General features: G+C 50.0%; 4 protein-coding genes across 4 annotated transcripts; 2 read left to right on the forward strand and 2 right to left on the reverse strand.

Moving 5' to 3' along the window:
* Nucleotides 1–1935: 1935 nt before the first annotated feature.
* JKAMP (JNK1/MAPK8 associated membrane protein) lies at nucleotides 1936–7876 on the reverse strand. Its single transcript, XM_082282983.1, has 7 exons — nucleotides 7817–7876; nucleotides 7594–7685; nucleotides 6772–6926; nucleotides 5526–5732; nucleotides 4668–4849; nucleotides 3922–3998; nucleotides 1936–3611 (listed from the first exon to the last, which is right to left on the reverse strand). Exons 1-7 carry the CDS (start codon nucleotides 7827–7829, stop codon nucleotides 3393–3395), a joined length of 945 nt encoding a protein of 314 aa, XP_082139109.1. The 5' UTR covers nucleotides 7830–7876; the 3' UTR covers nucleotides 1936–3392.
* A 408-nt stretch (nucleotides 7877–8284) lies between these two features.
* Nucleotides 8285–11407, forward strand: L3HYPDH (trans-L-3-hydroxyproline dehydratase). The gene is made up of 5 exons (XM_082283647.1): nucleotides 8285–8708; nucleotides 8996–9165; nucleotides 9439–9561; nucleotides 10445–10586; nucleotides 10914–11407. Exons 1-5 carry the CDS (start codon nucleotides 8396–8398, stop codon nucleotides 11033–11035), a joined length of 870 nt encoding a protein of 289 aa, XP_082139773.1. The 5' UTR covers nucleotides 8285–8395; the 3' UTR covers nucleotides 11036–11407.
* A 1541-nt stretch (nucleotides 11408–12948) lies between these two features.
* On the forward strand, nucleotides 12949–14229 carry GPR135 (G protein-coupled receptor 135; the record flags this gene model as incomplete). Its single annotated transcript, XM_082284356.1, has 1 exon — nucleotides 12949–14229. The coding sequence occupies one exon, from the start codon at nucleotides 12949–12951 to the stop codon at nucleotides 14227–14229; it is 1281 nt and encodes a 426-aa protein (XP_082140482.1).
* Nucleotides 14230–24694: 10465 nt separating this feature from the next.
* Nucleotides 24695–114990, reverse strand: DAAM1 (dishevelled associated activator of morphogenesis 1). Its single transcript, XM_082283855.1, has 26 exons — nucleotides 114907–114990; nucleotides 96599–96701; nucleotides 77289–77512; nucleotides 63883–63972; nucleotides 54835–54906; nucleotides 53487–53581; nucleotides 51404–51737; nucleotides 50856–50966; nucleotides 50637–50740; nucleotides 50157–50223; nucleotides 49695–49812; nucleotides 49432–49570; nucleotides 49007–49065; nucleotides 48487–48674; nucleotides 47858–48163; nucleotides 47654–47761; nucleotides 42073–42176; nucleotides 37014–37098; nucleotides 36132–36238; nucleotides 34198–34286; nucleotides 33820–33988; nucleotides 32965–33072; nucleotides 30459–30519; nucleotides 29698–29829; nucleotides 28002–28172; nucleotides 24695–27437 (listed from the first exon to the last, which is right to left on the reverse strand). Exons 3-26 carry the CDS (start codon nucleotides 77469–77471, stop codon nucleotides 27228–27230), a joined length of 3210 nt encoding a protein of 1069 aa, XP_082139981.1. The 5' UTR covers nucleotides 77472–77512; nucleotides 96599–96701; nucleotides 114907–114990; the 3' UTR covers nucleotides 24695–27227.
* Between the last annotated feature and the right edge of the window lie 26862 nt (nucleotides 114991–141852).

A 141852-nucleotide genomic window follows, 5' to 3' on the forward strand; every position in this document is an offset into this window, starting at 1 on the left:
GGCTCGTGTTGATTTTGGGAACTCCTAAAATTTGCTCAGCAGAGTGAAATGGATGATGTTGTTGAAAGAAATACATTAACCTTGGTATTTCCATAAGCTAAAACTCATTTTATTCTTCCTGATCTCTCTAGAAACAGTGGAGCTCTTTGGAAAATATTTAGAAAACTGTGGTAATACTCAGTTGTAATTATTTTTTTTTTCACAGAGCAATAATAAGATATTTTAGCAGGGAACTCAAGTCAGCAATAGGCAAAAGCCTGAATGACCTGACAGTGCTTCATGGTAACATGTTAGTAATTACTTCAAAATTATTAAAAAGTGACTTTTTTCTTTTTAAGAAGACATTTTAAAGAATATCTTTCAGTCCTTATATATATATTTTTTTGACCCAGCAATCTACCCCATTGTAACTCTTACTTCTGTTGTAAGTCTTCTGAAGAGAGGGTCAGAGGAGATCTTTATTCAAAAGATAAACTTAAATTTTCTGTTGTACTGGTTTGCATAAATCTATTTCACTTACCATGTAAAAACTGAAATTGCCTTTTGCAAATAAGGCACTACCATCTTTGAAGTCATATGAGGCAAATTATTAAATCTGTGTTTTCCAGCACTGTTTAAAAGTCTTGGCTAGAAAACCAATTTTTCCTGATATTTCTTTTGTTGGTCTGATATTCAAATTTTTCTTAATCCTGTACCTCATAATGTTCATGTCATCAGCCTTGTAACATTTTTCCAGTTGGGTGTGGCTTTAATTTTTAACAGAAATTCAAATAAACTATCAAGAAAGTTTTTTCACCAGTTATCCTGTCAGAAAGGCAAACTTTGGGGTTTTTTATGCAAGGATTGGGTACTTGAAAAAGTTCCTTCAGAGCTACAGGCCTGGTGGCCAGTCAAGCTGTGGGAAAACAAGCGAAGCAAAACAAGTTTCTTAATATTTTGAGGGCTTTTTTTTTTCATTTTAAGAAAAAATAAATTGTACTCTGTGTCACTACAGGAATTTCTGGGAAATGAGTGGGAAATGCTGAACACAGTGCCAGCTCTAACAACAAAAATTCAGCAATGAGAGGAAGAGATCAGTGGTACTCATAGCAGGCTACAATACAGGCTGGAAGGACTGGATACTCTGGTTGTCAAAAGATCCTCACTGTAAGATACACTGAACTCCTTTATTTCTCCACATTTTTTTTCCTTCTAAAGCATACAGTATGTTAATTCTTAAGTGCTTTCATCAGGCACTGTAGTGATGGACCAGGGGGAATGGCTTCATACTGAGAGAGAGGAGGTTTAGATGAGATGTGAAGAAGAAATTCTTCCCTGTGAGGCTGCTGAGGCCCTGGCCCACGCTGCCCACAGAAGCTGTGGCTGCCCCATCCCTGGCAGTGTTCCAGGTCAGCTTGGATGGGGCTTGGAGCAACCTGGGATAGTGGAAGGCGTCCCTGCCCTTGGCAGGGGGGTGGAACTGGGTGGTCTTTTAGTCTCTTTCAATCCAAACTATTCCATGATTCTCTGAATCTATAAAACACAAGCAGTGTGTGCAATCCTCCTGCTGCAGACTGGGACCGTTCATCGGAAGAACCAAGAAGGCTTTAAGGCACAGCCTGGATATGATCATACTTAACTTCCTGAAGAGCTGTGATAATAGCAGTGAGGGGGCTGTAAAATAGTCTGAGCATCACTGATCTTCCCAGAACTGTGTGTTTGCTTTCCCACAAAGGATAGATAAAACTAACAGACCCCAACTTCTGCAGCTTGTGGCTGGGTGGTTATCGCAGCAGGACTACGTGGTTAATTAATGTTTATGTTCTTTAGTATTTTAATGGGAGCAATGTGTACTGCTGTGTCTGTGGCTGATATAAATATATATATATAAAATTCTTCTAATGCTACTGAGAGATGATAAAAAGACTTTATTAATTTGTATTTCACATTCTGGGTTTTGCTGAAGGCCAAACAGAGTCCAGCAGAAAGGTTAGTGGTTGGGGTGCCACGCAAGGTCCATGGGGTGCACTGCCTTCCTGTAAGCTTTACTTTTAACAGAATCCCTCATTCTGCTTTCAAAATCAACACATGATTCTCCAGACCTAGCAAAAGATGTACCCTTTACCTGGGATTTGTTACTTTTCTTTTTAAAAACAAGATATAGCACAATATTTAAGCCCAATGCACATAGTCCACACAGAGAAATATACATGAAAGAGTAAAGTCCTTAGAAGTGGTATTTTAACATGAATTTTAATTCCATACTTTTCAAACTCTCCTCTAGATTAGTGTTTGCAAATCAGATATTGTACGTAGCAGTACAGGCAGCATTTGATTTAAGAAGATCAATTACTTCCTTAATCCCTAAATAAAACCTTGCTTTTGCATGCAAGACCGAGTTTGTTTACACACAATTTTTAGGTGCAGTGAACCTGTCAACTGGCATTTCACATTATAAACAAAAACTCACACAAAGCTTTCAGGAAGGGCATATCAGATGTAACAAAATCAAACCTTCTGTGGAGAAGAGTGACAGCTTGAGGCAACCTGGCTGAGATGACACCTTCTGTCCTTAGCAGCGCTGGTAAGTGACAGAACGAAAAAAGCATTATAGTGACACATACATAGAAATATACACTGTTACAGTCAATGATCCAGACAGTGCAGTTTAATTTGAGAGGATCTTCTTACTCTTGGTTCTGGTTTTGGCCCTTCAGCACTGCTCTGCATCTTGTTCTAGACCCCTCTGCAGCACCAAGTTATGGTGAGCAATACAAACCCAACTACCAAGGAAAGAAAATCTTTAATCTTACCAATCTAACGCTCTCCAGGAAGGTCTCCATACATGAAGCACACAGAGCATAAACTCTACCTTCTAGAGAATTTTACAGTGCATTTCTTCTCCTTTTACCCAGCAGTCAGACTCAAACATCATGAGGAATCATGTACATGTTTTATCTTTTGATGGAAGGGAAAAGACAGTCTGTTTCCATTGCTGGGGGATAGAAGCCAGAGTATGTGATGAGAAAATCAAGTTCTCTGGTATATTCAAACTCTATTTTTTTTTTTTTTTATTAAAGCCTACTGAAAACCAGGCTCTATTGTTTTATTCAAGTATCATGTTAGGAAATGAACAATACACAAGCAAACCATTGTACTAGGATGTGTCCCAAGCTTTTTATATAGATTCACAGTGATAAATAGATAAAAAGACATTGCTTTCGATCTATACCAGATACTCAGGAAGAATACAAAGTGCAGCTTTTTAATATTATACAGTCTCACCCAGAGGTGTTTCACCAGAACTCTGGCACATAAAAAACTTCTTTGAAAACAGAAGTTTCCAAAGCATGACAAGCACTAAAATTGCTTCATCCAGATCACTGGGTCAGAGTTGTTGGCACAGGCTCCTTTTAATGTCCATTCCCACCTTCAGAGAGGATGCGTGAGGGCTCTGTGTACTTCGCTGTCATCAAGTAGAAAAGGGCAGGGGCAGGTACCAAGGCAAGCAAAGGCAGGTCTTGCTCAAGCTTATCCAGTTTGGAAATGGAGATGATTCCATAGGCATGAAGTAACCAGTGGCTGAAGAGGACAACGAGCCTTTTCTTCCTCACAAGCAGATCCTTGAAAAACTTGCAAAATAAAAACAATATCGTGTTAGCATTCAGCCTGTCACCCAGTACCTGACATTTAAGAGGTGTTACAGGTAGAGCACAGAGACCATGTGAAGCCTCTTGGGTTTGAGCCCTTCCAGCACACACACAGTTCCTCGGTGCACCATCAGAGGGAATTCTCACATAAGATTCCTCCAAGAGGAGAAGGGATAAAGGAAGAGGCTTAAATGTAAAATATGCCACGGAGAAAAGGCAAGAAACAAAATGGTCTCTGTTCACTCAAGTCTTTTTTACTCTGGGTTTTAACACAGGAAACGTGTTCACCTACCTCCACTTCAGAAGCAGACATGTACACAGCCAATGTAACCAAAGACAGCACCAGGATGATGTATGGGAAGGCATAATCTAAAGGCAAACACGCAACACATTAGCAGGCAAAAAATGGCAGGGCTCATCCTTCAGCAGAGAGTTCTTCCAGAGGTGTGAAGCAATCTGAGCTACTCTAGCTGCCTCTTAGCATGGCAGCACACATGCACAGCAGTGAGGGTCAGCCAAGCACCACCCTTCAACTGCTCCCTCTGAGGTTTTCTGCTGTTCCTTGCTAGAGTTACTCAACACTTACACCATGAACTGAAAAAGGCACATAATGAGAAAAGTAGTCAGGCTGAGTGGGGATTTTGTGGCACCTCTCCAAATGTGACAAGAATGCTGGAAGTTAAACCAAAAATAGCCCATCTCCCCAAATTTACACTGAAATCCATCTCCAATCACACAAACTCTGCCTTAGCAAAAAGTGGAACTAGCTCCTTCTGAAGTATTTTCCTCTCACACCCCCTCTATTCCTGTTTTGGGAAAGTGACAGTCTCTATCAGCATGGCTGAGGCGAAGCAGTGTTGGTCAGGAGCCTGGTGAGGACAGAGCTCCTAACGAGCAACCTTTTCAGGCAAAACTCCTCAACATAACCCTATGCAATATCCTCATTCCCAAAGCAAAATGTGTCCCTTCCCTCTCTCCCCTAAGTACTTAGTGTGCATTTATAGGTGTGTTCAGGAGTGTTTTTAGGAGAGAACTCACAGAGGAGGCCTCCTCCCACAGCCTGCAGCACGGTGAGGATGGGGAAGAAGTAGAGTGCTGCATAAATGCTTTTAAATCGGTCAGACCTTCCCAAACCACAGGCAATCTTCTTAACCAGGAGAGGCCGAAGCAGCATCATCAACACGAGACAGAAAGCGTAATAGATAAACACAATGGTGTACCTGGGGAAAAAAAAAAGAAAAATTCCTTAAAATGGGCAGTTTTCTCATGGAGATTCGGGTCACAACCAAGGAATTTGGGGTTTGTCAGTGAAGTCTAAAGACTTTATAGGCAAAGGGTGTAAACACAGAATGATAGGCTTACTTTTCCTAGGGGAAACAGTCAAGATGTTTCCTTTCCAAGGAAAGGAAAACAAAAAGAAAAAAAAAGAATTTTTAAGCTACATAGTGACAGGATGAGAGGACATAGTCTCAAGCTGCATATGGAGAGGTGCAGGTTGGACATCAGGAGGAATATCTTCACAGAAAGGGTGATCAGACACTGGAATGGGCTGTCCAGGCAGGTGATGGAGTCACTGCCCCTGGAGATGTTTAAGGACAGACTCAGTGCCGTGGTGGTGTTGGGCCATAAGATGGACTCGATGATCCCAGAGGTCTTTTCCAACCTAATTGATTGTGTGGTACCCTGGGCTATGCCACTTTCTTTGATTACTCAGAAAGTCATTAAGTGCTGCTAAATTCACATGAAACAGCTCAATGCACAAAAGATTCAGGGGATTGATTGTCACTGACCCCAGTTCTATCTGAACACTTCTGGCAGCTTTGAGGAGAGGCAGGGACAGACACCCAGCTGTACAAAGGGCAGGGGCAGACAGGAGCACAAACACTTCACACTCACAGGGGGTACACGGCCTCGTGGGTGCAGTGCACTGTGGTGATGTAGTCGGGGCTGGGGTTGTAGAGCATCGTGTACCAGTCCGAGAGCTTCTTCACCCTGCAGGAGCGGATGTGCAGGGAGCCCACGGGGTCGCTGACCAGCAGCGTCAGCACGGCCGCCACGCCGCACTCCAGCAGCGCCGTCAGGTGCTGCAGCACGGCGCTGGAACTGCGGGACAACACACACACACTCACTGCCACTCTGCCAGCTGCAGGGCACAGCCAAACACCCGCTGAAAAGAGGGGCCCTGCCCAGTGCAGAGCCTTCTATAGAGTGAAAATCCGCTGAGTGAGGAAACTTTTACCATCTCAGGTGGTTTAGCATGGAAGAGGAAAGAGCACTGAGGGTAACACACCACACATCTCAGAAGAGGTGACGTTGCTATATGTGATATAAGCAGAATTTCCAAAGCTGCAAGTCCTTGTTAAAGATGGTAAACATTCATATATTAAACATCCCCAGTCCCCTATATTTTCAGGACTTACAGAATCACAGACTGATTTGGGTTAGAAGGGACTTTAAAGACCATCCAGTTCCAACCCCCTGCCAAGGGCAGGGACAGTTCAGTACACTCCAGAGCCATCACTTCTTAAAAAACTCCAGTCTAACACCTAATGGCCACATGCAGCTGTGGATTTAAACCTCTTTTTTACAGAACTTCTTTGATGTAAAGACCACAGCAGCTCTGCTATCAAGACCAAAAACCCAGAATACATGTTCTTAAAGAGAAAACTCAAACCTATTCTCTTGTTGCACTCATGCAGCCCTGCTGACCCTGGCCCAGGAGAGAGGGGATGGCACAACTCCCTGCTCCTGTCTGCTGGGAAACCCAGTCCAGCCCGAACTGCCAGATGGACTGTGCACCACCACATTAAAGAGGCACACTGCCCAAGGGCAGTGACTGGAAAAGGTGGCCTGCAGGACACTTACATTTGTAAATAAACCCTCCTACAGCTCCTCTAAACTTACATGCAACCAGAACAGCTCAACACAAGGGTGGATGGGGCTCTGAGCAACCTGGTCTACTGGAAGGTGTCCCTACCCCCAAGAGAGAGTTGGAACTGGATGATCTTTAAGGTTCCCCCCAACCCAAACCAGTCTAGGAGCCTAAGAACTGCTGCAGTTCAATTCAGCTTCTCTGATTGATCACTCATGGATAAAAGATTTCCAATTTTAAATAACTAATCTAGAGAAAGACTACACAAACCTCTTCTTTCCAGAATACCACTCAATAAAGAACCAGTGTAAAACCAGGGGCAGCATGGCCATGAAGCCGAGGTACAGCCAGTCATAGCGGTCCGGAGATCCCATACATTCCCGGCAGATTTTGTTGTCATCGGTTCTTTGGCCTCTAGGACACACCTACATAAGGCAGAGGCTGTATTTACAATCCCAGTACCAACAGCAAATCACTGCAGTTCCTGGAAAAACAGCTTGAAGCAGGACAGGGCAAAACATACACCAGATTTTTAAAGAAATGAAACAATAACCCCAGTAATTTCTCAACTTAGACTTGCTTTCTCTGGGTCTTCTTTTCTAATACAAACAAGGGTGAAGCATAATTAGAAGCCTTTCACCCAAGTCTCCATTTTCCTCTTCTGCTATCACACCACTCCCTTTCACCTCAGCTCCCTCACCAGGCTGCTCACAACCCCTGTTCCCCAGTTTCTTGCTTCCCTTTCATCCCACCTTCCCTGGACCTCGTTCTCCCTTAGCACTCCAATGAAATCAGTGTGCACAGTGATTTATTTCAGCACACCTCTCCACACCATCCCGTTCTGTTCCAGCATTTCCAGCCCCGCCACTCAGCTCGGGATCAGCATAGAGCCTCCAGCACCTCCTTCGGGAACGTGACACGGCGCAGCTCCCGTTTCGCTCAGGGAGCTGAGCCGGCCCCCAGCAGCCCCCGATGACCCCGGCCCGCAGGGGCTGGGCTGGGGCCGCGGTGCTGCTCCCAGCGGGACCCGCCTGAGCTCCCGCACCGGGAGAGCGCCGGGCCACCCCTCCCCGGCCCGAGCCTCGCACTTACCCCGCAGTCCCCGTAGGTCTCCACGGAGCCGTTCACAGACAGCACGGTCCTGCCGCAGTACAGCCCGAGGCAGGCGGGCTGGATGTCCACAGCTGCGGGGAGAGCGCGGGCCGCGTTACTGGGAGGGGCACCGAGCGCCACTCGCGGTCCAATCCGCTGACAACATCCTCATCCACACCTCCACCCTCGCTCCCAGCCCCAGCCCCAGCCCGGCCCGTCCTACCGGCGCGGAGCATCGCGGTAACCCAGCACCGACAGCCCCCGGCACTTCCGGCTCGGCACTTCCGCTTCCGCCGGGGGTCGGCTCCACGCGGGAACGTGGGCGCGGGAGCACGCGAGGGGCGGGGCTCTGGGGGCGGGGCCGGCGGCCGTGGGCGTGGCTTCAGCCGGGCGGGGGTGGCGGGGGCGTGGCCTCGGCTCGGCGCCCAGAGGGGGCGCGGTCTCTCTGGCGGGCGCGGCCTCGGGGGGGCGGGGCCGCGCTGTGGGCGTGGTCTCCGGGGCTGTGGCCCCGCGGTGCCGCCCCGGCGGAGCGGGCGCGATGGCGGCGCGGGGCGGCGGCGGTGACAGCGGCGGTGACAGCGGCGGTGACAGCGGCGGTGACAGCGGCGAAGCGGCACGGGCGCTGCCGCCGCACTCGCCCTCCGGCGCGGTGCTGCGGACGGTGGAGATGCACACGGGCGGCGAGCCGCTGCGCATCATCCCGCGGCTGGAGGCGGCGGAGCGGGCGGCGGCGGCGGGGCTGTCGCTGCTGTCGCTGCGGCGGGAGGTGGCGGCCACGCAGGACCACGTGCGGCGGGCGCTGATGCACGAGCCGCGCGGCCACGCCGGCATGTACGGGGCCGTGGTGGTGCGCGGCGGGGCGGCCGCGGAGGGCGCGCACCTGGCGGCCCTGTTCCTGCACTGCGCCGGCTACAGCGCCATGTGCGGCCACGCCGTGATGGCCCTCGGCCGCTTCGCCCTCGACTACGGGCTGGTGCCAGCGCCCACCCGCCCCGAGACCGCCGTCCGCCTGCGCTGCCCCTGCGGGCCCGTCACCGCCTTCGTGCCCTGGGACGGCCACCGCAGCGGCAATCCCGTGCGCTTCCACAGCGTGCCTGCCTTCGCTGCCGCCACCGGTGGGAACCACTGGGTTTTTGGGAGGGTTGGTGGTGGCCGTGCAGGTGTTGGAGGTTGGTGGCCTGGCTGAAGGGCATCTGGCAAATATCTCCCTAATTCCACTGAGGAATTCATCAGAGGTCATCAGGGATGCTGTAAGGTGTCACACACTGCTTTCTGGCATAGGAGTACTCAAATTATCATCCCTGTCCACTGCCCTCACGTGCAGCTGGGTTCCTTAACTGTATGCAAGTCCATGGCTCAGCACGTTTTTCCCCTCCTCACCTTCTTTGTTTTCCCTGCTCAGACTTGGCCATTGACGTCCCTGGCCATGGGAAGGTGGTGGTTGACATCGGCTACGGTGGCACTTTCTACGCCTTCCTCAGCGCCAAGCAGCTGGGCCTGGACGTGTGCTCTTCAAAGACCAGAGACCTTGTCAGTGCTGCAAGTGCAGTGACAGAAGCGGTGAAGAAACAGGTATGGATGAGCACTGTGGTATCCCAGCACGTTCTCTTTGGGGCGACTGCACCAGACAGAGGCTCAGGATGGTGGGAAAGTCCCATTCTTCCAGCCCCATGTTGAATTTCAGAATCCTTACAAGGAGCCTTCCTGCTTCTGTCTCTGTTACCTGCAAAGCAGTGGTGGAAACACAGCAATGTGGCCTTGTCCCCTTCCTCTGCTCTCTCACAGAAGCTGCACTGCACGTGCTGCTGTTGTGTGCATTTGTGACCCTCTCTGTGCTGTTCCCAGTTCAAGCTTCATCACCCTGAGAGTGAAGACCTAGCTTTCCTCTACGGCACCATACTGACAGATGGGAAGGACACCTTTAGCGAGGAGCCCACCACCAACATCTGTGTGTTTGCAGATGAACAGGTACAGAAAGGGGCTCTTCTCAGGCACATGAGGTGCCACCCTTGTCCCTTTGGCCCTTCTTACATCCACTGCAGAGAGGAGAGACCGTTCTGATTCTTGGTTTGGGCAGTGATTGCTTGTGCTGCTGTCGTATCTCTGGAGTGTCGATGCACGCATTCTGGTTTTGCTCCTAATGGCAGAAGTACTTCTGCACACCTTAGATGGTGGCATTTTAAAAAGGTTCATACCCATAAGCTGTTGATAGGAGTTTTCCAGGAGTTCAGGGGCTGAGACAGGATCCCAACATAGTGCATGTCCCTAAAGTCCTAATCTAGGGAACATCTGCTGGGGGTGACGAGAACAAGAGAGAAATGGGGTGTTAAAATTCTGTTCTTGTCTGCAGTGCATAACGTATCAAATAAATGGCAGGGGAAGTTTTGGTTGGACTTCCCAGCAATGAGGAGTGTGGAGCACTGGGACAGGTCACCTCAGAAGCTGGCCAACACTGTGTTTTTGGAGATTCTAAAAACCAGGCTGGCTGGAAGTCCCCTCAGCGTAAGGAGAACCAATCTTGCCTGGATGTGTGAGAATGGGGCAGGTGGCCTCAGCCCCTCTCAGTCCTTTTGCTATGATGCTGGGAAGATTTCAAGTGCTCCTAAATAGCCTTAGTGTTTATTCAGTCATCCATCCCTAACTGTGCCAAAGCCAGTCACAGTGCAGAAGTACCCCAAACCTGTTCCTTTGTTCCTTCTCATTTGTGATGTATCTGGATTCTCTACAAAACCCTGGGTTAGAGGGGTTTCCAGCAAGTGCAGCGTAAAGGTGGCAGAGAGAACTGAGGGAAGCAATCTCATTTTGTACTAAACCCCAAAACACCAGAGCTGATTCATCTCTTGTGCTGTAGGTTGACCGAAGTCCGACAGGTTCGGGGGTGACAGCTCGCATTGCCTTGCAGTACCATAAGGGACTCATCCAGCTGGACCAGACCAGAACCTTCCGGAGCAGCACCACAGGCTCCTTGTTCACCGGGAAGGCAGTGAAGGCAAGTGGCTTGTGCTGGACTTTCCCCCTGTCTCAAGGGCTGCTGGAAATGTGCTCAGTGGGGAAGCATAAAAACCTTTCTGTGCCTGGGGAAGGGTGTAGGGAAGGAGGGAGATGCCTGCAGGTCTTGCTTTCCCATGAGTCTCATACTTCAAGGATTTTAATTAAGACCTTGTTGTGTTGCATGGCTGCTTTGGGATGTACCAGGGCAGGGCAGAGCACTCGGTGAGGGGTGTCTGTGTAAGGGCCAGGTAGCACTAGAATTCCATGGGGTTGGGATAGTGGAGAACCTTCTGTTACCTCTATCCTGACCCTAATCCCTCTGCAGGAAGCCAAGTTTGGGAACTACAATGCCGTCATCGTGGAAGTCTCGGGAGAAGCCTTTTACACTGGTACAGCCACCTTCACTGTCGAAGAGGAGGACCCGCTGAAACACGGCTTCTTCTTCAAGTGACCCGAGCCACGGGTGGTGGCAAAGTCTCACTGATGGTGCTGCACTTCTCCTGCCCATGAATTTCTGTTCTGCTTCTCCACACGGCTCGTTGTGACAGGAACAGCCTTGGGTGGTGTGACAGCATTTGTCACATTTCAAGATAACAAGGCTTGTTGCCCTGTTGTGATTAGCATATTGGGGGCACTGTGATTAGCATATACAAGCTGCTCTGAGAAGCCATGGTGTTTTTCTTCTTTTTTTTTTCTTTCTTTCCAATAGTTCTCAGAAAACGGAGCTGGTCTTGGAGAGCTGCCTTCAAATTTACGTGCCTTCTGTATGTCTGCAAATTATGAATTTCAAAGCCAGATTTGTATTAAATGCCAGCTGAAAACACTGCTGTTTTCCTTGTTTTCACTCCCAGAGCTCATTTCCAGGATTCTGCTGATGTATCATGACTGTTGGTTTGAATTGCTAGCTCTTGTTGTCTCCTGCTCAGCCAGCTGTGCTGCTCTGTCTCATGCCCCAGCTTCCCTGCTCTGCCTGTCCAGACAACCCCTTACTCACTCATTTCACCCCACCAGAGCTCTCCTGCATGCCAGGGCTGGATGCAGGTATTTGATCAGAACTTCATCGTGTCCCTGCTGAGTGTCCATGCTGTGCTGCTTCCCTAAGCCTTCCTCTCTTGCTTATCTTGCACCACTGGCTGGAAATACCCCGTGGTTAACTTTCAACAGGAGCAGCTGTGTTTGAAGGTCTGAGCCATTACGACCTTTGACTGCTAATTATTTACTGATTTTGTTTCAGTCCAGAGGCAGCTTGTGCAGCAGAGTGCAGTCAGTGCTTGCTTTGCCAGAGTCCCTCCAGGGGAATACCAAGCATTTGGAGTGGCAGGAGCAGAGCTTCAGACCTCTGGTGGCCTGTCACTTCCACTGTGTCTCTGGACAAAATGGTACTTGTGAATTGAAGACACTCACAGGAGGGACTAGTGCTTGTTAAAATGAGACATGAAAATGAGAATGATCATCTGGTAGCTCACGCAGCAGAAGGGAGAAAGTCATACTGGTGGACTTAGATAAGGTTGGCATAGAAAAGCCTGGGAAGAATTTCTTCCCTCAGCTTGAAAATAACTTTGTAGCAGCAGGCAGCAAAAATCCCTGATTTATACAACTGTGCTGCCAACAGAGGTTTTTTAGGACAGCATCTAGGGCTCTTGCTCCCAGCTTTCCTGCAACTCCCTTGTAAGTACCGTACAGCCTCTGGTCTGGGGGAACAAGAAGTGACACCCTCCATGCTTGCAGGAGCACACTCTTCCATGTGTTTTCATCTTCTGGGCATCTGCCTTCTGATCAGCCCCCCAGCCTGGCTCCTGGGGAGGATCTGGGACAGCAAGTCACAAAGCACAGGATGTTTGGAGGTTCTTCAGTCATTAATTGGGGTGCAGCCTTCATTAGCTATTCTCTACCCCCATCCCTAAGAAACTTTTCAGGTAGGGGCAGCAGGCAACTATAGTATGGATGAGAGTGGGGAGAAAGGGTCCTGCTGCCCATTTGGGGGTCCCTGGCCTGATCCCTCTACAGCTGGTGATCCCTCAAGCCCCAGCCTGGTGAGCTGGGGCGGGTGGTCTCAACTTCCACCAAAGTGTCTGGGGCTTGCTGGTCCTTCGTGGCCGTGCGGGGAGAAGAGCTGACGGGGGCTGCGAGGGGAGCGCGTCCGTGGGGATCCATCGCCGACTCTGGGATGCAGATGACGCCGGTGTGGAGTGTGGTCCCCCGGCCCCACTGCTCGGCTGTGGGGGCTCCGCTCCGCCGCCCCCGGGTCCAGCCGGGCCGGTTCCCCGGGCAACGGCGGCCGAGCGACGTCAGCGGCCGGCGGGGCCTCCGGGAGCGGCGGGGCCGCGAGCAGCGGGGCCTCTGCAGCCGCGGCGGGGCCGGGGCATGAGGCTGCGCATGGAGCCGGCGGCGGCCGTGCCGGGCAACCTCTCCCGCGGCGGCGGCGGCAACGAGAGCGGCGGGGCGGCGGCGGCGGCGGGAGCGGCGGGGTGGTCGGCGGCGGCGCTGGCCTCGCAAGCAGCCGCGCTGCTGCTCATCTTCGCCCTCTCGGCGCTGGGCAACGGGGCGGTGGTGCTGGTGATCGCCCGGCACCGGCAGCTCCGCACGGTCACCAACGCCTTCGTGCTGTCGCTGTCGCTGTCGGAGCTGCTGGGCGCCCTGCTCTGCCTGCCGCTGGCCTTCCTCAGCCTGCTCAGCCGCCCGCCCGGCGCTTGGCTCTTCGGGCAGCGCCTGTGCCTGGCCAGCGCCGCCCTCCACGCCGGGCTGGGCATCGCCGCCACGCTCACCATGGCCCTGCTCTCCTTCGACCGCTACTGTGCCATCGTCCGCCAGCCCAGGCACAAGATGGGCCGGCGCCGCGCCGCGCAGCTGCTGGCCGCAGTCTGGCTGGCCGCCCTGGCGCTGGCCGGACCCTGGTACGGGCTGGCGGGCGAGGGGCGCCGCGAAGCCCGTCCCGGCGCCTACCGCTGCGTCTACGTGCTGCCCTGGGGCTCCTCGCGGCTCGGGCCGCCCTACGGCGCTGCCCTCATCGTGCTCTGCTACCTCCTGCCCTTCGCCGTCATGTGCTTCTGCCACTTCAACATCTGCCGGGCGGTGCGGCTGGCCGAGAGCCGCGTGCGGCCGCTCACCACCTACGGGCACCTGCTGCGCGCCTACGGGGAGATGCGCACGGCCACCACCGTCCTCATCATGATCGTCTCCATCATCTGCTGCTGGGGGCCCTACTGCATCCTGGGGCTGGCCGCTGCCGCCGGCCGCCTGCCCTTCTCGCCCACCATGGACGCCGTGGCCAGCGGGATGGCCTGGGCCAACGGCGCCATCAACCCCCTCATCTACGCCGCCCGCAACCCCAACATCTCGGTGCTGCTGCGGCGCAGCCGCGAGGGTGGCTACAAGACTAGGAACAACATGGTCGCCTACCTGTCGGTGCCGGGCCGCCAGCCAGAGCCCCGGAGCCGGGCTGAGCGTGTCCGGGAACGCTACATCAATCGGCACAGCGGCCCCCCGGGCAGCGCCCTGTCCTCCTCCAGCCCGGCCAGCGGGGGAGAGGTGGCCATGTGGGCCTGCAAGACTCCCGCTGTGCTCTTCTGCCGGGATGGGCAGCCGGACACGATCTCTGAGGCCACCTTGAAGGCCAAAGCAGGCACTATCGACACCAGCCTCTGAAGGGACGGGGGGCATGGAGGCGTTTGGCTGTGGGGCTGTCTCCCTGAAGAAAGTCCTGGTGCTCGGAGCCCTTTGCAGCCAGACTACCAGGAAACTGGAGAGATGGGACTGTGTTTCTTGTCCACTGTGTGAGCTCTGGTTTGCTGACCCAATCTGCGACCAGCAAGAGATCCACAGGGAAGGGAAGTTCCCCTTCCTTTTCTGCAGGCCTGATGCACCAGTGACAGCCACCAAGCCCAGCCAATGCAAGAGCTCAACTGCAAGAACAGGACAGTGTTTGCTCCAGTCCTGCAGAAAGTGCCGCAGTGAAGCTCAGAGGCTGACACACCAAAGCAGCCCAAAATGACTGACTGACTCTGTGAGCTGTTTGTTAAGTGCCAAAAAAGCAATTGAAAGCTGAGCAGTGGCAGCTGGAAGCCACTCTGAAAACACCACACTGTGAAAACCGCATCATGGCAGGAAAATGTTGCTTTTACCCGTTATATGTGGAAGTGCCAACAGTCATAAAGTCACAGGCTCTAGGACAGGCTGAAAAAGTGATCTATATTTATATTATTTTTTTGATTTAAACCTCTGAAGCATAACAAAAAAGTAATTGTGAAAGGGAAGATGTATGATACCGGGAGGGAAGGAAAGGAAGGTGATACCTCAGTTGTCAGAATTTCAGCAGCCTTTTCTCTTTTTTTGCAGGTACAGTCAACTTAAAATACTATGAGTACGAGAAACATGAGTTCCTCAGACAGACTGAGGTAAAGGGTGTGGGCGTAAACTGTGCTGTGCACAAGATGTGTGTTTTCTTTTTGAGCTCATCCGATGTGTCTCACATCTCCAAGGGTTTTACCGTAATTAGAGGAGCTGTGTGAGAGAAGTGTCTGAAAGGAGAGGTAAAGCAATACCATGTGCTCCCTGGGCGCTCTGCAGTATGTGAAAATGTGTATATGCACAGAACAAATATTGTTGTATTGATGGCAACAATCCATCCATGGAGTACAATATTTAAAAAACAGCTCTGTTTGCTGTTAAAAAAAAAAGGAAAAAAACACCATGTAAGCGTGATTGCGCAGCATAAATTCATGTGAATTTATCAGTGCAATCTTTTTGTTCAAGGGCCCAAAGCCTTAAATTAGTATTTTGAATCAGAAATTTAGATTTGGCCTTCATTTGTCTTTGCCAGAGTTAAGTGTGAGACAGCGTTTTTCCTTGTACAGGCTTTAAAAATACAATGTTTCAGTTTTACCAGATTTTTCAGCTGTTTGTGATGCAAATGAACATCGTATCATTATTTTGTGAGACAAGAAATAAATTGTCTTTTATGCAGGGGATGAAAGTGTCTCAGCCTGGCATCATTTTCGGACCAGCCTTGGGAAGGGAACTCCTGTAAAAAACTGCCAGATGAATGATAGTAGGGAGATCTAATTGTGAAAGTTTAATGCAGCTGATTTCCATGCGGTAAGCACTACCATAACCTTCTTATCTTATGCTCCTGAAGCCCATGAGGAAAAGATTTGACCCTTGACTACTGAGCACCGCTGATTTACCCTGCAGCTACTGGATTTTGCAAGTTGAGCAGTGTTTTCTTGCTGTTTCAGAAAGAAGCTGTGCAGAAAGCCCACAGCTTTTCACAGGAGCTGTTTGACAGCGAGTGAACAGTGGTGGCTTGTTGGAAGGGCAGGACAGGAATTTCTGGCACACTTGCCCTTCCATAGCAGTGTGTGGCTAATGGAAAGGGGTGGTTGTGAATGATAAGATTGGATTTAACTCTTACCTGGTTAGCTGCAGGTGGTAACAAGGAGATTGGTGGAGGATAATTGACCATGCAGAGCATATGGCTGAAAGCCCCTGAAAAGGGTGGTCCTGCTCCCCTCAGTGCTTGGCTCTGGCCTCCTTCCCTGTCCTATCTGTCCCCACCACCTCAGCTGACTCAGGCACTAAACAACCACTGATTCCCTCTTTTTCATGCTGGTTTCCTTTTCTACTTACTTCATATCCTGACCACTGTACCACAGGCCAGGGAAGCATCCCTGTGGCAGTCACTTATGGCAAGGGAAGGATTGGGGGTGTCAGAACTGAGGGAGCTGCACTAGGAGTGGAAGTAACACAGCTTTCTAGGAAAGTGGTAGTGAAGCTGCCACTGTGTTATTGAAATCTATAACACAGATTTCAACATATTTTTAACAAGCTCAGGCTGGTGCATGTTAGTCTTGCATGTGAGGAGTTGAATGGGGGCAGCTGGCTGTGGTCTTGGAGGCATCACAAATTGGCACATTCCTGTGAAACGCTAACTTGGGCTGTAGCAAGGGGAGATTCTTGACCTGATCCTTTTTGACATGGACCTGCTGCAGCTCCAGTAGAGAGCCAGCTTGTGTTTTAAAGCTGTGCCTGGCCTGTGCTCCTCATAATCATAGAATCATATAATCATAAAATCATTTCAGTGGAAAAAGGCTTCTTAGGTCATCAAGCCCCAGCACTGCCAAGTCTACCACTAACCCATGTTCCTAAGTGCCACATCTACACGTCTTTTAAATGTCTTCAGGGATTGTGACTTTACCACTTCCCTGGGAAGCCTGTTCCAGTGTTTGACAACATTTTCTCTGAAGAAATTTTCCCTGATATCCAATTCAAACCTCTTCTGGTGCGACTTGAGGCATTTTCATCTGGTCCTGTTATTTGTTACCTGCGAGAAGAGACCAACCCCACCTGGCTACAACTTCCCTTCAGGTAGTTGTAGAGAGGTCCCCTCTAAACCTCCTTTTCTCCTGGCTAAACACTCCCTCAGCCACTCCTCATATCACAGCACTGTTGAACAAGTCAGGTACACAGGTCTCTACAGCCACATTTTTTCATGTATGTTTTAAAAAATACAACCAAATGGTCTTAAACCACAAACAGCAGCGAGAGACACACACAAACCACAGCAAAGGCTGCAGGCTGCCTGCCAAAACAGTACTTGAGATGCTGCTGAGTCCCAGCTCTGCTGAAGGTTGCTGCCTCTCACCCAGCACCACAGAGTGGGTGAGAAGGTCTGTCCCTGCACCTCACAATAGCTCCATGTGTTCATCTGGGAGAAAGAAATCAGTGGATTTCTGTTTTGCTCTAGCTCTGAAAACTCTGCCCATGGCTGCAGCTGCTTGTTCTTGGGTAAGAAAACTTTGCAGCAGGTGGCTCCTGGCCAAGCCACTATGGGACATCACCACCACGTCTCCCACACGTCCATGCTGCTGTTACCCCAGTTAGAGATCCCCTTTCTCTTGGCTGAAGAACTCCAAAGGCAGCAAGACACTGATGTTTTAGACACTACAAAACTAGCTGTGAGGCTCCAACCCTCCAGCCTCTCTCTTTTTTCCTCCCTTGAGATGAGCCTGGACAAAGAAATCTGCACAAATCTTGTTTGCACAAGGATATTGGGACACATTTTAGCACACCAAAAATCACATGGATTATTCTGTGCAGGATATTCAGCATAAGAGAAAGAGGAGTTCAAGTGATTTGAGGGCCAGTTCAGCTCTGGATATCAGAGACAACTTCAGTGAAAGGCAAATTAAAAATGAGTCCTTGGGCTCTTTAGTCTCTTGTTGACTTCCCAGCATACTTAAACCCTCAGTTTAAGAGTACCTTATTATTTGGCAATGATACACATGCCACTGACTGAACTAATGCATTATATCTTAGAAGGAAAACATTAAGTCCTGATGAATGACAAGCATTTTAGAACGTACTGCTCCAACTGCATGCAGTGCAGTGGTAGTTTTCCTGCTGATTTAATCGTCAGATTCATTCAAGTAGTTATTTTCCACTCCCTTCTTAATCTCTGGATGAAGCCTCTGTTCAAAGCAACTGCTGTGTGCATAACTTACAAACTGTGAACAATTAGCAGTCCAATTAGCAGTATTTATAAGTGGCAGCCTGATGGGCTGTAAAAGATGCCATAAATCACCAGAGCTGGGATAGATCAGGAGTACAAATCCCCCATTGCCACTTCTCATTCAGCACTGGTGTTGGTTCCTGTATCCAGTAGATGCCAGCAGAGACCTAAGCAGCCAGCACAGCTCTCCCGGTAGTGATCCTGAGAAAAGCCTCTTTCTGTTAATGAGATCAACCACTCTGCCTCCAGGACTGCTGCTTCCCAAATACAAGCACTCAGGGTAAGGATGGGTTGTGACTGATGCCCGGAGAGCACCTCTCTGAAACCTAGCTTGAAAGACAGATTCAACACATGCTGCTCTTTGGGAGGTTTGTTGTACAGGCTGAAATGCATAATTTGGAGAGCACATCAGAAAAGCAGCATTTTGTGCATGCAGGCCAGAGCAGCAAACCTGCAGCCCAGAGGGCTGGTGAGATCAGTCCTAGTGCTGGCAGGGTGCTTAGTTCAGCAGCACAGCTGTCTCTTCATGCTGGATGCTTTTGTACTTCCACATGGCAACTCTGATTATTAATAATAAATGGGTGCACATCTAGATCTGCTTGCAAAGCATTACAGAGCCTCAAAGTGGTAACTAAGTTCTGGAAAGAAGAGGTCCCGAGTCCTACAGGAGGAATAACCCACAACAGGATCCAGGCTTGGGGGACCCCATGCCCAGCTGTGCTGTGCTGCTTTGCTGCTGCAAGCCTTGGGCTCGCCATGACCAGTGGGGTGAGTCCCAGTGGCTGCACTGGGGCTGGGTGGGGGAGGACAAGGCCAGCCCTCCTCCTAGACCATGGCCAGCCCTCCTCCTAGACCATGGCCAGTCCTGATGTTCCCAGTCTGCAGAGCAGTGATGGGTTGTCAGTGCCATGCTGTCGGCAGGGCACTGCCTGAGTCCTGAAGCATTTACAGTCACCACAGCTGAAGTGCTTGGGCAACAGCTCAGCATTTCTAGGTATTTTTTCTAGGAAATCACCACTGCAAGAAGCAGGAGGAAAGGTGATGTGGAGAGAGACAGACTGTAAATCCCTCTCAGTGGCATGAAATGGATGAGTCACTGGGGAAATCTAAGTGAAAGTAGCAGAAACCCCAGGGCACAACACCAAGGCCTGCATGAATCTATCTGGGGAGTTTTGGATGATCTCAGCCAAGAAGACCCCAGGAGGCTGTGACAGAAGGAAATTTAACAAGGGGGGCTGTTTGCTGGGGCTGTTTGTACGGGGTGGCACAGCACACCAGTGTGCCCACAGGCTCCTGGGCTGATCATAAGAGATGAGTAGGATCCGGCTGCGATTCATCAGAGGAAGTAAATTCACTGTGAGAGGAACCACTTGTTATTTGTGTTATTTCTTGACTTAATGGCACTGAGCTCCTCCAAGTTCAGCTGGTTTCACAAAGGCAAGCACTGCCATAAGCCCACAAAACTGATTGGGGAGCAATTTCCGAGTACTTGGGATCCTTAATTTTATACATCCATTACTCTCACCTTTATTTTTAATCTTATGTCTTGCATAGTCAGTTCAAAAGCTAATAAACTAAGGGAACATATAAAGGTATTCATAAAGGTATTCATAAAGGTAACAAAGTTTTTTTAAAAGCTTTGCTCAGACCAGAGGATTGTGCCTTTCCTCTGGGGCCTTTTGTTGTGTGCACTGAAGAGTTAAAGGTGTTTGCAAATCACAGTGCTCCACACGTGTTCTGCTTTCCCTTCAGACATGGGGACACCTCTTCTCCTCACCACCATAAAGAAAAGCAGGAAGATGAAGAAGTGAAGACTTTGGGGAAATTGCTCAGGAAAATGATATTCCTCAGTTCCTGGGATGGACACTGGGAGTGGAAATAGTGCTGATCAGCCTTCTACATCTGGAGGATCATCCATGTTTCTCCCAGGGGCCAGAGTCAGTCTAGCTGAAGGCAGCAGGAATATCTCCTCCTGCTTCTGTCAGCAGTCCTGATGCAGAGCCTTAAACACTTTGGGTAGTGCTTGGGGGCTTGGCCAGAGGGATTCACTGAGTTGTGCATGCTCAGAGCAGGTGTAAAATTATCCTCAGATTGGGGCTGCACACAGACACCAGGCTGGATCCTATGTGAGATTATGGGTAACACCAGGCTAGCCCAGCCCACCCCACTCTGTCAGAGAGCAGCTGGGAGGATGCTGGTGCTTCAAAACCCCTCCGGGTGGGCCCTACAAATTAACACACCTCCCAGGGCTCACTTACCCTCAGGGCAGATGTGGACAAAACCAGCAAGATAAATTTTTCTGAAATTCATCTTTGCCTCCCAGCAATTCCCTCATGACCCCATAAATGTAATTTGCTTATCTGATTTAGCAACATTCTCTGAACTAATCTCAGCATCAGGGATAAAAAATGCTCCAAGTAACCAGGTCACTTATTTTTTTCCACTGGAATTTAATGTGCTGCAGCACTTGTGCCTGATCTGTGCCTGTGGCTTCTGTGCCCAGTCTGGAGCATTTTACAGAACATTTGGTAATATAGCATCCCTGAGGTCCTGTCAAGTTCTGAATACAGCATCTGAATTGTGGAGTCTTTACAGAAAATGTAACTCAAATGGTGATCGCCTCCTGCTATTAAACTGGAAATATTTGCCATAGAAACTAGGGCTTGTCTGAGTGCTTATCACTGATTTCATAGTAAAAAGGGTTTTAGGCAAAGATTAGGAGCTGGGTGAAGCACAAAACTGCAGCTTCTGTACTTTTCCTTGAGTCCAGGGGATGCTCTGCACAGAGTTTGGCAAAGTAAAGCTGTGTGAAAACACACAGGCACAAATTCAATCAGATGGAAAAGCTGCTGGTACCCCACAGCACCCAAAGCCCAGGTAAAGACAGGTAAAGCACTGTCTCAGCCCAGCTTACAGCAGTGTCCTGGCAGGCCAGAGGCATGGGTTAGGCAGCAGGAACAAAGCTGTGTCCTCCAGACTTGCTGTGGTGATGCCCAGGATAATCCTGGTTTAGAGCAGCTCTGCTTGCTGTTGCCCCAAAAAAAGTATGTGTGTCCTGCCCCTCCTGCAGAGCCACCTCTGAGCTGAGAGCACATGAGCAAATCCTGGAATATGGGCCAATAAAGAAAGTAATGGGAAAATGGCAATTTCAATGACTTACCTTCACGGAGTTACCCTGGGAACTGGGAAACTCCAGCTTAAATTCAAATTCATTGCGGTGTGACAACAGAATGCATGCAAAGTGTAAGGAAAGCTGGGTAGAAACAGGCTGCCAATGCAGACCCTGGCACTGGGGCAAGTGGGGCACTTTGTGGTAATTTCAAAAGCCACGGAAGTAAGTTCAGATGACCCATGAAACTGTTTTGAGTTAGTTTATCTTACACACGTGCATTTTTGGTGCACACATAGTGCATCAACCTGAAGGTCGGGCATTGCCAGAAGTCACAGAGAAGCCACAAGCAGTGACCTTTGGCTATTGACTCGAGAGAATTAAAATAAGCCCTCCTCAACCATGCTGGGGGAAACTTACATAGAAAATTTAGCATGAGAACTTTTCAGACCACAGTAGAGATCAGAAAGGAAAACATGGAGCGGAGTTGATTCTGTATTTGACCGCTCTAAAATGCTGAAGCTGGAAAGGGCCGGCAGATGGCACTTTTCCTCAGCCTTTGCTGAGCCTCTGCTGGGGCCCGGCAGCACGGGATTTCTCCCTGGCTTACCCGCACACTCTCATCCACCCTGGTTTAAGGCTAAAAATGACACAAAATGCTCAGAGGTTTCAGGTCAAAGCACTTCTGATTCAAAGAGAGAACTCTCCTTTTCACATGCATCTACTGGAGGACCCCGAGCAATGCCAGGGAGACAGCTCACAGGAGAGATGTCTGCAGGATTTGCTGCAGGAGATTGGGGTGGAGATGGGGCTCATCCCCTCCCTCCTGCACACATCACCTTTATGACCACTTGGCCTCTCCTGTTCCCCCCAGAAACAAAGCTCGACGAGCATATTCCCCCAAAGCACAGGCTGGTACAGAAATAACCAGATTTTACAGAAGTTGAGAATCACAGAATCATAGAATTGTCAGTAATCACAGAATCGTTTAGATTGGAAAAGATCTCTAAGATCGTTGACTCCTACCATTCCCCAAGCTCACCACCAAACCATGTCCCCAAGTGCAATATCTACATGGCTTTTAGATACCTCCAGGGATGGTGTCTCCACCACTGCCCTGAGCAGCCTGTGCCAATGTTTGGTAACCCGTTGGACAAAGCACTTTTCCCTGGTATTTAATCTAGGCCTGCCCTGGCATAACTTGAGACTGTTTTCTCTTGTCCTGTTGTTTGTTACCTGGGAGAAGAAACCAACCCCCACCTAGCTACAGCCTCCTGTCAGGGAGTTGTGGAGGGTGAGAAGGTCCCCCCTGAGCCTCCTTTTCTCCAGGCTGAGCCCCCCCAGCTCCCTCAGTTGCTCCTCATCAGACTTGTGCCTGTTCTGTGGCACTCCAGCAGTGCCAGCCCTGCACAAGGACTGCAGATCTGATGGGGCTGTGTGACAGTGATGATGGCAAAGTGCAGTTTTACCCCAGAGCATCTGCTTGAGGTGTGACATTGGCACTGGCAGTGGGGACAGGGCCAGGTCCAACCACAGCAGAACTGGCAACATCCCTGCTTTGCTCACCCTTTCCCGAGGGTCTCCAGCAGGGATATCAAAGTCTGACAGGTCCATTGGGCCCACTGTCCCGTTTCTTGGGAGTAAATGAACAGTCCAGAAGTCCAGCAGCTCCTGCCAGTGGCGCAGAGTGGCAGTGCTGCCAGCAGGATGGGAGCCGGGTGTGTCTCACCGCCCAGCCGTGCCTGCCCTACTTATGAGCTGAGCTTTGCATGCGATGCCGTGCCTGCATCAGGCCATTGCCACAACCCCTTGACTCATCTTTTCCAAGCTGGGGCGCGCTGCCAAGGGTAACAGGCTGAGTGCGGGAGGCGACACCTGGCACTCCTCGCTCCAGCGGGACTCACAGTCGCCCCAGCCGTGGGCAACAGGGAAAGCTGCCGGGCTGGAGCAGAGCACAGTCAGGGCTGGCTGAGCAGGTTTGGTGCCACCAACCCAGGTGGCCCCATGGGACAATTCCTCCAGGAGCGCCGTGCCCGGCAGCTTCCCTGGCACCAGCGGGTCTGGGCAGGTTTGGATCATCCAGTGCACAAGGGTGTGCTGGCTCATGGCTGTTACTGGAGGGAACAGTCAGGATTTGGGGCACAGGAGCCTTGTTTCAGGTGAAAACTCAGCCAACCAGGATGGCAGTGAACACGGGCTCACACAGCACAGCCGTGCCAGTCCAGCACAGCGCCCACCCTGGTCCCCTTTCCTCCAGGATGACAAATATTTTATCTGAAATTTGTGTTCTTAAGCCATAGATGCTGCTAATCCAGCCACGTTGAAGGGTTTTAAGGCTAGGAAGCTTGAAAGTTACCCGGAGATTTTTTTTTTTTCCCCTGAAGTATTTTGGTTGAATAAAAAGCTTGCTCACATCTCCCACCGCCACCCTGCCCCCATCCTGGGGACCATCCTGTGTCACACAATGGTGTGTCCTGTGTCCTGCAATCTGCCATGAACTAGAATTTCAGGTCCTCACCGGGTTGTGGGGTTTGGCTGGCTTGTTCACATCTATTAATGGATGAACCCCGACCAGCCCTATGCCAGAGACCTGGGGATTTATGATGGGAAGAGCAGCTGAAGCCATTGCTGTTTTCCTTGGGTCCTGTCACCACACAGCCCTGGGCTGCTTTCCCATGGCATCACCAGCCCACAACTGCCAAGGGTGGTGATGGAAGCTGTGCTCCCTGCCAGCCCCAATCCAAAATGGGAAGCCCATGGGTCAGAGCACAGTGCAGATGCTCCCAGTGGCACGGGCAATGGGGTCTGGGGGTGTTGGTGCTGCACAATTCGCTCAAGAACGCTGGAAAGTAACACAGAGGCTGGATGGGAAGGTGTGTGGGAAAAGCAACAGTGAGCAGGAATAGGCCAGGAGGGGTTTGGGCTACTGCCAAGGAAACATCACTAGATAAGCTTGCTAGAGGCACAGTGGCCAGCCCAGCCAGCACTTCTCCTGGAAAAAGGGATAGGATTCAATCCTACGATGAAAAACTGATTGCTGCCTCAATGCAGGATCCTGGAAAAACCCCAGTGGGCTTTTGGAAAAATTCCCACCAAGGTGGGAACAGGCATCAGCAACAACAAAACAAGGATAAATGAATGGGGTCACCAACTGTGAGGCATTTCAGAGCCCACATGTGGGTTACAATGAGGATGCTGCAATCCTGGAGAGTGGAAATACCCCAACCTCCTAAAACCCAGCACTCAGGGAAAGGGTCAGGTGGGGTTATCAGTCGACCCCAGAAGTGCCTGCAAACACACCCAAAAAAGAGCAACGTTTAGAGCCTCTTCTTCAACACCTGCCTCAATTCCTATATATCCCAATTTTTTCCCCTAAAAAATAACTCACGCCTCTGCCATGTACACTCACCGAAATCGTTTTGCTTTATTGCATATTGCCATCTTAGAAAATGTACAGTCTCATAACATTACACAGCATTTCCCACTAGCTAGAACTACTAACATCCTTGCACCTAACAGACTACCTTAGTCACTATGAAGCTAATAAGGTCCAAGACATAAACTTTCGTTTACAAATTATTATGGATTTTTTTTGTTGTTTTGTTTTTGGCATTATTAAAAAAAAAAATCATCTTTAAAATACACACCCAAGAGAAAAGAGTGGCTACTTACACCAGCACCAATCTAAAAGTAGTTTTCGACAATGGCACATGGAATTACCTGCACACAGCCTTTGTATTTATTTATAGAGATATAATATTCTTTTCTTTTTTCTGAAAGAAAACAAAGAAATGGCAAAGTCAGCCTGATAATCAGGCTGTTGTAAAACAATTAAAAAAAAAAAACAACCAAAAAACCAACCCAAGAGGTTTGGAAGGGCAAGAGGAAATCTGTCAGGAAAGGTCCTGATGTGGCACTGGGGTTGCAGAGGCAGGAGCAGGGTGGGTGCTGGCACCCAGGGACCCCGGGAGGAGATCACCCTTTCTGACCCTCACCACCTGTCCAATTAAACACGTGTGACCAACCATTCCTTAAACCATCAGAAGCCAAACTTTTTTTTTTAACCTTTTTTTTTCCTTCTTGTTTTATGTATTTTCAATTCCCCCCATAGTCCATTCCCTCAATTGTATCAGCCCCATTTTTTTCAGCCATAAATAAAAAATATAAATAGAGGCACTTTAGTTAAGGAATAGTATTATCATTACCTTTTGTCTTTATTTCCCCCTCCTTCTTAAAGCAAAGTGCTTAACTCCACCTTTGAACATAATCTGCAGGTCTTGCAGCTGCTTGGATATGAGGTGCTGGACTTTATTTTTGCGCTTACCTGCTTTATTTATTACTGCTTTAAATGCTACTCAGAAAGTCCTTTTTTTTTTTTTTCTCTTTTTTTTTTTTTTCTTTTTTTTAAATCTACAGTGCGTTAAACGTTGCAATGAAGAAAAGAACAAAATGGTAAAACCACAGCTCTTGACAACTCTGCTTCGAGAGAGATTTCACAGCTTTCACTCAGCACACAGACCCCGCGGCCTTCAGGTGCTTAGAACCATATTTTTTTTATACAAATTAGTTTAAACAGCACTTTTGCTATACAGTACATATAGTTAACTGACATCCCATACCCCACCAGTAATACCGATTATCTGACAAAAGAACAACCAACCTTATTTCAAATAGTGTTAATATCTAGTGCAACAGGGACAAACTCATCTCTCCACAGGAAAAAGAACAAACAAACAAAAAAAAAAAAAGATCACAAAAGTATTGGTGGTATAAAAAGGTTTTGTTTTGCTTTCTTAAAAAACATACCACAAATAAATAAAAGTAAAAAGTAACAGTCCTCTATATACTCAGCATAATTTAAGAATAGAAATGTTAATATGTTAACGGTGGTTATTTTTTATTCTCCAATTCTTAATTTTCTAAACCCTTAAATTATTACTCCCTGAGAGCTCTGAATTATTTTTATTATTGTTTTTTTTTGTCTTTTTTTTTTTTTGGACTGACATTTGACAGGTAGTTCTGCTTACAAATTTGCAATGACAACGAACAGCAAACCAGTCAAAAAAGGACCTGGCTAAGAGACGAGTGTTTCTTGGCATCGCTGCTTCTGTGTGTCCGAGAAAAAAAAAAGGAAAAGAAGGTGGGTGAAAGCTGGTGGGTTTTACCCCAACCCCTTTGTATTTCAGAGACCTTTGGTCCTGACCCACCTTGACAGAGGATACAGTTTGTCCCATTGAACAGAAAGCAAGAACAAAAGTTACAACGCAAAAGTTTATGCTCTTCGTCTCCTCTGAGAACCGAACCTTTCCCACCGTCTTGGGCCAGAAAACGTTGCGAAAGTATAAATACATCAGTGTGGCGTTACAGCGAGAAGCACTTTGGGGTAAAGTTTGTCCTTTAGCAAGGTGGTGGCAGGAGGAAAAAGAGCGTTTCCCAAGGATGACGGGAAGAGCATCGCCCGGAGCGCCCGCGGCGCCGAGCTCGGGAACCAGCGCGAACGCACAGATCTGTGAGTTCCTCAGAATAATCACAACGAGAGAAAACAAACAAACAATGGATTAAAGTTCAGTCAACTTTGCTTTTTTCTTCTTTTCTTCTTTAAACCGCTCAGCTTGTGTGCAAGGCGTCCCCTGCAAACGGCCCTGGGGGGTTCTGAGCAGGAGAGCAGCAGCAGGCAGCTTTCCGTTGGCTTTGGGGCCATGGGGACAGCCAGCGGCTCGGGGCTGGGTCCTCTCTTGCTCCACGGACACGGCATTGTGCTTGTGCATGGGGAGAACTACTTTTTGGAGTGGGGAGGAGGTGGGGCTGGCACTCACCAACGTGAGCTGCCCACGCACCTCCCTCCACACCCCCCGACCCGACTATATACACAGTATATACACACACACACTCGCCCGCGGGGACAAAGAGCGTGCCACTGTTCCGCTTCGAATCGCAAGGCAGTGTCATGGAAACAACAAAAACCAAACCATAGCCACTTCAGAAAGACTGACCCGCCTGTCTTTTGCTGGGTTGTCAGTTTGTTCCTCAGAAGTTGAGCTTGGTGACGGGCCTCTCGCGGCTGCTCTCCGCCAGCTGGTTGGTGATGCGCTTGCGGTTGCGCTTCAGCTTGGTGAGGTCCTTGTCGAAGACTTCGCCCGAGCGCAGGGCTGACACCAGGTCATCGAACTCACCGCTCTCCTCCCCGGTCTCCTTCGCCTTCCTCGCCTTGCGCTCCCGCTCCCGCTGCTCCTTCAGCTGCAGGTCACGGCAGCAGGGGGAAAGAAGACATCTCAGTCTCACACAAGTGGTTGTGGGGCTGCCCAATACATGCATGGTGATCCCCAAACTCATGGAATAAGGGTTGTTTCCCACCCCAGTGCTTAGCACCTGAGAGCTGGTCAGGGTTATTGATAGACCACATCCCTGGAAGTGCTCCAAGGCCAGGCTGGAAAGGGCTTAGAGCAGCCTGGTCTAGTGGAAGGTGTCCCTGCCCATGGTCCATGCCCAGAACCAGGTGTCTTTCAATCCAAACCATTATATGATTTTGAGATTCTATGATACAAGTCAAAGCCCCACAGCTGCTGCTTGTGTGTCACAGCAGTCCCCAGACAGCACCAGCTCTGCTGCATATTTCAGCTCCAAGACCTCACCAACCCAAGGTCATTATTTAATCAAGTAATCAAAAGTGAAAAGCCAGTGGGTCTAAGAGCACAGAAGCTCCCTTCCCCATGCCACTGCGGCCACCATGGGAACCTCATGACACAGCTGCCACTCCCAGGTGCCCTGGGGGTGCTGCTGGACTCGCCGGGATGTGCTCACCTGTGCCTCCATGCGCGCCCGGCGCTCCTCCTCCTCCTTCCTCCTCCGCATGTTCTCATTCTCCTGCTTGGCCTCAGTCACGGCTTGAAGGAACTGGTCAAAGATGCCAAAGAATTCATCAGGCTGCATTTTGTCTGTGTCTTCTCCAAAGTGCTTCACAGCCTTGGAAAACTGGAAGAGAGAGGACAGGGATGCGTCACTCTTGGATAAATCCACTGGACTGGTGAAACCTTCGACCTGATGGAGCAGAGTGAAACACTTCCAGCAGCCATGGCAGAGAGCAGGGCTTTGCCTTATCAAGCCTTGATTTAAACCTGAAACAAATCACCTGGTGTGTTACCTGCAGCCCTGCAAGACCCGACCTGGATCACTCTCCAGCCCCCTCTCCCCATCTTGCCTTTGGCTCTGCTAAGCCTCCCCTGCCCCAGCTCCACTTTATTAACTAAGCAGCAGTAAAAACAAGGAAGCAAAATGCTGTGGGACTGAAGACATAAAACTAATAGTAAACACGGCAGGGGAAGGGAAACTTGCACTTTTAAGTTTTTCTTTGAAGTATTTTTGGGGTATTATTTATCATTGCCACATGCTCTGCTATTGAAACCAAATGTGTTGGTGAAACTTCTAAAAGAGATTTCTGCCCAGGCTCAGGCACAGCCCTGGGCAGGGAAATAGGGAGTTTTCCGGCCTCTTGTGCTGTTTGCACACCATTAATGTGAGGGAGTCGAATGAGGCTGTAGCAGAGGTCAGGATAGGACATCCACAATCTGCCAACATGTCCCAGTCCCGGGGCAGCCCCTGAGTTGTCCTTGGGACTGACACTCTTTGTTCTCACTTCCAGCTTGAAGGAGACTCTTTGTGCAGGGCAAGTTTGTTAAAATTGTGAAGGCACATTCTGGAGATAAGCACGCTTAAAAGAAAAGAAAAACAAAATCAAAGCACCAACAGATTTATTAGTTGCTTTGATTTTGCAGGGTAGACCAAGAGGAACATTTTTAAAGCCTGCCTGTATGATTTAGTTTTATTTGCAGGGGTGCCCCAGGCTCTTCAAAAGACATTTAGTGCATTTTTATTTCTTTGTTTACTTAAGAGACTTAACACTTCAAGATGCAGGGAGGAATCTGAGAGGTGCCACTATATAAGTCAATATAATTGAGGTTAATCTTGCTGATTTTAATCAAGATATTAAAATTCTCTGCCATGTTACAAGAGATTCCGGTGGGGGAGGAAAGGCTGAAAATGTCCACATGTGATGTAAAGTTATAAAACAGGGATGTTTCTGCTTTCCTAAGAGAAAACAGGAACATAATTTGAATCTGGACATGTGTTTAAAAAGCAAAGAGATGGAGTGTTCCATACAGCCCATCCCACCATGGGAACAGCTGCAAATTGCTTCAGAGTGGACTTGCAGGGATGCTGGGGACCACGACAAGACCTTCTCCTCCAGATCCAGCCAAGTCAGCAGAAGATAATACAGTTTGCAGAGCATTTGTCACCATCTCCACAGTCCTAACTCACTGCAGAGAGCATCTGCCAGGTTACCGTCAACAGTCCTAAAGGGTGGCCAGGGGTAGCCATGGCCTCAGGGAGGTCCATCATAATGCCCAAGCATGGGTCAGAAGGTCAGTGCCAAACAGACACAGGAGAAGGAGGTGAGGCTGAAAAGTGACTCAGATCTCAGGGACATTGGTGGCCTTACCAGCTCTTTCGCTTCCATCAGGAGATCTTCGACATCTGAGAAGCTGAAGCTGGCCAATGTGATGAACTGGCTGACGACAGACACAAACTTGTCACCTGCCTTCTGAACCTGAGACTTCTGGAAGTCCAGCTCCTTTTGGGGGAAAAAAACCGTAAATCTGGTCAGGCCCTGGCTGATGAAGGACACAAAAACCATTGGCCTCTGGCAGTGGCATTGGGAGTGTGGCTGCATCAGTGCCAGGGGTTCTGCGAGCACCACCACTGCTGCTCCCCCCTGCCATGCATGACACACTGGATTACACTGCCTCAAGTAAGCTTTTTAGCCAAATCCTGCAGGAAAGCTTACGGAAGCAGGATAATTCAGCAAAACCCAAAGTGGGTCCTTTGGGATACCTCCACCATTTCATCACCACTCCACCTGGGCTGCAGAAGTGCTCCCCAGCCCTCTGTGGTTTTACAGCCAAGGGGAGACCCCTCTGCACATCACAGGTCCTCCGTGGGCATCATCACTAGGCTTTCTCAGCCTCCCTTGATACATTAGACATAAACCATGCATTGTACCTAAACACACATGGTAACTTCAGTGCCAAAACAGCCCTGAGAGGACAGGCACACGTGCAGGGCAGGAAGGAAACGCAAACAGATCTCCAGGATGTGAGATAAAAGCAGCTTCGCTGGGAGCTCCCTGGCCTGCCTCCCCAAGGAGGGATGCCGTGCTGCTCGGAGCCAGGCTGGACTATACTTCATTTAAATAATACTTACAGTCTCCACCGCTCTCAGGCCGCTTCTCAGAGTGTTTATTTCTTTCTCCAGCTCGGTCATGCTGTTGGAAATAGCGGGATGTTAATTTTCAGCCTTTTCCAGCAACATCTACAGCTCTCTGACCAACGTGACCATGGTTTTCCCACGGAAAAGACCCCAACCCTCCTTTTTGCAGACCAGCGTGTCTTGAGCAGCAAATCTGGCTGACAGCCTCTAAGCTGGGACTATCTCAAAGTGGCTGCAGTTGCTTGTTTTAAAGGAAAGCACTTTTCTATATTTTTAATCAAGGGGACTGCACAGGTTTAGCAAGCTCAGCAGCCTCCTGCCCTCTCCAAAAGCATGGAGGGCTCAGAAGAGGGCCTTGCTGGGCACAGATTTCTCTCCAGGGCCAGCAGTGGATGGGGCCGTTGTCCCAATGCACAGAAGACAGTTTTTCAGGGTACCACGGCTGGGTGAACACCAGGCAAAGCATCCTTCCGAGCAGCAAGGCTTTCACAAAGGGAGACAGCCCAAATATAGAGAAATAAAAATAAATCACCACGTCTGGCGCTGGCTTTGTTTACACAAGGCTCAAGCCCCTGATGAGCTTCAAATTCAAGTGCTTACGGGTTTCTACCACTACGTCTGAGGGGAAGCTTTCTCACAAAGGCTCGGTGACCACAGGCTTGATGCCTTTCCAGGGGTGTCTGTGCGAGGGCTGGGGTCCCTGGAAATGCTGACGCCGGGTCATGGGGCAAGCATTCCTGGCAGGTTTAGTCTGGGAAAATGCAGTTTTGGGAGCCCTGTGCTCCAGCAGTTCATTACTAGTGGTGGGATTGACAGAGGCGGCAATTTCTGCTTCACAGCTGCGGGGCTGGGGGGAATTCAGGGTTTTCCAGAGCTTTAGAAACTTTTTGGTTTCGCTCTAGATTGGACCAAACCCAAATGTTACATATGGTGTCCAGTTTAGAGCTAAATGATAAAGTTTAGGGGGGTAAAGAAACCCTCTGTGCAGGCATTTTCTTTCCCATACGTGTGTCTGTGCAACAGCTGCAGATCCTGGAGCATGGGAAAGCTGGAGAGTCCATCAGCAGGGAGCATGTCCTGCTCAGCCGTGCCCTCAGCTGATGCCTGCAAACTGAGCACCACACACCCACAGAACCACGGAATAACCTGAGTTGGAAGGGACTGACAAGGATCTCCAAGTCCAACTCCTGGCCCTGCACAGCCCCAGGAGTCACACCCTGTGCCTGAGAGTGTTGTCCAGATGCTTCTGGAGCCCTGTCAGGCTTGGTGCTGTGATCACTGCCCTGGGGAACCTCTTCCAGTGTCCAGCCACCCTCTGGGAGAAAACCACTTTTCCCTGCACACCAAGATTTGTCCTGTCACTGTGCTCAATCCCAATGGCTGATGATTATTTTACATTTTATACAGGAGGATGCTTGTTTTGTCCAGTACACATCTTTCTTGGGAACCCACCACTGCTACAAAGGACCTTTGAAGCTTGGAATACCCTCAAGCCACTGTAAACTCTGTGTGTATTCCATAGAATCACAGAATGGTTTGGGTTGGAAGGGACCTCAAAGCCCATCCAGTTCCAACCCCCTGCCATGGGCAGGGACACCTTCCACTATCCCAGGTTGCTCCAAGCTCTGTCCAACCTGGCCTGCAACACTGCCAGGGTGGGGGCATGCACAACTTCTCTGGGTAACCTGTTCTAACTGCACCCCCTCTAAAGAGGTGCAGTTTCAGCCCCTTTACATGTCCACAGCTAACACAAATATGCCCTGGCTGCAGAAACATGTGATCTTTGCTGCTCACATCCCTGAAGCACCAAAGCCTGCAAGCTCCTGCTGGAGTTTAAAACCAAGACAGAGTCTCATTGATTTCAGAGGTATTTCAGCACATACTTGAGGACTTTGCAGGGCAACAGCAGATTCCTCCTGAACTTAAAGGTTCAGCCTGTTTTTCAGGGCTTTGCTGAACTGGGGCAGCCTGTTCCCAACAGGTCACCCAGCAGGGTTAAAAAACTGCCAGAAACTCCATGTTTGGTGGTAAAACGAGGGGCAGGCAGGACCTGGATGCAGGTGAGCCCCTCACACAGCTGCCTGGTCCTGCCCGTGCTGCAGGCAGAGCCTCCCTGGCACATGAAGATAAACAGCTGCCCTGTATCTGCAGCCACACCGCAACCGCTTCCTCCCGGATTACTTAATGTACCATTAGAAATTAATTAAATGCTTTTGCGGTGAGATAACAACAGGAAGCGGCTGCTCCAAGCAGCTCTCCTCCCTCAAACTCAGAAGTTTAGAGCCTTTGCTGCAAGCGCTGTGATTTAAAGCTGCCAGGTGATGTTTGCTTCTGAGTCCTGGGCTGCTCTGGGCCAGCGTGGCCATGGCATGGGATAAAGCCCAGCAGCCAGGATCTGGCCAGGAGGGTGAGCAGGGGTGGGGTGATATGGAAAAGCAGGCTGAAACGAGGGGAGAGGCACTCCCAGTGCTCCCTAAGTGCCACCTCAATCCCCGCTTACTTGACTTTGGCTGCCTGTGGGATGTCTCGCAGCTCCTCATGCAGGTGGAGGACTTTGGGATATTTCTTCTCCACAACAGTGATGAGATAGTGCAGCAGGGTGATGTTCCTAGAAAAGAGGAGCAGAGAGGTCACTATGGCAGCATCTTGGGGAGCTCATAGTTCAGTCAAAACCCCTGGTTAAATCCCAACCCTGGCAAAGAACTATTTGAGGATTCCTGCAAGGATGCTGCTTTCTGCCTGGATGGGGACACAGGATGGGTCAGTCCCATGCACAGCCACAGTGCAGAGCAGCCTGGTCCCTGCAAGTAAGGGTCCTCCACAGGAGGAACCCAGGGGAGATGACTTGAGTGTCACTGCTCTTGTCCTCCATTGTCTTTACTGATGGATGAGACCAGGCAGGTTTGAGACCTGACCCAGCTCCTCTCGCTCTGTGAACAGAGTTCAGCAGGGCAGAGCAAACCAAGCGATGGCTGCATCAGCATGGGAGAGTGGCAGAGGGGGCTGCCATGGAGAAAAGTCCCTGGAAACCCTCTCTCTGGCTCTTGGCTTCTTCAAAGGGGTTAAAAAGCATTTGGAAGATGATCCTACTAATCAGCCTTGGCTGCAGTTTAGCCAGCCCAGGAGGGAAAGCCCCCCATCAATCCCTGCACTGATCTGTAGCCCGGCTTCCCTCGAAAGCTGTCCTGCTCAAAGAGTGCACACTCACATCACTGGGTGAGCCAAACTGGGCAGCAGGAGGAGGGGACTGCTCCCATACACTCATGTCCCAGAGGTAATGCTAATGACCCCTCCATTCCCCCAACATCCCTGGGGCCCGTGGATGCTACCAAGGATAAGGGCAGGGGCTGCTTACTTGTCAATGCTGGACTTGGTGTCTGCAATCTTGTTGAGGCTGGAGATCTTAAACCCAAAGGCGTTGCCCCTCTGGCCCTTGTTCATGTAGTTCCCAAAGGCCAGGACCACCTCCAGGAGCTGCTGGAGGCTGCTGCTCTGCAGCACTGCCTTGGAGCCGGCACGGATGGCTGAAAGCAGAGAGGGGTAGGACATTACCCCCTGGCACAAGAGCCCACCACCAGCAACCCCTTCAGTATCCCCAAGGAGTGACCACCAACTCCCTCCCTCCCTTCCCCTGTGTCACTGCCAGCTCAGGCTCATCCCAGCACGGAGGATGCTCTCCTTGTGAGCGATCCCTGTGCTGGGACAGAGTCCCTTAGAAGATCTGGTCACTTGCCTTCCACCTTGGGTTTGACCTCTGCAACTCTCTCCGCAAACTTCTTCTTGAAGTAGAGGGACTGCAGCCTTTGCTGGTAATGGTTTATCCTGGAAAACAGAAAGGAGGTGCAGGTTGAGCTTTGCTTGCTCCAGGCAGAGCTCCGTTGCTCCACTGCTCCCAGCTGTGCTAACAAAGCACGCTTGAGCCATGGTGATTAAAAAATAATGACCCCTTTTCTCCCTGAAACTGTGCTGGGATGGGAAAAATTGACAACTGAAGCTACAGCTGTCCTGGTCTAGATCCCAGTGGGTTCTTAAACACATGCTTAAGCCTATCCTTAATTCAGCAGGTTCAACAAGTGCATTTTTACACCCTGTTGGTATGAACAAACAACTCTTTCACAACCACTCCTAAGCAAAGGTGCTGATGAGGTCTGGGCTTCCCACGGCTTTGTGATGAGCTGCAGCTGGAGAGAGGCTCACCTACGACCAGAAATAATCAAACTGGACCTTCTGATCATCAAAATGATAGCCTGGGCTGGAAAGCCCCTTTCCTGGACAAGTCGGGGATGGCTCTGCTCATGTCAGGCTTGTGTTCAGGCTAAACAAGATCTCACTTGTATGCACATGGTAGTCTGATTTGAGTCACTTGGACTAAGGACCCACGGGAGACATGCTCACATACAGAGCCATGAGCTACGCTGTTTTACTAATCAGAGGTGACAAAGACATCACACTCGGTTACAGACCACAAGGCGAATTAAAAAGCCGTGCTGGAAATCAAGGAAAACATTTGCACCAGCACATTGTGCTTTCCAAAGGATGAAGGCATAGGAGCAACACTTGGGCGAGAGTCAGTGAAGAAGAAAGGTGACCTGCGATAGAAAAGCTAATTCTGAGCATCACTGAGCCCCGAGGGCTCAGGTCTGAACTTCACAGCTCCATCCTGCCTGCCTTTGACACTCAGCGACCACACGGCGCATTGCCCCGGTGCTCAGCAGTGCGTTTCTCGGGGAGCACGGGAGCATTTCTATTTTTGATCTCCCAGTGCAATCTCGAATTGTAAAACTCGCTGACCTTGCCAACAAGTGACTTGCTTGAAGTTCAGCTAAGAAATTCAGAGAGCTAAATGCTCAGTTCAATTTAAATAAGAGCTTCAAGATTTTAACCGGGCACCTCTAGAGGATGTGCATGCAATAGATAAGGTTATTCATCCCTGAAGACTCCTAAATCTTAAATGATTGCTACCAGGAGCAGGAAGAAATGACATTTCCTTTCAGTCTCATATAGTCTCAGGAGCCCTAGGGATGAGTCAATCTGGAGGTGAGGAGTGGGACTCATCTACACAGCAGGGCAAAATGTATATACATCAGGCTTGAATATTCATTAGGATGAAAGGGAAAGGAGCATTGTGTTACCATTGTAACAGCACTTCCCACCTGGGCCACAATGAATCATGGAATGGGTTGGGTTGGAAGGGACTGAAAGGTCATTTAGTCGTAACCCCTCTGCCCTGTAGGGACATCTTCCCCTAGACCAGATTAGATCACAGAATCTCAGAATCATCAAGGTCAGAAGAGTCAAGATTTTCTAGTCCAGTCATCAACCCAGAACCACCACAATCACCCCTAAACCATTTTCCCAGAATGAGAGGGAAAATGTGTCGGGATATGGTGTGGGAAGCAAACACCTCCCACCAGAGAATCCATCTCCCCATCCCTCTCCCCTGCTCTGTCCAACTACTGCTTGTATGGGAGCACAATCCTGATTTTAGGAGCACAGCATCACAAATGATCCTTATAATGTGGAGCACCTTGCCTGCCTTCCCATCTGCTTGGCCCACTCATTTCCTGATGTGAAAAACAGTAAGAAGGGCTTATTTCCCACACAGGCTCCATGAAACACCCACCTCCCAACCAGCCTGTGCCAAAATGTGTCCCCTGAGCCACCAACCTGCTCATTTCAAAGAGGAACCGGTCAGCCTTGGCCATGCGGTCCAGCTCGTGCTTATGCTCTTCCAGCAGGTCAATGTCACCCTTTTCAGGAACAAACTTCAGGAGCTAAACAAGAGAAAAGCACAGTGGTGGACATGAGGTCCATGCACAAATTTTCAGGAGCCAAACAGTGACTTATTTCCTTGAATCTAACACTTTTTCAGCATGTACAGACAGTGACCCCAAGGCACCTGTGAAATAAGCGTTACTGCTGTCCCTGTGACCTTCCTCACATTACTCCAGCACATCAGTGTCTTTTGCCTCTGCCCTGGCCTCACTCTGCTTTTACAACAGATGTACTAAGTCTGCTCCAAGGAGGTTTCAACACCAGCTCTGCCAGAGGAGATGTCAGTCAGGGACTCCCATTTGCTGCAGCTCTACTTATTAGCAGATGGAAATTTCGTGCAATGAATCCTCCCACCTCTCTGTTCAAAGTGCAATTACCAGCTCAGCTTTAAGGACAGGTGAACAACATGCTTCCAAAGGGACTCAGATGGGATGAAAAATGGGATTCCCCTTTTGAGCACAAATACTGTCTAAGCTTTCAAAAATAAATCACCACTGAGCACAAACTTCAAGCTGCAGCCACAGAACAGGCAACTGGCCCCACCTCAGGGACCCAGGACAGACCTGGGTACAGGAATGGCACGTGGGGGCCATGCTGCTCCCAGCACTGATGCCATGACCAAGCTGCTGCTCCAGCCCACCTGGGTGGTTTGTCAACATGTGGTAAATAATTTGGGGCCTGACACACTCCAGGCTGTGCTTTGGTCCCAAGTACTTTGCACAGTGTCGTCTCAGCATGAGGCAACCACAAAGGAGCATGAGACATGTTGCCCACCTGTTCCAGCATGTCTTTTGGGAGGTCCTCCTGCTCATCCATCGTCAAAATCGCTCGCTTGATCTCCTCATTCGAGAGTTTCAGCCTGGGAGGTGGAGGGAAAGGAGAGTTATTCCCACTTATTCCCCAGCAATCGGGGGGAGGTTCAGGAGTGTTTCCTTACACACCTGTGCAACAGCTTAACCCCCAGCCAGCAGCAGAATCACAAACAGCTCTATCCAGCATGTTTTGAAGAAGGATGTGTGAGAAATGTGGTAGGACCAAGCTCTGCCAAGGCTCAGCACAGCACAGAGCAGCCCTGGCCCTGCTGCAAACAGGGGGGTCAAACCTCCCCAGCCAATTCCCTCTCCCCACACCACAGCTGCCATTCCCTGTTTCCCTGTTGTATAGTACTTTATGTAAGGATTGTAAGCAGTACATTAAATATCCAACTTTCAATGAAACTCTTGCCCATAGCAATGCTGCTCCTGCAGTTCCAGCACCCCCAAAGGCCATGGGGCCAGGGGGTCACGTTCCCACCGGCAGCATAGCCCAGCCCAGGCTCAGGCATGCAGCTCAGCACTGCCCCTGAACCCACTGCCACAACCCCTAAGGAAAATCTGGCCAATTTCCGCTGCTGTTCTTGGATTTAAACATTGCCTCTCCCACTTCTCCCGACCACCTTCAGCTGATATCTTCCTCTAGGAAGAAATGAGAAGGAAATCCAAAATTTGGACAAGTGGATGCTCAGCACCCCAGGAAACCCATTGGTTTGGTTTTCTTTGGAGGGGTGGGGATTCAATGCGCTTCGAAGTGTAAGAAGCTGGAAACCAGCCTCTCCTCCACTTTTTTCTTCCTCTACTTCACCTAACAGGAATTGAAGATGCAGCCTCAAATTGGAGATTTGCAAAACCACAGACCACTGTGTCACAGCGAGCACCACCAGGCTGGGCTTCCCTGGCAGGGATCTTTCTGCCAGCAGCCCACACCGAGCTGAGGCAACAGAGAGATGGAAAGACGCCCTCAGCTCCTCCTGGGCTAGAGCAGCCATTAATTACAGTTTAATTTGACTGCAGCACTCCCAGGAACCGCTCCCTGCAAGGACTTTGATTGCAAAACCACACGTATTTTTCTTCTTCTTTGCATTGTGGTCTATAAAATAATCTAAATTAAATAAAGCAGAAGCCCAGAAACTCCTGCAACTCCGTTTACCAACATCCTCTCCCTCGCCCAGCGTGCAGTCGCGGTTAAAGCCATTGCAACAGATCCAGTTTTAAAAATGTAATTCCCCGTACTTGCATGCAGGGGAAAACCGCAGAGTTGAAAAGACCTGTTTGAGGAACCCCATGGCCCCAGTATCGGTGATCAGTGCTGCCAAGGGATGCTGAAACACTGGATGTGGCTCAAAGGAATGAGCTGAAACCAGAAACACACCCTACAGCAGGATGTGAGACCTTGGAAGTCAACCTGATCAGCAGATTCAAAAAGAAGATCGGGAGCTGACTTGATCACTGTGAGTAATTAAACAACAATTTTCATCCCCATGTCTCTTCAGGGAGCAGACTGAGACTGTGGAGCTGGCTTTTGGAAGCTGAAGCTAACACAGGAAGGGTGCTGGTCTCTGAGGCCAGGGTAGCAAGGGCTTGGTTTAGCTTGAAATCTTTTGCTCAAGACTGGAAGTGAAGGATCAGCTTTGTCGAGGCAGGTGGATCTTACAGACCTGGTACGTAAATCTTCATTCCTTATGAGCTCATGTTTCTCATCCTTGGAAAATGTCCCATCTGCTGCCACATCCTGGGGTCACCCTACCTGTCCCTAACAATGGCAGTGGCCAGGATGGGACATGATCCAAGGTGGGATATGAAACTGCAGGAGAACTCCTTTTACACCCAAGCAGAAACGGGAATGCTCAGACCACCAACACCGGTCTCCACCCTGATGAAAAGCAGACACTGGCTAGATCTGGACGTTTGGGGATCCCTGGGAGGCAAAAATGCTCCTGGGAGAAGGGGGTGGGCAGGCAGCTACTCCTCATCCGTAGCGAACACCTAAAGCACATTAAAGTACCATGACCATCTCCAGCAGCGTGGTGAAAGATGAGGGTGACTTTTTCAAGCCCTTGCTCCCTGAAAGCAAAGTCAACAATAAAAATGCATTTAAAAAGAAAGAGCTTGAAAAAAACCCCCAAAAACTTTTCTCAGGAATCATCACAACCCAGTGCCAAGAACAAGAGCCTGCCCCTGCATCAGCAGAGAGCAAGCGCGGGGCGCCAGAAGAAAACAGCTTCTCAGACAATTTGATGGGAAAGGGGCCAGTGAAAGCTAGAAGCTTATCTATAACCACAATAATTATCATTGTTGGCAGCAGCTGTCGAACGCGAGCCGTCTGAGAGGAACGGGGTCACAGGACTTGCTGTCACAGGGATTTAAAGGCAGCAGCCCGGCGATGTGAGGTGACAGCTCGGCAGCCCGAGAAGCGCGGGGCTGTTCTGCGGGGCTTTTGTCGAATCCCGCCGAGGATGTAATAAGTGTGAAGGGGAAAAACAAATTCCGCCGGGAAAGGGACGCGCCCTCCTGAAAAGCCACATTCATTTGAGAGAAGAAATGCCTCACGTCGCCTCGCCGGGAGAGAGGAATCAAACGAGCCATTCACTGCCAGCACAGGCGGAAAACGATGGAGCGAGGGGTGGATTTGCATCTGGCAGAACGCAGGACTAAAAATACACATCCATGCACAGGGAGCAAAAGCAAGGATGTGGTGGGTTCGCAGAGGAAGACACGATAAGGCACTGACATCAGCAAAGCGTTCTCCAAAAACACAGAAGAAAAAAACACGTGTTAAAAATATTCTTGTGCTGCATTACAAGCTGGAGGAAAATCCAGTGATCTCACTGTGCAGTAATTTCTCCCAAAGCAAGGGAAACAGGCAAAAAAACGAATCTACAGAGAGAGATAAAGTATCTCACTGGCCGTAATCTTTCCACGCTGTAAGCCAGACAATGCCTGGTGAGCTCACAAACGTCTGGGCTAAATCAGGGGCCAAGCCTGCAGGTCCTTTCACATGTGAAAGTCTGCTCAGCCCCGTGGTGGCTGTGCGAGTGAGGCAGGAGAGCATCACCCCAGCTGCCAGACCAGGGCCTTTGGAACACTGGGACCAAGGACCCACTGCTCTGCTGAGCTTTGGGATGGGTAGCCAAGGCGGGCAGAGGGTGAAAGGGTTTCCCCAGTGATACATGGGAGACTGCTGGAGATGCAGGAGCTGGACCTGAGACCACTGGGCTTGGGCTTTATCCCTAGATAAAATCTGAAAGGATTTTGGGGAGAGAAGCCCAATTGTGGTCCTGGGAGTACCATGGGATGAACTTCCAAAGCAGCATCTGGGACAAGTCACTGCAACCTCAAAGCCACTCGTCCCTGCATGAGGACAGGCCTGGGAAAAGACATATGAGAGGCCTGAGGACCACCTTGCAGGGCAAGTCTGATCCTGCTTCTCCCCTAGGAAATGACCCACAGGGAAATGCAGGCAAGCAGCAACCTCCATCCTGCCCTTTTTGTGGGATTAGTTACTGGCAATTCGTTTCCAGCCATTGCTTTCTTGGAAGAGAAAGGTTTGCTGGTGAGATGAAATTGAAACGTTTACTCAGTAAGACGTGCAAGATGCCTTTGAAGTTGAGTGCTTGGGTCTCTCCCCTTCCCACTGAAGGATCTATTTGTGTGCTTAACTTCCAAATATACACTTAGACCTCTGGCTGAATCACACCTAAACCCACTCAACGCTCAGCCTACATATGCCGGGAGCAGCCCAGCCATTGCCCCAAATCCCATCGTTTTACTTGCTAATAGCTGCCTGCCACAGACATACTCATTTGCCTGCTGCTTTAAACTCTGCTTTCATCATCATCCTTCTTTATTTGGACTGCTAGGAAAGCACGAAAAACCCCAGAAGCAGCCCGGAGCAGAGCCAGCATAAACAGGGCAGATTTACCCCCAAATGCTGTGGCACTCATCGCTCTCACTGCCCACGGTCTGCCAACCACCTCTGGGAGAAGCACCAGGGGCAGAGTTACCCACCCAGAGGGGGTTTTTTGCAGACATCAGCCTCTCCAAGCTTTCTAGGGAAGGAAATCAGCTGGGCTGCCCAGACAAGGCACCATCTACCCTGAAGAATCAGACGGAATCCAAGGTCTGGGAAAACACCAAATTCAGGTACTGCGGCTGCAAACCCAACCTGCCAGTGATGCTGCTCCATCCTGGCCAATCCTGGGTGGCACAGAAGCTTCTGTGCCTCCAGACAGACAGTAGAGTGAATATTTTTAAATTTTACTTCTGTTGGAACTTTTTTTTTTTTTGCTGGGTGAGTCAGAAACAAGTGGCATTTTCTGCTGCTATTTGGGTGTTTTTTCCCAAGTAGCTACACTGATGGCTCATCCTTTCAGACCACTGCAACCTGGTTTCCTTTTCTCAGGATTCAGTCTTATTGGTGTAGTTCATCTTGCCAAAAAAAAAAAGCCCTTTTTATCCTTTTGGCAGCAATCTGGAGATCATATTAAATTGCTGGTAGCAGTGCTGAGCCTGCCTGGTGAGGGGTGTGAGGGAGGCTGTCAGACCAGCAGGGCAGCTGTAAGAGAGGGACATTCCCTTCCTGAAATTCAGATGTGGGCAGCAAGGTCCTGGCTGAACTACTGCTGCTCTCTGCACCCTGCTGATACCCAGCACTTCCCTAGCCCAGAGAGACCCTCTTCAACCACCAGCAAAGAGCAAACAAAACCCAGAAGATAAGAAAGATAAGAGGTGAAATCAACCCCCCTTCCACCTCCTGTGAAGGTTCACTGGATATCCCAGCCCCTCGGGGGCTTTCCAGGGACACCACGTACCCAGTTAATGGCATTGCCCTCGCTCCAGGTCACCCCACCAGGAGGATGTAAGGCTATAGCTGGGTTCAGGTGTCACTGGCTCTCCTGCTGCACTGGTTCCTGTCATCAACCCCCTGCTCCAGGGATGAGGAGCACACTCAGGGCAGCCCAGGGCAGGGTACAGAGCATCCCCCCCAGTCCCAGAGGGCAACAAGGCATTAACCATACCTGGAGAGGAGGATATTGCAATTCTGAGCTCTCCGGCCGTCTATGACAGAAAGCTCCTTGACTTTGTGCCGGGAACTCAAAGTGTCATCGATGGCATCTTCCTTCTACGAGAAAACAGTAAGAAGAAAAGCCTGGAGAAGAGCCATGGAGCAGCAAGGACATTTAGTACTCTCAGCACACAGCAGCGTGATACACAGCGGGCCCCCATTAATCAGGAGCGTCACCACGGGTGAAGCCCCTCGCCTGTAACCCAAACACAGTAAGTCATTTCATAAACCAGAGCTGGCTCTGAAGCCACTGGTTAGAAATGTAAATATTTTCTCAGACAGGGAAGATTTAAAAATCTGCAAACACATGGGTGCTGCTGAATAAATAAAGGTGGGCTTTCTCAGCACACATACTTGTGATACTTCATTAAATCCTCGCATGGAATATTTCATTACGGGCTGCTGCACACACTCAGCATCGCTCTTGTTCCTCACCCCTGCTCCAAACATCTGTAATTACCCTTCATGCATCAGTCCTCCCAAGCCAGCTAACCAATCCAGGCTATCAGACTTGCAAAAACAACCGGCAGCTTTTTCACTGAAATTCTCTCAAAATAAGGGATTTGAAAGCAGGAATTGGTGGGGCATAAGCACCTATATGTCCTAAGCAGCTTAAATCCATTACCTTCCAATGAATAGCAATACTGTGGTTGTGGGGAAATGGGCAGATCTACGTAACAGCAGTTTTGCAGGGCTGCCCAAGGAGTTCATGTTGCCCCAGGTTTTAATTTACCATATTGCATATTTTAGTAAGGTTAATCAATTAAAAGCTGGCTATTTAATCCTTCTGGAAGGAACACAATCTAGAGCTGCAAGGTCCTGAACGTTACAGATCCACACTAAACGTCCATGAGCGTAGGAGACCTGGCACTGCAAGGGCTGAGACTGAGCACTGAAATTACCATTTTTTATTCATTTTCTTTTTTGAATGAAGAAGACCCACAGATATGAGAAGTGGGAAGAGAGGCAGGTGATGGAAAGTGAGCCTCAAGTCACCACCAGCTGCCTCTTGCTGTGCCTTGCCTGCTCTAACCAAGCAGAGAGCTTCAACTCGTGAGTTTATTTCCATCTTTTGAAAACAAAAAATGCTGCAGGGGCTCCTCTGTGCTCAGCTCTATCTAGTAATCCAGCTCCTGGACTCAGAAATTGGCTTTGACCTCAGACCAGACAGCAGAGAGGGCAGAGAGGCTCCCCAGCATCAACTTTCAAGCTGCTCCTTCTGGTGATCTTTGCACCTCTCTGATTCAATCCCATTTGATTAACCCCCCTTAGAAGCACCCACATGCCCCTGTGTCCCTGTCCCCAGCCCCATGCTCACCCTGCCCAGGCCACACTCCTGCAGGTGCTCACTTACCTGTCTGGAGCTACCATTCACAAAGAAGTCCTACAGCCATAGCAGAAGCATGGAAAAAGGCAGTAAAAACACATGCAGTTCAGTGATCTTGGCAAAACCAGAGGGAGTCGAAGCACAGAGAAGGGAAACATGCAGTATGGGGGGCTTGGGGGTGCCAGTGCCAAAATAGGGGGGATGCAGGTGAAAATGTGGATTACAGGATGTGCAGAAGGGGAGAGCTGATGGAAGAGGTGGCTCTGTGAATGGATCAGGCCAAGGTACATTGTGCACAGAGGTGAGGAGGCGACACAGGATGAGGTGGGAGGACGCTGGCCAAGCCCTGCCACTGGCCCAAAGGCACAGCACTGCTCAGCCTGCCGTGCCAGGAGGAAAATTGCTGGTTCTTGCACATCTGAGGGACTGAAATGCCAATGCGACTGCCAGGAAAAACAGGGCTTTCAAGTGGAAGCAACGAGAGGCTCATCCTGGAGCAAATCTGGATGCAGCAAAGCTTTACCATTTGCCATGGCAACACACTTCCCTCGAGTTCTCACTCTCCTCCTCCCTGCTTCTCCCAGCTCAGCAGCCTGGCCAAATGCCACCCTAATGCCCCACCAGCACCATGCTCCTCCCAAGACCCCACTGTCCTGCTGGGCTCCCCCCAACAGACTGGAAGCAGGTGCAGTAAAGCTGGCACCACACACGTGTGCACACACACGGGGATTTTCTTTCCTCATTCCCTCGGCTGAGCTGTGCTGATCAAGAGTCTTGTTGCTAAAAGTCTCTGATTCAGTTAAGGCTAAGGATCAGTGTTTCATTAATCAACCTCTTTCCAGCAGTCTCCTTTGTGGGACAGGCACAAAGCATACCCACAAGCTGCAAATGGTATCTTTGTTTTTGTTTAACTGGTCCCTAATTAGGAGGTCTTCCTTCCATTTCAACCCTCAGACCCACCCCACAATGCTCAGACTTGCCCCAGGCTGCTGGAGAGGGGAAGGACGTGGTGGCTTTCTTTGCAGTGCCCTGCTCTAGGAGAGGGAGGGCTACTCATGCGTTAAGGTAGAGAAAGGGTTCACTAAAAAAAGCCTCCCTCGCTGCCTCAAACCAGCCTCATCCCTGACCCTTTCCCTCACAGGAACCGTGATCCAGCCTCTGCTGCAGGATGGTCTAAGGAGGAGCAGCTTTAAATGTGCTCTCAGCATTCCCACAAACAATTCCCAGCCCTGCTGTCCCTGGCCTCTGTGCAGGTCACTCTCCCTTGCATGGAGGAGCTGGAGGCTTTACTTCCTTCATCCTTTTTTGGGAGATGAATTCTTTCCCAGCTCACTGCTAAGCCCCTGGTTCAACAACACATATTTTTTCCACTTGGCCCTGACTCTTTTACATCACTCACCGCTGCAGGACCTGCCAGGACTGCCCTGGCTGTGTCACTGCTACTTATCAACATCACTCCCAGCCTCTACCCCCATGAAGACTCTCAAGACATCCCTGGCAGAGGCACAAACCCCTGTGTAGTTTAAGCCCTGATGACCCTGGACTCGCCTTTCTCCATCACTACATGCACACCCTTACACAGCTCCCACCAGTCCTCAAGCCACAGCCAAAAACTCAGCAGCTCCTGTTGGCTTTTCTGTGAATAACTGGTATACTGTACAGCTGCAGGGCTGAGACCTTCTCCTGGGGACAGGGACATCTGCAGAGCCTCAGCAGGGAGGATACAGGCTCTCCTAACAGCTTCACCAATTGTGAGGCAGGGATGCTCCCAGGCTGAGCCCCAGGAAGCCCAGAGGGTTCCTGTCCTCCCTGCATGGAAAGGGCCTTTCCCAAAAGCTGCAAAGTTCACTTAATAGCCTGCATTTACATCCCAGCCTGTGATGTGGGAAAAACATTTAAAGAGATGCTTAAACTTAAGTACATCGTTAAGCCTCGGGTCTGTGCAGCACTCAGGGATTCCCAGGCACTCTGGCAACAAAACCAGACAAATCCCAGCAAAGGCAGCCCCACAACAGCCACTTGGGGAGGGTCAGAGAGCTCTGTGCACTGCACACACCTCTGCCTGCTTTCCCCAAGCCCTGCTGGGGCGCTGGCCACAGGGGTGGCACCACTTGACCATGAGTTTTCAGAGCCCTGGTTTGTTTGGGGGCATGGGCAGACAGGCAGCCCCTGACACCCCATGTCCTGTGGATATTGTGACTCAGGACAAGTGAGAGGCATGATCTCTGAGCAAGTGGCTCAAGGCAAGGAACAGGGAGGAGAAAACCCTGCTCCTCCCCTGCTTCTTCGTGACAGGAACCAAGTTTTGCTAGAGCTTGAAAATGCTGTGAGTTATTAAATCATTATTAGTTCACTGTGCCTCAGGGACAGGCTGTTCACTCCCCCTGCCCCCCACCATGCACAGTGCCCCGTGGTTTGCATGGGTTACAGAACCACAGAATGGCTTGGGCTGAAGGGACTTTAAAGACCATCTAGTCCAACCCCCCTGCCATGGGCAGGGAACGTTCTACCAGACCAGGCTGCTCAGAGCCCCATCCAGCCTGGAACATTTCACTTTATCTCATGGAGCACATCTAACCCCACATGCTGGTGTGTGCACTGCTGCTGGCTGCAGAGCCATGCATCCCCTCTCCATCCTGGGACTAAGGCTGGGAGCACTCTGGGGACTTCAAGGTAGATAACCACATCCCTCAGGTCCAGGGAGATGTGTCCCATGGCTCCACTCACACAAAATGAAGCCTAGGTGAACCACAAGGAACTTGTGCATCATGTCCCCAAGGGCAGCTCCAGCCCCAGCAGCACCTCACAGCTGGGACTTTGCCTTGTCTTTCCCATCTGCCTTCCAGACGCTCTTGCAGCATCTTCTGCCAGTCCCACCCCAGACCCTGGCTCCTACATTCAGCTCCCTTTTGGTCCTCATCCCATCTGGGGTGTAAGCCCGTGTCACAGCTCTCCTTGTGCCACCTCCCTGTTCCTCCTGGCCCCAAACCTAACCATCTACTTCACCCAGCAGGACCTCAGCCAAGCCAAATTATTTTTTAATTCCTGCTTGGCAATAATCCGCATCACACCAGGTGACTCATGGGCTCGGGCAGGCAAGCCCGAGGGCAAACCGTCCTGCCCACACTCAGGTTTCTATTCTTGCTTCTCTTCCATTTCCATCCCTTGTCCTCAGACATGCCCACCAGTAAGCATGAGTCAAGCTCCAAAAATCCCAGGGGAAAGAGACATTGCTGTGGTCACCTATTTCCAAAACACTGGAGCAGCATGTACTTCTGGTGGGTTACTCTTGATATCTGCCCTGCTCTAATTCACCCTGATCTTTCCCTCAATTAGCCTCTGGAAGAGATTAAACTCTCACGCTGCCTAATGAGTTTATGGGTCTGGTCCACTCCTTCCCGGCACCGTTCCTCTGACTGAGCCAGGCACGAAGGAGACAAGCTGTTCTTTCCTACCAGGAACACAGGCAGGTGTTCAGCAGGTGAACATCCTTTTTCAGCCCTTCTCCTTGCTCCTTCTCCTGCCTTCTCGAAAAACTCATTGTTTTTGCCCATTTTTATCCTGCCTGGGGTAAAATAAGTGTCTAATTTTCTTCGTGTGCTTTGATGCCTTCTGAACTGGGGCTATATTGCTTGAGCAGGAGATTAAAAAGCAGAGACTTTTGCCTGCAATGACATTATTTTGGTTTGGGATTTTTCTTCAAAGCTCACATTTTGCTCTTGGCTCACTACAAAAATAAAAGAAGAGACCCACCCATGGTAGATGTGGGCAAAACTTAGTCCTTCCTGGCCAGAAAGGGATAGAAATTTTCCACCCAATACAGACACATGAAGCAGTTGCTGTTAAGAGCAATCCAAAAATATTGCCCAACTGTGGCCACATCTGGGGGTTATTTTCATAACATTCCCTGTCTCTTGGCTTTTTTTGTGTGTGTGTTTTTTTGGTGATCCATCTTCATGGTACACGTGGGCAGGTGTGTGGGCAGGGGTGGAACCAGGCACAGTGAGCCATGAATGGCTGCCTCAACGCAAAGGCTCTGGCACGTGCATGAGAGGATAAAGCAGATGAAGTCGATGTGGCAAACACAGCTTTGGTATGAAATAATGATGGGAGATGTGTTTTGGGACCACACGTGAAACCACGTGATCCCATAATGGTGGCACCTTGCCCAGGTCCCCAGGTGTGCCCACCTTGGGCCAGCTGTTACCTGCTGTCTTTGGTAGGCGGAGAATGTCCTTTCCAGGTCTTCGAGGTCCAGGATTTTGAACACTTTTGTGTCATCTATCTTGGTCCACACAGTGCCTGCCAGCTTGTTCTGCAAGACAGTGGGAGTGTTGCAGGTTGGGGGTCTCCTGCCCACCTGCCCTTACAGCACCTCTAGTCTCACTGCCCAAATTATTGCCCAGCTTACCTCTGGAAGCTTGGACCAGTTGAAAGACTTGAGGGCGTTCGTCGGCTGAGGGATGCTCTTCTTCTTGAAGGTCATGCCCAGAGGTGCTCCAAGGGGAGGCACCATTCCACCCAGGGGTGGGGGGCCAGGGGGAGGTGGGGGACCACCTGGAGGAGGTGGTGGGGGAGGTGGTGGCGGACATACCCCTGGGAGCGGTGGGGGTGGTGGAGGGGGAAGAAGAGATCCGGGAGTTGGAGAAGGTGAAGGGCCACCAGGTGCTCCTGGTGGCATGGGAGGTCCTCCAGGGCTGGCAGCACAGATCGCCCTCTGGGAGAGAAAAAGGAATGGGGACTGGTCATACGGAGTTGGGGGACACCACCTAAGAAACATCCCCATGCTCACTTTTAATTTTCTTAGTTAAAATTTAGGAAACAAAGGGAGCATGCAAAAGCGTCAGCATTCCTGACTGAGGTTCAATGCAAGTGAAAAGACAAAATCATCCCATCATAAGGGTCAGACATCTTGGTGGCTCTCCCAACAAGCCTCTTTCTCACCCCTCCCCATGCAGCTCAGCCTCCTGAAATCACCCCACAGCATTTGCAGGGGGTTTGGGACCAGGCCCACAACAGGGAGCAGGTTCGAGGTCTCACCCTGCTCATCTCGTGGAGCTGTGCTGTGAGATCTGCCACTTGCTGCTTGACCTGCTTGTGCTCGCTGGACTCCTTCTCCAGCTTCTCCTTCATCTTGTTCAGCGTCTGCATCATCTCCTCCTTCTCCTGGGCCTTGGCATCACACTCCCGCTCCTTCTTCTCCAGCTTCTGCTGAAGCTCTGTGTGCTCTGAAACAGCCCCAGGAGACCACTTTTGGGTGACAAACACTCCTTTTTGCCAACGGCAGCCTGTGGTGGGGCTAAACCCAATGCTGCCCTGCAGAGAAACTGCAGCTGACAAAAGGGAGCCTGTGCTGTGCTGTAATACCCCATTTGGAGCCTCTCCATGAAAAAAGTAGTATTTGCTTTGCCCACTTCCCATATCAGCCCCATGGCATGATACTATCTCAGCCCCTCAATAAAGGCTGCAGATACATGTATAAATAAATACATAAATACATGTGTATGTTAACTTTTAAGCCAAGGTTAAAGTTGACACTGTATATTTCTCCATGACTCACCTTTTCTCATTTTCTCTGCTTGCTCTTTCCACTGCTTCACTTCATTTTCATTGACTAACCTAAAAGGAAAAGGGATGTAGCACGTGAGACAATCCTACTACAGCAAATAAGAGACTATCACCAGCAAGAAACATGACTGAGCAAGTGGGATTTAAGGTTCCCAAACTGATACACCTAACAGCTCTGCTGTGTCTCCCTCCAGCAGGGTTACGTAAAATTTATCAGGGAACATGCAAAAACTCCTAAATCTCAAGTATTGTCTGCAAGTGCTGTCTAGTGAAAAGGACGGGCTTAATTTATAACGTGGGGTGAGTGAGTCCTGGCAAGTCAAGAGCTCCAGGGATGCTGGCTTGCGTCCAGCTGAGGAGAAGGAACATCACTGTGTGACAGCGACAAGTAAGGAACAGTCACACTCGAGCGCTTACATTCGTACAACGTTTTTAATGTTGAAGTTTTCCAGGGGAGTGGCGTCGGGGTCCTGCCCTTTGTCACTCTGGATGACGATCTGCTGCACGATCCTGTCGAGCAGCAGCCAGTACTGGACAGTGTTGCCGCTTCTTTTATCTGCAGGGAAGGAAGGGGAGAGACTGACGTGAGCAAAGGGGAGGTTGTGACACCCCTGGGCAGGAGAGCTGGGCTGCCAAGCCTCCAGCAAGCCATGGGTTTCCTGGTCTCTCCTGGGACTCACAAGGCATCTGGAGACAGTGATGCAGGATGGACATAAAGTGCGGGTACGCCTCGCTGTGCGTCAGCCTCTTCCTCGTCAGCTCAAACATCTGAGTTGCACTTTTGGTGTCGATGTGGACCTGTGGACAGGAGCCAGGCAAGGTCAGGCCACTGCACCCACAATAGCATCACCTGTTCCCCGAGTCTCAGCTTCAGACCCTACGAGTCACCCCCACCCCAAAACTGATGGACAGACCTGGCCCACTGCCCTGCGAGGGGCAAACAGAGCTGTTGGGCAGCCAGAGGACAAAAGGGCTAAAGCAGGCTCTAGGACAGATGTTGCAAAAGAGCAGGGCAACAGGAAAGATTTCCAACATCCACATTTTATCCAGAATACCACTCTTTGTCCCAGGGCACACAGGTGTTTTTAAAACTAACTGTGACATTGAGTGCCAGTGTCTGCATCAGGGGCATTCGTACTCACCAGCTCAAATCTTTTGGCAAACTCCAGCTCATCTTCATTTCTAAGCATTTCGAAGAAATCTAAGTGCCTGAGGAAAGAAAGGAAAAAAAATACTGTCAAAAGCAGATACAAATGTGACAATTAATAAATTATAGACACCTGATCTGTCAGCAGCCCAGAGACTGGCAGGGCTTGAAACACCAACTGAACCTTCAGCCTCGACCTCCTAGTCATTACAGCATGTCCAAGGAGCCTTTTGGGATGAGAAGAGGTGGATGAGGGCTGACAGCATCCCCGGACCCCTGATGGCACATTGTTCCCAGCTCAACCCTACATCAGAATGCAGCAAAACCATGCTGGAATATTTTGTTCCGTCTCTGGAGACAGCAGGAAATTTCTGTAAGAGGTGGGACTCTAGAGCCATGTGCTTTCCCCAAAGGCCAAAACCAGAAGCAAGGGCACCAAACAAAAATCCCAAGTGGGCTGGGAGTCACTACTCACCGGTCAAGGGTTGAATTTTCATGTTGTCTTAACTTATCAATGACTGGCTGGATCCCGAGCATGAGGAACTCGTATCTCAGATGGAGTCTGAAATCCAGGCTTTCCTGCAAGGGACAGTTGTGGGCTCAGCACAAAATGCACATCCTCAGAAAGTTCACTGAAATAAGAGCACCCCAAACACACCCCAAGGCCTCCCTCTCCCAGAGCCCCAGCGCTCACCACGCCTGCCCCCTGACTCAGGACGGCATTGATGAAGGACATGATGGCTGTCTTGAGGCTCACTTCATCTCGGTACCGGCCCGTGCTCTTGTCCAAGTCATTGATCAGCGTCTGCCAAACACACGGTGTCAGTTAAAGCCCCGTGACAGCCCCAGTGCTGCAAAACCAGCCAGGGAACACACGCAGGAACAACTCCTCATGATGCTCCCATAGCTGGTGATGCACCATCAGCTGCTGGCCACCCCAGCACCCACTTGGGCTAACATCAGCCCATCCAAGGTATGCTGCAGCCTTGCAGAGCTGTGATCCCAGTGACCCTGCACAAGCAAGCTGGTTTTTTTTTGGTTGGTGTTGCCTTGAGTAACTGTTTCCTCCCTCTTCGCTTGGCTGCAGATCTCATCAGACACGGTTTTGGGCTAATTCCGGATTTCTGGACTCGCAAGCAGCCATAACAAAACATTTGCAAGCAGCCATTTAGATATTCAGGGGGAGAAAGGGACAGGAATGCTGAATTTCAGGGGCTGAGGGGTGAGTGGAGACACACCCACCTGAAAACGAGTCCTTTCGCTGGCGTATTTCTGGTAGTGCAGCATCGCCTCCAGTACCTTTTTGTGGCCCCCGGGAACCAGGCACACGGCGCCCATGATTTCCAGCACTGCCACCTTTGTCTTAATGTTCTCCGTGCTCAGACTCTGAGCGATTACGTTAATGCTCTCCAGGTGGGCCAGGACGTGGGCCCGGCCCAGGGAGTTGTTCATTAGTGCTTTTATACATCCAATGAGCGAGGTATGTATTCGAGACTCTGCTGTCTCATAGTCCATGCTTTTCAGAAAGTTGAGGATACACGATAAGCCATCCAAGTCGATGAATCGGGTCACAAACCTGCCAGGAAGAGGGGTTTTAACTTCAAAACAGAAGGCTAAAAGACTGTCTTACCCACAAACAGGCCTAACTTGTTTGTTGATGTAAACCCAGAACCTTCTTATATACTGTTTCTTGGACACCAGAAAGCCTGAAGAACTCCTGGGCTCAGACACAGGGATGGGGTTATAAAAATCAATTTAACTGGTGCCTGATAGCATAAGCAACCAGGAGTCATCTGCACAAGGTTGTCCAGAGTGAGGATATTTGGAAGAGGACCAGGTAATCCAGCCATCAACACAAGTCCCGGGATGGAGATTGGAAGTTTGCAGTCACACTGCAAAAAATACAACCCTGAGTCTTAAATCCCACTCACCCAAGACCAGTTTTTGACTGGAAGAAGATCCCAGACCCTTAAGTCACCCCCTCATCAGCTGCAGACACCTCAATGTCAGCCTTTCTGCCTTCTGCTACCTCTCCTGCCTCACCATCCACACTCTTCTCCTCCTTTAGGCACATTTCCCCAATTTTAAGGGATTTTTAATTTTTATGATGACTTACAATGCCACTGAGCAGAAAGCAGAGAGCAAACACAGGGCAGTGCCCCAGGCAGATTCACCAGAGCAGGCAGACAAAACACTGCACACTGCTGAGGCATTTTAGGGCCCCCGTGCCCAGTGCCATCCAGGCTGGGTGTCCTCTGGTTTGGCAAAAGGCACGGGCTCGGAAAGCAAACGAGCCAAGAACATCCCAGCACTGGGATAATTTTAATTCGAAACAAGCTATGCTGATGGGCAGCAACAAAAGGGCTAATTGCAGGCTTGGGGAAAACTGCTTTGTCTGCTTCAAAGCCTGCTCTTCTTCCAGCCAAAGTCAATAGCGAAGTTAAGTGTTCACCTCCCTGGGGGCAAAAATAGGTCCAACAGGTAAAATTTTCTACAGAGCCTGCTGCATCCCTCCAAAAACACTCAAACCCCAGTTTTCAAGGACTTTGCAACGTTTCATGGATGGCCACCAGCCACAAGGTCCAGGTGTCACAGGAATCAGGTGCTCATCCTCGACCCTGTGAATTTCTTACCAAGTACCATCACCACAGGTGGAAGAGGGAAAAGTATTTGCAAGCAATAGCAAATTTGTTTCTTCCACAACCAAAACAGGTCAGGTATTTCCTACTGGAAGATGTTCCCATCAGAAGATGTCAACCTGAGGCATCTCAGTGTGTGCATGCAGACTCCAGAGAAAACGAAATTAGGAAAAGCTACACATTCAGAAAGAAGTCCCAGCCTTCCTTTATCCTCCCCATCAGAAGTTCTTTTCATTTCATAAAAGCCTGAAGATTCATGTGACTTTATTCCCTTATAAAGTGCAAGACAAGCTAAAGTTAAAACAAAGGGCCTGGCTGACCAATAAAAATTGTCGTTTTCTTGGGAAAAAAAATCAATCTGTAAGGAATTCTTACCTTCTGTTCCAGTAAGAACAAAGGAAAATTTGGAAAAAATAAAGAAGCTGCCTGATTTGTCTAAACAGACAGGAAAGTCCTGGTGGCTCTTGGTCACTAAAAGGACCAAGAAAAAGGAACAAAATGACAAAATGGGACACAAAAAAAGCAGTTGGTGAAACAAAAAAAAAGCAATTCGTGCCTCAGAGTCCTGGCCTTCCTCACCCTGTACAGCTCCCATTTACATTTCTATTTAACCCCCTGCTCTGCCAGAGAACTCAAATCCAAAGCCACAACCACAGCAATAAAGCCAGGAAAGGGAAGGGAATTGCCTCATTGGTTTTGTCCGCAGTGCAGTCTTCAAACTTTCGATTGTTTTATTTCTCTCCTCCTCATCTTCTTTTTCCAAGGCGATCAGTGATTTTCTCTGTGAAAGGAGGAAGGCAGAAGTCAGAAGATTTCCCTGCAGAACGTGTGCCCGAGGAGTGTCAGTGCCCACCGCCCACCGTGCCAAGCCATGGGGATCCTAAATCCATCCTGGAAGTCTGGAATCCTTACAGCAATCACAGGACTTGGGAAACAGAGCAGTGAGGAAAACCTCTCTGTGGTCTGCAAGGAGACAGCCTGGACTGGGGACAGGGGGATGAGGCCACTGTCTCCAAGCCCCCACACAACTCCTGCTCTGCTCTGCACTGGTGTGGCCTCACCTTGAGTCCTGGGGGCAGTTTTGGGGCACCACAATATAAAAAAGACATCCAAAAAAGACACTGAGCTATTGGAGAGCATCCAGAGCAGGCCATGGGGATGGTGAACAGCTAACCCTGTCATTCTCAAGTCTCCCAGTGCAAGCCACCAGTGTGCATCTGGGTTGGGGACAGTGGCTGTGTGCACAGAATGCATCTCCCACACTGTGCTTTGCTCTCCAGCTGAGGCTGGGATTTGACTCCTGCACCAGGTCAGGAGGGCTGCCTGCTCTCTGGGCATGCATGGGGTACAGCTACAGCAAAAGCAACCCCCAAGTGGTTCCTGCACCACCCGACAGCGCTGGGCCCCCAGAGGTGTCAGGGTGAGCTCTGCCAGCACCAGCTGAGGCTAATCCAAAGCAGAGAGAAAGGGTCCAGGAGACAAGAGGAGCTGTGCTGACCCCAGCATTTAACCCAGCTCCTCTTCAGCAGCACGTCAGGGAGATCAAAGCCACCCTCCAGGCATCTGGCAGGCTTTGATCACAAGCTCTGCTCAGGCTCAGGGCTCTGCCTGGCTGGCAGCCCATGGCCAGCACTGGGTGTTCCTGCACTCCCAGAGGGAAGCAGCACACTCCCTCCTGGCTCACAGCCCCTGCTCATCCCTCTGCCCCATCCCTGCAAGTGTTCAAGGCCAGGCTGGATGGGGCTTGGAGCAACCTGGTCTGGTGGAAGGTGTCCCTGCCCACAGCAGGGGGGTGGAACTGGATGTTCTTTAAGGTCCCTTCCAACCCAAATGCCATCCATGGTTCTGTGATGGTATGAAACGCCCCAGATCCCGTAGGAACATCTCCACTTTGCACCTGTTAGTCTAACAGATGAGACTGCCTCTGTTAACACCTGCCACCCTCTCAGGCACAACAACGCTGACAGACTGTCCCCACTGTGCTGCTGCCCCACACGGGGTTCACAGGCACCAGAGCACTGGGGGAATACTCACAGCAGCCATTGAATTCAGCTGATCGATGTAGAACTCTGGCCAGCTGGTGGCTCCTTTATTTTCTTCCTGGTCCTGAAGGGGATAAGAAAGAGAAACAAAACCAGAAGATTAGTAGAAATAGTATTAACATCCCCTGCCCTTCATGACCAACCGCTTCTGAAGCGCCTCTGAGCTCTTGCATTACTTTATATTAATCGAAGTGTGACTTTCTACATTCTGAGCTCAGCCCTGAAAGCTCCAGCTATGGGAACATTACCTGTTTTACTGAACTGCCATACTTTAAATACAATTACACCACCTGCCTGTGACCAAACACTGCCCCACTGATACTGCATCAGTCTTGTGATTACCAGCTTCCAAGAAACCACACTGAAATTTTACATCCAAATCTCTCTTGTTTCAGTGTCCTTGAAGCTTTGGCTGCACAGCCTTGAATATGCTTGGGGGGGAAAATGTTTACAAGCAATGAAGAGTGTTTAAATGTGACATGATCTAGGCTGCACTCCTGGAGCAGAACCATGACTTATCAACATATCAACATCCTAAGAGAGACTCCAGGCATAACAGACAATTCCTCTGGGGACTTCATAAGTCACTAGAAGGGAACATGCATCTGGCAATGTTGCCTCTTAAAGGATGTCACCCCTGGGCCCATGATCTATGACACTGAATGATGCAGAGCCTTGTTTGGCCATACTGGTCTACGATGCCCTGCATCTGTTGGGGCCCATGAGGGGTTTTCAGGTTCTACCTTGTTCTTGTAGGACATGATTGAAGGACCTCTGAGCCCAGCTCAGATAACTAATGCTGCACATTCCCAGGGGCTGCGTGGAGTAAGTAGGCAGAATTTGAGGGAATACTTAATAATTAACCTTTTCCCCCACTTTATTTTCCTAAAAAACATATACATCAAAAGAAGAAGAGGATTTCACAGCAGAAATGCCACACAGGTCTAGGCTAGAGTCAACAAATACTGTACAAATCCCAGACATTTTCCATCAGTAACCATCTTCTGATCACAGCCTGACTTGATGCACAGCTCTGCCCCTTCCCTAGCTTTAAGAGATGTTTGTAAACCTCATCTTACACCACAAACACCAACGATGGTGGGAGCTGGACAACCTCCTCTCTGCCCCCACATCTGTGCATGCAGACAACTGCAGCTGATTTCAGCGAGCCCGAGGAGCAGAGTCCCAAATATTTACCGTGGCTCAAGAGGCAAATGTGGGAAACATTTGTGCATCCAAACTTCCCAAGCTGCAGCGCGCCAAGACGAGGACACGCGGAGTCAAGGACAGGTAATTTGGATGAGATTCAGTTCACCCCTGGGCAGCACAGCCTGAGCCTGCAGACCTGACCCTTCCTTTCGCTGTGCCTGGCTCCAGGGTAGGAACAAAACAAGTCTGAGAGCAACAAGAGGCCTGGAAACCTCTGCCCTTCGCTTTAACACTCCTCCTGACCCCACAACCGCTCAGAGGTGCCAAGCAGCTGGGCTGAGGCTCAGGCCACCTGTCTGCTCAGAGTCAAGTCTGTCTGACATGGCCACTGAGTCTTTCAGGTCCTCAGCTGGGCCCTGTGCACCTGTGCCAACCCCCTCCTCCAAGCTGCCTCACGCCCTGCCAGGAGAAGGCTCAGCACAAAGCTTGTGGGCATTCTGATTTTCCCAGCTTTCCTGCCCCACTGCAGAGTCCGGCATGCAAATGTACTCCAGGGGACAGCAGAGCTGGGACACTCATGGGTGCCTTGAACATGGGTGGCCCTGTCACCTCCTGGAGGAATCAGTGAAGGTCTTCCCCACCACCCCTCTTATAAGGACCATCTCTTTCCCACCAGTGGTCCCAACAGAGACACCAGCTGGGAAGGGTGGCAAGGTCCCCACCACAGCACAGCACCAAGAGGTGTCCAGATGTGCCCAGCCAGGAGACCTGGGCAGGGAGTGAGATCTGTGCTGAGGAATGGGGAGGGAAGGCAGGAGGGCTGGGTCATCCCACATCCCAGGACCTTCCCATGTTCTGTGAACACCTGTGAGGCAGGCAGGGATCTGGACCTGCTGCTCGTTTAGGGTTGAAAAGAAGCAGTGGAGCAAATAAAGGTCTCTGGGGGGCCAAGGGGAGGCTGAACAACAAAATTGGCTAAACTGCTCATTTATAATTAACGCGCTGCATTATAAATATTTCCCTTTGCTGGGCTCCCTCGGGCTCTTGCATTTCCTCCCTGAAACCCCCAATTTAGAAAGCACTCTCAATTAAGTGCAGCAGAACCTCATTAATTCCGATGAGCAGCTGGGCAGGCTCGTCAGAAAGCAGCAAAGGGGGACTGCACAATAAAGCAGGCAAAGATCAGGGCACGGGCTTCCCTCAGCTCGCTGCAGGATGTTGCTCAGTGGTAATTACTGGGGCTAATGGTCTACAGCACACTGATAAGTGTCCTTTGGTGTATTCCTGGTGGTAAAGAAATCTCCTGACAAAACGACAGCCCGGAGGGAAGTGAGTCACAAGGCTCTGCTCAGTGCCAGGAGGAGGGAGGAACCTCTCTGGCATCAGGGTTTGAAAGGGTGAATGTGTAAGATGTTGTCCCAGCACCCACGGTGGGTTTTGGGGATGTGGGTTTTGCAGCCTGCCTTCAGGACCCAGACACAGAGCTGAGTACCTCCAACGTGAGTATCTCCAGGATGCTCCACTGCATCATTGAACATCTCCCAGTTTCTAATTCTCTGGGCTGAGTCTTTGCTGTGCGTGCTCTCAAGCAGCACAGAAGTGAGGGCTTATCTGAACCCTGCTGGAGCCCAGACTGAGCTGCTCTGTTAGAGACGCACTGATGGCTTTAATTGCACACTGCAGGGAAGAGGTCCTTTCTCTTCTACAACATTTGCATCAACATCCCTCACTGTCCTCCAGGCCCTGATGTGCCACCATGCACATGCTCTGCTGCAAAACTTAGGACATACCAAAGTTGCACAGCCAAGGGCAAACCTTGCTCCATCCCCTGCTTTGCTCCACCTGCTCTCCCCACCTACTTCTTCTTTCCAGGGACCTGGCAAAAACACAAATCCCATCAGCTACGGCTGTGGTGTCACCATGTCACCCTCTCCTGTCACAGGCTCTGCTGTGCCTTCACCCTAAGTTCTGTGCATGGGGCTGATGGATGCTGCCGCTCCACTGTTTTGTTCCACGGTGGCAGGGGCAGGGGGTGCTGTGATGTGAATCCAATAAACAAGCTCCATCCCCTCCTCAGCACCATAGGGAAAGCAGTGCCCGCTCAAGATGCCTCATTAACAGGAGCTTTCCCAAGTGAAGGTCACCAATCTGCCAGCTCCAGCCATCCCTTTGCTCTTCCCAGGGAGATTTCACGCTCCCCAGCCCTGTCATGTCGTGGTTACAAGGCTGACACTTCCACGGCCTTCGTGCCTCCCCCTTGGAGCGTCAGCAGCTCCCACAGCCAGACTTCCTTCTCTTCCCAATGACCACTGGACAGAGGAAGTGGGGCCTCAGCCAGTGATGGCTCAAAGCAATTTCAAGGCTGGCCTCAACCTATTTGCGCCTGGAAGATGCATCTCCTGCCGCTCTGACCCGCAGGAATGCAGCTGCTGGGAGGGAGCACTGCAACCTCACAGCATGTCCCCATGGTGGTGGGGAGAAAGACACCTGTGATGCGCCTCAGGGCTTTGTCACACCTGCTTTGCTTCCTAAAAAAGCTTCTGGCAACATCTTTGAGATCCTCAGCCTGCAGGTAATGTCACATCTGATCCAGCAGCCTGCTTCCCTACGCTCACAGCCCATGGTGGTGCTTTGGGATAACTGGATCTGGAGCTGCTTTGGGATAATTGATGGTGGCTGGCTGAGTTCCCCATTCATCTGATGTCCAACACACCAAGCTACATCCTACGAGGTTGGAAGGAAAGGCTTGGCTCACAGCAGCCAGCTCCACGAAAGCCCTAGAGAGCCCTTCAGTGACAACATCCATGGCTTTTCTCCAAGGTAACACGTGATAGGACAAAAGGAAATGGCCTCAGGTTGTGCCAGGGGAGGCTTAGGTTGGATATTTTGAAAAAATTATTCACTGAAAATGTGGTGAGGAACTGGAAGAGGTTGCCCAGGGAAGTGGTGGAATCACCATCCCTAAAGTGTCCAAAAAGGTATTGATGTGGCACTTGGGGCCATGGTTTAAGGGTGAATATGGCAGTACTGGGTTAATGGCTGGATTCAATGATCTTAGAGGTCTTTCCAACCTTAACAATTCTATGATTTTGATGGTTCACCTCCCTCTTGGCACTACCTGCAAGGTTAGTCTGCCCCAGGAGAACTTTGCTCCGGGGAAGTCACAGCAAGGGGCTAAAAAAACCCTCATCAGTTGGTACCTGCTGCAAAAATAGAAACACTCCCTTCATTTTTACACATTGTCCTGACACAACTTTTATTTTGCACAGTGTTCCCCGCCCCTCTTTGCTGCTCCATAACAGCAGAGCAAGGGAAAGCTCACAGCAGCTGGCAGCCCATTGCATTTGGGCAATCCCTCCCTCCCTGACTGCTCTGGATGATCCACCTGGATGCTGTTTGCAAGGTCAGAGAGGAAGCAAACTCTGGCATGGATGGGTTTTAAAGTCAAGGGGTCTGCAGCCTGCATGAGATGTTTAAATCCAGCCCAGCTCCACCAGCATGGCCCAGCCTTTGCCAGGTGTGTGCTGGCCAAGGTTTGGACTCACCACAGCCCTCCAGGGCTCCCTCATTCCTCCAGGTACCCCTGGAACAGCACCTAAATCATTCAACTAAAGCTGCTTCCCAGGGAGCCATGCTGCAAAGGGCTGGAATTTCATCAGACTCTCCCCAAGCTGGGATCTCAGGGTCTGAACCAGCCCAGCCCAGCCCGCTCTGGTTTTCCATATGCTAACACTTCCTATACCCTCTCTCCACAAATACACACATGCCCTCGTACGCTTTTCCCAGGGTTTAAAAATTATGCTCCCCATAAGCAAATATAGCATGACCAGATGCCTTTCATAGTCAGCTGGTTCATTGTTTGAAAAGCTTCGCTTTAAAATCCAAAAAGATTGCTAACAGATGCATTTTTTGGCTGGAGAGCGAGAAAAACCTTGCTTAAACAAAAGTGTGTTGTGATTGGAACTAAAAAGGGAATTACCTTGAAAGATAAAAACTATAAACATTTCCCAGTGAAAAACACCCCCAGCCATGCAAACAGCCAGTTTCTCTCGGTCAGCCTGAGCAAATGACACCTGAGATGGTATTTCAACTGCTGCTGCAATAACAGCAGGTATATCTGGATGCTCAGAGGCCATGAAATCCTTCTCATCCATCCCAGGTGACCCTGGAGCATGGCAAAACGCTGAGCTATTTTATCCTCCCCTCCCCTGCATGCCATCTTTGTCAGCTTGTGCTCTTAGTTCTGCTACTGCAGCAAAAATATGGGGAACTGACATTTTTTAAATGAAGGGAATGGAACACAAACCCCACAAAGGAGCTGCAGGACTGAGCAGGACAAGTGGAAGCGTGAGCTGGAAGGCGAAGCTCTCTGGAGGGAGTGGGTGGAAGGCGCAGTTGGAGGGGAAAGAGGCTGTCTGGCTGGGAAATAGAGGATTATTGGAGAGACATCACTCATTTCCCTATTTATCACACATTTCCCCATCCTCCCCTGAAAAATCACCACTGTGGCCTTTTCCTAATGCGAAGGGATCCTGGCTTTTTATCTGACCCTGAGGAAATTTTAGATACAAGCTTTGCTTCACGCTGCTCAGAGTGATGCACCCAGGGTTAGTGATGCCACTGGGTTTTCAACACAAGCTTACAGAGCTCAGCATCACTTGGCATCCCTGCAGGACATTTTTCCTATACTCCAGCTTCAGAACTGCTCAGCTGGAACCAAAGGGAGAGGGGCAGAGCCAGACCCTGTGTTCACGCGAGCTGGTTTTCACTACCCATCCCTCCTACCTGGTTATTTATTCTGAGCATCTGCCCGAACACCCTGTACCCACCCATATTTTGAGGCTCATAAAAACCACCCTTTGAGCTGCTTTAACAGCTTGACATGACACACACGGGCTGTCAGGAGCCAAATCTCCTGCGGTTAGAAAGGTCCTGCAGACTAAGCATGAAGGGTTAATCATTAACTCCCTCTGGAGCGTGGCCTCTGGAAAAAGGCCATCCTGAGTCACCCTCTTCCACAGAGGCAAACCCACAGCCAAAGAAACAGCAAATCTGGAAACCCTCCTGCTTCCTCCCCGTGCTTCCGAGCAATATCCTCTCCTGGAGAGCGGGGCCAGCAGGGAGCGAAATATTTTGGGATGAGGTATGAAACGAGTCATCGTCCAGAAATACCACTTCTAAAAGCAGATTTCACCCTGCTGTTAATGCATCTCCGCCTTTGCATTTCCCTGCTTTATCCCAGCTGTAGAGGGGCTGATGACTTCAAAGAAGGTCTCTCCAATAATCTTTAAATCTCTCTCCTGCCCCGAGCACTGCACGGGTGCTGCATTTAGTGCAGGCTTCAGTTCCTGCTCAGGCTGCTGCTGACGGAACTCACCAGCCCCACCACGAGATGCTTTTTGTCTCTCTGCCCCCTGAGCGACACAGGGTGATGCAGGTGGAGTGGGACCACGAGGAATTCATGCAGTGCAACCCCCTGGTCCCAGCAGAGTCAACACTGGGATCAAACCTGCTGTCTCCATGGATGGAGAATCAAGGAGGACAAAGCCTCCACCTTGCCAAGCCAGTCCTGTGGGCTGGGATAAAACCAGCTGCTAGCAGGGCAGAGAAACCAGGATACAGGGCTGCAGGCCATGGGGAAATATTCCAGGGAAAGAAACATGCCTGGGGAATAGCTGGATTTCCCCTGTTTCCTCTCAACAGGCACTGCCAAGGCCAGGTGCTGTCAGGTCTCTCTCCAGGACAACCCAGCAAAACATGTCTCAGTTTTGGCTCCCTTTTACAAAATCTTGCCCATCATGGGAATATATAAAACATGCGACATCTGGGATGTGCTCTGGGGAGCTGAGTGTGGTGGATGACACCGACAGCACAGGAGGAGCGCCAGCCAAAACTGGCAGCAGAGGAAAGAGCAAAAACTGCTCAGGCGACAATTTTGGATCGGTGGTAAGTCAGGCAGCTGCCTGAGACTGATGCCCACCTTTGCCAGCCCCCTGGGACCCACCAGGTGAAACGTTACAAGCATCTCAAGCAACAACTTGTCATTAAACACAGGGTTTGGGCACATCCTGCACTTCCCGAATCGCCGCCACTCAGAGTGCAGCCAAGGCAGTGAGGTAGGACCACTGTCCTGTCCCCAGCTCTGCTGCCCTGTCCCAAAAGCAGACACTGCTCTCAGCTGGAGAAGTCCAGCACCTCTCCTCGATGCCAGGCTACCATGTAGGTGATCTGGCCTCATGAGAACATGGGAGCACAAGTAAGATTTGCTACGAGCTGCCAGGATATCCACCTGTCTTTCTGCTGCTCACCAGTCATCACCACACAGGGCAGGACAGCCTAGAGCCTGCTGGGCACAGAGACATGTTCTCCAGCCCATGTAATTCCTGACTTCCTCCGTGGCTGGAGCCTTCATTGATATGGTCTCGCTCATTTTTAATTTAAAAACAGGAGAAAATAATTTGTCTCCACCAGCACATCTCCATCAGAGCAAGCAGTGGCACCTATGTTCTGCAGCTCACTGTGATGGTATCACAAGTAGGGAAGGAGTGACTGGGAACAGCCAGAGGAATGCGGACCAGAGGAGACCAGCAGCTAGGATCCAGCCTCGGATGGACGCCTGCTCCCAGAACCTCTAAGGATGCCACAGGCACTTCTGTGGCTCCTTCCTTCAACACCCCCAGTGAGCAAGGAGTTTCACAGCACAGCCTTTAAAAAAAACATGAGAGCAAGGAGGTTCTGGAAAGGGAAAGAGCCACCATCAGCTCCATCTAAACCCTTCCTCTGGAGATTAGATAGCACGTAATCTCCACTCACAATAATAATTACACAGCTTTGCTTGATTTAACTCTCCCATTATCCAGACACACCAGGACAAGGCTCTGCTTTATCCACCAGGCAGTGACAGGCGAGCATCCCCTGCCCATTCTCTTGTTGATCCAGACCAGTGCCTGTAATTTGTTAACATCCCTTCTCCCCTCCGATTTAAATCTCGGGCATGGCAGGCCTCTGTCTAACAATAATACAGGGATTTCAGAGGTATTTATGAGAGGCTTAAAACTTAATCCTACATGAGCAAGGTAAGCCTGCTCTTGGCCTAAAATGCAGATGGAAAATCTGGTGCCATTGCTACAGCAGGAGAAAAGAGGCATCAAACAAGAGCGAGTGCCCTTCAAGTGAGGCCAGTGACTGCCACCCCCTGCAGCCAGGTGAGGGGCACAGTGGCAAATTTGGGAGCAGAATTACAGAACCCTAGAATAGTTTGGGTTGGCAGGGACCTTAAAGACCAACTGGTTCCAATGCCCCTGCTCTCAGCAGGGCACCTTCCACCAGACCAGGTTGCTCCAAGCCCCATCCAACCTGACCTTGAACACTTCCAGGTATGGGGGCATCCACAGCTTCTTCAGGCAATTTGTGCCAGTGTTTCAACATCCTCATTGTAAACATATTCTTCCTTTATCTAACCTAAATAAACTTCCAGTTTAAAATCATTATTACCCCTTGTCCTACTGCAGCAGCTCCTTTATAAAATCTGTCCTCGTGTATTTTATAAGCCTCCTTTAGGTACTGGGTGGGGATCTAAGGAGATGGGGAGCAGCCCCTTGCCCCTGCAAGGCCAAACCTCAGTGCCCACAGAGTTCCATGTCGCCCTGATGTGCTGGCAGGGATGAGAATGGGATTGGGGACACCCATGAGGGTTGTGGGGACACCCCCTACAGCCTGAATGGGCTGGAGACCAAAGACCTTGTTTTCCCAGAGAGTCACTGCAGGAACAGATACATTTCTGTGACACCCCAAATACCACTTGGCATCCCAAGAGATCTGTGCCCTTCTCCCCATCTCCTCCCCACCGTGCATGAGAGGGAAGAGGCTCAGCACTTAGAGAGTCTCTTACTTTTTTCTTGCTGCAGTAGATCTGCCACTTCTTCTCCGCCGGCAGCGCAAACATGGCCTCTCTGTGCTTGTCCGTGAGGTCAAGTTCATCCTGGAAAGGGGAAAAGAAACACAAAACATGCAATGTGAGTACACAAATGGGTGATGGCACAGACACAACCCCCCAGACAAGCAGTGTAAATCAATGTGGGGCCACACCACAGTGCAGCAGCGACCCCGCAGCATCACCCCGGGACTCTTGATTTGTCAGGGCAATGACACCACTTCTCATCCTGCTCTTGCTGACCTCCCTTGACTCTGGGCTGCCAAATTCCCTGCCTTGTCCCTCCCAGACATCTCCTCCATTGCTTTTAAAGGCTGTAAGTGTTTTGGAAAGGACACCCACAAAGCCATCACAGCTGCACACAAGACTCACACTGAGAGCTTCAGGTGAACAACCTCATCTAAGACACACACAGCAAAGAAAATTTCAAACAGGACCTTTCTTTTTTATCATTGTTGCTTCACTGGAGCACTTCACCCTGAGTGGTCCAGCCCATTTCCACTGCTGACACCCTCATATCAACAAAAACTGTAGGTGTTCTGGCTTTTGCTTTGTTTTCCTACAGCTAAAAATAGAAAGCTCTTTTCCTAATACCTACAGTTCACGAAGAGGTACATCCTCTCCATCAAAACTGGATCACGTACTGCCTGGTAGAGATAAAGCTGTTTACTGACTGAAGCTTTTATTGGTTTATCTGATGTTTTAAAGTACACATCCATTTTCGACTCGGAAGCTCGGTTAGCAGCGTGCCCTCCGCCGGGATGCCCGAGTATTATCAAAGCCTCATCGCTTCCTGGTGCTAGATGTAGGTCAAAGCTTTTATGAGGGAACTAAATAAAACATTCAGGCAGGGCTGGGAGGCTTGTTGCTAAAGCCAACATTGATCTTAGAACCATGGGTGTCTCTTAAAACCACTGATGACAATCCTCATGCTGGAAGGGTTTTGGGGCAGCAGTGAGACACTGGAGAGGATGCAGAAGGTCACAGGAAAGCCCTGCTATGGCCTCCAGCCAACTCATCCCACATAGACAGTGGATTTAAGTAAGAGGATCCAATTAAAAATTACACACTTAATTCCAGCAACTAAAAAAACCCCATATGGAGACCTGTTAAAGCTTCCCTGCCTGAACAATGAATCAGCTAAAGCTGGCAGCTCCTGTACCCCAATCAAAACCACATTTGGGGAAGGCTGAACAAGATGCGCCTGGCAAAAGATGGATGCCTGCATGAGCAAGCCCACAGGCAACCAAGAAATTCATCAGATCTAATTCAAGCTCATATTGCACCCAATAGCCAAGGAAGGGAGCCTTCAGCTATCTTGTAACCCAAACCCAGGAGCCCTCCAGCACAACAACCATTGACAGAGGGCTGCTGGCAGTGCCAAGTATCTCAGAAAGGCTTATCTATCCACTGCAGGTATTGATTTCCCTTCTTGATGAAATTACTCCTCAAAAGGAAAGGTGTTGTGGAGCTTTTTCTATTACATATTCATGGCGGAGGCTTTGCCTCTTCCCAGATTTTACCCTAAATCTTCAAACCACTGTGCTGCACAGAGCTCATGCTGATGGAGTTCTGGAAGCAGGCCTGGAAGACACCCTAACAACAGAAAGAACTATGCTGCTGCAACAGAGACTGGGGAAAAAGAGAGGACTGAGAAAGCCTGAGCCCAGTGCGAGACACATCTCATCCTCCTGCACCCACAGAGGAGAACCCGGGCCGGGGACTTCTCCCAACAAGTGCCATTCTCCAGCATTCCCATGTCCTTACAATTTGGGAGGTTAGAGGTCCACTTCAAGCAACCAACCTCCACCCCAGCCTTGGGCAAGTCTCGTCACCCTTCCATGCCTCAAAATCAAAACTGCACTTCACCGTTGTCTCCTCCGGCTATGAGCCAGTCAAATATCCAAGCTCTGCCTCAGCCCCAGTTCACAGAAATCACAGAATGGTTTGGGTTGGGAGAGACCTTAAAGATCATCTAGTTCCAACATCCCCCCCCACCCACTAGACCAGGTTGCTCGGGGTCCCATACAAGCTGGCCTTGAACACTTTTTTGAACTTCTAAAGGTGCCCAACAGGATGACACCTACACAGGGACCTGGTTGAAATTCAGCTCACTGGAAAAATAAATCTCGGAGTGTGGGGGAGGACAAGGGTCTCTTGATGAATATTTACCTCCGTGGTGAGGGTCTGAGAGAGCACAGAAAAATGCTTCCACTGTGACCCCACTTTCTGGCCAAGTGAATCTGATAATCAGGCATGAAAGCACCAGCCACACACATCTGCACTTAGGTCCTTAGAAAAATATTTACTGAAACTTTCAAAATACCCTACCCTAAAAAGACAACTTGTGCAAATGTGAAGACTTATTAACCAAGAGAAAAAAATCTAAACCGAGCTGAAGCCTAAGCGGGAGCAAGAAGGGACAAAGCAGAAGAACACATTAGGTGCTGGCACACGACAACGTGCAAACACATCCAAAAAAGGTGCAGAAACACTTCTGAGTCTCACACAGCACATTTCATTGTGCCCCAGCTCTAGCACATTCAGTCATCACAGCCCTTCATCACTCAACAACACCTACCTAATGATATCTTGCAGGATGCTTGGGAGAGGTGTTTAAATAAATACTATGTGGCACCCAGTGAATATGAAAATCCTCATAATCAAAGAGTGACTAACGACTGTTATTCGGAGCCGTAACAGTGACTCAGCTGTGGAGAGTCAGGCCTTTGCTGGTTTTTACGTGTATGGGGATTCCTGTAGCCAGCTCCAGCCCTTTGCTTAGGCTCACTGATGTGTATCTCAGTGCAGGCTGCTCAGAAACTGCCCTTTCCAACTCCCATAGATCAAGAAAGGAACAACATCTGTTTTCTGGGGCCTCATAGCCCACTGCAGAAATGCAGCTCCCACAAAGCCTTTAACAACCCACCGGAGTCAGCAGCGCAGCAGAGAAGCCGTGCAGAAACTCACACCCATATGGGCCTTCAATTAATAATCACGAGCTTGATAATTAGGTGATGCTAACTGGCAATTCATTTTATGGGCCATTTGCAATCCACACACTCCCACCACAGCATGCAATGCTGGCAGCTGCTGAAGAGTGAGAAGACAACTGGTGAGTCGGTGTCCATCAGCCCCACAGCCCTCACCCCTCACTTCAGCCTCACCTTTCACAGCTCTGCCCCTTCCATCTGGCTGCCTCCCATGTCAGCATCTGCCAACTTCACTATTTCTAATACTGTTTTTGGAATCAGGTCAGTGGCACATAAAATAGCAGCCTCATTTTACTACCAAAAGGAAGTCTCTGCCCAGAGTGTTTTTACTGGAAAGAGATATGCTACTCTTAAATATTTATCCCGTACAGCTAAACTATTCACCTTTACATCAGGAAACATGTTTCCACATTAAATCTTCATTTGAATATGGTTTTAGAAAAAAACCTCATAGGGAAGCTTTGATTCTCAGTGTGTATTTTGCTATTTCTAGGAGGTACAACACTTCCGTGCCATTTGCTCTGCTGACAGCTCTCCATTCCAGCCAAGCAAACCTCGCCCCCTCTCTCTGAGCATGGCACGAGCCCTATTGCAGGTGAGATCTCACAGCATTCTCCTAAAGCTGCCTAAGAACCGTGCAGCTCAGCACATGCTGAGCACAGTCCCATGGGCCAAACAAGTGGTCCATACCTTTCCCTTGGAGGACACACAGCAGCACTCAGGAATAGATGCTCCCATGGCCTGCACCTCCCCGAGCAGGCAACTCAATGGTATGAGGAGCCCTCTGGTCAATCAAGGCCCTGGTCAAAGAGGGCCACCAGAGCCATTGCCCAGGGCCTTGTACAGATGGCTTTTTGAGTATCTCCAAGGAGGAAGATGCCACCACCTCTCTGGCTGGTAGCCACCGCTGTCTCCTACCACCTCCTGAAGGCAAAGCCAGACCAAGCCAAAAAGCCACTGGAAGAAATGTTTGACCCTCCCAGCAGGAACAGCATCAAGTGCAGCCCCAGACTTACAGCATGGTCCTCAGTGTAAACTCCCCTCCCTGCGACTTCACTCATGCCATGTTTCAATGAGCATCTTCCACAGATGGAAGCCACAGGCTTTAATGGGGGCAGCAGCCTGGACACAGCAGGACGCTGCAAATCTTTTTGACTTCAGGAATGACCTCCAGGATGGGCTCCTGGAGCTGGGTGAGCCCATGTGCTGCCCACCCATGTCCACAAGACCCCAGCGTGACCAGCATGGGTTTTTCCCCTACAACCCACAGGTCCCCCAGGCCACCAAACATTCTGCAAGAAGCAGGTTGGGAGTAGAGATTAAATAATGGACAACTCCCTATAGAGGGGTCTGCAACCCCAAAATATCCTTAGAGGTTGTAGGAAAAAAAGATGAAAAGCCTTTAAGTCCAATGCACCTTTCTGCCTGATAAACTGTGTAAGAGTAGTACATGGAGGACACTGGGGGCCACCCACTGCCACAACTGAAAAACTGATTATTTAAAATCTGCTGGTTTGTGCTGGGTTTGTATGTACATACATATATATGTTTACAGAGAGATAGAAAAGCTTGTTTTGGGCAGGACCATAAAGATCAGCTAGTTTCAACCCATTCACCATGAGCACGGATGTCACCCACTAGACCAGGCTGCTCCAAGCCCCATCCAACCTGGCTTTGAACACTTCCAGGGATGGGGCAGCCACAGCTTCTCTCTCCCTGGGTTTACATATACACACCTGTGTGTGTATATATATATATATATATACATGTACAGGAAGACACAGGAAGACATCACTGGATCAATAAATGACCAACATAATTAAGAGCAGATTAATTTACTCCTCATGGATGGATTCAGAGAGTTTAGAAACTTCTGTAAGCGAGGCTACAGCATGTAAAGATGAGATCTCTTGCATCATCAAACGAAGCATGAGAGATCCAAGACTGTTCCAAAAATGTTTTTAAAAATAGAAGGAAAAAGCAAAGTGTAAACTTTTTGGCAACATTTGGCATTAAGGGGTTCAGCATGGGAATTAAAAAGTCAATAAATAATGGCCTGTTGAAGCCTGCACCGCCTTCCTTTCTCAGGGGTCATATCGCTTTTTCACTCTCTTCCAGGCATTCTTCTCCAAGTTCATCAATTTGATTTATCCCAGAACGCTGTGGTGTCAGGGGAAATGGCAATCAGCATTTTTCCCCCCATTCCTCATCTCATGTTTTTCCGCTGCCGGCCGGCGCTGCCTGCGCAGCCAGAGCAGCAGCTGCCACTTCCACTGCCGGCCCTGCTGCCTTCAGCAAACCCCTGCCTCAGAACACACCTTACTCAGCTCATTATTTTCTTTTTAAGCTGTTTTCTTGGAAAAAAAGAGACATATTAATCCTTATTTGTGGCTATTACAACCACCCGCCTCCACACGCACCCTGAGCCGCAGGAGGAGCTCCTCTAGCTGCAGCTTTATTTAGGCAACTACAATTCTCAGCGTATGCAGATTTATCTCAGGGGTTTTTTTAAAAAGTCCTTTGTTTTTATTATCACTAATAAAAATGCCTACTCCCCAGCACACTTCTTTTCAGCTACAGTACCCTGGGAGCTTAAAAACAACACGTCAGACAAGCCAACCCCCTCTAATATTATCACTGTGTATTTTGAATTTCTCCATGACGACTTGCAGCTGCAATTACAGAACATGAACAAAAATCAACTATTCATATTTCTTAATGAATAAGCATAACAGATAAAAGATTATTATTCATTTTTCCTTTATCAGGTAATGAATTTCCTGAATAAAGGAAATTGCTCACAGCAAGGGAATGAGTAGCAGCAACAAGGAATAACACTTCAAAGTGCTTATGCCTAGTTAACCTCCTCCCACAATGAATTTTTCGTTCTGGACTCAAAAAGACCCCAATCCACCCTGCTCAGTTATTGACCTGAACACACTGGACAAACATAAATAAAATATATATTCCTTCCTTCTTCTGCAGGAAAGATTATGGCCATCAACAGCTGATTTAGCCCTTCAATAAACTCCAGCTGCAGCTGATTCATGTTCCCATCAGTTCAAACACCTAACTGAGGCAGACAGCATGTAATGCTATAATATTTTAATTCAATTAATTATTTTAATAGGCTGAAGGTTTCAAAGCTGCTCATATTTTAGTACCAGTGTATTTTAAGAGAGGTATCCACTTAGTTTCTCCTTCTTTTTTATCTTCATATCTCTATATATCTATAACCTTACATACACTTTTTTTTTTAATGTTATTTATTGAGCTCGGCCTCCTGTGACCTTTTCACTGACCTCATCTGGAAAACCTTTCTCCCATTTTAATTAACCCAGGATCCTTTTCCAGCCTGAGTTATTGATCTACACCGCTTCACCCTGCAGAGCACTCTCAGATCTAGAAGCCCTGCAGGTGCATCACCAGCGCACTTTTTCCACACAATTGTACACACACCCTGAAAAAGCCACCAAAACATGTATCAGCCTATTATCTGCTACTGTGACAGCTCAAATGGATTCAATCTAATCAACCAGAGCTGGGGATGGCTGTCCTTTGGTGGGTGCACCTCCTACCATAATAAAGCATAGAGCTGGCAAATAAGTAAGGCTTCAGATATGGACCTCTCAGCTCTTTACAGAACCAAAGCAGCAGCAGCTCCCTTTTCAGTCAGATTTTACACTGCTTCTGCTGCTGGCATCCCAGGGAGCTGCTCAAGCTGGAAATCAAGCCAACAGGTCAAGTGTGGCTTCAGATGTCCCCTGCCGGGCAGGGATGCTCAGGTAGGAACACTGTGGGTGGTTGGTCTGGGGCTAAACCGTGCCAAGGTTTCCCCAGAAAATGCTCTGGGAAGGGTTTCAAAAAGGGGCTGGATGGAATTAGAGGCTACAAAGCCCCACACCAACTTGAACCTGAAAGTTTCCCAAGAGGTACCACTCTGGTTGTGGGACCTAAAGGATGCAGCCACGGTAAGCAGAAGCCAGCTATAGCCTGATGCTGATTGAGCAACAGAGGATGGAAATGGACTCCTGGGTGGGACAAGTCCTCATCCCCCACAGGCCTGGCTTTAGTCACACCTGGCATCCTAAAAGCATTTCTAAGAACTTGACTCAGGTGCAAAGCAGAGTCATCCCGAGAGGAGCTTACTTCTGACCAAGGATGGGTGAGACTTAGAGCAACCTGATCTGGTGGAAGGTGTCCCTGTCCATGGCAGGGGGGCTGGAATGAGATGATCTTTAACATCCCTTCCAACCCAAACCATTCTGGGATTTCTGGGATTTCAGGGTCTGACACCCAGCAAGATGTCATGTGCAAGCAGGCATCAGACTGGATTATAGATGTTGGGTGTGGTTGGGAAAGGGAAGCTGATCCTTGTAAATAAAGGTATTGATTTGAACACTGGAGTTCATGGGAATTAGGATCACTGGGCACTCAGGCAGGATCCTCCTGGCAGGGCTGTGAAAGCCCTGGCTGCCAAAAGCTGACCTTGGTGATGTTCCCACGCTGAGGAACACCCAGACTCTGCCAACAAGAGATACTACAGCAGTACAGACAGCTTCCATGTGTATCTGCAAATGGATACAAGGCAGGCACAGGCTATTCCCAGCAGGAATGCTTCCAGCTGAGGATGGTGATAAAGTACAACTCATCTGCTGCTCAGTCCTGCTCACAGCCCCAGCAACACCACCCAACCACTGAGCAGTCAGCAAGAACACTGCTGTTGGAGCAGGCTCCCCATCCAAAGAGACTGGTACCCTCCATGGTGACCTGTGCCAGAAACACTTGGAGCAAGTGCAAGCCAAAAACCTAAATGCCCCAATTAAGGTCACCCATGCATTGCTGAGTGAGCTGCCCAGGCATCTCCCAGGGATGTGGCCTCCTCTTTTACGAAGTGCAAAGTGGAAAGCATTTAGCAGGTAGACCATACGATTTTTCCACTTCACCTGTACTTCTCCTGGAAACAAAGGGGTTCCTTATGTGCTCTCTGCCCTCAGCTGAGATTCACATTGTGCTGTAACATGGCTCCTTTGTAAAATCAGGGGTTGGGAGCAGCCTGTTTTTTGGGCAAGCCCCCACGCTGGTTTGTAGCAGTAACAGATACTGTAATTACAGGACTGTTTCAGCTGAAATACAGCGTTCCTCTGGATTGGTTCATTCAGGTCCAGGGAACACACGTAGGCAGAAAACCCTTATTTCCTGACTGAGTAGGTGTGTGACTTCTCTATCAGATGCTTACTTATCAAAAGGTACATTTTAGAGATTATCTGGGAGGGTGTTAACAACACGAGGTGATGAAAACAAGCGCCGTGAGCGCTGGGCTGGGATGAGAGCCTGGCAGGTCCAGATTGTTCAATCTGAAAAACTGAACCTGGGCAGCCTGGTGTCTGTATGGCACATGGATCCCTGCGGAGAGAATTTAAAAGCAGGTATTACCAATTATTTGGTTTTCCTTCTTAAAAGTGATTCATAAGCCAAGAGAGATCAGTTTTGGGAGACAGCAGTGGGATAGGGCCAGGAGTTCCATGCTGAGCATCTGGCTCTGGCTTGACTCTGCAGAAAGGGGTGGCTTGCCCAGGACACAAGGGCTGCTGCAATTGTAATTTTTTCCAGATACCAACCACATGCATTTCTTTGCAGATATAGGGGAAATGGCTCTGGTCACCATTCAGTGGTTCTCAAAATCCTGAAGTCCTTAATGCTGGAAGGACCAGGCAGCAAAATACGACAGCTGACCTGCAAGCATGAAATGCAAAGCTTGGCTTTGCAGCTGATCCCTCAGCTGTTACTTAAAAGCCGTGTTGTTTTGCAAAGCCGAAAACCTCATACTTTCTCCTTATTGGATTAGAAACCAGGGGGAAAAGCACATTACTGAAGTTCCTAAGTACAACTGGATATCACTAGCAGTGAGTTCCCAACCCGGAGCAGTTATTGACACACAACAGCGCTCACGCTGATCACACCACCATTTCTCCTCACGTTTATATACTCCCTGTTCAAGCAGTACATAAAATAGCCATCATCCCAGCATGCCAAGAGGAAGGGAAGGCACAGCTCCAAGGGACAGTTATGCATGAGGCATCCTACCCCAGCACTGCACATCATGAGCCACAGACCCACTGACCACCATGAAGCATTGCAAAGGCAACAGATTTAATGTCTGTGACAGGGGATACTATCTCCTAACTATCTCCTGACAGCATCCAGAGAGCAGCTTGGATGAAATGCATTAGTTGCCCCAAGTACAGCAAAAACAAATGCTGTGATAAATCTTATAAGCTGCCAGAGACCTTTTTATTGTTCCTCAGACTCACAAGTTTCCACTACTTCATAAAGCAGCAGGGATGGGATACAGCCGCCTTCCATGTGAGGGGAAGACTCAGGCAACATCCATGAGCAAAGGCCTGCACCCAATCCTGAGTCCGGGGGGCTGGGGATGCTGCACAGCCACTCACCTCCCCAAAACCCAAAAAACTTGTCAGCTGCTGGAATCTGGGCAGAGGGACCCAGAGAAGGTTACCTGCTCTGGTTTCATGGGCTAAAAACGGGCTGCTGCACATCACAGGCGGGACGCAGGGCTGGATGGAGGTTGCTCTAATTTCTTCTGCATAACTAAGTCAGAAGTGAAAAGGCTGAGAAGCCCCATCAGGAGCAGTAAATGGAATTTCCTCAAAGCCTGGGGAAGACAAGTGTTGAGGAATGTCTGGGGCAGCATCCCCTCTGAACCCATCCCTCCACCAGCAGGGATGCAGGCTGGGAGCAGGGTGTGGGATCAGGGAGAGGCAGCATCTTGTGCTCCAGGGGCAAGCAAAGCCCCACCAGACTCAGCAGCTCCTCTGAGCATCTAAGCTATCTGAGGAGTCACTGGAGCATCACTCTCATTCTGCAGGGATGGAGATGCCACTGTGACCCACCCCACTGAGAAGAGAGACAGCCAGGAGTCCTGGGTCATGCTGGGGCTCCTCCTACCCTCTCCAAACCAAGCCATCCCAGCCCCCTGCCCAGTGCACATCCTGCCAGGATGATGCACACCACCACACACAGAGCGTTTCATTACAAACCTCGCAGTGACAAGGAGTGTTAAGCAGATATAAAGGACATCAGTCATTTACCCATCTGGTGGAAAGTCTAGTTGCTGGCGGAAAATAGAGAGGATTGTTATGGCAAGATCTACCATATGGCGCCATTATGTGGAGCTTTGCAAGTGCTTTCTCTGAGCGTGCAAGCAAGATTTCAGCCTTTGAAGAAATGCTGCATTGTTAGCCTGGATACGCAGGAGCCTCTTGAAAGAAGCTGTGGCAGATGGCACAGCTTTGTTCTCTTGGTTCGCAGGCAGTTCGTGCAACCCCAGATTTCCTCCTCGCTGGGGCACAGTGATCAGTGATCCTCCTGATGTGTCCTACGGGAGGACTGATGGCTCCTGAAACTCCTTAAATCTGATGGATGCTGGCTAGCAGGTACCACACCTCTGCACGAGGCTCAGGAAGCAAACACTGCCGACCCCAGCTGGCCGGACATAGCGGTGTTGATGTATGGAAAACTGCACAAAATCATAAAGCATTGTCCCAGCCAAAGGAGCTGCAAATCAGTAAATCTTGCTGAAATACTCTGCTTTTGTTTGTGCCTCTCTGCCAGCACCTGCTCCTCCCTGGGTGGCTGAGCCTGGCCGGAGCCCCGGCAGGACCACGGACAAAGAAAAGCCTTTCAGAGAGGGCCGGTGCCCGCTTGAGCGACATCCCAACAATGCTCCAACAAAACCCATTCAGACCAGGCTGGGGGAGAGGGAGAGAAAGGGAAAAGGTTCCTCTGGGAGGAAGCAGTGATCAGTCATTGACCACAGCAACAACATCTGCATCTGCCCTAAGCCAGGGAAAAGCCCCTGCCTGCTGCATATGGCTGGCTGGAACAGGGAGCATCATCCCTGCACAGTCTGGGATGAAGATCAGGCATTTCTTATTGCTGAAATTTGTGCCCAGGCCAAAAAAAAAAAAAAAAAAAATCCCATTTCCCTGTTTTTTCTAATACAACTAAGTGAAAAACAGAATAAACCCCTAACTATTTATCTATTCTATTTACCTATCCTAATTAAAATCCAAAGTGTCCATCTAACACAAAACAGGCTAAAAAAACAGACACCGGGAGAGAAGCCCAAGCCTTTAGCTGACCTTGGAGTCACAGCTGCTCCATGTCCCTCTGCATCTCAGGCCCTCATTCTCTGCTGCTGGCACAATCACCAATTTCTCATGCTACGGATGTTTCCTGCCTCAGATCAACAGGCACATTTAAAAACACACAAAGCTCAGGGAATATTTTGCAGGATGGCTCCAAAGAGAAAGGGACTTCGCCCTTCAATAGGAGCAGCAGGCTGGGATCTGTGGAGCATGGATCCCACTCTGTGGTTTGTGTCCGTGGGAGGACTGTCCATCCCAGTGACCAAGCCGACTGCTGCAATGTCCCCAAAGATATCTCCCATCCCAGGCCTGAAATCCTCCAACCCTCCCACTCTGAGACCCTAGTGGGAACAAGCAGGGCAGAAAAGTCACGATTAGGCTGCAAGAGAAGAGCTGGCAAAGGACCAACTCCAGCTGGCAAAGCCTCCAGATTCCCTCCAACCCCTTTAACCTCCCTCAACCCAATGGGCTGAGACAGCCAAGGACTTTGGAGGGAGCCTTAGTCCCACAGAGCAGGCACAAGCCATCCCAGCACGGATGGCCGAGCACGATGGCATTGGGCTCCCGCAGGCGTAAAGATCAGCCCAGCACCTCTGAGTGCCTTCTCTGTCTCTCTTCCAAATGTTACACAGTGGGTTTGTACAGGAACAGTGGGATACTTTCCAAACCATTTAACTAATGCTGAAATTTAATACCCGACACCAACAGGTTACCGAGAGCAAGAAGGAGCCGTTGTAAGGATGGGGGGAGTTTGCAACTTCGCTCCCCTGAATGGCAATCTGCCTTCTTGTGCCCACAGGGCAGAGCTTGGCTTCCCCTTGCCTCCCAACCAGTGCTGGCTTGGGTTAAGATCTGCCTGATGGGTTTTTTGGGGAGCCAGGGGGTTGCAGCTGCTTGCAAAGGAGCACGGTGGGCACCCGCTGTCCCCCTCCCTGCATGACTTCAGTCCCCAGGGAGCAAGCGTGGCTCCTGCTGCCAGCATGCCCTGGAGCAGCAGCTGCCTCCAGGCCTTTTTTCTCACCCCTGGCTGGGGAAAAATAACTAAAAATCTCAACAGCATGCAGAAGGACTGAAGAGCAGGACAGCCACACCAGGTGTGCCCCAGGCTGGACTGGCTCCTGCGTCGTTGCACACAGAAGTTCCCTCGGGCACTGCCACTGCATGAAGCATCTGGATGAGTTTGGAGGAAATGTTTTGAAAATCCTGGGCTGAGGTGAGGTGCACAGATTTGGTGGGGGCTCCAGTACCTGAGCCTCCAGAGATACCTCCTTCAGCCCAACAAGCCTTTGGCTGGGGCATGGAGAAAGTGATCCATGGGAAAGAATTTCCCCAGGAAAACCTGATTTGGCCAAGTTATCAGTGGAGAATAAATTGGGACAGACACAGCCACTTCACCTGAACATACCCAATGTGACCCATGGTGTTTTGCAGGACTGCTGCAAGAAGAGTCCTGCTGCATGGACACTTCATCCCCACCGTGCTGTGTTGGTGTCCTGGTCTGCCACATCAGGCCCTTGGAGAAGGCTGTCTGGGCAAAACCAGCTTTTATAATACAACCTGGAGCTTTCCTCCACCAAGAAGCCCGGCTCCACAGGTCCATGCTGCCTGGCATCTAATGGGATGTGCTACACCTTGAGGTGTGACTGACCAGTGTCACAATTCACAGCTCTCCCTGTGCATCCCAGCACCGTAGGAAAACCTCATTTCACTGCTGAATGATCTCAAAGTAAAACACCATCCAAAATACCACAACAAAATGTTTTTGCTTAGAGGAAATTAAAGCTTTCTTGGCTATCAATTTTTTTCTTAATCCATGTTTCTCCAAGTTTTGGAATCAAAGGATAAAGAAAAAAGATCCTGACTTTCCAAATCTCAATGTAGCCCACACCTGATCCTTTCTGTGAAACTGAGTGCCCAGCAAGTAAAGTCACTTTGCACTTACGGGGGACATCCTGCTTTACCAGCTTGGACCCAACCCCCTGCTGTAAGAAATTAAGAGTTCGTAATCAGAGAGACCACCCCAAACTGGCAGGACTTCAGGGAGGAGCAGAGCTCAGGGTTCAGCAACAGCAGCCTCCATTCATGCCAAAGTATGCCTGAAAACTCAAAACCAAGTCTGGAGAGACTGCAAAGAGGGCCTTGGGGGGAGAGAGGGAGAAACCTCAAAACTAAACTTGAAATGAAGAAGTATCCTACTTACCACCAGCTCGGTGAACATGGCATCCAGCTCCTCCACTGGCGGCATGGGCAGCGAGGGCTCCATGGTCTGCAGGGCGAAGCTGCTGTCATTGCGCAGCCGGTACGTGATCTCGGGGTGGTCACTGCTGCGGAAGCAGCAGAAGATGAAGGAGATCCCCCGGCCGCTCCTCTTCCTCGGGGCCATGGCCACAATCCTCTGCGTGCCTCCCTCCTGGGCACTAGATCCTGCAGGGAAGAGAAGAGTGGAGGCTCGAGCAGCCGCCCCGCAGCGCTGCGCTCCCGTCCCGCGGTGGGAGGAGGAATCGAGCCACCCACGCGCTCGGCACGGAGGGGAAGAGCAGAGACGGTTTTCATGCCAAATATTTCTGCTCAGATTTGACGTTTACAGTCCTGGCAACCTTGACGACCATGCAAATTAAAAAGATGCATTTGCTTTGCCTCATGCCAGAGCTGGCAGCGGCAGGGGTCACACCACTGTCCCCGTGGGATGAAGAGTCCTGGGCCCCACCACTGTTGCCAATCCCAGCAAATCTGCACCAACCTCCCCATGCCATGGCAGCCAGGCCAGCCCCCCTCATACCCACACTTCATACCCCCTCATGCCAGGGGTATGGAAAATTCAGGAGACTGCTGCCAGAACAGCTGGATATGCTTGGGGCCACCAGGTCCCCGCCATGGGTAACTCAATCCTTGAAGACCTCATGTGTCTCAGGACATCCCGAGCTACAGACAGCAGCAGAGCTGAAAAAATATCCTGCACGCTTCCCCCAACTCTTAAACGTATTCCTAAACATCCACCAGCAACCCCTGGCAGGGCGGCTCTTTTTCATGGAAAGTTTTGCTTGGCTTTAATTAGATAAACCTTACTTGTAGCTCCAGTAAATATTTACAAGACGCGATTTCAGCTGATAAAAATCACACGGTGCCGGTAGCTCAGATTTTCCTAAGCAGTGCTGACGTTGGGCATTGCTCACACCGGCGGCTGCTTAGGTTTTGTTGATTTCTGAAACTCTTGGTTGGGAGCAAAGCTCAGGGCAGGAACCACATGCCCTGCCTGACTAATAACTGCAAGGACCAGGCAAATGCTGCCCCAAAATTGGGACTCTCAAGTCAGCGACACAAGAGGAGGGTCACCTATGAGGAATGAGGAGTGTGGAGAAACACTCTAATGAGAAAAATCAACCAGCAAAGCAGGGAATTTTTGAAAGCCTAAACATTTGTCTTACAAAGTTACACACCCACATATTTTATCTCTGTGAAACAAGACACTGAGATGTTAAGAGACGGCAAAAACAAGGTTGAAATATGGATGACTCAGATTTATTAACAAAGCTATGAAGAGACTCGGGGGAAAAAAGGTCAGCATTTGGAGAGGAGTGTCTGATCTCCCCAGAGCCTGCCATTCCCTCCAACTATGGATTTATACAGCAGAATAAACAGCTGCTATGCCCTGCGGAGAGCCAGGGCTGGGGTCAGACCTGAGGTCTGACCCTGCACCACCATGGCATGGCAAACACTGCCCTCTGAAAACAGGGACCTTGCAGAAAATTCAGGCTCTACCCACAGTTCTTTAGCAGAGGACCTGACCCTTGAAATGATCCCGATTGCACGTTTTTAGCACATGGTGTAATCATCTGCTGAACCACGAATGATGGGAAACAGCTATTGGATCTTCATGCAGGATAATCCCAGGCTGTGCAATTGCTCTGTGCCCAGCCTGAAGAGTCCCCCCTTCCTGAAGGGCCCCAAATCTCATTTCACATTTTTACATCTCGGATATAGAAATATGCAGCCACTGGAGGAATTTCAGCTGCCATGAAAGCTCTCTCATCACGGCTCCCCGGCAGCCAGCACCGCAGCAAATCCATTAGCAGCCTGCTGGCATCCCCTCGGTGTCAGCAGCATTTGGGGACCTGCTGAGGAGTTTCCCTCCTAAAGAAGGGAGGGAAACAAAAAGCCAAAGGCACCAAGATCTCGGTCTACTCCAACATGGAAGAAAACACTGCAGGTTTGGGTTTTAAAGAGCCACAAGGAGCAGGGTGCAAACGGAGATGCTGGTGGCTGCCCAGCACTTTGTGCCTGGCACAGCTCTGTCCCAACCCACTTGTCCTCGGCCGTGCAAAGTTTGGTCACTTGGGTCATCCCAAGTCCATGGGTACAACCACACCATTCCCAGAACAGGGCCCAATCCCGCTCCTGCAGCTGGTCTGGAGCAAACAGACCCATTCTCCTCTTCCACAAGGCATTTTCCATCCCCTTTTCAACACCACGTCAAACCTCGTCCTTGAAACCTGCCGCTACGTACAAGCTCTGACTCGGGCTTACCAAAACGTGTGGAAAGCTTTTATCAGAACAACACCTGCTCTTCAGAGATATGCACTCCTGACAATGTTTTATGAGGAGTCTGAATGACAGACCAAAAGGCAAGGTTTTCTTTTGGGGTTGAAAGCAGACAGCCATGTAGCAACCAAGACAAGGTACTTCTGAGAGGCTTCCAGCTCTGGAGCTACTGAGGTTCCTCATTTTCATCTATAAACAATTTAAAAAACCAAACCACCCTATAATGTAGACTGAGTGGGCTGTAGGTTATTAGCAACCAAGGCTAAAAAAAGGTTAGGGAGAGAATATGCTAGCTACCAGGCAAATAGCATTAAACCTTCAGAAGGCTGATGAATATTCATTGACATGATGGATCAAAATCAAAACACAGCTACCCGGCAAGTTGTCGGGAGCTGCAGACAGCGCAGCTTGCATCGTCAGAACAAAGTCCAGCTATACAGCCTCCTCCTCCCCTGCAAATCCTGCAGAAATTGGTTATTCAAGAAGAAAAAACAGGAGCCCCTGGCAATCTGGAGGCTTGTGTTAAGGAGAACAGAAGGGACAAGTTCTAAGCTGCATCGTATGTTAAGTGTCCTGCTCCCACCTCCTGCTTGTACCTTTGACCGCTAATTAGATCAATAAATTTAAGTCAGATTGTGATCTAATGGTGCCTTCTGGCCTCTACTATTGAGCAGGACAGAATAAATTAAGCTTAATTGCCCCTGTATGTACAGAGCCAGGGAAGATAGGTTGGGAAGGGTCACTGAGGGAACTTGTAGCCAAGCTCAAATCTCAAGGCAGGAGTGATGGGGCTGAATCACTCCCAAACAACTCTGTTTTCACAGAAACAAGGGTGGAAACGTGTGTGTGATGGGCTCAAACTGCAAACCTGGACTGAAGAGAAGAAGGAGAAGGAGCTTAGCCCACGTGTGCAACCAGGATGGATGGAGGCCACGGGCTCAGTGATACAAAGACATGCAAGTTTAGTTCTCCCCGGCCCTAAAAAGAAAAGCATCAAGCCTACATCGCCCTGAGCAGTGCTTAAATGAAATCAGTCATTAAGGAGAAAATTGGACCCTGGTGTCGCTTCCGCCTTTGCTTTAAGGAAAGGAGAGCAGCAATTACCACTTGCATATTCAACAGCTTCCTCAGCAAGCTAAATTAAACTGCACGGAGCAACGAGCTGCCAAAGCCTGTCTGTGACCGATGCCCCAACCAGCTGGTCTGGAGCCAGCACCGGTATTGCAGCATTGCGGTCTGCAGCCTAAAAATACCCAACAAGGGCACAAACACATGCAAAGGAGCGCGCACGCTCCCCTTCACACCCGCCTCCTCCAAACCCACCCAGGAGCCAGGAGCTAAATCCTCAAATATGAATATTAGCTTGTTGTTTTCCTGGCTCTCCTCCCAAAGTGAGGATGCAAGATCCTGAGTGAGCTCTTCCTCTGAATGTGGACCTTTATTCCAGCGCATTGCACAAGCAGGGAGTGTTTTTGATGCAAGTGTAACAGCGCTCACTGACTGTCTCTGCCACGTCCTGACCAATTTCAGCATCTTGGGCCATGTCAAGCTTTGTCTGCCCTTACTCTGCAAGAGCTTCAGCACAGCCTGGGATGCTCCCAAACAATGGAAATACTCCAACTCTCATCCATCACTGCAAAGTGACCTCCTTGGCTGGTGGGGAAGCACTCAGCCTCAGCAAGGACTTTAGGAAGACACCATCGCTGTCACGAGTGTTAGAGCCAGGACCCCTTTTTACAGCACTTAGCAGGAATTTGGCATTCCACACACTGCACCCTGTACTTGTCCCACCCCACCACTGAGCAATGCTCGTTCTCCCTCGGGACTTCTTGCCATGAGTGCAACACCCAGCAGAGGGCACAGCGCAAGATACCTTGCACCATGTTTTAAAATTAACAATTTTTAAATTACTTTTCTTCCCATTATAAGTCACATCCAGACCTCCACAGCAATAAAAACTGGATGCTCCCAGAGCATTTTTCAGATCAGTTCTACGTTTGTGGCATCCCCCGAGAAGCATCAAAGCCTTTCCCAGGCACGTTTTGATTTTTCACTTTACAAAGCCAAGACAGCCAGCACCCTCCTTGCTTCCACTCACTAACCCAACCTATTCTTGGGTTTGGTCCTGATTGTGAGCCCTTCAAAGTGTGTTCATGGTGCTCTGCCCATCTAGGAGGCAGCAGCACATCCCTCTCAAGAGAGAGAAGTGCTGCTGCGTTTCGTATTTGCACCAAAGCTGGTGCAAGGAAACACTTTTTACTGAGAGGGGTCTAAGCATTCTTCAGTTTTAAAAATAAAAGGTTTGACACTGAGCCCTTGCATGGATGAAATGCTCAGATATAGGATGGCATTCCCCTGAGCAGGAATTCCCTCCAACACAGAAGCTTAAAGGATATGAGCCCATCACCAGCATCTCCACAGTGCTGAGCATGGTGCTGGTACCCCAGCACAGCTGCTCCTGTTTAAAGGAGAATGACTTTTTGGTCACAAACTCCCATGCTGGTTTCCAAAGCCCCCTTTCTCCAGCGTAAAGCTGTTTGAGGCACAGGCTGTACAGGGGAGCAATGTTTTTGTTTGGTGGAAAACAGTGCATATCGTCAGGAGGGGGCAAAAAGCCCAAAACATTCAGCTAAAAGGCTTTGAACTATTGATTGCCTTTTCTCCATCCATCTACACTCAAAACAGCAGCCCAAAAGGGGATGGGAACAGGACACTTTCCATGATGCAGCTGCCAGGAGGAGCCTGACTCATCACTAGAGCACCACAAGAGCCGTGATTCTCTGTGTAAGCAAATCTCAAAGACTTGGGTTTCATGGATTTATAAATACACCCGCCAAATCCTGAATTACCCCCGATCCTCCTTCCTCTTCCCAGAAATCCAGTTAAACTCTATGAAACCAACAAAGAGTGTTTTGTGTCTCCATACCTTGTCTGGGCTACCTGAAGGCCACCAGCACACTGCCCCTGATGCCATGAGGAGCTGGCTGCAGCCAAAAGCTCTCTGCTCACTCCAGCAAAGCCCCATCTGCCAGCATCATCAAAAACCCAGTGCTTGCCTAAAATGTGTCACCTCCTCTCTATTCTTTCCTTTTATTGTGGCATTTGTCACATCCCGAAGCATACAGCTGGGCCTGCTGTCTGGCAAGAAAACATTTTGTTCTGCTCAAGGGCAGATGAGCTTCGGGGGCTTGATGGCCACATCCAGGGTGCAGCAAGAAAAATTAGACCAGTTTATTCACAGAGAGTGAGGGAAAGACATAGTTTCACGAATTTGTAACATGCCAGAAAAGCCCTCCTTTTCCACTTTAAACTTACACCTATCAAAAGCAGAAAAAGTGTTGGGAGGGACTTTGTTGTATGTGTCTGCATGGGGCTCCCACCTGCAGGTGTTGATGCTATTCAGGGAAAAGGGCAACAACCTCCATCGTGCTGTGGGAGTACCACAGCCTGGCTTGCCTGTCACCTCTCCAGCACACAAGTGAGGTCCCTGCCAAGGGAAGCACACACACTGCTGACTCTGTAATCCAGTTTTGGGGGGGAAGAGCGTGGTGCACAGCAGGGTGAGACGGGATCTGTCTTAACCCTCTCCAGCTGAAATCAATCCTCAGAGCAGAGCCGCTTGTTTGGCAAGCCAGCAAAAATCTGGAGCAGGGATGGTTGATGGCACACCGCAGGACATCCATCCCAGGGCACGGAGACAAGCTTGGATCCAAGGAGAAGGCTGAGGGCTTGCAGCATCTATCTAACCCCACACAGCCCTTGATCCCCTGTGGTGCACGGCTCAGTGCACGTATTAATCTAACCAGAGAAGACGCTGCTGCAGCAAAACTTTGTTTAGTTTTTGAGGATTAAAAACCAAACCCTGCTGAAGTTTCCCAGCCATCTCGATGGTGAGCAGTGCAGTAACACTGGAGGTCACGAGTTCTCCACTAAAAGGGTAAACTTGATCAGTGAAAAGCTGAGCACCGGCGCCAGATCCTCCAAACCACTACAGACCACTTCTTACAGGAACTCCAGCAGATCAGTTAAGGCAAATACCACTTATTTCAGGAACAAGGACAACAACATGGAGCCACAGACAAGACCCACTTTGCAAACCTATATAAATATATATATATTTCTTGATATTCACCAGGGTGCTGAATGACCCAATTTTGCAGACACACACATCCCGTTCTCCCAGAAGCCAGGTGGATTCGTGGTCCTTTTTTCACAGAATCAAACCATAAAAGTGGAATGGGTTGGCAGTGGTGGGAGGAAGAAACAGTTTCCAAGTCACATATTGCTCCCTTAAATGTACTGCATCATTTGCATCCTGAAACCCAGGCACAACACTCGTCCAAGCCCAAGAGACCTTCCAGGAAGGCAGAGGGAGGCAGAGGTGGCGGGGGGCTCTCCAGGAAGGATGCTGGGGCATTCCCCTGACCTCCCTGTGTCCCAGCCCAGTTCTAAAAGGCAACACAGAAAAAAACCAGCAGAAAGGAAAGGCGGCGCGAGGGGCCGCCCGCCCCGGTGCTCCCCTCACCCCGCTCTTGTTTTGGGGCGGCAGCTGTCGGTGCTGCATTGTGGTGGGGCTCAAAGGGGCAGAGACAGCCCTTTCAGAGTGGAGGTTACATGCAGGGAGGGATTAGCACCGACCCAGGGCTCTCCTGAAAGCCTGAAGCCTTGCAGGAAAGAGCCTCCCAGAATTTGTCCTTTGCCATTGGAACCTGGTCTCTCAGCCAGCCTTTGAGGGTGTCCGGGCTGAGTGATGCCAAGCCTTGTCCAGGCAGCCCTCAAGGACAAAACCAGTTAAGAGAGAGGGATGCAAGACCCACTGGGCAGCTCAGGGGGCTCCTACAGCCTCACTGAGCATTCCGGGGGGAGCACCCTCTTCCAGCCTGGCTCCATCCCTACCACCCAGCACAAGCACGAGCACCAATCCAGCCCCACTCCATTTCCATCGCTGGTTTTGGCCCCAGCTGGGGGAAAACTGCTCATTCAAAGCACAGCACACCTCCAGAAGGTGCTAATACCAGCTGTAAAGCCCAGCCCAGATATCACAAGTTCTGACTACTCCCGTTGACTATGCAAATGCTGTTAATACAAACTCAGCAGCCTGGCAAGCAGGGAGAGAGGAGTTGTATTTCCCAGTGGAGGAGGATATTTGTTTGCCAATTAGCCTTTTCCTGGAGAACAATAGTTCAATCAGCAACTTTCCTTTATTTTAATTCCTCCCTTTTTTCCATCCCTGCTCCTCCAATGAATATTTGGGCTGTGACTGTGATTTATCTTATGCAAACCCTCACTGCTGCACTTTCTATTTCACTGCTCCCCATTTCAGCAGTAATCCCCGGGGTGAGACATGCTGAAAGCAGGCAGGTTTTTTCCCTCTTTTAAAGTCTCTTAATTTGGCTTCACAAAGTAGAGTTTCCAAGTTGTTCAGCAGCAGATGCTTCCAGTCCATCAGCACAACAACATCTGCAATGGAGCCACCACCACGACAAGGCAACAAGGAGCTACTGGCTGAGTCCCAGAGGGCTTTATTTGGGTGGTGTTTGGAGATTTTTAGTACTATCCATGCTTAAGGTGAGGCTGCTGGAACCCCAGGTGTTCAGGCATTTTGTGGTGTGCAGCAAGCTGGTTTCTTTCTCTCTCAAAATGGAAACGGGTGGGAGGCTGCTGTAAATAGAAGTCCTTCCCAGCAGGGACCCTGATGGCAAAATACCATTAAACTTCATCATTAAACTTCTAGTACAGAAGGTGCCCAGAGCAAACAAAACACACTTGTCAGATCTCTCAGCTGCCCTACCCATCTGCAATGCTGATTTCCTGTTAAAGGTTTTTAAATTCTGATGTTAATCCAGAGTGATTTTTCCCCCTAAAGTACAAACCTGGGGTTGAGAACTCCTTGATAAATACGTCTAATGGCAGAAAAGGCCCGCTGGCCACTTTTCCTTCCAGTATGACACTAATACCTCCATGTGCTCCAGCAGATGAACACCGAAAAACAATGCATGTAAGCTCACATCAGGCACAATGTGATCCCAACAGCTCCAACATGATGCCTGTTCCCACCCTGGAGAAAAAACCTCCCAGCCTGGGAAAAAACTGCAACTTTTATCACATTTCACCAAAAGACTGTTTGCATTTAAACAAAAGAAAAAAAAAAAAATCAGGCGAACACAGCAAATGAGATTAATGGGAAGGCTTGATCATAATTTTTTTATGTGGCTACAACACAATGTAGCTTCTGGCAAAAGCCCTGCTTTGACCAGGATGGATCTCAGGGCAGCAAGACTCAATTTTCCAGGACAGCTGCTCAAACCCACCACCTGCAATTCAGAGGACCTGTCCTAATGTGGGCACGTGGTTTTAATTGCCTAATTATCTGGTCTCTCACCGAGGGGAGGGAGCCTTCAACACAGGATGAACCAGAGGAAGGTCCCCCTTCCCCAGCTGGAGATCCAGAGGGGAAGGTCAGTCCAGTGGAGGTCCCGAGGGGATGCATTTAAAAATCAATAGAGGCTATTTTAATGCTTAATCCAGGAAAGTATCAGCATCAGCAGCGTCAATACAAACCAAATTTAAACACACTGAGTACATGCACAGGATTGTTAGTTTTTCCTCTGTGCATTGATTTAACCAAATCCGGTTTTCCCCAGAGAGTTTGGAGTCCAAACAAGGCATCCACAGCATCTCTAGTACTTCAGACACCCTGCCTGCTTTCATCTCTATATACTGCTCAAAAAATGAGCCTCTCCACCCCACTTGAGCAAACATTTCAGTGAGGAAACCCCCTGGAAGGACAGTATCACAGCAACAGTGGTCACATCCCTGCCAGGGCTACATATGGAAATGGATTTCTCTACTTTGCAGGATTTCACACTACACCCAGCACAAATTGCAACACAAGCTTTCCACCCCTGTAGATATTTATACAATCATCTCCCTTTTCATTAAAAAAAAAAAAAAAAGCCCAGCAATTGCAAATAACCGCTTTGAAAAAGTGACCCAAGGGGATCCTCAGAGGCTCAGACACCCTGAGAGAACATAGCTACGATTTTTTTAAAGTTAAATCTCATCTGCAGCAGGAGGGCAGACTGGGTGTTCATCTCTCTGGGATTCACCACACTTCAGACTTGCCCACAAGCACAGAGGCACCTTCCCCGAGGCCACTGCAGGCACGGCGTGGGCTCGGAGAGCCACAGCGTCACCCACTCCTGCTGGGCTGCAGCACCCAACCCTGACACCCACCCACTGCTCCCTGCAGCGCTGCTCCCACACCACCACTTCACTCGCCTTCCTCAAACCAGTCCTGCCCCTTTCCAAGATGGTTTTGGCTGGACTGCTTAATTTTCTTTGGGGTTGTGCTGGGAACAGTGTTGCTAATGCAGAGATGATTTAGTTGTTGCTCTGCAGCGCTTGCACAGAGTCAAGGTCTTTTCTGCTCCTCACTCCACCAGCGAAGAAGCTGGGAGTGCACAAGGAGTTGGGAGGGAACAACTGACCCCAGCTGACCAAAGGGGTGTTCCAGAGCACGTGGAGTCATGCTCAGCATGTAAGTCTGGGGGACACGTTTGGAGTGATGGCATTTTTACTTCTCCCCATCAACACCAGTCTGGTTTACCCACAATCCAAACCAATGGAGAACTTCACACTTGGAGGTGAGTCCTGGGGGTGGCTGGGTCTTCTAGAGCTCTTCACATATGCCACCTGGGCAAGGCTTCAGGTGCACTGGTGATCAGTGACTTGTGGCATTCCTTCAAAGCTCCCCTCCTTGCATGGCTTCAGGGCAGTGCAGCTGACTGACACCAGGTCCGCCCAGCTCTCAGGTGAGAAAATACATCCGAACACCCAGAAACGAACTCCTATTCCTTCAGCAGCTTTTGAGACCCCTCTCTCAGCAAAAGTGGCAACAGAGTTGGCTGGTAGAGGCCACTCGGGTGCATCGTTGTATTCACCAGATTGTCAGGTCTTCCAACACAGCCCAGGCAACACTCTGGATAACAAAGTGGGACCCAGCAACTCTAACCAAGCTTGAAACCCCGTGACCTCCATCTCAAACCCTTTCCTAGAACAGAAAGCCTGCAGGTCTGCTGCCCCAACACCGCCCTCAACCTTGAAAAACATCCCCCCCCTCCCGCCGTGTCTGACCTCTGCATCGCATTACCCCAAATTAACACTGCAGTCTGGATGGCCTGAACACATGGTAATGACATAACTCAAAGAGAGACTGACTCCCGATCATCCACAATCTTATGACTGTCCACAGGGGCAGGAAATTAACTGGCTTTTGGATAACAAATATTTGCAGCATTTTCCAGCACAAGACCTGTAACACTGAAGTGAAAGCCTGAAGAAGCTGCGAATTGGATTTGGATACCTGAAAATTCTAGATTCACTCCACTACTGCCGGAGTTGTCACAGGAAGAGAAAGCGCCCTGAAATAATTGCCTGGCCAGGCTAAAATTTTCAAAACCCCATTAATGCAGATTTTTAGAGTTGGCAAGAGCTACCCATCCCCATCGACTGCAACATGAGCCGTGAGAGCAGGCGGAGAGGAGAAAAAGCATCTTCTAGGCAATCACAGGCATTTTTTTCCCAGCTGAGTGCCTAGTGAGAAGAGCAACCCATGCATCAACAGGAGCACTTGACGCATGCCAGTGCTTTCTAAATTCACTTTCGGTAGATTTACCAACACGTTCTGTGGAAAAGGAATTCATGCTATGCAAATCCAGCCTCAGACTGCTCCCTGCCTAATCTAGCTTTAGATTCAAATGCTTATTACCATGGCGTCTAATCGGGTCATGTGTAATAGACAGGTTCAGTTTGGGCTCTCAGGATTTCAGCTGTCTTCTTACTAAGGCACTGAATGGAGAAAGAAAAAAAGAAACAAAGAGGAAAAAAAATCCCAACACTGCAAAGAATTCAGGTTGTGGTGGAAACCAGGCCTGGAAAGAAGCATTGACACCTACGAGTAAAAGCCAGGCTGATATGCAAACATTTGGCAGCTCACCAAGAACACACAATGTCAAGTCCTGTTTGCACCCCATCAAATCCCTGCAGGGAAGTTGGTGGCTGGTCTTTCAGGGTCTCTCCCCTCCCCCGGAGACAAGGTGATGAAAGGATCTCACACCCACGTAGGACCCATCTACCAGCAGCACCAAGCCCAGCTGGTCACACCATAACCTCCAGATTCCCTTATAGATGCTCTGAGCATCCACACCAGGACCTCCAGAGCCTGGGTAACATGGGCCAACCAGGAGCTGTTGCTGGTTTAGGAAGGAAGGGGGTACATTACTGCATTAGGGTCTGCAGCAGGACACAGGGACCATGGGAATGTCATTCCCAGAGGCAACCACCTCCCTGTTTGCTGGCACTAGCCACACAGCTCTGGCCAAGGTAACCTCTGTCCTAATCTGCACCAGGCAAAATGATTCATTCAGCTTCTGAGTTTGTGAAGTACATTTGTTCTGCTCAAACCAGTGCTGGTACCTCCAGGACACAACCCAGATGCCACCGTCTTACCTCCAACATGCAGCTGCAGCTCAGCCCACTGGGCACCAGAAATAACCCAGGGGCAGGGACACAGGACCCCCCACTCAGGATTCTCCTCTCCATCTGCTGCTCACCTGCCCAACTGTGCTTTCCTGCAATAGAGCATGGTGAGGTTTCCAACACCACTGTCCAGCTCCCACCTTCAGGATGTTGAATCCCAGCAGCTTGGCCTCCCTGCTTCCACAATGCCAAATGGCACATGGACTCTCAGACAGCTCCAGCAAAAGGTCAGGATATCCAAATGTTGCTACCAGCTTCTGAAGACCCTACAAGGTAGTGCTGACCCTGTTATGCTACGACAGCTACATTTGGTGGGGTGAGCAGCACTAGGAATACCAACAGGAACAAAAAGATTTCCTTCTGTGAATCTCAGCAACATAAGCCACTTTTATAGTGAGGCTGCAGGATGAACTTACATTTATTAAACATCAGAGAATTCACCAAGGCAAACATCCCCCCGGCAACACCTACATGTCTGTGCAGAGACCCGCAGCGTGGGCTCTCTGGTGTCTCATAACGTGGCAAATCCAACTAAAGCACTCTTTATGGCTTGGATGTTCATAACATTTATGTGTATTCCCTGGTGTCTAGTGCAGGCTGAGGTTTCATTGCATCCCTTAATAAAAAACCTCCGCAACACCCTTCTAACTTGATGCCTGTTTTGACAAAAATTGCAGCAGCTCCACAGATTTGAGATGAAAAACCAATCTGAAAGAAAGGACAAAACCAGGCAATGGACTTAATGAATTGTCAGTGACGGGAGGAGGAGCAGACAGACAGACAGAGTTTGAAGCTTCCTTTCATTAGGAAACTAAACTAAAATCATGGGTTAACTTTCATCAATGCACGTTATTACTGAGCAGAGTGAGGCAGCTGATGTTCTGCCACTCAGGCACATGTGCTCTATGCTTCATCATTTACTGAATTAATAATCAAGTGCTTTGAAAGGAGAAGGAAAAAAACCTCAGAGAAACCGGATGCTCACTGCAGCTCACAGTGTTCTCATCAGCCTGTTCAAAGACCAAGCCAGGTTTACCAGCGCCTGCATCGCTGCCCGGCTGTGCTGGTGTCTGGCCAGGCTCTCCCTCCAGCACCTTCCCAGCTCACAGCTGCACCTGGAGCTGGTCTGGGGGACTTTTCTCCTTGCTCCTGTAGCCAAAACAACCAGCAGGGGTGGTTAAACCAGATGGAAAGACCCCTGTTTTCATGCAGCCCAGCCTGCGGCACAGAAGAAAGAAACTTTGCGAGACTCCCTGCCTGAGGATATGGATGGAGAAGCTTATGGAGAAGCCCTTCCCAGCACCAAAGGAGCCATGCAAATAGTATTTACCAGGTCACAGGTACTAAATACCCCAGCAAAGTCATGCTCACTTATGAGCCAAAAAAGAAGAACTCACGTTCCTGTATTTGCAGCCACTACCACTTCTACAGCAGCCTCCAGGACAGGGTCACTCCCAGTGATCACTGAGAGGAAGTCCTAGTGAAGAGATCCATGGCAGACTAACTCATGGATAATTCACACACAAGTGAAAAAGTATTTCCAAGCCTCAGAAGCTGCATTGCTGGAGCTGTGGATAACACACAGGCAGAGAACATGGTATGCTTACGATAAGCCAGGATGACAACCCAGTGGAAATGTAAAAATAATTTAATGAATAAGTATATTTAGATTTATAATCCCACAGCAGCTTTATTTATAGGGATGCCAATCACTTTTACACAGATATAAAATTGGCTGGCAGAATGCCTTAGACTATATCCAGAAACCCATCTGTAACAAATCTAAGCCGTGATATCTCCGCATACGTTTGGCCAAACAATAACGCTGATGCCAGTCATCTTCACTTGAAATGTGCAGATGGGCTGAGGGGGGCTCGCCAAGCCTTCCCCACAGCAAAAGACAGATTAATTCCCCTATCACCTACTGTAAACTGGTTGGGAAAAGGACCAGATGAAGGAAAACCAGTCACCATCTGGGCTGTGTGGATTCCAACACCAATGCAATGTTGGCTGGAGAGCACAGCATCCAGCTGGCTACAGGTGAACCTCTTTCAGAACCTTTCATCACTGAAACAGGGAGCTATAAGCAAGGAAAAAAAAACCTCCAGAGAGCTCTGGAGCACCTTTAAAAGGTGGGGGCATTTGAACTAGGGCTCTTGTGTATGCTTTTCTTGATTCATCGCTCAAGACACAAAGCTGGAGAGAGGAAGATGCAGGAGAAATTAACTGAAAGTCATCACTTGGCTCAATCTCAATGAGATGAGGATTTCTAGTGATCCTTACCCAGGATCTCACAACTTTATCTAAGCCTGCAGATGCCAAGGGGAGAGGTTGCTTTGGATTTCCACAGGGCTGGTGACCACCTGGAAAACTGAAAACTCACAACTAATTCCCAAGAAACAAAGAAAAACCTGCTCTTCATCCCAGTGGGACTTCTGGGGACTGGTTGTCTCAGAAATGGGGCAATACAGGGATGGCTCAGTGTCAAATACAGACTGTGGGTAACTGCAATTCATCCATAAAGCTTTCAGTATATTGGTAAATGGCAAGGTGGAAAAGGTTACTCTGGAATATTACTTTGAATAGCTCTGGGAACAAACCCAGCATTCATTTTCAACACTTATTTAGCAAATGATTTGAATAAACTGAGGAAGGCTCGTGCACACATACTGACAGCATTATTTGGTAGATTTGTGCCTCTGCTCCTGAGATAATTTATGGCAAAACAACTCCCAGCAAAGACGATCACTTTCCAGACTGATGAGTGTATTCAACTACCCTTGGGGACAAGGTAACCTCTCAAGATCCCTTCCAGCACAATTTTAGTACCATTTTACACCACAAACTGTTTTCACGCTGGCATTTGCTCTGATTTACCCCTGGCAATAAGTATGTCTAAAAGAGTAATTGATGGAAAGAAAAAACAGACACCCAACAGCAGTTTTCTCGCTCAAGGACAAAGCAAAGTGAAACAACCAAGCACAGAGCTACGGCATTCTCGATCCAAATGTTTTCCAAAACATTTCCAAATGTTTCTCAAAGCTTCCCGATGAAGCTTTCGTAACGAGGCTGCAACCCCTCCAAAGCCTCGGGCATTGAGCGTGGCATCATGGTGTGCTGCAGCAGAGACGCCAAGGAGATGGCTGGTGGTGACTTTGCCAATGACACACCTGCCAAAACACACCCAAGAGCCCTGCACAGAAAACACAGTGTTCCAAAGAAAAACTGCCTCTGCTTCCTCCACAGGGCATATTCCAATGTGACAGAGCTCAGTTTCCACGTGGGCTTTCAGGAAGAGCCAGTCCCTCTGTACTGAGCACTGGTGAGGCCACACCTCAAGTGCTGTGTCCGGTTCTGGGCCCCTCACAACAAGGACACTGAGGTGCTGGAGCATGTCCAGAGAAGGGAAGGGAGCTGGAGAAGGGTCTGGAGAACAAGTCTGATGAGGAGTGGCTGAGGGAGCTGGAGAGGCTCAGCCTGAAGAAAAGGAGGTTCAGGGGAGACCTTCTCACTCTACAACTCCCTGACAGGAGGGTGCAGCCAGGTGGGGGTCAGGCTCTGCTCCCAGGGAACAAGGGACAGGACAAAAGGACATGGCCTCAAGCTGCTCCAGGGGAGGTTCAGGTTGGACATCAGGAAGAATTTCTTCACTGAAGGGGTTGTTAAGCACTGGGACAGACTGCCCAGGGCAGTGGTGGAGTCACTGTTCCTGGAGGTGTTCAAGAAATAACTGGGTGTAGCACTCAGTGCTGTGGTTTAGTTGACAAGGTGGTGTTTGATCAAAAATTGGACTCAATGATCTTTGAGGTCTTTTCCAGCTTTAATGATTCTATAAATACATGTGTCCTCACCTTCGCAGCAGGCTTTTGAGTTTATTCCAAGCGGCGTAGGAAGATCCTTCCCTGCTTCTCTTTTGGAATTACAAAAAATAATAATAAAGTAATTCAGTAAAATAATGAAAAAAAAGTTTTAAACCTACTTATGGAATGGTAAGGAGAGAAAACCATACATTTTCTACACTTAAGCTAAAAATGCTGTAGTTCTGTCCACACACCATCATACGTGGATGTTTATGGTTATTACACAGAGAAAACTGAGACGGTTGTGGGAGATGCTGGTCTGAGCAGCTCACCACAAGCACAGCAGCCAAAGGAGGAGCACTGAGGTCTCAGCAGTGCTCAGCTGCAGGAACTGACTGCTCTGGGGAGGGGGGACTGGCACACAGCTGGTCCCCATCCTCAGCCTCCTCACCCCACTGCTAACACGGCTTCCATCCGTGCCAACGGCCTCACTGGAAACAGCAGCGCCTGTAAAGCAGGGTCTGAGTCCTTCAAAGCCCAAAGCTCATCTCCACCTCTTTCAACATGCTCCTGGACACAATCAAAGCCCCTCCTATCAACTGTACATGGGCTTTGGATTAGACCTTTTGTAGAGTAGGAAAAAAAAAAGAGCCTTTCTTAAGCATGATAAAGTCTAGACACTACAATATATTTTCCAGCTGATGCAGCAAACCTAAAAAGCCCTCCCTTGATCTCGGACTGTCACGATCAAAGCCATTATCCCATTCGGAGCCCTTCTGAAACTTTAGCTTCCAAATGTGCAAGTTATTTTTAAAATCTAAACCAGGCCAAGCCTCTTGTTTGGAGTTTTATGAGGAAAACGGGGTGTGCTCCTCCCAAACCTTCCCCCACCACGTCTGGAAGTGGCTGGTGGGCACATGGTGGAGGACAAGAGCAGGGAGGGAGCCCCATGTCTGGAGATACCTCAGTGGCACCCAGTGGCCATGATCTGCTTGCATGGGGGGACACAACTGAAGCCCCAAAGGTAGCTATGGTGTGGGGAATATTCCTCATCCTTTACTGAGACAGAGTTTTTGGAGAGCAAACATCATTTGCATCCCCATGCTCAGGATTTGTGCCTGCCTTTGGCACCCCCTGTCACAGAGTGTGTTACTCTGGAGACAAAGAAAAGGCAACAGCTTGAGATACTTCCATTTTCTATAGAAATTAAATAAAGCTAAGCACTATGAATTTCCTTTACCAGGTAGTAGGATGGTCAAGTGCACAAATAACATCCAGCTCTGCACCAAGGGACAACCAGCGAAATAAGGGACTCGAAATCATCCTCCAGTCTCTTGGAGCAGTGTTTCAGCTGGCTGAAAGGAAAGAAGAAATACACAGCCCTGCAAAAGAATAGGAAAGCCAAAGGGGCATCACTTCTACCTTAAGTGAGATGCTCAAGGAGCAGTGGTGAAGACCAGCCAGCTCATCCCAGAGCAGCTGGTGTTGTGTGATGAACACCAGAGCTCCTGGCATGCCGTGGCCTCTGCGGGACAGGGAACCTGTGGTCAGTCCCAGTCTCCAAAGCTCACAGTGTCCACACTGGAAAAAACCAAAGGATGTATGGTCTGGAATGATAAGGAGCTTGGGGAGAACTGGAAGGGCTTTTTGAAAGCAGGTGGCCACCAAGCTTCCCCTCCCATGTCCTAGGGTGGACTTTTAACGGGGATATTCTTCAGAGAGAGATGGGGACAGGGGGTGACTCACTGGAGAAAGAAGAGAGCAACACAGAGCATTCACATGCTCCAAAGCTATTTAAAAGCCAAACAAGGCTCCCTAGTGAACACTTAATTTAAGTAAGCGACTTCTAAAGCACCAGGCAAATGAGCCACGTCATCTCCTTTTCCTCCCAGCATCCATCTCCACCACTCTGTCATCTCCCTTCCCCTCTGTGCTTTCACCCTCCTCAACTCCCAGCGGCTCCGCTCCTCCTCCCCACCTCTCCCTCTGCCCAAACCAAGCAGAGCTGTGAAAGGCTGAGTGAAGCAGGCAGGCACACACCAGGAGGATGGGGAATAGACACCTGCCACCCCCTCCAGCATCCCTCACTGTGGCTGCAGGGACTGTGCCGGGCAGGAGCAATGGCTGTGCTGCACATCACACATTCCCAGTGCTTCAGGAGGTGTTGTCTGAACCGCCACCAGCTTTCCAGCTGGGTAAACATCAAGGAAAAAATCAGGTTGACAAGCTTTCTTAAGAGTATTTCCATCAAATCAGACTTTTCCCACCTCCACACACACCGGAGCAGAAAGAGAGAAGACCACCAGCAACGTGGTGCTGGTTGTGACAGTCACCACATCAGTCCCAGAGAGGACAGAGGATTTGCCAGCATCTCTCCAAATTGTTACTCTGGAGCTGGGACAGGATGTGGGGATCATGCCCAGCTTCTGCTCTGCCACAGCAGAGTCCAACACATGCCCCATCACCGTTGCTCATCTTTACTCTTCCCAACACAGACAGAAGATGGACTTCAACCTCAGCCTTCACACAAGCAGATTTCCCTGGGTCTGCTGAAGCCACCAAAGCCCTGCAGATCCCTTTGGTCCCACCTTGTCCTCGTCCACACCCCTTCCCTCTCATGAGCTTCTTCCAGGGAAGGAGAGCAAAGCCCAGCTGCGCATCCATATCCCTGAGAAGGGCTAACACAAAGCTACCAACCTCAAAAATTTATGGTCCCTCTCACACAGGAAAGCAGAGAAACTGATGGCAAAGGCTGCTTCTGGATTTAAAAGGGTCTAAACCCATCAAGGAAGCAGTGTGCACCCCGAACCCTCGCTCCAAGGGTTTGCACATTGGACATGATAAATGAGGCAGCAAAAGCAGCTGACAAGCCAGCACCTCAGAACTGAACCCTACCACCCCAGCTCAGGAAGAGAGAGAGAAGCCAAGGGGAAAAAAGCAGCCCCACACTGCCATCAGAGCAGGGCCACTCATCTGCTCTCAGTGACAAACACTGAAGGGAAAACATCACGCGATTCACTCAGGCACCAGGCACGAACCAGGGCTGGGTTCAGCACCTCACTGCTCTCCCTGCAAGGCTTCCCAGCAATCCCACCCTCCTCTGCAGTGGCTTCCTGTGTCTTTCTCATCTCCTGTGTTAGAGATGGGAAACATGTGCATTAACAGTCCCCCTTCCCAAACCAAACGTGCAAATACAGCCTGAGAAACAGCTAATTCCCAATCCTGCCAAACTTACAGTGGTAACTTATTTCCAGACAGAGCTGTGATTTTTATAAGGGATACCACTGGGTTAAGGAGTCAAAGCCGTAACTGTATGAGTGAAAGCAAAAGCCTTTCATTCCTGTAAGGCCATTTTTTCCCTCTGCTCCTGAAATGACAGGGAGCAACACAGCTCTTGCCAGTTTAGCGGGGTGAAGGCTTGGCTGCAAGCAGCCTCATTAAACTGGCTGCGTCGTTCGTCGCCAATCCAAACACTCAGTCCTCTGATCACCGCATGATGGGCTGGGAACCACAGGCAACTCACAATTAAACCCGTGACAATCAGGAAAAATCCGTACAGCCCTCCCCCAAGCAGAATCCACCAACACCATCCCCACCCTCCCCGCTTCCATTTATTTATTTATTTACTTACTTACACAAGCCGCATGACAGATAACTTGGAGGAAATCAGAGGCTCTAATGATTAAGTGACACTTAGGCAGCCCTCTGGAAGATAAATACGCCCTTTGGTAACCCTGCAACAGAAACAGAAGGTACAAACAGACAGTAACTAATTATTCTGATTAAATCCTGGAAGACCTGAAATACTCGACTGCAGCAGAACAAAGCCAGCATACGCAGGGGCTGCTCATAAAAAAAATAAGTCACACCCTTTTTTGGAAAGAATTCACCCAAATAAACCTAAGTGCTTCTGCGTTGTTTTTGTTTGTGTTTGTGTTTCTTAAGGTCTGGGCAGCTGATAGGAAATCTCTGCCATACCCTGGAGGGATCCCGTCGCCTTCAGCTAAAATTAAACTTCAAGGGAAGCGGGCGAAGGCAGCGTCTCCAACCCACCACACACTCGAGGAGCAGCGCGTGGGGGTTTTTCCTCCCTTCCCATCGAAACCAAACACAGAGGGGTTTTGGATTAAAAGAAATTAAGGAAAGAAATAAGTAAGCTGTTCTCCTAAGGAGAAAGGCGGGGACAGCAGGTCTACCCCGCTGCTAGGCTGGGAGGGATCTGTGCCAGGAATGAGATGTGGGCAGGTGGGGATGCAGCTGAGTTACAGGGACTGGGCAGGATGCAACATCCAGGATGCTCAGTGTAGCAGTGAGAGGGACTTGCAAAGCCCACCAGCAGCTCATCCACCATCGTGGATGCAGAGTAAGGCAGCTGCTTTATTGTGGCCCAAGACACCAGTGCCAGAAGCCTCTGTTACAGCCCATGTTGCAGACCAAGACAAGGGGATGTGCTCAGCAGACATTCCCGTACTCTCCTTGCCTTGGAGGAAAACCGTAATTTCCCTCCGCCCCTTCCCTCTGCCCTCCCCCTGCCACACTAAATGCCAGCAGAGCTCAGGGGAATATTTAATCTCAAACCTCAGTAATCAATCAGTTCACCCTCACGCATGAGAAAGAGTCACAGCGGTAAGCACCAAATCCCATTTCCATCCAGCAATCCGACGGTTTAATTACGTACATAACATTTCCCTTTTAACATAAATCCTGAAGACATCCAGGCAGCCCCCAGGTTGTGGGTGGGGAACAGTGACGGGGAAGAACATGGGGAAGGGGTGGAAGAAAGGGAGGAGGAACCATTATGGCAATTATTTTAAATGACAACTTTATATGGCTGCTCCACTTTGTTGTTGGCATAGCCATGCTTTGACCTTGCGTTTGCTGTCCCAGAGGATGGGCAACAAGCCCAACATCCAGCCTTGCCACCAGAAGCTGCATCTGTTTCATTCCAACACACCAGCAAACATGTGGAAAAAAGGGCATGGAAAATGCAAGATGGGCACACCTGGAAAGGCCGTGATACAAATAACAGCAACAGAGCCTCTGCACTGGTGCTGCCAGACTTACTCCAAAGCCTGCTCACTTCAAAGGGAGCCTTCCTAGCTGGGTCTGAGCAGGTTTGGGATCACTCCCTGCCAACACCTGTTATTTCCAAGTGCAAGAATGGCTGGACCAGCAGGACCATCACACAGCTGCCAGTGCAACAGGTAGGCAGCTGTGAGCTACATCCCTCCTTCGCCCAACCAGACCAGTCCCGAGGGGCACAGCTCACGAACGGCCATGTTGAAATACATACATATTGTTTTTAAATATAAACACATGCACAGACTTTTCTAATATATAGGAACAAAAGAGGGGACACCCCGCTGAAACCCCATGTGCAGCTCCACTGCTCCCACAGCAACGAAGGAAATGAGAAGCAGAGACCAGGCACGCACCCGCTCGCCATGGCGTGTTCTGGCTCTGGGAATGTTTCTGGATTCTCCAGCTTGAGCTCTGACCGCCAAGAGATACAAAATGGTTTCAGAGCCTCTCTGGAGGAGAAGTGGAGGGGTCCCTGGGGGCTCAGCCAGGCAGGTGGAACGGGATGGAGAGGTGGGCTCCAGGTGCTCGTGGGGACGGCTGACCCAGTCCATGCCCCACCAGGTCAGAGGCCTTCAAAGCACCCATTGTGCACAAGAAGAGGCCAGGAACAACCCCAAACACCCAGTGCACAGCAGAAAGCAAGGTGCCCTCATCCATCCATGACCACAGTTGCAGCCTCACCAGACCAGAGTGCTCAGACAAAGCAAGGGAAACAAACTCAGGACTGCGGGGGGTTGGGGTTACCTTTGACTTCTCTATGTGTAGCAGGGCTGTGTTTCTGAACCCTCTTTTTCCAGGCAGATCCAGTGTCAGGCTTTGTAAAAACATGTGCATTGCTTCCAAAGGGCTCATAAAAGCAGCTTTTGGAAGGGGAGGTGGCACAAAGCAACAGGAGTTTTTCAATTCCTCTTGAGAGGAAGCATCACTCAGAAACCTGAAAGAAAAACCTACCTGTAACCCAGATTTCCACACTGTGGTTTCCTTCAAAGGCCAGTGCTCCCACCCCTCCCTTTTTTTTGGCTTCTCTTTCCCCAGGATCTGTAACATCAGGAAATGCTTGGCACAACGGACTAAGCCCTCAAACTCCACACACAGGGAAACGATTGCTCTTACACCCTCCCTGAACTCTTTAGCCCACAGCAGGAGGCACACAATTAACAGGGATCAGGCACCATCAGATGCTTGCAGCGTGTTCCCAGAGGATCCAGCTGTATCCTCATCCTCTCCCAAAGAGCAGAACTTCACAGTGCAATTCAGGACAGAGATACTCTGTGCAGTATCTAGAGCAAATTAAACCTCCCAGGCACAGCAGCAAGCATGGATTTATTGATTCATGGAAAATGTCCTTATAAATTACTTCATTCAGATCAACGGGACAAGACAAAACGAGGACTCTCCTCAGCAGTGAGAGGTTGCACTGCTATCGTTCCAGTCCCACTTTCCAGAAGAAATCACTTTTTCATAGCAGACATTTCTTACAGGGCTTTGGGGGGCTGGCAGAGGGCAGCACAGAGGCCAGTGCAGATCTGTGTCACATCTCACCTGGTCCCTACCTCTCTGCCCCACAGCAGGCAGAGCCAACAGACGATTTTTAAAAGCAAATAGGAAAAAACACTGCTTGACATCAGTTTCACATGCACAGAAACTCCATCCACACCTGCTTGCTGGCTTACATAGGGCTGCAGCCGCCAGGTGGGATGGGAGACAGAGGCTGCTGCCCCCAGCAGCATCCCAAACCCTGCCCCAGCCACCTCTCCAGGGTGTCCTCGCTGTGGAACAGGGAGGTGGGACTGTTTCTCTTGTGAGATGTGGCACAGATCCTCTTCTGCATTGTCCTCCTCCAGCTTCTAGTGAAGCTACACGAGAAGTGTTTGCTCTGAAAGGGATTTCTCCTGGACTATGGGGCTCCCAAACACTACAGCTTTTTAATCTTATCTGCTTCTCTTGCTATTGATGGCTTAATGTGCTTTCATTAAGCTCAAACTCCCTTCAGGGCTACCTGTGGTCTGCAGGCAGGATGCTGAGCCAAGGCTAAGGCCATTTTCTGCAAGTGTTTGTTCCAGTGGCTAAATGCAGCTCAAATATAAATAAATATCCAGATGTTCCTGTGCCTTGTTCAGGATAGCATGCACCTGGCTTTGGCTTCCAGGCATGGGCTGTTTGGTGTGCTGAAGAGCTGCTGGATGCCATTTTACAGCTTCTTGATGAAAAGGCAAGAGGAGCATTCCCATTCCCCAGCACACAACATTTCCCCAGCTTTTATGCAGCACTTCCCTGCACGCTCATCAGTCAAACCAGGGTCAGGCACTGCCCTTCCACCATGGGTTCAGCAGCTCCCAAACTGCCTCATTTCCTAATCACAGCTGAAAAGGCTTATTCCACGGCTCCAAATCACTGCCTGTGCTCCCCCTCTTCAGATCACCTCCTAGCTCTGAAAATCAGCACCAGCCCGAGGCCCACTTTAGAACAACTCCAAGACGCTGAGTCACGTTGCTGGATGCCTCCGGGATGGTACCCACCGAGGGCTTCTAGGAATGCCTCCGCCTCCTGTGAACTCCCCCGCTGGAAACATTAAAACTACAATTATCTCAGCAGATTAATAATGAGTACAGCATCTCTGGCAGCAGTCTGAGGCAGGGACTCCCAGCAGCAATGAGTTCAAGTTACCAGGGCACACAGGCACACACAGCTGTGTTTGTGGTCCCCGCTGATCAGGTCACCTCCGCCCTGCCACGCTGCCTCACCCCTTTTCCCTGAAACACACCCCATTTCCCTCGGCACTGATCTGTATTTCGATAAACAAACGTGTCTCCTCACATCTATTCACTGAACCCACCACTGAGGGGCTGCCATTCCCACAAGCACTGGCTTTGCAGAATAAAATGCTAATGGCTTTCCCAGTCTCCGGTGTGATGTGGTCCCTTGCCTCCTCCCAGCCCCAGGGCACAGCTCCTGGCTCTCCAGAATCCTCCTGGCTTAGGGACCAAGCAAGGGCAGGGAGGTGAGATCTCATCTTTCCGAGGTGGAAACTGACCCCACAGTGGAGTGCTGCTCTGCTCCAGAGACACCAGGAAAGCACAAACTGCCCTGCCCCTGGAGAGCAATTCTCTGCTTCCCTGAACTAACAAACTCAGGCACTGCCGTAGAAGATGAGGAGCTGATCTTTCAAGTGTCATGCTTTTCCCCTATTTTATCTGAAATTTGGGGCAGGCGCCAATTTCTTCTCTCTGGTGACCTGTAATAGAACCTGAGCGAACAGCATGAAGTTGTGTCAGGGGAGGTTTAGGCTGAATATTAGGAAAAGGCTCTTCCCCCAGAGGGTGGTCAGGCACTGGAAAAGGCTCCCCAGGGCAGTGGTGACAGCACCAGCCTGAGAGAGCTCAAGGTATATTTGGACAACACTCTCAGGAACAGGATGTGATTCTTGGGGTGTCCTGGGCAGGGCTGGAGTTGGACTCAAAGATCGTTGAGGGTCTCTTCCAGCTCAGGACATTTTATGCTTCTATGGTAATTTACCTCCCCTCTCCATCTGTAAGCCAAATCAGGGATAAAGCAGGTCAGTGGCTCATTATTTTAGGAACTATGATGAGACTTTTTTTTTTTTTTTAATTAAAGGGAAACTCATTCACTTAAACATTTCAATTGGCTTAATTATCCCAATCCAGGAGTTTGCTGGTGTGTTTTTTGCTTTGTTTGTTTTTAAATAACAGAAGTAATCATCTCGGGGAGGGCAAACGCCCATTTCTCACCGAAGTCATCCAGGCTTTTCTCAGCATCCTGGGACAGAGGAGCAGGAGAGTGTGAAGGGCTGGCACACCACACCACCAGCACAGAGGTGGATAAGAGGGTTAAATCCAGCTGCTCAGAGATAAGCTGGTTACACACAGAAGGCCAGCAAATGGGGGAATATAGATTTGCCAACCTCCAGCAAATACCTGCATGAGGCACTTGCATGGCTGACACCGGGTATTTAACTCAGAAGTTGCTAATATTAGAGACCCTGAAGCCACATTTCACTAAAGCTCTCCTTATGAACTGCTTTCTTGGCTCCTCTGAAGCCTGCAACAGTGAGGGCTGAAAAGTTAAAATGACTCTTGGCTTTGAGGCCAGCACAGCAGGGAAGATGCAGCAGCACATTTTACCTTTTCTGGTCTTTCAAGGACCCTTGTGAGGCCAAACACAGAAGAGTCTGAGATGCTGCCACACAAGACAAACCTCAGGAGAAAAAGCAACCAAAAGCCCACCCAGCAGCTCTGGCAGAGCAGCCACACAGACAGAACAGGGTGCAAACAGGTATCCCCCAACACACAGCCTCCTGATCTTAGTCCCAGGCACATAATTCCCACATGGTACCTTTGGACTAACACATTAAATTTCACCACTGGCATTTAATTTCCCTTTTGCCTTCCAAGACTAAAACTTCTTCCAACTGCTGCTCAAGCTTTTTATTTTCCTCTGCATCCAGAAATACTGAACTGCTGCTTCTGGGAATTATGCAAAGATGGAGAGAGACCTTTTCGTTGCCCTGAAGCCACCAGCCATGCCCAGGTAGGTGCAGCTCAGCCACTAAACTTCAGAACCTGTCAGGCAGAGCTTATGGCTATGCTGGGATTCCTCATGCTTCCAAAACCTGCATCACACAAAAATCCAGAGCTGCAGACCTCCACACAGCTGCCCATCGAGCATCCCACACCTTGGCCCTGGTCCAGATACAGATATGCAGGAGAGAGCAACACAAGTCTCAGCCGTGGGATGTCCCAATCCCGCTCTTCTCCCAGCTCCATGCAGAGACAGCCAGCTGCATCCCACATTAGTGTGTTTTCCATAATCAAAAAGGGAGTTAGCCTCCATAACCACAACTCAAAGGGTATATTTAGCTCAACTGGAAGACAAAGGAGATCATGTCCACCGCAGATTAAATTAGCTGGGCCTGCTTACGCCAGGAGCGCCCGTCTGCCATCCACCGCAGCTCCCACGGATTTATTCCTAGCTCCACACTTTAGTGGTCCCCCACGGAGGAACAGACATGCTCCATAAAAGCTCTGAAATGCAAAGAGGTGGAAGAGTGGGTCCAACAGGTTCCCAAAGCCTTGGGCAGGACACAGTCTCTCGCAAGGGTCTGTGTCACCTGTCTAGACCCTGGAGCCATGGTACAGGATGAAGTGCAGGAACTCATATGGGGCTGCACCTCCTTCAGCCCACAGTGAGGAAGAGGATGGCAGGGGACAATGGGGGACCCTCTGAAATCACCCTGAAGCCCAGCTCCAGTGTGTCCCCTGCACCCCAGCACAGTACAGGAGGAGAGCAAGGACATTTCCCTCATGGTCTTCAGGACCTTTCCTTCAGATCTTCGCCCCAGGAAGAGGCTCATTTCTCCTGCCTAATTTCCATGGGTATAATTTCGTCCCCCACCTCCTTCGCTGCAGTCTCACGCAACTCAAAGACGCAGCCAAAGACGTGGTTATTTTTACGTTTTCCTCCCAGGAGATGGTATCTCCACGGCGCACAGCTGCCATGCCACATCAGATCACTGCACTGAACTGCCTCAGCCCCACGACAGCAGGATGAAGTCCAGGGGACACCCTGCCACCAGGTATTTTTCTGTCTCACTGGCATCAAAACTCCCCAGCTTTTCAGTAAAGAGCATCCCAAAAAAACAAAACAGCACCAGCCCGGAAGCTTGTTCCAGCCCCTCTCTTCATAACTCCCTCCCAAGCACCAAAACCATCTTCCAGTCATCCAGCTTTAGATTTCTCTGAGGCTTTTGCAGTTGTCATGAACCCCTGGAAGGCACCTGCCTCATCTGGATCCAGGTCTTCACGGATTCAGGATTCCCAAGCTGACCCAAATTTCCCCAGCACTGGAAGTGACTGGGTTTCACCATGCCATGATGTCGAGGTCCACAAGACCTTAACCTCCTTGATATGGCACATGGGCTTCAGCACAACATGGAATGTCCTTGGACCTACATCTCTTATTGCGCACTTTTACACGGGGAGAAGAAAAAAAGCAGCACTTCCATGAATAACCCACGAGCTTTTGGAATTTAAGGAGCGGGGAGATAGAGAACAAAATGCAGGGAAAAGCTGGTTTGTGCACCCCTGGGAGAGGACCAAGCGGGGCACAAGGGTGGTCTGCTGCATATTGCAGCACATCTGCAGCACCCTGCAAGTTCACCCAGTGTTTTCCTTTCCCCCTTGCCCTGAGACCAGTCTCGCCATCATTTGTCCATAACAGCGAGGCTAGGCATGCAGGGAAGAAGGTATCACCTGTGCACAGCTTATCTGTAGCTACTTTACAAATACAAGTGATCATAATGAAATGTTCACACCCTAAAAGAAATCCTAGCGCCCTTCCCCCTCCTACACCTCCCAAAGCAGAGCACAAATCCAGCTGCTCTGCAACCTTATCTTGATGCAGAAACAGTCTGGGACAGAGATAGAAGGGTTCCCCGGAGGCACAGCTTATTAAAGGCATCTTTCCTTAGTCAGTTCTCTTCACAAACACCACAATGAAGCGCCGTTCCCGGACTGGTTTTCATCACAGCAGCAGCAAACACCCCCAGTCTGGCGACGTCGTGTGTCCCCCTGGAAAGCCACAGGGTTTTTCCAGGCTAAAAAGCAACCTAAGACCAGACAGATACACCCAGGCCAAGGCACTCTGGGGGACCAGCAGCTGAGAGTAACAAGGAGCTCCCAGGGATGTCACGGGAATGGGGGCCAGCACAGTAATGAAGTCCACGGGATGTTCCCTCTTTATCCAGCAGCTTTTCCTGCGATGCCACGCCTGCTACCGCAGGGGACTGCACACTTGCAGTCAGAAACTCCTAATCCCAGGTTTCAGGAACCGGAGCTACAAAACAACCACACAAAGAGGCAGCAGCTCACACGCATCCCGGGAACCTCCCCGCAGCCAACGCCTCTCTGTTTATCCAACACGCGATCTTCACTCGTTCAGCTATTTTCATCCCACCCTGCTATTAATGGATGCAGGAGGCAGTTGGGTGAGGCGTTCGACAAAAATCTCATTTAGAGATCAAGACAAGCTTAATTGGTTTCTAGCCAGACCTGCACAAAGATGGGTTACTCCACAAATACAGTTGCTAATCTGCCCATTATACTCCCTAAACTCCCACCCACAAAGAAAAAGAAAATAAAGCAAAGATGCACAAAGGAATGCAGGATTTTGAGCGTGTTACTTCCAGCGAGGAACACATCGCGAGTGGTGAATTCTCCAAGAACAAGGGCTTGGCTTTTCTTTGAAGGAAAAGGATAACCAAGCAGTAAACAAAATAACAAAAAGACCTAACATAGATTAAATCTGCATTTTCCACAGGCAATCCCCAGCCATTTTGGGCTGAAGAGCATTTCCAGCAGCTATTGTTTCTGTGGGCAGGCAGAAGCAGGGGAAAAGTTTACAAGGCCAAGGAGATGTCATGTCACAAGTGACAGAGTAGAAAGGATGGGGAACCTCGTGATTAAAAAGCACAGGACTGAAACCCTGGAGAGCTGAATTCACTTCCGAACTTGGCTGTAAAAAAAAAAAAAAAATTAAATTCGCTAATTTCCTGTGTGATCACATCCTAGATGATTTATTCAAAATCTGGTGTTGAAAAGCCAAAGGAGGGGGAAGGAAGCAGGAGGAGGAAGGGGAAGACACGGTCTTGTGAGCTTTTAATAAGCTTGGGGTTAGACCAGCACTGGCAAGCTGTGAACACGTATCTATGCTGGGCACTGCATGACATGGAACTGGTGCTGGAGAAGCACAAAGCATCCCATGAGCTCTCAGCTAAGTGACTGCTCTGCCCTGCTGCTCTGCCCAGGTGTGTGCCATGGGCTCACAGCACCACAGCCCCAACAGCAGCTTCTGTAACGCAGGACTCCCAACAGAAACACAGCCATGTGCAAAATGGAAAGGTTAGGGATGGTTTTCCCCCCTGGAGCTACACGAGAATTTAGAAACAAGAGCATAAAGCTGTCCCCCGAATGCAGCCTGTTCTCAATCAGACACAGCCCAGTTCCAGCGCTGCAGAGCGGCTGCAGCGGCGGCACAGGTAGAGGCAGGCAATGAAAGGGTCGTTTGGTCACAACCTTCTCCCCTTGTGCAGCAGCCCGGGACTCCCAGCTCCAGCGGAGAAGGCCTGTTTATTTTCCTGAAAGCCAGCCAGTTCTGCTAGGCGGGAAGTGCTGCACCCAAGGGAGAGCTGAGCTGCAGATCCTCCAGCAGGACAGAGCCAAAAACAAGGCCAGCGCCAGAAAGAACAGCAGTCCTGTGCTTGGGACCTTTACAGCAACATCCCTTGAGCTCCAGGGCACCTTTCCGGGGCCTTTTGCAGCAGGTGAGTTTGGAATGGCCCAGAGAGACACAGAGGTGTCTTTCCAAGACCTTCAGCCACAACTGGTGCTTACAAATCCAAGGCTTGGTGCAAACAGCAGCCCGGTCTCTGGCCTTGGACAAGAGCTTCCAGGCATGAAGATACAGGGCTGGTGCTGTCCCAAAATGGTGCTGTGGGAAACCCAGGGTGAAGAGATTCAAGCTTTTCCTTTCAGCAGTGAGACAAGCTGTAATTAACAGCACTGAGTCCATCCCAGGGGCTGGATAAGGACATTCCCGTGACATATCTGACAAGGTGACTGTTGGATGTGTTTTCTTTGGCTTTTTTCCCCCCTGGAAAAATGAGCACCCATTTTTCACAGGTCTTTTTGCTCCCAACTCCATGTTGCCTGGAGTCAGTTTCCCAGAGTAAGGGATACAATTCAGAACACACTATAACAGCCCATTACCACAGCTGGAGCTTGGGTCTTGCCATCCCCAGGGATGGATCCCTCCTTAATTGTCCAACACCCCACGGCATACTGGGGATGCCAGACCCCAAAGACACAGTCTCGCCCTGATTTTCACCAAAACGAAAAACATAGTCCAAACCACAAGGCAAAGGTAAAAGAAAAACATGAGGCAACAGAGCTACAGCTGTGAGACACATCATCACCACTGTCTCACGTGTCTCTCATCTAGTTCAGTCTCATCCCCAGAGCAAAACCAACAAAGCTTCCTGTGATGCAACTAAAAGCAATCCTTTGGAAATCAATTCAGAGAATTTTGAGGCTGAAGTCCCTCTATACTCTCTTGTTCTCAGGATGAAAGCTGTCACGCTATAGAATGGCTTGAAAAGCCTGGATGTAAGATAAGTCCTGGTGTGCCAACTAAGGAAATGACACAATTTCGTGACTAGGTAACCCAAATCACGGCCTGTCACACATCACTGCACTTTGAACACAACTATGACCACCACTGCATCAATTAAGAACTGACAAATTTTGCTGAACCCGGTAAGTGGAAAAGCAGCACGTAATACAGAAGTAAGTAGGGAAAAAACGATGAGCATAAAGGCACAATTCCAGCCCCAGTCCCAAAAGCAGACCGACTATAGGGATTACAATATTTAGCATGCTCCAAAAATTTTCCTCAACATCTTTTTGCTCCCTGTGATGGGCAGGGATTTCTCATGGCTCCGGAGCCACCAGTTATTTCACATGCAATTTGCCAGCAGCACTCTCCATGGAAAAACACATGGAGCTCATAAATGGATCTGAGTGGTCCCCAAAAAGCTTCCAGTCTCTTTGCAGGGTGTCTCCAAAATGCTGGGACAAGGAGATGGCACAATGAGGTCTGAAAACCAATCTCCCAGACCCAGAGAGCTTTGGTAAGCAAATGGCTTGCGAAAAGTTTCTGTCAGAACACCCATTTGAAGCGCTGGCATTGTAAACAAGGTTGCTCCAGAGGCACCTGGGATTAGCACTGTTCAAACAGTCCTTGGCATGATTTACCAGAGCGCCCAGGAACAGATTTGCAAGTTCAGCTTTTCTCCTGCCTGACGCTTGCCCAGCACCACGGAACAACACCCGAGCTCCCACAGCCTTAACCCTGCTGTCTCCTACACGGAGGCTGAGACACAGGGATGGGCATGGCAGGAGCCCTGCGCTCGACTGTAGGACTTGATGGAAGAAGAAAACCCAAGGAGGCATCACCGTGGGGCTGCTTTTTTCCGTGTTGCTGGATGGGACCCAGCACCAGGCTGTCCATGAGCAAGCTGGGTGAGTGTCCCTCTGAAGAGGCACAGCAGCTGAAAGCGATGCATGGGATATGCAAGGAGAAAGGTGCCAGGCCATACAGGGCAGCTGAGAAACACCAGGCACCCAAAAGGCTTACCCTGATATCAAGGCACAGAGCAGCCTCTCTTCCCCGAACTGGGCACACAAGCCAAGACACTCCTCATGCCTCGGGGGCAGAGGGAAGGAAACCTCAGTCAATGAAGCGTCCTTTGCATTCGATTCCTGTGGAAGCGAGGCACGGCAAAGGTATCCACCTTCCCTGACACATCTCCCCCATCCTCAGCTCTGGCGAGATGCTGCTGTGGTTTCCAGGAACAGCAGCATGAAACAACAGGAACATGAAGGATGACTGGAGTCACGGGAGGGAAAGCTTTACACAAACAGATTTACAGTCACTTCCATCCACACAAGCATCCTTGAAGGAAACAGCTGCACCAGACCGTGGCTGACGCAGACTCCCCAGGACGGGACACGAGTTCACAGCTCCTCTAAGCACCATTCATTAAGTTGATGCTGAGGCCAAGCAAAGAACAAGCACTCAGAAAAAAAAAAAAAAAAACAAAACACCACACCTCATGGCTAGGTAAAAGTCAGATGGATGTGCAGCTCCAGAGAGCCGCCTCAGAAAGGTCTGGACAAAAGAAACACTCAGGAGCAGCAGCAGGGCAGACCTACCATGGACTGAACTCTATGTCACACAACCATCTGAGCAAGAAAACGTCCCCCTGCACTGCCTCCATGGCCATGCCACAGCAAACAATTCATCTTGCTTGTCTGGGGTGGGGAAAATGGTCTCTGGACTGTTTCTCAGTCCTCCTCCTCCTCCCTGCTGGAGCTGAGAGGAAAGCCTACCAACAGAGTTTGCCTGTAACAGGCACCAAGCTGCTAAAAAATCACCTGAGCAACATAAAACATTTTTCCACACCCCCCCCTGTAACGCACTGCATCCTCCTTCTCACACCTCAGACCAGAGTGGCTGCAGATCCCAGCCCTGAACGATGCCCCTCTGAATCCCCCACTTCCACACTCCACTTTTCTTTGATTTTAATGACAAGTACTGTCCTCTCCTCCCAGCCCAAGTGGTGCAAAGCTGGCTCCCAGGTGCAGAACACAGTCCCAGCTCCCCTCCCCTGCAGCCTCAACGTCGGGGCAGTTGTGTTCCTGTCCAAAAACAGTGTGAGGATTCTCCCGCTTAGTGACAGTCTACCCTCAAATGCTCAACCCTACAACCTCTGCGAATGCCCTGCTCGCTAGAAGGGGAGGCAAGCTGATCCTCGCTCTTGCAAAGCATCGAAGGAACCAACACCCTGCAGAGCCTTCCCCAAAAGCTGCCAAGCTCCATAGCTCAGTTTTGCATATTGGTACAGAGCCCAGCTGCTGGTGTTTCACACACCACCCCCCAGAGTCTGCCTCTGAATGGCACGATTTTGAATTGCTTCCTCCTGCCATACTGCCCCAAGGCAGGATCTGCCAGCAGCCCAGCCCACTGCACGGGAAACAGGATGAATGCCCCATGTGAAAGACAAGCAGCAGGGAGCAAGGAACACCAGGAGATCCCACTGTGTTTTCCTCTGCTCTCCTAGGGCTGGGCACAGGTCAGGTGGATTAATTGGGTCCTTCCCCTCCCTTTATCTCACTGATCTCTGGCTGTTGCCAAGTTGTTTTGAGCTTTGGCACGGCTGCTTTCCACCCAGGGCCTGCGCAAAAGGGGATGAGGAGCCTCAGCGCAGAATTCCTGGCAACAGTCCAAACCCAGAGGTCGGTAATTGGGTCACTGGGTTCAGCTTCTGAAAACCGTCCCTTCAGGAGGTGTGGTAAAAGCAGGCACAGTCGCCTTCACCACCGCAGACAGAGCCGGACGCTCCTGCGGCTCCTCCACCACACCCTCCACACCTTATTTCATTACGCTCTCATAAAAGCACTCGGTGGCACAGGGACAGAGCAGCCCTGGCTTCCACGCAAGCTGCGTGCATGGGGGAGACATGATTCAGGTAAGCAGCACATAGCTGAAAGCACATCGCTATGCAGTGCTCAGCCCCAGGAATGCAGAAGGGAAACATGAAGCCACTTGTCTGGCACGGCAAATAACCCTTCAATCATCCGCCAGGCCCTGCCGGGGAGCTCTCGGCACTCTGGGTTGGGAAAGACGAGGATGTCTCCAGCTAGCAACACACCAGCTCTTACCAACCGCACAACAACGCGTTGCTGCGCTTCCTCCCTGTCCGTAAGTGAGCTCCAAATACAAAAAATAAAAATCCAAGCAGCAGCAAAGGAAGTGGCAGGTACTCCAGAAGAGGTGAGGTTTGAAGAGCAACCAGCATTAGCACCAGCCAGCACTGGCAGGATGAGCAGCTGGTGGGTAAGAACACGCCTGTCCAACAGCGCCCTGCCAGTGGGTCACGGCAATGTTTTGGACACAGTCTCTCAAGGCAACTCAGTCATGAGGAGCAGAACATCGAGAAACCTACTGAGTCACGGTCATACCGACTCACCAGTGTCTCTAGGCTGGGCCACCCCATCCAGTTTGGCTGACTCAGGAAGGCACCATGAGCAACCTCCTTGCCCAGGTGCTCCAGGCAGCACAAACTTCCTTCATTTAACGCATTTACAACAAACTCCCCCCAAAAGGCTGGGGGTGAACGCAGGAGGGAGCACAAACAGGACGGGGTAATCGGAGACTCACGTGAGGGCACAGAGGTTGCTCCAGACCTGGGCACAGCATGGGACAGATGCCCTTGGGAATGACCCCACCTGACCCCACCATGAGGAAAACACAGGCCAGATGTTCAGACAACTTCAGGCATTAATTTGGTTAATTTGCTATAATTCAGGTGGCTGGTGTTCAGGCCACACCAATCATGAAACAAAGCACTGTCAGCTCAGATCCTGAAACTCTTCACTCAACTAACCACGTCCTCATGGTCTGCCAGGCCGCTTCTCTCATTTCCATCTCCTTTGGTTTTCTTCTCAGTGGCCACAAAGATCTGAAAGCTTTATGACTCACTGAGCCAAGATTTTCTGTGCTACCCCAGAACTTCTGGTTCCTCAGTGTATTCCAGAATGCTATGACATGCCACAAGGACAGAAGATAGCGAGTGCAAATGGTCTCCTGAGAGGGCAGGAGGGTAAGTAGGCACCAGCATAGCTTTTCTCCCAGTTGAGGAAGAAAGGAGAGAAGAATCAAAGGCAAAGAGCAAATCACAACATGTATCTGGCAAGGAGCTGTGGAGCCTCTAATTTCTGCATTAAATAGAAAGTCGGAAATCATAGAATCACAGAATGGTTTGGGTTGGAACAGACTTTAAAGACCATCTAGTTCCAACCCCTTCCTCTAGTTTAGGTTGCATAAAGAATATGTCATGAAAGGTGAGCGAACTAATCCAATACTCAGAAGAGCTTCTGCTGGAATATTTAACAACTTTCCAACCCTTAACTAGTTGTTTCTCTCATCCCCTAGCATGGTAAACACATAGAGCGAGTAAATCTATGTGACTTACCATCTAAATTAACCAACACACAAGTCAGGATCAGGCATTCAGTATTTCTGCCCCAATTTACAGCCCTTTGCTCAGATCAGCTCCTTTTTTTTCAGGATGGTACTTGACATCTGTTGTGTTGCATGAGTGAAAAGTACATATATGATTATCTTAAAAGAAAGAGGGGGAAAAAAATCAATATGGACATGATTTGAATTTTATGGCATTCAGCTGCCACAACTTGCAACTAAACAGCTGTCCCAGCAGGTCCATGCAAGCTTAACAGCACAGCAGTAAAACACACGGTTTTTCTTTCCCTTTTAAAAGGGTTTTACTTATATAAAAAAAGTATATTTTTATAAGAAAATAAATTGCAGGTTGAAGAATCGTAGTTAGGTCACACTCAATTCCAGCAGAACAAGCACATCCTGCTTCACATGGCCTCACCAGTCACTCCACGGCAGTGGCAGCTTTCTGAAGCCAAGTTAAGATATTTAATTACCAGCATCAAGTCAGAAACCAAAGCGTCCAACAAAATCCTCATTTGTGAGCGAAGCCTGCAGAAATGTCGTTGAGCAGGCTTTGGCAATCTGCAGAGCTGACAGCTGGATGCCCTGGCTTATCGACTGCTAGAGCACAGGCGGAAAAAAGCTCTGAATAGTTGCAGTGCCGAGCAAGCCTTCAAGGCAGCCCCGCCAGCCTCTTAGAAAGGCTCACAGAAATAGGCAAGCTTCATTTATTAATACTTCAGAGATAAAAGTGGCCATGTAGGAGCAGCTCAGTGGGTGTCTGTGCAGGAGGAGGATGGGCAGAAGACCACCCGCTCTGGGTTGTGCATCTGTCAGGATCCCCATGCAAACAGTTCAGGTTATAAATGCACCAGGTATGTTTTCAACTTGGGCATGTGGTGGGCTGCTCCAAGTGCATCAGCCAAAGACCTTTAAGGATGAACCCAGCAGGGATAGTCAGTGCATGGAAACTTCAAAGCAGGAAGATGGAGCGAGAGGAGCCACACTCCTGGCTGGCTGACAAACAGAACTTGTGGGAAGCCCAGCTGCCCAACAGCTCCATGTCACCCCTGCCTCGGGTTCCTCAGCTGTGACATGACAGTGCGGGAAAAAGAGGAGGAAAAAACCAAAACAAAGCACAGAAGCACAGGGAGATAAACATGATCCAGTTAGACCGGCTGTCCCCAGGTCTTGCCTGTCCTCACCGGAGGAGCCAGCCTGCCATGGCTGTCCCTTTCCTGCTCCCTCCTGCACCCCTGCCACAAACAAAGGGTCAGATAAGGAGCCAATTCAGGTCAAGACCGGTTTGACTCTGTTTCAAGCCCAAGGGAGCGGATTCAGTGCTGATTTTACACCTCACCCATCCTGTTTGCCTCCCCGGGGCAGAGGCCAGGACATGGAGCAGGGTGCACGCCTGGCTGGCTGGACCCAAAAATCCTGAGGCCGTGTCAGGGCACTGCCGGCAGAGCCACACACCAGCTGAGCACTGGCCAGAGCCGGGAAGCGTCACTGCTTCCTCCTGTTCCGGTGTCACACAACGTGGGGCGGTCGGAGATCGTGGACTTTGGCTTTTGCTTCCTGCTCCTGACAGAGCAGGGGCAGGTCCCGGCACATGCCCATGGGGAGAGCAGGGCGAGTCACTCATTAATCGAGGAACAGCAAGGTGGATGTCTGACCCTCGGGGCTTGGGGGAAAACACACGCCAAAACAAACTCCAGTGCTCATGGAAAAAGGTCCAGATGCTGCAGGACCCATTTACTTCCAATGGGACTCAAAGAGGAGCAGGCAGGGAATGCCAATAGCTTTGGAATAGCTTTGTTTTTGGCAAGGGAGGATAACAAGGTTGCACCACGGTTCACCACTGAGGCATTAATACACATCAGCACCTGATTTTGTATGCAGTCTCAGAATCAACCTCCAGAGAGGGGAGAAAAAGGAAAACACCGGTTTCTCCCTCTCCATGCTGCCGGGAGAAGCTGGCTGGCTGTACAATGCCAGGCATCTGCAGTGTTCAGGCCTGGTCAAAGCCACTGAGGCAGCCTGTGCCATGGGCTCCCCTCTCCCCAGCACCTGGAAAAGGGGACTTGGCTGCACCCCATGATCTTCCACCTGCCTCTGGTTTCCACAGGGAGCCCCTTGCCCCCAGTTTGGCAGCACAGCCCTGTTGGTTCACATGGCTTTTGTCAGGAGGCACATTATCATCCATCTTTGCCTTAAATTAACCTTGATCACTTAAGGATGCAGAAAGACTGTTTCACACCAGCCCCAATGCAAGAGGCAGCATGATGTGAAAGACACACGAGCATTGCAGACCCCAGGGACAAAACCTCCCTGATCACACTGAAGACTTTGTGCCAAGCAAAAGATCAGGATCCAACCACAGCCATCGCAAACCAGTGGCTGTGGGTGCCAACCCCCGAGGCTCCATGCAGCAAGGGCATTGTCCCTCCTCCCTGCAGACCCCTGACCGGAATCTCCCAGAATTTCTGGGTGGCTTCAGCCAATGACAGACCGCACCTCCCCACCTGGTGCCTGAGCCACACACCTGCTTGTAGCCAAGCCATAGCCCAACACCGGTACATGCCAAAATCCTACTCCCACCCCAGCTCCCACATCAAAGCATCGGCTGGACCAGAGCACGCCTGCAGCAAAATGTGTGACACCAGCACCAGAGGCTTGGCACATACAGACGAGGGGGCTGCCCCAACTGCTGTGCCTATGGCGAGGCACTCAGGAGGCTGAGACCCCCCAAAGCCCGCGGGAGCCCCATCAGGGGGGTCATATTGGTGGTGTGGGAGTCGCCGCAGGGGTGGGAGCCGCCGTGCCAGCCGGCGCCGGGGCTGCAGCAGCCTCCGGAGGCGTTGCCATGGAGAAGGCAGCGCAGCAGCAGCATCCCGCATCCCACGCCCCCGCGTGGGCGCCCCCTGCTCGGCGACCACCGGGCCGGGCACCGCCTGGGACACGCCGGGGCCGGGGACACGCCGTGCTTCGGGGCGCCGGCAGCGAGGCGGACGCCGCGGGGCCCGGGCGATCCCCCCGGAGCAACAGCTCCACGCAGCGCCCGGGGCGGGGTGGGACGCGGGCTCGCCTCCCTCCCCACGGCTTGGAAAAGGCAGAAAAGCCCTGGCCCCCAGCCCCACTGCCGGCGGTCCGGAACCCCTCCCCAGCACGGCCGCGGGGTACGGGAGAAGGGCAACACGCTCCGCCAAAAGCCCCCAGAAGCCGAAAGGGGAGGAGCGCCGAGGGGCTCGGAGGACTCACCGCAGCGCGGCCGCCGTTCCTGCCGGGGCGGAGGGCTCGCTCCCCGCGGTCCGGCCGCCGTTCCTGCCGGGGCGGAGGGCTCGCTGCCCGCGGTCCGGCCGCCGTTCCTGCCGGGGCGGAGGGCTCGCTGCCCGCGGTCCGCCCGCCGTACCTGCCGGCGCGGCGCTGCGCTGCGCGGCGCGGAGCCCGCCCGGCCCCTGCCCACAATGGGCCGCGCCCGCCCCGCCCGGCGCGCTGGCGTCAGCGCCCGCCCGCCGCCGGGAGTTGTAGTGACGCGCGGGGCGGGGGCTCCGCAACCGGGGGTGCCGTTCTGGGGGTACCGCACCACGGGCACCGCACCGGGGGTACTGCCGGGGGTGCCGCCGGGGGTGCCGCACCAAAGGTACCGCACCAAAGGTACCGCACTAGGGATGCTGCAAAGGGTGTACGGCACCGGGGGTACAGCAGTCGGGACAACGCACCAGGGGTACCGCACCCGGGGTGCCGCACCGGGGTTTCTGCACCGGGGACACCGCACCGGGACCCCCGCGCGGAGCGCTGCGGGCCCCGGCACTGCCCGTGCTGCAGAGAAGGCGGAGGGCAAGCGGGAGGGTCCCGCTGCCGCCGAGCGGTGAAGATAAAGTTTCACCCGGCTGGCGACATGGGTGACACGGACATGCGGGGTCTGCGTCGCAGCTGCCTGGCAGAGGCCTCCCAAGCTGTGGCATTCTCTTGGATTTAAGAAATCAATTTTCCAGGGGTTCCCATTTCATGCGAATCAGAGCAGCAATTGGATACACGGTTGGATTCCCACACGCATGGGAATAACCTCGCTGCATGAGATGGCAGAAGGAGCAGTTAGTGGTCTTGGTGCAAATCAAAACTCACATCAAGTTAATAGCGTGGAACATTTTACCTTAAGTAAACTTTTTTTCTGGATAAGAGGTCAAGCTTTTTACATCTTGTATAATTATTTTTTCTTTCTTGGCAACAGCTATATGGGAAGGTCTGAAAGGCAGGAAGGGATTTACTGTGATTGTGTTTCATATGGAGTCTGCACAAAAATTGATACAAAGGAGAAGCCAGTGTTGGAGAAGTAAAGAAAGAGCATTCTTAGAGGAGTTGATACCAACTCATGGAGTAAAATTATAGAATCACAGAAGGGCTTGGGTTGAAAGGGACCTTCAAAATCATCTAGTTCCAACCCTCCCGTCGTGGGCAGGGACACCTTCCACTAGACCATGTTCTCGTCGGCCTTTTCCATCTCAGCCTTAGCTTTCCTGACCCCCATCCCTACACATCCAAATCATATCCCTGTACTCCTCCTAGGTCAACTGTCCACTGGCTGTGCATTTTCTTCTCACTCCTCAGTTTGAGGAGCAGGTCTTTGCTCAGCCATGCTGGTCTCCAGCCTGCCTTGCTTGATTTCTTTCACATCGGGTGTTGAAGCAACAGGAGGCTACAATCACAGAGGCAGTTTTGGTATAAAAGTGTCAAGGGCAGGTTATCTGGAGCAGCAAACCCAATGATGGTGTTGTGAAACTGGCAGGACAAGAGGATAAAACATATCTGTACCAGCACACAGGTTTTGGCAAGAGAAATTGTAACTCACAAAATCTACCACAGTCCTTGATGGAGCCAAATATGTGGTGGAAAATGGAGATCTAATGGATATAAGAGATATTGATTTCCTAAAGGCTCTGACAAAATCCTTCATCAAACCATTTTGAGGGGAGTAAGGAGCCATGAAAAAAATACCTCAGTGGTTTATAGACAGAAACCACAAAGGCCAGACTGGGATGGTCAGTCTGCACTGGAGCTATGAGATGGGGAGTTTCATGGAGATCTGAGCAGGGGTCTGTGCTTGGCATCTTCATCAGTGATGTGGGAGTGGGGGTGGGTGGGGACATGGTGAGGGTTTCTGGTGACACTTAGCTGCTTGGAAAGGCCAATGGCACCAAACCACAGCGGGACCTCGGGATGCTCAGTGACAAAATGACAGATGAAATTCAGTGGAGACAAATGTAAGTGATGAGCCTCAGAGGGAGCACTCCTAACATCATGCACACGGCAATGGGCTCTGAACTGACTGCAACCCCTCAGGAAAAGGATCCTGGGTTATAACAAGGAATTTGATTAAAGCATCAACTCATTGCTGAGCAGCAGTCAAGAAAGCAAATACACGGATAGGAGTTAATGAGGTAAGAGGAAAAACTGCTGTACAAATTCCTGGTTTGCTCTCTTCTTGAATGCTGTGAGCAGCTCTGGCCTCTGTTCTCACCAAAGAACTGGTGATCAAAGATATGGAGCATTTTTCACTGAGGTAACTGGTTAGGCCAGGACTATTCAATACAGTATTTGTATACAAGCCTCGGGCTCAGGAAGTCCTGGAACTGCATGCAGCCTGCTGCAGGCTTGGAGAGTTTATGGGAAAATATCCCTGAACACTTCTCATACCCTTGGCTTATCATACACCATTGGCTATGAGAGGATGCCGGGCAGGATGGTCCCTACATCTGACCTAGCACAGCTTTTCTTTCACTCTTCTGTTCATCTTTTTTCCTCCACAAAATGCCTTCCCAGGACCCCTCTTCCCACTCCCCTCCTCAAGGACTTTGATTAACCCTGTAGTGATAGTTTGATCTGGAAGCTCCCAGCCTGGGCAAGTATCTGCATAATGGTTGGCATCTGGAATTGCATCTTCCTCATCAAAACTGCTCAGCCATTTTCTTGTAATTGCCTCCTCGGAGCTTGTTTGGACGCTGCTTATCAAGCCCCATTGTGTTGCTTTCCTGCTTGTTTTTCCAACAGCCGCCTATTAAATTAAGCTCCTGTATTCAGATAGGAAAACCCAATAACCAGCTGCCCAGAGCCTCTCTGGATAAGTAGGACACATGCAATAGTCATCGTTTAAGACTGATGAGCATCCGGCTCCAAGAAGGGGAGAGCATGGGTACCAAACCTGCCTGGAAAATAATCCCTGTAATGCTTTGTTACAGGAGAGGGTTGGCAGGGTTTGCTCATTGGGTGAAAAACTAAACCAGGACTTTCCCTGAGCTGAGGGAAAGAAAATGGGTTTCTTGTTCTAAATCTGTAAGAATATACTTGGTAATGTTCATTGTTAGCTGCTCACTAGACCCTAATAAATGTTCTCTGAGACCAATCCATGTCAGATCAATATTGTCTTATCCTGGGGGAGAGTTTTTATGTGTCTGTTCCAGTGAAACTTAAAAGGACACTCTTGATTCAGCTGACAGTAATGGAATATGGAACCCATCCCCTTACAAAAATTAAATAAGATTGATTTTGGAGGAAAAAAGCCCTCTCTTCTTGAGGTTATAGTCTTTCATGATGCACAGATGATCTGCTCAGCAGAAAAACAGGCCACAGCTTTGATTTAATTGTTGTTTCAGTCTAAACCAAAGACTTGCACCAAAAGAACAAAACCACCATCTGAGCCCCTACCACCATCCCAATCCATTGGAGTTTATGGGAAGATTTCCATCACAGCAATCAGGGCTGGTTTTGGCTCAAAGGTAGGAGACAGCATTATGCATTTTGCTCTTTGACATGAGGTTTTCAGAGTATGTAGAGGACCTTTAACAGTTCTGTATCTGGGCTGGGATGTTCTGTGTGGAAACAAACCACACCCTAAGCCAGCGTTATCTCCAACAGCACCGAGCCCAATCTCACCCCAAGATTCACATCAGCTCCCTGCAGCTGGCAGGGGGAGGCAAAGCTTCGGCGTAACATTTCATAGCCTCAAAAGGGAAAATAAACGCATTCCCAAGGCAGCACTCAGCCGGCTGGGAGCGTTAGCAAAGACTCAGTGGATTTAGGCTCTGATTCTGCAAAGTCCTTAAGCTTGTAAGGAATTTGTAATTTGCTTGTAAGCAAATTCCCATCCGCTTCAGTGGCATTTAATCACATGCACATAAGTGCTTTATGGCGGACCAGGGAGTTGTACCTTGGTGGAGGTGGGGATATCGAGCCCAAGCAACTGAATTCTTTTCCAGTGTGTTCAGAGAAGGGTAAAATCATGGAATCATATTGCAGAATCATAGAATGGTTTGAGTTGGAAGGGATCTTAAAAGATAATCTGTTTCCAACCCCCCCGTCATGTGCAGGGACACCTTCCACTAGACCAGGTTGCTCAGGGCCCCACCCAGCCTGTCTTTCTAAGAAATGAAAAATGTAAGAAATAGTTGGAGAGCAGATTGTGAGATTTACTGCAAACAGCTATAGCAAGATCTTGGTCCAGCCCTGCCCTGTCTAGACCCACTCTGCTAGGATATGATGTGACAGCACAGCCTCTCCTGGCTGTTGCACCTGAAAGAACACCATGCCCTGTAGGAGACAGATGACTCAGATGAATGGCAGAGAGATACAAAGCACTTGCAAGTGTGCTGGGGGTATAGGAAACCCTAAATCATCTCAGTGCCTTGGCCAGGGCCCTCCACCCCACCCCTCTCTGTGCTCCTGTCATTTCCTTCCTCCTCTCTCCACTGCTCCCTGCAGCTGCCAGAAGCCCCTCGTGCTTCCCTCGCCATCCATCCTCCTGGCTGTCTCCTGTGAGATGCTGCACGTGTGGCCATGCCCTGGTTTGGATCATCTTGCTGGTACCTGGTGTGTCTTTGGCAGGCTCCCGACACTCGGCTCCTGTTTGCTCACAAAGTGAAGGGTGACTCTTCCTTCCCAGAGCCTCCTGCCAGTGCCAGGCTTCACCTACAGTCTTGTGCCAGCCTCAGATGCTGGGTCTGGGGGAAAATGTATTGTTCAGGGAGGCTGGAGGGCTCTATCTCTTCCCCACCTAGACTCCTGAACATGGCTAGAAAACAAGCCATTCCTGATTAGAGATCTGTAACTTTGCTCGGGTCTTTTTTCTCCTTCATATTCCTAGAGATAACTTTTCTTGCACTGAATTGCTATAGAAAATACCAAAACAACAACAACAACAACAACAAAACATTTCAAGGTAGAGCAAATTCTCAATGGATGAAAGTTCAGTACCCTGTTTTCTTCCTCACATCCATGGTTATTTATCTCCTGAAAGCAGGGAAGGAGGTGAGATGAGGGGTAGCATCCAGAGAAGAGGTGAGGCAGAAGGAAGAGGAGTGAAGGGGTGGGAGAGGGGTGTAAATCAGTGCCTCTCTCTCAAGGCCAGAGACTGCTGCAGATTTCCACCAGCTGTTGCTGGGACTGTCAGAGAAGGGTTTAACAGGGATGTGTGCACACATAGCCTACAGGGAGAGCTGCTTTTATTTGTTCACATCTAGCAGGGGTTGAATTTATTGCCTTTGCAGAGGGGCCAGCAAAAAGCCAGAGCGTCACTTAAATCCCATTTAAAACCTCAGATTAAGGCTTTGCAGGAAGGGAAAACAGGGAGGTGGAAATGGCCTGGCCAGATCTGGCTCCATTGCTTGGGGGAGTGGGCTACAAACAGCCAGGGAGACAAGGGAGGCTGTTGTTTTATCAGTGGAGCATCCTTTGCTCCAGACCTGTAGCAGAGACAGAGTGAGGAAGTGCCAAGTCACCTTATGCTCATGATGAGTCTCCAGCCTCTTACTGGAGCATAAAACAGTTAAACCCCAGATGATCTGGTGGGTCCCAGCCCAATTCTGCCATCCATTAAGGAAAGAAGCTTATCCAAAGGAATAAGAAGCCCTCATCAAAGGCCTACCTGCTTTTGGAATATCTTAATCCTTGTGATTTTTGACATGATTCAATATTCTAGGAACCTGTCTTACTTTTGCAAGATGACTAAGCCAATTCTTGGCAGAATTTGTCCAAAGTGACCCAGCCAAGGTCACTCTTGGAGTCTGTGGTCAACCTGGGAATGGCTCACAGATACCCCAAGTCCTGTCTGAGCACAATAAATCACAAAACCATCTCCATCTTGCTCACTATTTTAGTGCCCCTGATTTGTCCTGCATCATTAAATTTTTACAGCGCCTGACTCCAGATGACTTAAAGTTTGTGCCTCCTGTCTCCAGTAACTGCAGAGCTAAGAGGTTTTGTTCCTCCCAGCACAAGGGCTGGAATGTGAAGACTCAGCGACCAGCACAGGCAGGAAAATTTCTCCCATCCCTGACAGCTGTGTAAGTGGACATACAGGCTCCCGGTATCTTTCAGAGCATCAGTGTGGCTTTTACAGGTCCTGGTGCTGCATTTCTTTCTAATCAGCAGAATTCAGGATAGATCTGTTACAGGACTTGAGCAACGATGCTGCAGACAGCAGAGCAGCAGAGCCCTGTTGGATCCCTGCTAGAGATCACATCCTGCATGGATGGAGCGAGCACAGTACTGCTCCAGCCTCCCTGCTCCATCACTGGGCACTCCTGGGCTGACATCAGCACCATGAGATCATCTCTCTTGGCTGGCTATATTTTCTTACAGGTTTTCCCTGGAGGGCTTCTGGTTACTCTCTGGTTGCAGTTTCTCTGCTGCGAAGACTTCCGCAGGCTCGTGTTCCCTTTTCCGTGGTACCCAGATGTTGCTCCACCCCAGGGTCTCCATGCAGCTGTGGCTCCATCAGCTGTCATGTGCTGGGAATGTTTTGGGGAGGTATTACAGCCACCTCTGGCTGATCCAGGCTGTACCCACAACAACAGCCCTACTGGAAATTTTTCCTGGCTGGGCATAGGGTTGGACTCTGCAGGACAGGTCTTCTCTTTCCTCTGCTCAGCCTTTTCTCTGCCCAAGCACACAAACCTCTCCTCCTCCATCTGTCTTGCAGTAATTTTAGGTCCATGCACAAGACTCTGGCTGATATCCTGGCAGGATACCCTCAGTATCTAAAAGCTGCCCACGGCTGGTGCTTCTCAGAGGTCTCAGACTCAGGTTGCAGCCTTGCAAGAGCCCAGGAGAAGCCCCTGGGAGTGCAGGAATGAGCAGCTGGGGGCATTGGGAGAGATGGCAGTAACAGCAGCCTTCCTGTATCACTGTCCCCGTGGTGGATGGACCCTCACTGCCCCGGATTGCTGGTGACAAAAGGGTGTTGCCAAACTGGCAGAGAGGGAAGTCATGGTCACAATAACAGTAAGAGAGACCTTCCCAGTTGCAACTTCCTTAGTCACAGCTGGATTACCAACCCCATTCTTATATTTTCCATGGGGGCGGCATGAGTAAGAGCTGACTCCTAGGGATGTCTGTTGCCTCCAGAAACCCTTAAGGAGAGAAATGCTGATGGGACTATCAGGCTGTTTAAGTTTCAGGACACATCAGGGGAGTGGAGCAGTTGTGCAAGGAATGGGATGGTGACTCAGGTACAGGACAGAGCCAGCCCAGGGGGGTCAGGATGCCCCAAGCATCCCCCAAGGCAGTGCCAGAGGGGATGGGCATGCACAGCTCAGCCATTTCCACAATATCTGCAACACCTCAGTCCCTCCAGAGATTGTATTTGGGACACGGACTTGCCTTGGAGAAGAGCCCCCAGCTGCTGCAGCAAACCTGGTCTACTCATGGCTCTCCCTGTTTTGACCGATGGTGAGTTGGGGGTAAGATCAGGTTTTGGGAGTGTCTCAACATCTCCCAGATGCTGGTTTATGCATAAGGGACAGCGCAAATCATGAGCATAGGGCTCAAACACACTCCAAGTCTCACAGGTCTCCTGCAGCTCCCAGCCAGGGGTATCCCGGGAGCCCCAAGACCCTGACTGCAGCCTCCCCGCAGTCAGCTGGGCAGTTGCGGTGCAGGAGAGGGAGATGGCAGCCCCCCAGCTCCCTCCAGGATCTGCACCCAGACCCCAGGGCGATCCCACTCCCTGTGGAGACCTGGGAAAGGGAGGAAGGGGGAAGAAGAATTTTCCCACTTGGGCTAAGCTGATGGGAACGAAACCTTGCTCCCTCAGCCCTGACTGCCGAGGCGGTGGGAATCTGAGCTCAGCCCCTAGGCGACTTAATGGGCTTTTAAAAAACCCCTTTGTATTGGACCCATTCTTCTTCCCAAAGCTTGCTGGCCCCGCTCCAAGGGGAAACCTTTGATTCTACAAATACACCACAATTATCATCCCGAGGAGTCTCAGCTATCAGGCTCCCCGCCTCCAAAAGATCAGCAGGATGCCGGAGAGGTGCTTAAATCATTTCATCCTAAGAAAGCCTTGGGCTGTAGCAGCTTCCCTGTTGCTCGGAGAAAGCCACCCCTCTCCCAACAGCTTGGCTCCATTTTTCTCCCAGTGATACCGTCGCTAGCGGAGGCAGGGCGGGCAGCACTGTGGAAATCAGGCCACTGGGCTTCCCGGTGATTTCATCAGTCCGGGGACCCAGCTCGCAGAGATTTATGAGCTCACAAGAATCTCGCCTTGGAGTTATCTCCCCCTCCCCGCTTTTTATGGCTGTGTAGAAAGGGATTCGGCGATAGAGCCCTGCTGGGTACCGTAACAAGCTCGCTCTGTTTGACAGATGCAAATATTTTCCTCCAACATTGCACAGGTCCATGTGCACGGGCTCCTCTCGCCAGCGTTGCCATCACCCAGCACCGGAAAGCTCGACTTGGCGTGGGGGAGACGCAAACCAAAAGCTTGCCAAGCACTGCATCCACTCCCTGACTCCTGTCCCTTGTTCACGACGCCCCTAAGCTCTCCTCCAGGTAGGCTTTTATTCTTTTGAAATTGTTTTGTTGGTTTTTTTTTTCTTCCAAAAGTATTTTTATTTTCTTCAGGTAATACAAATCCTGCCCTTCTGCAGTGCTTTCCAGTCTAATGCTGGGATTTTTGAAGGAGCTAGATGCTCCACGTCCAGCACGAGTCCTGCACTTCTCTCCTTGCAGAAATCCCCCTTTAAAGCACGTCATCAGTACTTTTCCGCCGCTGTTTTTCTTAGTTGTCTAAATAAAGCTTTCAAGTTACGACTCCTTGATGTGAAGCCAGATTCAGAGGCTGTCAGTTCCTTTGTGTATCCTCAACTTGTCCGGGGGTGTTTTGTTTTATTTTGGGATGGCTGCTTGCTGCAAAGCTGTGCATTTAGCAGCACATTCCCGCCCAAAAGAGCAGCCGATTCTGCTCTTTGCCGGTGACAATGTAAGCTCCAAAGCACCACCGAGCCTGGCCCCTGCAAACCCTTTGCACTGTGCCTGCCTTTCTGCGAGGGGAAAGGATTTTGCAAGCAGGAATTTGCTCACGCCACGGATTCACCCTCCCTGTGCCATCACAGGAGCCCCAGTGAAAGGTGTTTCACTGTGGCTGAACAGCCAAGGCCACTGTCCTCTCCAAGCTGCAGTTGCAGCCCATACAGCCGTGGGATACCGAGCTTCTTTCTCATGGGAATCAGTTATATGGGGAAGGCTGATCCCTTCTGGTGACACACAGCCACCATGTGGGGTCTAGCAGAGGCTGCAGTGGCATGGCACTGTCGTTGGGGATGGCATCCCCATCCTGCTCCAGGGCACGTGCCATGTGCCACTTGCTTGGTCACACTGCTGTGGCCTGTTCCCTGGGCCAGCCCAGGGTGAAAGCAATGGGAGGCTGACCCAGCTCTGCCACCAGGAGGAATGTGGACCCACAGCCAGCTTAGGGACCCACACAGATCTCTTCAGAAATCTATAGACAAGCAACAGGCTGAGACCAAAAATCCGCTGCTATCCTTTATCAAAACCACTGATGCTTACTTAGGATGCTCCAGGCATGATTCAACACTCATTATCTTCATTGAGCTGGAGATTAGGCTGCAATATTCCCAGATAATAGCATTATTAGCTCTGTATTATTCTTGCTACATTATTTATTTACACTGAGTCAAGAACACTCAAAACTTTCACTGAAACAGTAACACCAGTTCAGCAGACAACATTTTATGCTGTGCTTTTTACAGGAGCAAAGATCCTGTGTAGAAGGAGCTACCCCAGGCCAAAAGCACCCTTTCCAATAAAGTCTTTTTGGCTTAAGGAAGCTGTAGGTGCTATGGGTGCCCCACCAGATGCTAACAGTGTGGAAAGGTCATTTTCTAGCATTTCAGCACAGGCAATGTACTGTTGTGTCCCGTTGCCTGCTGTGCTGGCTCTGCCAGGGCTGCTCCTGGCCCAGGGACAACTGACAGTCATGGCATGGCTCACCATGGGCTTTTTCTTGAGCTCTCATGACCTCTCTGCCTCCAGCCATCCATCCTGCACCAGCACAGTCTGGCACCAACCTTCTTTTGGCTAGAACAAGATTGCATTCTCCCTCTCTCTCTCGTGAAAAAGAAATTAGACTGATTTAATGATAAATTCATGGGCTTTTGGCTTTGGCCTTGCTCATCAGCCAAGACAATGTGTGGGCCACTGCAAAGTCCAGAGAACCAATCCTGGGTACAAGAAGTTGGCCCCAGGAAGGGCTGCCTGGGAGATCCTGCACTATGTACCGGCAATGTTACCAAGCCCAGATCTTCCTCGGACTTGCTGCTGCTACAGAGGATAACTGGGGGGGATGACAGCAGCTGAGTATCCATTCACCTTGGCTGTATCCTCAATGACCTTGTCATGGAAGACAGAAACTGACAACCTGACCCTCCCGACACCCAGCCCCTCTCTGGGATGCAAGGGCTTTTCAGGTGCAGGGTACTCCACTTCCTCCATTTCTTTCTAAATGACTCTCTGCAATCAGAGCTGCTGACCATCCTATTAGCACACCTCCCAGTCTGGATTAAAGGGACCCACATGATGCTGGGCGTTTCTTTCAGCTCACAGTCTCCATATCAGCTCTTGGTACCCACTGCTTCCAGAGATGAGCACAGCCCTGCATGACACCTGACACACTCCCTAGGGAGGGTGCTCCAGGAATGTCCTGCTACCCACCTGAGCTCAGGAGCAAAAGCAGAGCTGAACATGCACATTCTTGATAGCCCCACATGGCCCTGCTCTCCCCAGTTCATTCCTGGAAGAAGGATTCCCACTCAGGGAGCGACTGCTTGCGATGTACTCACCACACAGCTGTGGCTCCCCAAAAATCCTGGCATATGCTGGGGGCCAGCTTTGATGTGTATTTCTTTGCTATTTGAAACAGCCTCTCCTGGAAGGGCTTGAACTGAAGGCTGTATATAAAAGCTGCCATTGTTTTTATTGGGCTACCATCCATCTGTTTATAACACAGATGCCCTGATGATTCTGCTGGCAGGAAGCAGAGGTGAAGGGGCTCCCTTGCATGTGCTCAGAAATCATCACCACATCCAGGACTCCTTTTACAGATGCTTAACATCATCCATCTTTCAAGCCTCTGACAGCACTGCCACATCTCTGGGTTTTGGTATAAACACTCAAATTCAGAGTTGGTGAGAGAGAGCAGGGCAGGTGGTGCAGTTACGAGACGTCCTGCGTCAGAAGTGGTGCAATTTGTAGCTGCTTGGAAACGCCCTGGCAGAGAAGCAGGGGATCTGGGAGACACACCTCTCCATTCCCGGCCCAACCCAGAGGCAGCCTGCCAGCTGCAGAGCACAGGCACGAAGCACTAATGGAGCTACAACACAAACTGCTCGTTTGCTTGCTGTTTGTATTCCATATCAACCAGAGCTGTCTGGAAGAAGCCCTGGATAATATTTCCTTGTGTGTTCCTCTTCAAAATCCCAGCTCCAGCTTTTGGGAGCTGCTAGCAATGTCCTGCCCTGGCACTGCCTCTAACTGAAGCTCTAGTCAGCCAAGAAGGGATGAATTTGTCCTTTCTTTTGAACCACAGGAGGGGAGTCTCCATCCCTCTCCCCACCAGTGGTACACCCACCTACATCCCACCTTGGGCTCTTCTACCCAAGAGCCACTGCCACCACCCAGCCCAGCTTCATCTGCTCCACCTCTCTCCCATACCCATCCCTTCCCTTTGGGACATACCTTCCCTGGGTGCAGATGTCCAGGAAGGCTGCACCGCAGCACAAAGTCCTGGTTCCCTTGATGCCTCCTGCAGCTGCAGCTCCTGGGACTTGGATTGCAGCTAGATGACTTGCCCAAGCCCAAAGAGTGGATCAGTGTCAGAGGAGGGATGTGGACATCCCTCCCTGTGCTGTGCCTCCAGCCCAGCCTCGCTGTATGTTGAAAGCACACAAACCGGACATTCAACTTACCACGTCTTTGCACAAGGCCGGCCACGGCTGAGGCTGCCAGGGAATTATCAGATGCTCTTGTGGCTCTGCAGAGAAGCCAGGATTCTAAGGGAAGGGTTACTGATTGCATTTTGGCCCTGGGGAGCTCTGTTGGACAAACTGCTGTATGATCACCGCACAGTCCAGCCTGCAGAACAGCACTGTAATACTTTTCTCTTTATCATCGTACAGTTTTGGAAGCTCTTATTTGATCTCCTTTATCCATGTGAATATGTTCAAGAATGCAGCAGCCTCTGCCTGCAGAATAGTTCCTATTGTTCCCTTTGTTCATGTGTCTGGGCTGTTCCTCAGCCTCCTCTCTCCCTTCCTGCAAAGAGACACACTCTGTATGGTCAAAAAGTATCTTTACAACTTGATCTTAGATATGAACTCAGCCATGGGAAAGTCAGAGGGCATATTTTCCTGAATATTACAGCTTTTTGTGATGCAGAGGGGACCGTGGTGAAAGGTACCCTGAGCTCACACAGTGAATTAGCTGCTTTTAACTTCAACCAGGATCTACTCACCCACGCCCAACCTGCAAACTCCTCAGAATTAATGCTGAAAATGGATGGCACTGGATTGGGCATTTTTGGCTTATCTATCTGCTCCTCCTGAAGTGCTGATTCTTTCAGTTTTAGTAAATCCACAGCAAACCAGCCTGGAAGAGAAACAAAGAATCTGAAGGCCATGAAGAATACGTATCTGCATTTCAATTTTTTATCCTGCTTTTTTTTCTGATACGAAAGCTTATACATGCCTTCAGGGTGAAAACAGGCTGGAATTGACTTATATATTAAAAGTATTTAACTTGGAGACTTCTTTTTGTGAGTGTGGAACTGAATTCAGTGCTTTTCAAAAGCAGGCCTCCAGCTTTGCAAAAATGTCTCTCTGATTTCTAGATCAGCCCTTTCCACTTCTCTTTCCAGACAGGTCTGCAGCAGGTTATCCTAACACGATCTGCACAATCTTTACACCCTGTTGAGCACACAGTTTCAAAACAAAACCTCAAACAAACCTCAGCTCCATCTGAAAACCCATCTCCTTTCCATCCTCCTTGTGGAGAACCTGTAGGAAAATGTCAAATTATACAAATGAGAACTTTGGCACAGCTGAGTTAGATCAGGCTGAATTAATGATCAAAGTTACAGCTGGAGGTTGTTAATCTGTTGGTGATTTCCAAGCAAATTATTTTTTATATTCTGTTTACAAAATAAGAGAATTGAGATTATTGGCTGAGCCTGGAGGCTGATGCATCACCAGCCATGGTAAAGCAAAGATGACACAGAGCTTGCTCGCACACTGAGGAAGGTGTGCTCCTTCATTAAGCCTGAGTCACCACTTCCATTAGGAGCAGGATGGAAGGATGGCACCAGAGCCACTGGCTGCCACGGGGCAGTGGCCAGAACCTGCTGAGAGCCTGATCCTGCACTGCCTGTGGCACACACAACTGGTGAGACAGGTTGGAAATCACTGGCTCAAGGCTGGATGTGTGCTTTGGCTTTCCTACCTGCCTCACTGGGAATCCATTTAGAAAGCTTCGGTGGGAATTCCTTCTTAGACTGAACGTATGTGAGCAGGAGGCCAAGTAGTTATTAAATTTTTTTTTCAGGTCTTGTTACTTTTTTTGGTACTGAATTAAGCCAGGGAAATCACTTACTGCTGTTCAAGTCTCAGGGATGTGCAGTGCTGTTAATCTCAGACTTCACAAATTGTAAATTAAGCTTTCCAAAATCATGAGATTTGTATTTGTTTATTTTTAAGTGAGAGAAGTTGTCTCTTTTTATTGGGGTTTTGTGCTTTCAGGACATGACATGGCTTTCACCCCCTACATGTAGCAGCAGAAACAACCCCTTCTGCAAAAATTAAAATCTCTATCACAATTGCCTGACACTGGAAACAGGAATTTAGAAAAAAAACTCCTTCCTAAAGATCCAACTGAAACCTTTGGACATGGGCAGTGCAGGTAGGGGCAGACATTTCAGTTCACAGGGACCAAGGTTCTTTCTACCCTGATCTCATTGCTCTGAGCAGTGCATTCTGAGACTGCCATTATTTGATCTGCAGACTGAGGAGGAAAAAAACCCCAAAGAGCAGCTGATTTTCAATGTGGCCTCTCCTCTGTGTTGTGGCAAAACCCCTTCCCAGAGTGCAGAAAGCAGTAAAACCCTCCCACCCAGCACTTCTATTTTCCAACAATGTCAAGGTGAAAAGTCCCACAAGTGAACCCTGAGCTTTCTTCTGCTCAGCTCACAGAGCAGGAGCAAAGAGCAAACCTCCTTTCCTGTCTCTCCTACCTCCCTGAATCCATTCTCATGAAGGAAAGAAAAGGTCAATATTGGTGGTGTTGAAATGAAGCACAAGGACTGAACCGCCTCCTGCGCCTGGTGCAGGGTGCTGAAAGAGCCAAGCGTGAAACAACATTTTCCAGAGCCTCCATCAGCTCAAGGGCTGGTTTGGCCTGCCAGTGTGCAAGGAAGGAGCCCGATTTCAGGAAGCAATTTGCAACCATCCCCTTAGGAGACTAAGGGGGAAAAAAGCACCTGTGAGTGGGTCATAGCTTGGCCTCTCCTGACAGAAGTTTGAAAAGTGTCTGGCAATTTGGGAAATTCAAGAGGTGGGGGACAAGTCCCACCAGGAGGATGCTGAGGAAACCTGAGGCTTGCCACACCAGAGAGCTCTTGGTGAGGCTTCCCATCTTGGCCCAAGCCACTGTCTCCCCTCCTCTCAGCATCTTTTTGCCAACCCATCCATGCAGCAAAGCCGCCACCTGAGCCTGTGTCATCCTCATCACGAGCACAAATTCTCAAAAGTGGCATGAAGAGATGATGGTTCCTACCCCATCACTTTACCCACCCATCTTACCTCTCTGCAGCTGTCTGCTGCCTCTCCAGAGGTTCCTCTCCATGGCCTGGTAAATGCTGTCCTGGCCAAGCACAGATTTGGTCAATGGGCACTGTCTTGCTCCACCTTCATCTCACCACCTTCATGTTTTCTCCTGTGCTGCCTTTTACTTTTCTCATTAACACCTCATCACCCTCTTTGAGTGCTGCCTGATGGTGGTTGCAAAGATCAAAGCTGGGACTGGCACTCAAGGTTTTAAGGCTGTACCCTGATAGGGAGTAGACTCCCCTGTATATTATTGTGTTTTTCTCTTTGTCCCTCCATCCACTATTGCCTCTGCTCTTAAATCCCAGGCACTCTGGGTGCAGAGAGATGCCCCTTTAGTCTGTATTTATCTCTACCATCACTTAGGATGCTGTCCTGGGTGCATTATGAGAGATATTGCCTAAGCCTAGGTGAAAAACAGGGGCCAAAGTCTCTTGGGACCAGCATGGCAGTGATCAGCCTGTATGCTGCAAACTGAGCAGGGAAGGAAGGCTTAAATATCCCAGAACCTTGCAACAATACTGTCCTGTGAAAAACAGGAATATTTTCCATTTTCTTGCCCTGATTTGGTATCAAACCAGGTGTTTAAAAAGCCTGACTTTTCTCTAGGAATGGAAATTTGATTTTCAACCAACCTCTCACTTGCAATCCTTAATCTGCTTTAGAAGGAACTTTTTTTAACCTCTTTTTTTTTTCTTTCTCAGTGCAAACAGACATAATTTCTACACCACCCTTTCTTGTGTACCAACAACACAAGGCATTTACCTTGGCAGACCAGGTGAAACAGTGCCCTGGGGGAAGCTGAATAGGCTGAATAGGTGATAAGTTACAGTGTCTAACATTTCCCAAGTACAATCACAGATTTATGACCACTGACATGACAAAGATTTTGTCTGGTAGTGAGGAGTGATGGCTGATGTCCCTCTAAATGCTTATCATTTCTGGCAGCTTAATTCAATCCTGTTAACAGATGCAATAAAACCGAGAAACATTTCTCCTCCTAGGAGTCCTCACTGGACCAGCAAAGATGGTATTGGCATTATTTCCCTGTTTTCAGGAATTCTTCTTTGAAGTCAGAGGGTGAAGAAATGATCTTCCTAAAAAGAAAATGTCACCAAAGGAGTATATTATCTTCATATTTGATATTAGGACACCTTGGCAGGAGAACAACCTCCAAAGATGGGTGGTAAGAGGGCACCCTTGGAGAGTTGCTGCAGTTTTCCACTGTGGAGTGATGTATCCCTCATTCAGCATGCAGAGGACTTGGGCTAAAGTCCAACTTGGAGCCTTGCTCTCCTCTTGGGGATTTTGAAGCTTTTCAGACCATTTGAGCAAAACCTCAGATAACTGTGACAGCAAGGGCTTCCAGCCCTGGCCTGTGAGGTGTTCTGGGAGCAGCTCTGCAACACAAGAGTTCTGGCAGATGCAAAGGAGGAATCCAGGCATTTCTGACAGGCCTGCAGGCAGCTGGGAGCTCTGCAGGAGATCCCACTTTGCCTGTGTGGCTGCAGTCCTGCAACAGGGCAGTGTTTTCTCAGCACCCAAGAGAGCAGCAAACTCAACGCCACTGGAGGCAGGTGGAGGGAGAAAGCTCAAGACTTCAAAGCTGCTGTGTGCAGGAGGAGGCTAAAATGTGGGAGATGGTTTTTGATAAGATTAATTCATAGCAGCAACGGACACCTGTGACCTGGAATGATTTTCAGGAAAGATAAAGTTGTGCATACAGCAGGTCCTCTTGCAGCAGCTGAGCCGTGCTAGTCTCTCATCTGATTTCATGCACCAGGGTGTTATCTTTTTCTTGGGAAAGCCATGGAACTGGGTAGAATTTAAATTATACCCCAGAGAAGCTGGCTCACTTCTCTGACAGAGGTCATAATGAGGGAGTCGGGATTCCAGTTATAGTTCAGCACAGCAGATGTAGCTGGGTTTGCAGATGATAAAAATACAGCCTTGTCTCAGGAATGCTGCAGAAGTGAGGCACGCGTGTGGCTGGATTTTTTTTCAGAGCTATTGTTTAACTCTGGCTGTACTGTAAAACAGTTGCTCCTATTGGGAAATCAATATTTACAAAGTAAGCAGCAATGAGACATGGGCTGGGTGCCATCCAAGCCCACAGCCTGACCTGCTCTGTCGAATGCCCACACCTCAAACTGTGAAAAATGTTACTCCTCTCTCTTTTGGGGTAGGAGTGGCTTTTCATTACCAGCAATGAATACTATTTTATTTTTACTCTGCTCTGTATGTTTTCCAAGGCCAGCTTGCAAGGAAGGAGGCAGCCACCGAAACATGGAAAGCTACACTACATACTACCCCACTCACACACAGCTCACCTCTTCTGATCAGAATTCAGGGCTTGGTGCACAGAATTAGCCACCTGCCCCAAAGGAAAGCAGTTTATCTCAGAAAGCAATCATAATTAACACTTCAAATACTGAACTTCCAACTTGAGCTCCTGATTGATCTCATCTGTATATCATAGAATCAGAATGGTTTGGTGTTACAGTGGGGATTCTGTAACACAATTTGGGTTGGAAGGGACTTTCAAGACCATTTTGTTCAAACCCCCCTGCCATGAGCACAGACAACTTCCATTTGACCAGGAGGCTTAGAGCCCCATCCAGCCTGGCCTGGAACACTTCCAGGGACAGAAGTGTTACAGGGACCTCCTCAGGGGTTCTGCAACTCCACCTTCCCCTGGAGGACAAACACCAGTGACCTCCCTTCAAGGAGCAGGTCACTAAGGCTCAGCTCGGACTAACACAAACCTGGCAACGTGGTTGTGGACATGGTGCTTTGCTGTTCCCCAAGGCATTGCCAGTGGAGGAATGCAGTACAGGCAGAGCGGCATGGCCATTCTCACTTTACCTGGTTACTACGATGAGTCCATGTCCTTTTGGATTTGCAACAACACACTTGAAGCTGGCTCTGTAATACTGCCTGGCCCTGTATTCCCTCCTGTTTGCAGAAGCACAGCTGTATGGAAAATGTTCTGTCTCTAATCTCTATTTACACAGGATGGTGATAAAGAAATTCCTCCACAATCACTTCATCTCTCTTTGGGCTGACACCACCATCTTTGCTCAGCCCAGCTCCAGAGCAGCAACACATGCAAACATGACACAGTGATTTGTGGGCTAGGGAAGGACAGTCATGTGAAAACAATCCCTGTACCAAAGTACCCCTCAAGTCTTGTGCTCAGTTTTGAACCTCTCATGGCAAGAAAGACATTGAGGGGCTGGAGCGAGTCCAGGGAAGGGCAACTGAGCTGGGGAGGGGTCTGGAGAACAAGTCTGATGAGGAGCAGCTGAGGGAGCTGGGGGGATTCAGCCTGAAGAAAAGGAGCTCAAGGGGGACCTTCTCACTCTTTACAACTCCCTGACAGGAGGGTGGAGCCAGGTGCAGTGAGTATCTTCCCCCAGGCAACAATAACAGAGGAAATGGCCTCAAGTTGTATCACAGGAGGTTTAGATTAGGTATTAGGTAAAATTTCTTCACTGAAAGGATAGTCAGATATTGAAACAGGCTGTCCAGGGCAGTGATCAAGTCACTATCCCTGGAGGTGTTCAAAAGGTGTGTGGGTGTGGCATTCTGGAACATGGTTTAGTGGTGGGCTTCACAGTGCTGGGGTAACAGTTGGACTCAATGATCTCAGAGGTCTTTTCCAGCCTAAAGAATATTGTTAATCTAAGTTTTCTGCTGAGCACGACGAGTGAGAATGAGTGAGGTAAGTGTCCTACCAGGCAGGATCATCTTGAGAAGAAGGACAGCTCCATCTTCTGGAAGCTGAGGTGGTTGACGCTCTAGCCCAATTTTGGTGCGAGATTTGAAGCAAGAAGCCTGTTTTGGGGTGGGTTTCTGCTGTAAATTCAGCTGGTTGTCTGCAGCAGTGAGGTGCTGCTGGCATACGTGCCGTCCCCACCACGAGCTGGCCTGCTCATGTTAGTAAGCTCTGAGAAAGCTCTGTATGAACTCACCGCCTGGCCCTAAAGGATTGGCAAAACAGGAAACTCTTTCAAAGGTGTCTAAGGACTTGATGTTGACGTTTGAATTTTCCTTTCATATCCCTGCAGCATTTTTGTCCAGGAGCTTTATCCCTGCAGTGCAAAGCTGTCATTTATTTGTAGTCAGAGATTTTGTGCTTTTGAAATTAAATCCAAGGCAGACAGAAAATAAAAGTATTCCAAGACACTTTAGTGTATTAGACAAGTGTTAATTAGGGGAAGCTGAGTCTTTCCAGCCCTTGGGGCAAAGCTATCTTGCGTACAGATAATTCAGAAAGAGGCAAAGCCGTTCTGCCTACTGAGATTTTTAGTTCTATACAGTTTGAGGAAAACACAGAATGTACTCATCAGTGGAAACAGAATTATAACACAGTGAGAATAGCTTAGAAGGGGCTGAAGGGGTCTGAGGCCAATGCAGACTGCATGGCCACAGCTGGGAAAGCAGCATCCTTGCTCAGCCAGGCACACAAGCAAGGAAATGGGCTGAGAAAACATGGCAAGGTTGTTGTGGGAGCTCCTCTGGTCACAGTCCTACCTGTGAAATGGGTTCTGTCTGCTCACAGCCTGTGATCACAGGAGCAGGCAGAGTGTATCTCACCCTCTTCCCAGGAGCGTCTGGGAAACAGCTCCCAAAGAGACAACTGGCAGTGATGGTTATTAAAAAATACGCTCGGTGAAGCTGCACCCAGAGCTGGCCACATTTTCCTCCCAATTTTTGGCAAACTGTGTACTTGGAAGAACTATGGAAAATAAATCCACCAAGAATCTATGAATGAAATCCTTTAGGTGGAACTCTATCCCATTTGTTACCCAAGTCAGCAAATGTTAATGCCCTGTCCCTGAATTCAAATTCCCATCAGAGCCATTTTCCCCAGACAATGGCCTTCTTTGCCCTGGTAAGGACAGAAAGTGGGCATTTCCTCAGAGGAAGTTAATTTGGCTTTTTAGACAATCCTTCCACACACAGCAGAAAAAAAAAAAAAAGAAGAGTGTGGACAAAACCTTTTCAATAATATGGGAAAGTATTATCAAACAAAACCTTTTCTGCTAAAGGGAAACACTTCCCCATAGCCATTGAGATGCTAAGGACCAACACATTACTTTAATATTACCTTAAATTTAAAAAATGAGATGTCCTTGCATTTAATTTTACCAGTACACATACCTTACATTGAAGTCCTGACTTTATTTTAAAAGAGTGATTAATGCATTTAGCTTTTGGTTCATTTTAAACTTATTTTAGGAATCACAATAAATCACACTTTGGAAGAGCAGAATGATTTATTTCTTAACTAAATTTTTGCTTTGAAGTGTCTGTTGGCTGTTAATAAAACAAGTCCTTTTACGTTCTCTTCAAAGTCACAAAACAAATACACGTGGATGCTTTGGGCCAAAGGAGGGGGCTGAAAACCTGTCTGGCAGTGGGAATTTAGCTGAAAGGAGGAGGGGAGCTGCTATCTCACCAGTCTGGGGAAAAGTGCTGCATTTGTTCAGCCAAAACTACTGTGTGTGGAGGCAATGGGAAAGCTGGGAATGGGTCTGCAGACATCCTGATTTAGAGGGTGGAGTCTTGGGCAATGAACATTACATTTTATTAGAAAACCACTAGTGTTTTCACAGCCCAGATTTCATAAACCTAGTATCTGTCTGACTGAATGTTAAGTATCTCACAGCCCTGCACGCAGTGTTGGCTTAGTGGTGAATACTGTAGTCTCTGTGTCCAACTCACAGCTGCTTTTACAGTGTGTCTAGAAACACTTGTGCCTCAGGGACACGGAGGAACATGTAGGCTCAGAGGAGCAAACTGCCAGCTGACAGAGCTGGGCGGCCACCCTCGGAAGCCACTGGCTCAGGCTGACTGAGGATGAGCCTATAGTGCTCAGGAGTGAGATTTTTTACAAAGACCACAGTCAGAGCAGAATGCTGAACTCAGGTGCTGATGCCCTGGACCACTGAAGTAGTGCAAAAGTCCTTTCACTCTCGGGGAAGCATTTCACCAGGGCAGCCGGGCTGTGACTGCAGCCATGTGTCCCCCTCTCGCTGTGCCCGGCACTGCCGGCCCTGCTGCCCTGCTCCCGGAGCCCTGTCCCCGGGCAGAGCCGTTCCCTCGCCGGGCGCAGCCGGCTGTGCCTGGGCAGCGGCCTCAGCCGAGCGGGATGCAGAGCTGCGGGAGCCCACGGCTCTGTGCCGGCCGCACACCGGAGCTCCCTGCTCCAGCTGGCAGCGCCTCAGTGCCCTGTGCCCTCCCACCCCGACAGCCGTGCCAGGCCCTGCCCGCTGCCCTCATGGTGCCACTCCTGGCCCCAGTGCTCTCCAAGGGCTTCTCCGGGGGCACCTTCCTGCGGCCTTTCCGTCCCTGCATGAGGCCCACCAGCAACCCGCAGAGGGGCTGATTCCAAGGGCCTGGAGGCCCAGCACCAGGGGCAGAGGCTTCCCGCTGACAGAGGGAGGGGTTAGGCTGGACATGTGGAAGAACTTCTTGGCTCTGAGGCTGCTGAGGCCCTGGCCCACGCTGCCCACAGAAGCTGTGGCTGCCCCATCCCTGGCAGTGTTCCAGGCCAGCTTGGATGGGGCTTGGAGCAACCTGGCCTAGTGGAAGGCGTCCCTGCCCTCGGCAGCAGGGTTGGAACAAGATGATGTTTAAGGGAGCCTTCCAAACCAAGGCCTTGTGTGATTCTGTGATCACAGGGCCTGGGGACAGCTGGGCTTAATTTCTGATTAGAACCAGTTCAGCCCTTTAAGTTTGGTTGAGTTCAAGGAGACTCTTCACGAGCCCACATGCTCTGGGTCTGGCTGAGATCAACAAAGTCTTGCACGATCCAGATTCTGCAATATTGCATGTTATTGAAGCAACAGTAAACCAGTTTCTGGCTTGCCCCTCATAAATGCATGAGCATTAATATATATAACTATATATATATAATATATATAACATATATATAACTATAGAGCATTAATAGGGGCCACGAGGGATAGTGACACTAAGTACGTATACTATATATATATGTATATACAGTATCTTGTAAATTCTATATTGTTAATGTTTAAATATAATTACCTATTAAAATATTGATCATTATTTTTATCATGATGTAATAATTAGATATTTTGTGTCTTTGATATTATTTATACTGGTATATGCTTTTGTTTTATTATATTTACTATTATTGATGATTATCAATAAACTTTGTAATATATACTATGTCAAGACTATGTCTTTATATCTATGAAATAAAAATCTAGATTCTTATGGATTCAAAGTTTCAGGTCAGCGCCAACCGAGCTGGTCCAATGCTGACCTAAAGGTGTCCCTTCTGGGGACAAGGACAGGCACCGTCCCCTGACCGATGGCGGGCAAGCAGTGCCGATTGTTCCTCTTGGTCTTTTTTTCCCTGTTTCTTTTTTCTTTTTCTGTCCCACATTCCTGCTTCTTTTACACTCTGATTTTTGGCCCTTCCCTAAGGCCAGGAACAGTTGCATGCTACCGGTGGGGTTTGGTGACTTTGGCCATGCACGTAAGGCATGTGCTCTCTTCATGCGTGTTCTCGGGAGTGGGAAGTTCATGCGCAAGTGGAGCTCGATGTGGATCTGTGTGACCTTTTTAGGAAAAGGAAGTGATACAGGGAGGTAGAATAAACCCTCCCGTGGCCTTCCACCTGCTGAGGCAGCAGGAGAGGCCGTGGGACCTCTGCCAGAGTCTTTGTATGCATCCTCTTCTCCTTAAAGGTGCAGATTCGTAACCCAGCTTGTTCTGCACAGTGGAGTGAGGCCAACGGCGCTAGAGAGGTGCAGGGGCTCTTCTGGGCCTCAGGGAAACAACCCGGCGCCGAGAGGCCCCTGCTTCACTCCGGACGTCATTCTGCACTTGGGCCTTGCTGGAGCCAGGGGCCACAAAGGTGAGAGGCCCAGCTCCTGTTTTTCTCAACCAGCCCCGTCAATTCTTCACTGACTTCCAGCAAGTCTGCAGCACATCTGGCGTTCAGCGCAGTGACCGAGCACTGGAGCACATTGCCCAGAGGTTGTGGAGTCTCCCTCACCGGAGATAGTCAAGAACCCTCCGGACGCAATGCTTTGCAATGCGCAGCAGGAAGAGCCTGCTGGAGCACCCCTGGACAAGATGATCTCACTGGTGGTCCTTTCAAATGTGAACTCGTCTGGGATTCTGGGATCAGCATCTTTGCACAAGGTGAAGCTCTCAGAGGGAAAATGGACTCTAAGACAGAGCTGGGGGCAGTCACAGTCCAGGTGGCAATGGGACTCTCTCTCACAAGGCCCCTGGCCACGGCCTCTTCAGCCTCATCGGCTTTGACTCCCCGAGCGTGCTTTTGCTCTAGAGGACAGGTGTGGCAGCAACTCCCAGGGCCGACTGAGCAGTGCCTTCTCCATGTTCTGCACGCTGAGGTCTGTGTCAGCTCCGCCCTGAGGAGTAGATTCTGCACACAGACCCCAGAGAACACAACAAGGAATAGCAGGATTTGCTCTTGCATGCTCCCCGATCTGTGTAGCCAACCTGGTCATCACTGGATGCAGTGCTGAGGAGACTGTTGGGACGACACTGCTGCTGCTGCTGTCGATGGCAGAGTGCTGCTGCACAGCGCTTTCCCTTCCCTCTCTGTATCCCGCATTCTCCCCTCTTTTCCCCTGTACTATCAGGGGAAACTCTGCTGCCAGCTGCCAGTCCCACAAGCACAGCTCTGTGCTTGAGCCCCGCTAAAAATGGCCATAGGCCAGCACTCTTGCCAGGGACTGGCGCAGATCAAGGTAGGCCTCCATTGCCTGGGAGTGGGCGGCCGGATCCTGCACCAGGTAGTGGAGGAGGTTGTGTGGCCCAGCCATTCGTACGTCTGGGGGCAAACTGATTTCCTCTGGAAGCCTCTGGTTGCCCACAATAAAATGCACAAGGTGTTTCTCTTCCAGGGATAAGCGCAGCTGCTCCAGGATATCTGAGAGCTGAAGCACAAAATATCTCCTGTGCCACTGCGTCAGCGGTACAGTGTTCAGCAGGCGCATGACAATGGTCTTCATGCAATAGATGGAGAAGTCCTTGCGCGGAAGAACACCGGCCAAGAGCTGCAGGCATTTGAGGTGTGAGCTGTCCTGGGGGGCCTGCCTGGCCACGTGCTCGAAGAACTTTGTCTCTGCCACGGCGTAGGTCTCAGGCCACATTGTGCTTGGGGTGTGGGCCCCCTGAGGCCGGCTGCTGACAAAGATGTCTGAGGTGCCTTTCCGCACCCCGAACAGCACCTTCACCCGGAAGCTTCCTTGGTCGTTGGTCAGCCTGAGTTTGCAGGAGCGTTTGGAGGGCAGCAGCACTAAACGCCAGCTGCGTGACTGGGGCAAACGCCACCACTTTGCTCTCACCAGTTGGCACAACCAGCGGGCAGTTTTCCGCACATCGAGGTAGGCACCGGTGCACAGGGTGTCTAGGAGATTGGGCTGCCGACTCCTCCTCCTAACCTCCTCAGGGTGGTGCAGGAAGCACAGCAGGTTCGCACCCTGCTGCTCCCTCGGGCAGCTGCACTCCAGCTGCACACGGACACGGAAGTTCCTGCCGGGCCTCTGCTCGTCAGTGTCACGCTCCAGGTGGAAGGTGTGCCCTCGGGGAGGAGTCATGGGCACGAGCACGCGGTACACAACTTCCTCCTCACGGGCTGTCCAACCTTCAAAGGCACTGCCAAAACCAATGGCTCGTTGCAGCACCGGCAAGAAAGTGCCATTCAAGGCACGCCTGAGGACAGTTATGAAGTTGTCCATCAGGGCCATTGTCCTCCTGCAGCCTGTCTGCAGGTCCTGTACAGGCCACTGTATACGCTCCTCTAGAAGCCATCTCAGATCATATTCCCATGTCTGGTCCCCTTCCTCTTCCTCTTTGTCTTCCTCTTCCTCCTTCTCCTTTTCATTCTCCTCCTCCTCCTCCACACTGATCTGTGCCTGACGGCTTCTTTTCCTCCAGAAAAACCATAGGGCCAAGAGAAGGAGCAGGAGCCCAGCAATGGCCCAGATCTGCCAATGCTGCAAGGCAGACCAGAGCAGCTCTCGCCAGGCCCCTCTACTCTGCTTCAGGGTGAGCTGCTCCACTTCCCACTCCAGAAGAATCTTCTTCACTTCCTGGCTCATCGCACGCGCCTCCATGTGCAGACGCATCGCCTCGTCCAAACCATCACCCACGGGCCGCAGGTAGTGGACTAGGCTTTGCAAGAGCAAGAACCAGAATGCCAAGGAACCCATGGTCTGTGGGAGGATGGAGAGAAGGCCTTGAGTGGGGCGGGGAGGGAGGCAGCCGGCAGTGGGGGCAGCAGGGACGGGAATGACAGGGGCCTGGGGCCAGGAAGGACAGGGCCCCAGACAGCTGGCAGGCAGCAAGGCCTGTCCCACTGCCCCAGCAGCAGCAGCAGCAGCAGCAGCAGCAGCAGCAGCACCGTGCCCTGGCCAAGGCTCTCCCGTGAGGGGCTGTCCCTGCCCTGTGCAGCCGGGGAACCCTCCCCCAGGTGCAGCGTTTCTGCCCCAGCCCTTGTCCCCAGCCCAGCCTCCCCACCATGTGTGCACTCACCGCTTGCCCAAGCAATACAGGGCCAGCGTTACCTGCTGGGGCCTTTGGTAGCTGCCCCCACTGTGACACATCGCCCGCGATGTCACAGGAGCCACAGCACATCACAGCCAGGCCAGCCCCACCCTTTGTGCCCAGCCCAGCTCAGCCACTCCGAGTGGCCCTGGTGAACTGCTTAAGGCTGCTTTTGAGTGAATCTTCTTCTAAGAACTTCCCTTGGTCTTTCTTTTGTCTTTCTTATCAGCTGCCCTCCATTGCCAGTCTCATAGATATCCATGTTGGAAGGCACCCTCGAGGATCATTGAGTCTGAGCCTTGACTCCACACTAGTTGAGCCACACTTAAATCTCTGAGTTGTCGAGGTCGAAAAAGACCCTGAAGATCTCACAGTCCAACTGCAAATTTAACACTGCCTACTCCACCAATCAGCCAGCTCTCCAAATGCCACATCCACACAACATTTAAACCTTTCTGAGGTGCTGACTCAGCCATTTCCCTGGGCAGCCTGTTTGCAAGCTTGAGATCCTCTTTATTGAAGGAATATTTCCTAGAGATCCAATCTAAAGCTCCCACGGTGCAACTTGAGGTCATTTCCTCTGCTCGCATTGCTTGTTCCCTGGGCTAATAGAATGACCCCCACCTAGCTACAACCTCCCTTCAGGGACCACCTGCACTGTGTCAGGAGCTTGGGCTGTGAAAGCAGCTCCTTGCAGAAGAGAGAAAGATGATGCTTTTGCACTGGCATTCCCGTGATCCAGTGGGACCAAACGGGTTGTCACTGGGCAGGAGAGTTTCAGGCTGCCAGGAAGCATTTCCATGTGAGGAGAACCTTTCTGCCAAACACATCAACCAAGGGAATCCACGCCCTTCCAAGCAGAAGGAAAAAATCAGAATTTTCCTTGCAGAAAATGGAAAGGTTTGGAGTGCAAGTCAGTGCTGGAATGTGCCCGCATGTCCATGTGGATTTTGCTAACCTGCAAGGCCAGTCTGGGAAGATGGGATCCCTGCACCCAAAGGTTATGCTGCAGCCAAAAAGGGTATTACATAAAAGAATGAGAGTTGTTGGTTCTGTCCTCTGCTGTTATCTGTGGCTTGGGTTTGTTCCGGTGGATCTGTTGGCTGTTGCTGAGAGCTGGGAGAGGGGCAGGGCTGAAGAGCTGACCGAAAAACGAAGGCGGATGAGAGGGGAGGGGACAGAAAAGTAAGCGGTGCTTAGAGAATGGAAGTTCCTGAGAAGCCGTCCCATGGGAAACGGGACAGGGACCTCCCCCGGCTGCGAAAGGGTAGAAAAAGCAGCAGTTTTGTTGGAGGGGGTGTGTGCTCGGCTCAGCTGACTCGCTACAAATAACCAGTTTGCTCTTGCTTCCAAGAATTTGTCCGCACTCCAATGCATCAGAAAGTAACAAGTGGAAGGCTAGAGAAGAACACGGCTTGTGCTCCTGATGCCTTCAACACTCAGCACAAGGAGCTTGAGTGTGGGCCAGCTTCTCCTT

The sequence above is a fragment of the Coloeus monedula genome (assembly GCF_965178545.1).
Source record: "Coloeus monedula genome assembly, chromosome: 6".
Lineage (NCBI taxonomy): Eukaryota > Metazoa > Chordata > Aves > Passeriformes > Corvidae > Coloeus > Coloeus monedula.

What these genes read in the sequence shown, in the direction of transcription:
- L3HYPDH (XM_082283647.1), top strand. Translation starts at nt 8,396, where the DNA reads ATGCACGAGCCGCGCGGCCACGCCGGCATGTACGGGGCCGTGGTGGTG. An exon ending in CAGAAGCGGTGAAGAAACAG is followed by an intron (nt 9,166 to 9,438) that starts GTATGGATGAGC and finishes TGCTGTTCCCAG; the next exon opens with TTCAAGCTTCATCACCCTGA. An exon ending in GTGTGTTTGCAGATGAACAG is followed by an intron (nt 9,562 to 10,444) that starts GTACAGAAAGGG and finishes CTTGTGCTGTAG; the next exon opens with GTTGACCGAAGTCCGACAGG.
- JKAMP (XM_082282983.1), bottom strand. An exon ending in TGGTATTCTGGAAAGAAGAG is followed by an intron (nt 5,733 to 6,771) that starts GTTTGTGTAGTC and finishes GTTGTCCCGCAG; the next exon opens with TTCCAGCGCCGTGCTGCAGC. An exon ending in TGTGGGAGGAGGCCTCCTCT is followed by an intron (nt 3,999 to 4,667) that starts GTGAGTTCTCTC and finishes GTTTGCCTTTAG; the next exon opens with ATTATGCCTTCCCATACATC.
- DAAM1 (XM_082283855.1), bottom strand. Translation starts at nt 77,471, where the DNA reads ATGGCCCCGAGGAAGAGGAGCGGCCGGGGGATCTCCTTCATCTTCTGC. An exon ending in TGAGTCAGGGGGCAGGCGTG is followed by an intron (nt 50,741 to 50,855) that starts GTGAGCGCTGGG and finishes TGTCCCTTGCAG; the next exon opens with GAAAGCCTGGATTTCAGACT. An exon ending in CCGCCTACCAAAGACAGCAG is followed by an intron (nt 42,177 to 47,653) that starts GTAACAGCTGGC and finishes GTTTTCTCGTAG; the next exon opens with AAGGAAGATGCCATCGATGA.